Source organism: Mytilus trossulus, chromosome 7, assembly GCF_036588685.1.
Source record: "Mytilus trossulus isolate FHL-02 chromosome 7, PNRI_Mtr1.1.1.hap1, whole genome shotgun sequence".
Classification (NCBI taxonomy): Eukaryota; Metazoa; Mollusca; class Bivalvia; order Mytilida; family Mytilidae; genus Mytilus; species Mytilus trossulus.
Window position 1 is genome coordinate 65,579,334 of NC_086379.1, and position 109,242 is coordinate 65,688,575.

The window sequence follows — 109,242 nt, forward strand, 5'->3', positions numbered from 1 at the left end:
ATAGTAAGACTGTATTAAATATACTTCTACCGCCATAGACTGTGTCTATATGTCACCGAGTGCTACCGTATGCTATTTTATTGTGTTATACATAGGTTAGGGTTAGATTTAGGGTTATATAAAGACTGTAATGAATATGCCTTCTAGCGACGTAGGCTGTGTAAATAAAACACTTAGGAGCGTATATATACTATTTTATTGTATCATACTTAGGTTAGGGTTAGAGTTGGTGTAATAGTAAGAATGTATCAAATATAAGCCATCTAGCGTCGTAGACTGTGTTGATGTGCCTTAATTGTAGCACCGTAGGCTGTGTCAATGTATCGCCCAGCACCAAAGTCTATGTTATTGTGTCAGACTAAGTTAAGGGTTAGAGTTAGGGTGACAGTAAGACTGTAATATATACGGATTCCAGAGCCGAAGGTTGTGTCAATATGGTATACCGTAGGCTATGTTATTATATCAGACTTAGGTTAGGGTTAAACTGTTAAAGTTAGAGTAATAGTAAGACTGGATTAAATATGCATTCTAACGCCGTAGGCTGTGTCAATACGCCGCCAGCGCCGTATGCGTATGTTTATGACAATCCGTCCTCGTCAAAACTATGTTTAAACTATTTTTCGAAAAATTCACATACTGAGAATTACAACAAAGCACACTAAGATTTAAAAAATTAAAAAAAACACACACTGAGAATTAAAAATTACACACTGAGGATTAAAAATTACACACTGAGAACCAAAAATTACACACTGAGATTTCTTAAAGACGCACTGAGATGACAAAAATGAAAAACACACACTGAGAATTGAAAATTACACAATATCACACCTAGCTATATATAGTGCCATAGACTGTGTCATACTTATGTTAGGGTTATGCGTATGTTATTGTATTAGACTAACTTAAGGTTATAAGAATATCTATTAAAATACAGAGTTGACTTAGTTAACCATATTTATCAACATTCATAATGAGTTTGTAATTTTAATGAAGAGTTGACTGAGTTGATTAAATTTATCAACTGTGGAACAATCGTAACGATTCAATACGATCGATACGATCGTGCAACGTTTATAGTATAAAAAAAAATAGAGTTGACTGAGTTGAATAAATTGTTCAACTGTGGCACAATCGTAACGATTGAATACGATCGATACGATCGTGCAACGTTTAAAATATAAAAAAATAGAGTTGACTGAGTTGATTAAATTGATCAACTGTGGCACAATCGTAACGATTGAATACGATCGATACGTATACGATCGTGCAACGTTTAAAAAAAATAGAGTTGACTTAGTTGATTCAATTGATCAACTGTGACACAATCGTAACGATTGAATACGATCGATACGATCGTGCAACGTTTAAAATATAAAAAAATAGAGTTGACTGGGTTGATTCAATCGATCAACTGTGACACAGTCGTAACGATTGAATACGATCGGTACGATCGTGCAACGTTTAAAATATAAAAAAATAGAGTTGACTGAGTTAATTAAATTGATCAACTGTGACACAGTCGTAACGATTGAATACGATCGATACGATCGTGCAACGTTTAAAATATAAAAAAAAAACAGAGTTGACTGAGTTGATTAAATTGATCAACTGTGGCACAATCGTAACGATTGAATACGATCGATACGATCGTGCAACGTTTAAAATATAAAAAAATAGAGTTGACTGAGTTGATTAAATTGGTCAACTGTGGCACAATCGTAACGATTGAATACGATCAATACGATCGTGCAACGTTTAAAATAGGAATATACAGTTGACTGAGTTGATTATATTGATCGTACAGTTGACTGAGTTGATTAATCCAGACACTAAGAAAGTTTGTAAATTTGGTACAACAATTGATTGAATCGACACATTGACACGATCGAATACAGTTGACAAGATAATTATACTTTAAAAAAAATATTGTCGAATCAATCGATTGTCGAATACTGTACCATACTCCATGGACACCTCAAATATACTTTTTTCCATTATTTCTTCTTCTAACACTTCTTTAAAATAGTTGTACCAATAATAATAAAAGAGAAAAATTTCAAAATCTAACCAATGAACAGAGATCCAGAATACTTGAACTGATTACTAATTATGAATATAACGTTATTTGAATTTTATAACGGAAAGTGATGAATCCGGAGACGTTTTTCCTTATACAGAAAAACGATGCTCATAAAAATCGAAAAATTGATTAAATTATATGTAATTTGTTTTATTTTATCGTTTTATTGTATAATATCAAAATTTTTCTTAGTGGTTGGTGGTTTTCAGGTGTTCGGCGGTGTTCGGTGGTGTGCGGTGGTGTTCGGTGGTGAAAAGACCCACCCAAGTTCAATTATACTGACTAAATATAGGGAAATCTCTGACATCGGAGGATACTAACAGGAGTAATTCTTGAATTATCTGATATAATATTAAAGAAGAAAAATCGTATTACAGATTACAATAACAAGACCAAGTTTGGGAATACAAATACTAGAGGCTCTCAAGATCATATACGTCGCTCACCTGTATCTAAGTTGTGTTTTGTGAAATCTTGTAAAATGAGGTTAAAATCATAATAAATAGTATTAGATACCCTAATAATTAACGAGGCCACGTTTGGTTTAATTTGAGTCTTACATTAGCAAATGAAGACCCATTTCCATTATTGGCCGCCCCCTACTGACGAAATCTAAGGGGACTATAGGTTTGAACTCCGACTGTCTGTCTGTCTGTCAATCCGTCAGTTCGGCAAATCAGTTTTCCACACGTTTTTTCTTCATGCTTTACGATATCGATTTGCTATTTGGTGAATTGTTTTATGACCCTTTTATCATGACAGGTCATAGATCAAGTTCGAATTTTGTTTCAATACAATGATATTTAAACAATTAGGGGACTAACCTCTGAATCTTTAACCCCCTTTGTAGAGGAATCATACGCTAGTATGTAGAACTTGTGATCTGCAATTTGTATCTACAGTGATGCCTCCACCAATATGTTGCAGTGCTCTATATATACAGTGAAATCCTACCCCAGCACACACACTTAAATTTATATTTATTTTTTATATTTAAAATGTTTCTGGGTTTATCATATGATAAAAGTCACTATGTATTTGAGGGGGGGGAGGAGGCATGTATGGGAGATGTTTGCCATGCAGTACTCACCGAGTACTTGTTTAACTAGTTTTCAATTTTTGACCATAAGAATTTTTTTATTTACCATTTTACTTCTAGGACTTCTAATTCTATTGTAAACCCATATGTTCTTTATTTAGCCATGACTGCATTGTTAGCAGTTTCAGAGAAGATATTTGTAAAAGTTAACAGACGACAGATGGCAAGTGAAGATGAGAAAAAACTCACAAGGCCCATTTAGAGCTAACATAATATATATTTATGTGAGCCTCAAAAACAGAAGGACCTAAATAGAATAGAAAATAGTTTAAGCCCAACTAACTTATATTTGATATTAAAAAAAAAAACATTTGATGACGATGGTGTTTCACGTACAAGAATGACCTTTGTGTCCTTGACCAACTTCAAGGTCAAACAAATTTATTCTTTTGGAACATGTTCCTTTCTAGTTAATAAAATCTTTATCATTTAACCAATGCCTTTACAATTTGCACATGAGTGCATCATCTCAGACTCAGGTCGATATGGTGTGTTCCATTGCAGCTGATCCTTATTTAAATAAATGATTTAAGGAACATTTTCATGTCCTTTCAAATTAACTCTTTCCAGTGCATCTTGGGGTTCACCACCTAGAGTTCATGCTCAACTACTCAAGTAATTAATTATCTCTATTCTCTATCTAGAAAATTATTAGAACCAAACTCCTAAACAGGGATCCTATTGTTTATTGCCATAATAAGACAGTTCTAGTCCACCAAAAAGGGTTTATCCAGGGAACATTATTCATTCCCTTAATATCCTTATTCATTAAATATCCTGAAAGCAGTTCAGATCTCATCCCTAAACCATATAAATTCCACATTGCCATGAAAAGACCTTGTATTGCTAGAGAAGTTTCTTCCCTTTGGTGTGTGCTGGGAACACTATATCTTTTATATGTTCCTGGTTTGTGCCATGTTAGGCAGCAACCATTTGATTTTCTGGGGGGGGGCTATGGGTTTTTTTTGTGGACAATTTTTTTTTTCGCCTATGGCGAAAAACAATCTATTTTTTTCGCGACAAGTTGGAAACAATTTTTTTTTCTCAGAATCAAAAACAAATTATTTTTTTCTCCAAAAACTGGAAACAAACTTTTTTTCCAAAAAAAACCATAGCCCCCCCCCACCAGGAAATCAAATCAAATGGTTGCTGCCTTACTTATTTTGTATGTTGTTAAATTTTTGTGAAAACCTTTCTAATCCTCACTGCACAACTATCAATATTTTGCCTTAAACTTTTTTTCCAAAAAAAACCATAGCCCCCCCACCAGGAAATCAAATCAAATGGTTGCTGCCTTACTTATTTTGTATGTTGTTAAATTTTTGTGAAAACCTTTCTAATCCTCACTGCACAACTATCAATATTTTGCCTTAGACATAATAATACCTTTACTGCACCACACATCTTTACCCTTCTTTGGGTATTAAACTGCCCATCACTAATTATAAATCCATATAAAATGTTCTGAATTTCCATGGTTAAACCAAAACTTTACGACAAAAGAGATGATTTCAGCTTTCCAATTGTGAACTTTCCATTTCTAAGTAGCAACATTCCAGCAGCACCTGCATACGGGGGAAAATATCACCCAATTGATACGATTTTCCCGTGCTTGCATTTCCTATCATGATTTTCTTGATAGAGGGTTACTGCTCACAAGGAAGCTATTAAACCAAGAGTTCCAAATGGTGAAGTTGAAATCATCCCTTCGTAAATTTTACAGACGCCATCACGAGTTGGTTGACCGTTATGGAATAACCGTTTCACAAATGATATCAGATATGTTCCTTACGTCTTAGCTACAATCCCCTTCCCTTTCATGAATTTGACCTACCGAATTAGACTATTTACCGGATTTGTAATCACATAAGCAACACGACGGCTGCCGCATGTGGAGCATGATCTGCTTACCCTTCCGGAGCACCTGAGATCACCCCTAGTTTTTGGTGGGGTTCGTGTTGTTTATTCTTTAGTTTTCTATGTTGTGTCATGTGTACTATTGTTTTTCTGTTAGTCTTTTTCATTTTTAGCCATGGCGTTGTCAGTTTGTTTTAGATTTACAAGTTTGACTGTCCCTTTGGTATCTTTCGTCCCTCTTTTAAATATCAAAAAAGAAGATGTGGTATGGTTGCCAATGAGACAACTATCCACAAAAGACCAAAATGACACAGACATTAACAACTATAGGTCACCGTACAGCCTTCAACAATGAGCAAAGCCCAAACCACACTGTCAGCTATAAAATGCCTTGATAACTTGAAATTTTCAGCCATTTAGAGACAATACAGGCAAATATCTGTCACAGCTGGTATATATTTCAATCACATTTGAAATCAATAAATATCAAGAAACAGCCATACTTTCTATTCTCAATTTTATTTTATTCTTTCATACAAAACTGATAAAATCCCTTTATTTCCAGTAAACAATGACATTTTCTATTCTTATTCACTAGAAAAATGTGTAATCTATATAAATAAGATGTGGTATGATTGCCAACGAGACTGAATAATGTAGAAGTGATCAATAAAGACCACTGTATAGCCTTCAAAAATGAGAAAAAAACAATATATCATAGCAATCTATAAAAGGCCTTGAAAAAAATTGAGACAACTTTTTGCCTGATCTGTGTACAAAACAATAAACGAAAAACAAATATGATTATTAACAGCAACTGCCAGTAATAGCCACACTGGAAACCCTAACAAAAAATATATATCATATAGGTAGAAACTCCAAAAAGGAATCATCAAATGGCTTCATCACTACAGTCATATTGGCATTTTTATACAGATCTTGTATCGCTGATAATCTTTACAGATTATACCTATATGTTATATTGTTTTAATTTAAATAACATTGAAACAAACAAAAACAAGCAATACAAAATTTGGCATTCAGCCATTTTTCGTTAAAATGGTCCGGTAGATACAGAGAAGATTTTTTAAAAGGTTTACTACTTGGACAAACGCAAATTAAGACTCAAAGTGATAGCAAGAGCTATGGACCAGGTGAGCTAAAGCATTTCATTTAAGAATTGAATGCTTCTTTATGTATCTTTATTTGGGTGTAAAAGCTGGTGTTGACCAAAGTACATTTTGTATTCCGCACTTCATTCTAAAAATGTGCGAACGGTCAACACTTTTACAACCCTACAAAGTTACAAAAAGAAGCATTCAATACTTATAATTACGTTTTTTAGCTAGAATCATCAAAACACAATTTTTATCAAGTTTTTATTTAATTTACCTGTGCACTTTATTGTGGGACCTCATGTCATAGTGAATGGTAAATTTTTATTGTGTAATGAAGTTGATTAAGGAACAACGCGAGATTGCAGTGTAGCTATCAGTATAATGTATTACAATGAAACATACATCTAATGTAATTATTTGTATTTATACAAAATATGCAAATTAATTAGTATATTGATTTTGAAAACATAAGCAATGACAAGAGCTTTGGACAGACTTTCTCAATTTTATTCTTATTGTAAGGTTATCATGGGTCAGTTTTCTCACTTTTCCAATTAAAATTTTAGGGTGTCTGATGATAAATGCTAGTATGTAAATAGCACATAGCTGGGAGGGTGATAGAGCAGATTGCTTTCCCCCGGAAAACATTGTTAACTGAGGCAAAGCTGAGATTGACAATGCTTTTTCAAGGGGGACCTCTCAGCAATGTGCAGTGCTATTTAATTTAATATACAGAATGTTCTATCATTATTGTTTTTTACTGTTAAATTTTCAATAGAAAGTTTGTAACTATAACTTCACATAAAAAGCAGTGTCACAGTTATCAGAAAAATAACAGGAGTGAAACAAGACAATTTTTCTTTCATTTGAAGGTTGATGGGAAAGTTTTTGTGGTCAAAATGTAGACCTTGGGCATTGTCTTTGATCATATTAATTGTGTGAATTCAATTCATTGACCTTTAAGACATCAATTTTTGATTGGTCAGTACAAGAGGGTGACATTCAAAAAATTGTCTCCCCTGAGCAATGGGATAGAATAAATTATCACCCTCAAATTATCCAATCAAAAGAAAAGATGACATTTTGAAATGAAGTATAGTAATAATATATAGATAGGCATAAACCTAAGACTGTCATCAAATATATAACACTTGATCATAAATAAATTTATATAATATAATTAAATATATATATGGTATTTTCTTTATTCATTAACAAGTATACCCGTACTAGTACCAGTACTTGAAGAAATAAATGATATCAAGTTGTTACTTAAAAAGCTCATGCCAAGAACCAAGCCATCTTGTATGACTTAATGTAAGTGTCTATACATGCCATTACATTAAGTGACAGTCAGTAGTTACTTACATTCAGGTAGGATTATATACATTGGGTACACTAAAATCTTAGCCTGAATGACATACATAATCGAAACACTATAAGTATTTCATTGTAAAAATAAGTTCAGGTTTGATCCTTATTTTCATTTGTTTTGTTATGAATATTTTTTTCCACTTCCAATGCAGCATTTAAAATGTCCATATCATCTACACCTTCATCAAACTCATCAAAACTGTCATCAAAGTAGAACGAGGGCAGTGCTTCCTTAGGTATGTCTTTATCTGTAATTAATTTTTTTGATATATTTAATTGGTATTTTATTACTTTGAAATACTTTTGGTTTGCAAATATCAAAAAGATTTACAAAAAAATCTATTATCACTGGCAGTACATTATTTCAAATTGCTATAATTAACCAACTGTAGTTTGACTCTGAATTGTTATTTTTTCATACTCTACATTCAAACAACATTTTTTTTCAATTAGATATTTTTTATTAGTATTTCACCACAGAAATTTCATTTTGAATGTAATGCAATTCATTGTGAATAGATCATAAACAATCAACAATTACTAAAATGTATGGTTAATGTCAATATTATGAAAACTCTCATGGAGTGTGTTTAATGGTACCTTCAGAATTAAGTTTTATGAATGTAATTTGTATACCTAGAGATTTAGTTTAATGTCTGTATTTTGTATACCTACCTAGAGATTAACCTTATGTGTGTATTCAGCATATCTCTTAATAGAAATGTAGTCACGCCTGTATTTTCTGACAATTAGTTTTATGTCAGCATTATGTTAATTACCTTGAGATTTGGTTTTTAACATGTAATTTGTTTACTTTATATCTAGAGATTTGATATTTTTGTCTGTATTTATATATATACCTACCTGGAGATTTGTAGCCGACAGATTTACAATCTGGATCATGACATTTCTGGTAATAAACCCCTCTTTTGAGATCTGCTAACAACCTGGAACAAAATAGTAATATTATAACAAGATGTCTCAACTGCTTTACCAGTTGTGAATGAGTTTATTTTGAAAGCCAAGGAGAAAAAAAATATCATTGGTTTAATTTAAGATTTTATTAGCAAAACAGCGAAACTTATATTTTTACACTTTAAATATTCGATATTACATTGAAATTACTCACTTCAGTATTTAGTGAACAAGAAGTTAATGATTAATGGTGCAAAAATGCATATTCACATATAAGCCAGATGAGATTTAAAAAATATAGTTTTTATGGAAATTCTTTGCTAAGGTTAGGACATTTAGTGGTAAACAAAGAAGATCAAATAATGCTCAGCAAAGAATCAGAATAATGTTTGGTAGCATGATATCCCCTTATGAGAGGGGTAAAGTGGGTGGTTCTGACCCCAGATCCCGCTGACTGATTGGCAGATTCCCATATCCCGCTTACACTATGTATGTAAGCAATTCTCATATTTTTTTTTAATTTCCCGTGCCCTGCTAGACATTATTTCCCATTTTCACGACACAATCATTTGACTTTCACGTGTCACACTTACAAATGATTGGCAATCCTGCATCATGCAAAGCCCCAATGAGACCTACTTCTGACTGTGACCTTGCCAGCTAGAACATTCAGAATGTGACTTGAGTGTCGGTCTATATAAAGGAGGTTACAAATCTTTAAATAGTTTGGCTGTGTATTCAATGTTTTGTTTTTTTTCATTCATCTTCATTATCAAATATTTCACTTTTGAAAAGAAGTTTAAGACTAACATGATATTGTTACTCTTGTGTTCTCTTCCTACATTGTGGCAGTATCTATAACCAACAATGTCATACACAATTAATTCCCCTTGGCTAAAGTATGTCCAATGTCGTATATAACCAGCTTTACTATCTGTCTTTAATGAAGACGATATAAAATCATCAATTTCTGGATAAGGTGATTTAGTAAATCCTTCCACCACATCTGCAATGATATTTATATCAAATGTTATATGCAAGTTTGGTATGTACAAGATGTCTGGTTAAGTAAGCATACTTTTAAGAGAGTTATCTCTCCTTAACCTGTTTATTGGGTTATGGGTATTCGGTATTGCAGTCTGTATTAAATTATATATTAGTTTGACTGTTGATTTTTCTCTTGATTTATTGTGACCATTACATGTAAATGCGTTTGAGAAATAGAACATTTATCAATTTGAACAGTAGTTTGATTACTTATGCCAAAGTAAAGCATAAAATGGTGGAGGACCTAATTCACAATACGATTCATAACAAATATTGGCATGTTTTTCCCATAATACTAGGTACTCAAATAAGGATTTAACTGATGCTTTCAGATAAAAAGACTTATTCATAGATCTTGACCAGCTGATATTTTTGTGGTTTAAAGCTTCTTTTTATTCAAAATAGTTTTCAAAATTACTGAAATCACTTATTAGAGGCTCTAAAGATTCTGTGTGGCTCACCTGGATTTTTGTTGATTTTAAACATTGAAGACCAAACAAAATTCAGATTTGATACAGAAATATTACTCTGAATAGCTGAAAAGTTGAAAAGAGAATGAATTTCTTTGGTTTAATGCACACTAACCTTTGGCTTTTCCAGAAGTTTTTGCCTGAACATTACCATTTGAAAATTTGTTAGAAAACTGACTTTCTGAATCAAACTGTAAAATCCTCAGAGCTGGTGAATACCTGGAATAGTTGAATCGCAATACTTTTATTTTAAAATTATGTTGCTTGTCACTAAACTTAAATTTGCTTCCTTTTAATTTTTAACCATCATCACAAATATTTTCATTTAATTTAATGTATTTTACGAATAAAATCATATAGAGTTAATAAACATATATGGTTGGATTTTCCATTTGAATGATAATCACACTAGTAATTTTAGGGGCTCTTTATAGCTTACTGTTCAGTGTGAGCCATGTCTCTGTGTTGAAAACCTTGTTTAAACTATAATGGTTTTTCTTTTACAAATTGTGTCTTGGATGGAGAGTTGTCTCATTGGCACTCATACCACATCTTCTTAAATCTATCAACTTTATGAATTAAACAAAAGTAATATTCATCATAATGAAACAATTCATGTGTAATTTACTATTCAAATAATGTTCAGAAAACTGCATAGTTTGTATTGGACATATCACCAAATAAGTATATTAATTTTTAGGTTATCCTAAGACGATGTGACCAATCAAAAGACAAGGATGCTATGTCCTCATAAATGTCTTCACTTCAGAGATGTACAAATGATCTATACAGCAAAGTTGGGATAAGGTTTCTATTGATTTGATTGTAGTCTGCATCATAACAAATAAAACCCTGAATTACTTTGGATTCATTTTATATTTGTGTGGATACCAATTGTCATGAATTTGTGAAATTAGCATTTTGTGGTTTTGACAAATTTTGCATACAACTTACAAGACTTTCGGAAATCAGTATTTAAATATTTGTTTGACACTTTAAAAATTTGTGGATAATCATCTTTATCTTTATCCAGTTTTATTTTTTATGAAAATGTGTAGAAGATCCATCTGAAAAAACTCTTGTTATTTTTCTTTATATTATTTTTAAAGCAGAATGTTTATGAAGATAACTTACTCAATATTAGCAATGAGCGAATCATTAAATATAAGATGTTCATAAGACATTACATCATCCTTGGGTGGTATGTACAGATTGTCATCACTAATAACCAGTGGATTATTTTTCCCAAATTTTCTGGACTGAAATAATCTGAAATTTCTATTTTTGGTGTAGACACCTGAAAGAAAGAACAAAATGTGCAAAATTTAAGGCAATTTATACATAGCTCAAGAATGGTAAAAGATATGTCACTTAAATTGGTACTTGATGTGTGCTTGATAAAAATAAGCATTGTGTATACATTTAGGAGATAACTGTATTGTATTTTAAGCTCCGACAGCATCAATTGGGGATTTGATGGTCGCAAATTAAGTTTACTGGCGACGCGTTAGCGGAGACAGTAAACGAGTATTTGCGACCATCAAATCCCCAATTGATGCCGTCGGAGCTTAAATACAATATTGTTATCTCCATTCTAATGAAACTGACAGAAAACAACGTTAAAACATGTATTTAAAATCTGTCATATGCCGTCTGCGCTTGCGCGTAGGTCCCATAGCATCAATTGTCAATTGATGCCATGTAAGAAAGTGACGTTATCCAATCAAAATGAACGTTACAAACGTTGTTGCATTAGAATTCAGAACAATTAGCTGAGGAAAAGTCAAGAAGTCAACAAGTGTTGAGTGCAGAAACGTCAAATTCAGCAATTTTTACATCTATAAAGGGACATAGCTTGAGAACAAAATAAAGTGACACCATCTAAATTATAATTTGATTTGCTTTTGGTGGTAATAAGCATTGTGTATCAGTTTCATAACATTATGATGTAGCAAAGTAGAGTGATTAAATGTTAAAACTCAACATTTTGTCCATTTTTTCAGGGACTAACAGTGAAAGTCAGGCGACTAAAACTTTATCTAGCAGTAATAATCATTGTGCATAAGTTTCATCACATTTGGCTTATGCAATATAAAGTTAGAGAATTGAAACCAATTTCAGGATGTTAAGGGGGCTCCTGGGTATAAATGATTTTTTTTTCTAATATAGGATTTCGCTATATTTTTTTTTATAAATGATCCTTATCATATACTTAAAAGAAAAATGAAATAAAAAAATGGGGTCACCGTTCATTTAACTCACAATCTGCCTGCGGAAGAAGCATACATTTTTGTTAATGTTCTTTTTTTCTGATGAGCTAATAAGAGAAATAGAGGTAATTTTAAAATAAAAAAATAAACTAATTACAAAAATCGCTTAAATTTTACAAATATTTAGCTTATGTACAGCTTATTTGAAAACAATAATAAAAAATATAGGTCACCAATGAGTTGAAAAAATTATTTCAAATTAAATGGCAAAAAATAGCATTTTTGCACCAAAGGGAGATAATTTGGAGCATTTTCAATGATATATACATTTTAAAGGTCATCTGGGGTTAAACCGATTTGTTTTTTTTGGGTTGATTTTTGTACCATTTCATAAAGTAATAACTATTAGTGTAATAAATAAAATTTGTTATGAAAAAATAAAGGTTAATTTTTTGCTGAAATTTTTGTACCCACAAGCCACCTTAAGACAAGGGTTAACCTTATCCCTCCCAACCTAGCAATAGGGGGCATAAAAAGGTACAACAAATGTATACATAAATCAACATACTGAAGTTTTTTTTTTAAACCACTGACATTTAAAGAGTTACTTGTTTTGCTAGTAAAAATATTATAGAGGTTGTCTTGAACAATAGAATACATACAAATTTTGCCTTGCCTACCTTGATCACAAAATAAAGTTTCTTCACTATGTTTGTTTCTAACAACCATAGCTAGAAGTTCTTCCTCAGTAAATCTGTCCATAATTTTAGAAACATTATAATCATTTTTATCCTGTTTTTGGGAATGGCTCTGACTATCCAATCTATTCTCACATGGTACTGTTTGTTCATCAGAGGATTTGTCAGATTTAAAGATGAATGATGATTCATCATAGTCTAAAACATCAGACAAATTTTGTTTCAACTTGTTAATTTCTTCCTTCAATTTCTGTAATATGAACTTCACAAAATTTCCTAAAAAAGATATCTTTGCTTAAAAAGTTTGCCTCAAATTAGGAAATTCCTTCATCTACAAAACAATTGTATTATTATGGTTTGTGTTAAAAGTACATCCCTAAGATAATACTGTAAATTAACAAGAAGGTCTACTTCAAGTGATAATATATGCCCAAGCTAGTTTTAATAATGATCGTTTTATCCCTTTTAGGAATTACTGTAATATATTTCTGTCTATGAAGAAATAACATAACTAGAGGCTCTCAAGAGCCTGTGTTGCTCACCTTTGTCTATGTGTATATTAAACAATGGACACAGATAAATTCATAACAAAATTGTGTTTTGATGATGGTGATGTGTTTGTAGATCTTACTTTACTGAACATTCTTGTTGCTACAATTATCTCTATCTATAATGAACTTGGCCCAGTAATTACAGTGGAAAATATTTTCTAAAAATCTACAAAAATTTATGAAAAATGTAAAAAATTGACTATAAAGGGCAATAACTCCTAAAGGGGTCAACTGACCATTTCGGTCGTGTTGACTTATTTGTAAATCTTACTTTGCTGAACATTATTGCTGTTAAATGTTTATCTCTATCTATAATATTATTTAAGATAATAACCAAAAACAGCAAAATTTTATTAAAATTACCAATTCATGGGCAGCAACCCAACAACGTGTTGTTCAATTCATCTGAAATTTCCAGGGCAGATAGGTCTTCACCTGATAAACAATTAAACCTCATGCCAGATTTGCTCTAAATGCTTTGGTTTTTGAGTTAAAAGCAAAAAACTGCATTTTACCCCAATGTTCTATTTTTAGCGGTGGCAGCCATCTTGGTACGATGGCTGGTTCGTCAGACACAATTTTTAAACTAGAAACCCCAATGATGCATACCTGTCAACTCACCTGTTTTTTGCGGGTGACACCCGTTATTTTCACCTCTCACCCGGGAGTTTTTCTTTACCCGGCGGGTCCCGGGAATTTATAACATTACCCGTTTCACCCGGATTTCTGACCGGAATTGTTTCCGGTATTTAGAAGTAATATGACCTTCGGTTTTATCGGTCTTTTTCAATGTAACCAAAAGTCAAAATGTAGGACTGTTTACCTGAGCTACGTAACGATATTTTCAACAAGCTACAAGATGAGTTCAGTGACTATCAGTTGACCCCATTAGATGAACTTCCACTTTGCACTTCCCCTGAAACTGACATTGGTACATTTTGGGGAGAAATGTCCAAGTTGCATGACATTTTTCTTAACAAGCCAAGATTTTTTGTTTTGTCAAAACTTGCTAAAACATTACTGGTTTTGCCAAACAGCAATGCAGACCGTGAGAGGGCATTTTCTTTAGTAGAGAAAATAGCTACAGAGTTTAGGGCTGATTTTAATAAGGATACACTGTGTGCTCTTCTTTCTTGTAAAATGAATACACATTTGCATTGCTATGAACTGAAACCAAGTGCAGTTCTTTTAAAGAATGCCAAGTCTGCTACTATGGAATATAACAATAGTCTGAAATAAACTTGTATACATGTTCTAACTGTTTCATATACATATTGACTATATAAATTATATGTAAACATATTTTTGTTCTTCAATTGAGCCCGCAAAATGTCGTACGCGTTATGACCTGAGATTTTTTTTCTCAATGCAGGTCATGACCTGACTTTTCATTTTCAGAGGTTGACAGGTATGATGATGATTGTGGCCAAGTTTGGTTTAATTAGGCCCAGTTGTTTCAGAGGAGAAGATTTTTGTAAAAGATTACTAAGATTTACGAAAAATAGTTAAAAATTGACTATAAAGGGCAATAAATCCTAGAGGGGGTCAACTGACCATTTCGGTTGTGTTGACTTATTTGTAAATCTTATTTTGCTGAACATTATTGCTGTTCACTGTTTATCTCTATCTATAATAATATTTAAGATAATAACCAAAAAAGCAAAATTTCCTTAAAATTACCAATTCAGGGGCAGTAACCCAACAACAGGTTGTCCCATTCATCTGAAAACTTCAGGGTAGATAGATCTTGCCCTGATAAACAATTTTACTTCATGTCAGACTTGCTCTTAATGCTTTGGTATTTGAGTTATAAGCCAAAAACTGCATTTTACCCCTATGTTCTATTTTTAGCCATGGCGGCCATCTTGGTCCTATGGCTGGTTCGTCGAACACATTTTTTAAAGTAGATACCCAATTATGATTGTGGCCAAGTTTGGTTTCATTTGGCCCAGTAGTTTCAGAGGGCAATAATGCCTAAAGGGATCAACTGACCATTTCGGTCATGTTTGACTTATTTATAGATCTTACTTTGCTGAACATTATTGCTGTTTACAGTTTATCTTTATCTATAATAATATTCAAGATAATAACCAAACTAGAGGCTCTAAAGAGCCTGTGTTGCTCACCTTGGTATATGTGAATATTTAACAAAGGAAGCAGATGGATTCATGACAAAATTGTGTTTTGGTGATGGTGATGTGTTTGTAAATCTTACTTTACTAAACAGTCTTGCTGCTTACAATTATCTTTATCTATAATGCTTTGGTTTTTGAGTTATAAGCCAAAAACTGCATTTTATCCCTATGTTCTATTTTTAGCTGTGGTGGCCATCTTGGTTAGTTGACCGGGTCACGCCACACATTTTTTTAACAAGATACCCCAAAGATGATTGTTCCTGAGTTTAGATAAATTTGGTCCAGTAGTTTCAGAGGAGAAGATTTTTGTAAAAGATAACTAAAATTTACGATAAATGGTTAAAAATTGACTATAAAGGAAAATAACTCCTAAAGGGGTCAACTGACCATTTCGGTCGTGTTGACTTATTTGTAAATCTTATTTTGCTGAACATTATTGCTGTTTACAGTTTATCTCTATCTATAATAATATTCAAGATAATAACCAAAAACAGCAAAATTTCCTTAAAATTACCAATTCAGGGGCAGCAATCCAACAACGGGTTGTCCGATTCATTTGAAAATTTCATGGCAGATAGATCTTGACCTGATAAACAATTATACCCCTGTCAGATTTGCTCTAAATGCTTTGGTTTTTGAGTTATAAGCCAAAAACTGCATTTTACCCCTATGTTCTATTTTTAGCAGTGGCAGCCATCTTGGTTGGTTGACCAGGTCACTCCACACATTTTTTCAACTAGATACCCCAATGATGATTGTGGCCAAGTTTGGTTAAATTTGGCCCAGTGGTTTCAGAGGAGAAGATTTTTGTAAAAGCTAACGAAGCTGGACGACGACGCCGGATGCCAAGTGATGGGAAAAGCTCACTTGGCCCTTCGGGCCAGGTGAGCTAATAATAATAATAATAATAATAAATTCTTTATTTAAAGAGGGTAAACACAGTTAGTTACAATTACTGATCTTCCCTGAGGCCCTCATATACATGTATGCAATACAAGTAAAAACAAAATGATAATAATAAGAGAAACTAGAGGCTCAAAAGAGCCTGTGTCGCTCACCTTGGTCTATGTGAATATTCAACAAAGGATACAGATGGATTCATGACAAAATTGTGTTTTTGGTGATGGTGATGTCTTTGTAGATCTTACTTTACTGAACATTCTTTCTGTGTACAATTATCCCTATCTATAATGATTGGTTTCAGTGGAAAATGTTAGTAAAAATTTACAAATTTTATGAAATTTTTTAAAAATTTACTATAAAGGTCAATAACTCCTTAGGGGGGTCAATCGACAATTTTGGTCATTTTGACTTATTTTTAGGTCTTACTTTGCTGTAAATTATTGCTGTTCACAGTTTATTTCTATCAATAATAATATTCAAGATAATAATCATAAACAGCAAAATTTCCTTAAAATTACCATTTCAGGGGCAGCAACCTAACAACCAGTTGTCCACTTCATCTGAAAACTTTAGAGCAGATAGATCTTGACCTAATAAACCCTATATACCCCCTGTCAGATTTGCTCTAAATGCTTTGGTTTTTGAGTTATAAGCCAAAAACTGCATTTTACCCCTATGTTCTATTTTTAGCCATGGCCGCCATCTTGGTTGGTTTGGCGGGTCACGCCACACATTTTTTTTAACTAGATACCCCAATGATGATTTTGGCCAAGTTTGGTTTAATTTGTCCCAGTAGTTACAGAGGAGAAGATTTTTGTAAAAGATATATAAAATTTACAAAAAATGGTTAAAAATTGACTTTATAGGGCAATAACTCCTAAAGGGGTCAACTGACCATTTTGGTCATGTTGACTTATTTGTAAATCTTACTTTGCTGAACATTATTGCTGTTTACAGTTTATCTCTATCTATAATAATATTCAAGATAATAACCAAAAACAGGAAAATTTCCCTAAAATTACCAATTCAGGGGCAGCATCCCAACAACTGGTTGTCCGATTCATCTGAAAATTTCAGGGTAGATAGATCTTGACCTGATAAACTTTTTTATCAGATTTGCTCTAAATGCTTTGATTTCAGAGTTATAAGCCAAAATCTACATTTTACCCCTATCTTCTATTTTTTGCCATGGCGGCCATCTTGGTTGGTTGACCGGGTCAAGCCACACATTTTTTAAACTAGATACCCCAAGGATGATTGTGGCCAAGTTTCGTTAAATTTGGCCCTGTAGTTTCAGAGGAGAAGATTTTTGTAAAAGCTAACGCCGGACGACGCCGGACGCCAAGTGATGTGAAAAGCTCACTTGGCCCTTTGGGCCAGGTGAGCTAAAAACAGCAAAATTTTCTTAAAATTACCAATTCATGGACACAGCAACCCAACAACGGGTTGTCCGATTCATCTGAAAATTTCAGGGAAGATAGATCTGGACCTGATAAACAATTTTACCCCATGTCAGATTTGCTCTAAATGCTTTGGTTTTTGAGTTATAAGCCAAAAACTGCATTTTACCCCTATGTTCTATTTTTAGCCATGGTGGCCATTTTGGTTGATTGGCCGAGTCACCAGACACATTTTTTAAACTAGATACCCAAATGATGATTGTGGTCAAGTGTGGTTAAATTTTTGCCCAGTAGTTTCAGAGAAGATTTTTGTAAAAGTTAACAACGCAAAATGATGACAGACGCAGGATGACACCGGACGCAAAGTGATGGGAAAAGCTCACTTGGTCTTTTAGGCCAGGTGAGCTAAAAATGTGGTGCACACTGAATAATGTGCGTAGTGGGTTATTTAACAGTGTGCACATTTTTTATGTTATTTCGAATAGACTGACAAAATATTACAGCTATTTCTTATAATTTAATAATAAATTCCATTTTAAACCGGCTTCAATCATGAAAAAAAGTTGATGAGGTCATGGTCACATGACAAAATTGTGTCTATGATATGATAAACACGACGAGGTCAGCCAATCAGAAGACGTGTTACATATAAAAATAAAATTATTGTTTTAAAACTAAAAACAAAGACAAGAGTGCACACACAGAAATGTCTCGCCTTCTTTACTAATTATTGATATTATGTTGATGGTCCTAAATTTAAAGCTTTATTACAACTGTCACATAAACCAAGAAAATTAAACATTGACCTTTGAACCATGAAAATGAGATCAAGGTCAGATGAACCATGCCAGGCAGACATGTACAGCTAACATTTCTTCCATACAACAAATATAGTTGACCTATTGCTTATAGTTAAAAAAAAAATGACCAAAACACAAAAACTTAACACAGGGCAATGAACCGTGAAAATGAGGTCAAGGTAAAATAAAACCTGTGCAACTGCCATACAGATCATAAAATATTTCCATATACCAAATAAAGTTGACATATTGCATATAGTATTAGAAAAAAGACTTAGCTTTGACCACTAAACCCTGAAAATGAGGTCAAGGTCAGATGACACCTGCCAGTTGGACATGTACACCTCACAGTCCTTCCATACACCGAATATACTACACCTATTGCTTATAGTATCTGAGATATGGACTTGACCAACAGACAGACATGAGGACCTTGCAAGGTACGCACATACCAAATATAGTTATCCTATTACTTATAATAAGAGAGAATTTAACATTACAAAAAATCTTTCCTTTTTTTCAAGTAGTCACTGAACCATGAAAATAAGGTCAAGGACATTGGACATGTGACTGACAGAAACTTCGTAACATGTGGCATCCACATACAAAGTATGAAGCATCCAGGTCTTCCACTTTCTAAAATATGAAGCTTTTAAGAAGTGAGCTAACAACACCGCCACCATAGTCACCATATCACTATCCCTATGTTGAGCTTTCTGCGTCAAAAGTCGCAGGCTCGACAACAACATAAAAATCAGTATCAATTTATATCTGAATTAAATTTTAACACACTACTATGTTATAAACATTTTTAAAAACCATGCATAAGGATCACACAAGGTGGTCCTGACGTTCAGAGGAGAATATGCTACACACAGGGGAGAATGATGTTTTGTTCAACATCACATGAGTTGTTTCAGTTTAAATTGAGAATGGATTGAAATGTTTGTTTCTATATCAATATTTACATGCAGTGGAATCATATTCCTTGTCCACACTTAACTAACTACAAACTCTTTGAAGTGGGGACCTTAAAATGTCATATTTTTTGTAGTATTTTTACACAAGGTTTGAATTGTATGTAACAAAGTAGACATATGTTAATCATGGTTAGTGTATATCTGAATGCTTACAGTTTTTGCAAACCTCTGTTATATAATGATACTTGTGGTTTAAACCTACCAGCATGGATGTTATCTTGGAATGCTGTCCTCTTCAATTGGAAAATCAAATGTCTACTGAACTTCTTTTCTGTGCTGAAAAAAATGGTTTCATTTTATCTTGTATAATTTGTTTAAATATGCCATGATATCATCAGCGACAAAGCATTATTTTGAGAAGAAAGAAACTAAGATTAACCAGAGTTATTTAATTTCCTATTTTTTATGAACAAAATTGTATTAAATACGGGCAGCAATATTGTGTGATGTCATTAGAGGATATGTTCAATTTAGGAACATTATAAACCTATAATTCTTCGGGAAATGCGAGCTTTGAAAATACTACACTATACACATTTATTACATTGATTGCAATAAATTACATTGATTTCCCAGTTAAATAAAAACCGATAATTTCACATGTGAAATAAACGTGGTTATTTCACTCTCTGACGTCATTCAACAATACGCGTTGTCAAGACGTTGATAACGTCGGATCAAAACAAATTGTGAACGCGTAGGAAAAACATATAGTTCCTTACATTTTCTACATTAATTTCATAAAAAAAGCTATTAGCCAATGTAATAAAAAGTATAACTAACCGCCGTATTTGAATATCAAAAATTAGACAACTTGTGAACGAACTTGTGCTGTGCACTCGTTTAATCCATGCGTCGTTCGGTCACGCATTGCCTTATTTTTGATATTCAAATACGTCGATTAGTTATACTATAATTCTTATTGAATGTTAAATCTATTGCTTACACACATATTTTCTGAAGTATATTACCTTGCATCCAAACTTAGCACATGTTCTTTTGAACATTTGACCTTGAAGATTTCATCTATCCATTCTGTAACATACTGAAAAATAAACTATAAGAATTAAACAATATACTAAATTGAATGAATAAAAGGGGTTTGGAGAGACTCAAAGCACAGCAGAGTTAACATTTGATGAGTGATAGGTCCAAAGCAATATTATCCAAAAACACAATAAAGACATAGAATTGTTGAATAGTAATGCAACCATTATTGTGCTTACCAGAATCCTAACATATCTTTTAGATATTTGGTCAAATCATTTGAAAAGCTTCTCAGCTTATGGAGAGAATGGTATTGTTTTTAGTTATTGTATTCCTTTTGTTACTAAGGACCTCATGACCTTGACTTTGTCATTCAATACATTGTTTCAGCTGTGACTGTTTATTTTATGTCATACTGTTTTTGACTTATAAAACACCAAAATGACAGTGACACAACTTCTATACTTTTTATTAATAGATTTGTCTCAAGTTAAACATGTTTTCTATTATGAATCATATGCATTTTACTCCAGCTAGTAGGTGTGTGGTCAATCTCTAAATCTATAAATAACATGTCAAATTGTTTTCAGATTTTTTGGTTTTTGTTGTCTCATTCAAGCATACCTCCAATCTCCTTTTAGTTACCTTTTATCAAGATTTGAATGCAATATTTTCTAATTTCATTGATCTGCAGTTTATGAATTAAATAAACATCTAACAACATGAAGACACAAGGGAAACAAAATGTTCCCAATTTCATCAGAAATCTTGCTAATTAAAGGTCTAGATTATCTACCTTTGTAAAAATATCTGTCATTGCTATTCCATCACAATTTCTATTGTTTTCTTTCGGGAACTCTAAATCAAAATAGAGCTTACAGACCGATCCTGAAAGACAAATAATATTGTTGTAATCTGTTCAAGTAAATGTCAATTCTGTGTTTCTATTTTTAATCTTCAATATTACAGTATCTCAGAAATGGACTTGATGTTCAGTGGATGTCATTTGTTGGTGTGGTTCATAAGTGTTTCTTGTTTTTATATAGATTAGACTGTTTGTTTTCCTGCTCGAACGGTTTTAATTTTTGGAGCCCTTTATACTGGTAGCTTGCTGTTTGGTGTGAGCCCAGGCTCTGTGTTGCAGGCAGTACTTTGACCTCTAAAAATTTACATTTACACAATTACAACTTGAATGGATAGCTGTCTCATTGGCACTCATGGCACATCTTCTTATATCTATTAATCATGAAAACATAGCACTGTTCTTTAAAGCACAAAAATGAAATATAGGCTAGAAGAATCTGCAAGGTGTACGACATGTACACAATTCAATTATTAAATTAAATAAAAATTATAATTAAAATTGACAACAACACTTCAAAAGATCTGCAATTTTATTATCTATGTCTACATGTTTCGCCTGCAAGGCAGGCTTCATCAGGACAATTTTTATACAGAAATTGAGCCCCTGAAGTACTCCAAAGTGGTGCATTGAATTGACGTCGTCATGGCGAGAGAAACAATGAAAAGTGAAAGTAGCAATACAGAGTTATAAATAGATAAGATAAATTAAATAAAGTTAATCTATAATAGGCTTATAGTACATGAGAAACAGACCTTACCTTGAAAACTAAACATTGACCAAGTATCAAGGAAATGAGGTCACAGTCAGATAAACCTGGCCAGGCAGACATGTACATCTGGCATTATAACACAACAATCCACAAAAGTTCAAATGAAGTGGAAGTAAGCAATTATAAGCAACCATATATATGCATGTTTTATTGGAACTACCCTAATACTAAACAGTATCTAGCATACATACCCTCTGATATTAATTCATAATGTGTCTTCTTTTGTTCATCTAACTGCCTGGAAAAGGTCAACATATTTTTTTTATCCATTGGTTAATAACATCTCATAATTTTCTCAAACAATATCATATGGTAGAGCCTGATAGCTATACACAAGGCATATTAAGAAATAAACTGCACATACATCGAAAAGGAACCATACTAACCCATGCCAAACCTATAGAAAATTTGTAGTATGTTGAACATCTAAATTTGTGGTTCATCTATACCCATGGAATTTGGTATCCAATGAATAATAGTGAAGCAATAATATCTTAATTCATAATGTGAAACCACACAATTGAAATATAAAATAAAGAATTGTGGTTTGATTGCCAGTGAGACAACTATACCAATAGTAAGAAACCCATGTAACTGTAAAATTGTAAAAAGTGTATATACCTATATGCATAGGGACACATTCTACTGTATCCATACAGCACTTTAATTTACAAAAAGGGATGACAGGGGAAGATCCTAATTAGATAATGTACCTGTAATAATGCCAGAACACAGGATAAGATGCCACTAAAAACATCCTTTGTCCAGTTTCTGATCCCAAACTCTCACTCTCATAGGAAAATACATGAAGATCCTAAAAAATAAATATGTATACCATTACCATATCCTCTATAATAAAAGAAAACTTTGTTCATTGCAATTACATACCAAGTAAAAACATTTTTTTTGTTCAGAGTTTAAACTCAAATCTCTTTGTTATGCCTTTAAAAAGTAAAAATGCCTACCCTAAAGTAACAATTGGCACATTTAGTAATGAATCTTGTCAAATTTGTCAAGTCTTCACATATATAGTCAAGTAAAAAATAAGGCTACAGAGTTAATGGATCCATTTTCGTACACATTTCTAAAAATTACAACATATTTCGCATTGTATTTATATTAGTAAAAAAAAAAAAATGATTAAGAGATATCAAGGCCTTTTTTTTCTTTTTAGAATTATTTTTTAATTGTCATTTTGATTTTTTTTATAGCTGATTACGTGGTATGGGTTTTACTCATTGTCAAAGGCCATATGGTGACCTATTGTTGTTAATTTTTGTGTCAATTGGTTCCTTGTGGAGAGTTGTCTCATTCATATTTTTATAAAGCCATAAAACATACTGAGGATTTTCTTCTGGCATAACTGAAAGCTTCCTGTTGTCTAAAAAATGTCTTCCAACCTACTGAAGGACCATCAATTCTACAACAAAAGATTCAACTCGGTTAGACAAATATTATTTGACATATTGATACATTAACAGAGGTATCCCCAAGTTACAGAGGAAAGCAAAATTCAAAATCAAATCTTATCAAAAATAAATATAAAGGTGTAAAACTATGCATGACGAGAACTAAATCTGTCAAGCTTGTTTATATCCGACAAATGGGATTTTGAGTTGATTCTTTCTGACTGACTAACCAAAACTTTTATCAAAAGGTCTGTGGGTAGCTTTGTGTCCATATATTTAGGAAATACATTGTTCATCAACTAAAGTGTAAATAATATTGATGACACAATTTCTGAGCTGATCTTATCCAGTACACCCATCTTGAGTAGTGGTTGTCAGAATTATCCAACCCTTCTCCTACTTTGTAGTAGCCCACTATCACTTTATTTCACATGCTACTGAATGGTGTAGTGTCTATTCTCTGAAAACCTGAATATACATGAAATTTATGTCAATGGAAATTTTTCAACCATAAAAAGATCAGTGATGTACAAACCAAATCATTGAAGATCTATCTTACACTTATTGATTGGTCAACTTAACTACACCCCAGATGTATGGCTTACTTATTTCAAGCTGTACAAAAATCTATTAACTACAATGCATACCACTTACCTAGGTCTGAATTCCTTTGGAATTTTGTCGGATTTCAGCTTCTTCGCATTTTCATCCAAAATTTTACTAATGTGATAGATTTTCCTAAAAAAAATCAAATTATAGGATAATAACTGTATTGCTTAAGAAAACAGAAGAAAATGACATTGCATATACATGTATAATGTGGAAACCAGACACTTTTCTGGAAAGTTACATTTTTGTAGATCTACCGTTTAATACAATAAAGTACACAACAGCCCATGTGGATTCCTTTTTCCACCGGCCAATGGTGGATAGCCCACCCGTGAGCACTTAAAGATAAATCTCTTTTTTTGTAAAAATACTGATTACAAATTCTTATCTGCTTTTTCAATTGATTGTACTTGCAAGTCTTTAAGGTGGACAGAGTGAACAAGCTACAAATTTTGCCCACCCGGTGCCAACTCCCACTGTGGATGGGTGGACAAAGCAAAATCCACTTGTGCTGTAGTGTAGTTCAAATACTACAAATAACTTGTACTATACATGTATATGATAATAAATATTTCAAACATTTTTAAACATGTTTTATAAAGCTTTCAAAGAAAATCAAGCCCAAAAAAATATATGTCTGTTTAAGGTTACATGCTTTAAAAAAAATAGGGTAGGTAGGTCGGTATTTTCATTTTATTTTTTCAATTTTTGTTTTTTGTGACATGATTTTGAGTGTGCAGTTTTGTCTTGTCATGCTTGTCCTGGTCCAAGTTGACCATGGGCCGAGTTTACCAGTAATTTTAATGATTGGATTATTTTCTTTTGTTATTGATTGGGAAAAATGACGGCAAATTGTTTATTTCACCCTAAGAGTTGCGAATTTCCTTAAAACAGCCATCATATTCATGATTATGAACATTAATTGGCATGCATCAGGCAACACTATTACTTTACTTCCAATTTTGCTAACAACATATTCTTTTACAATGTGTATTCAAATTTATCATGTGTATTGAACACGTTCATTGGTTGTGTTTAAAAAGATTTTTCCTCTTGACCAATGAAAAAAATCGTAAATGGTCACGTAATCACACACACAATGCATAAATACAATGTATTGGCGATCTATTTCTTCAATTTCTGCACTGAAGTTTTGATTTTTTTTTAATTTTCTTCTAAAAATATCTATCTTCTTGTCAGCTGATGATTTACGCTATTACATGATAACATACTCTGATAAGGCTGAGATAAGTCGAGATAAGTGTGGCTCAGGTAAAATTGATTATCAGATCAGTCACAAAGTTCCATTCGGAGATTTGATGCAAAGACCTAGGCCACATGAGGGGGTGGGAGTATTCTTCCCTTGCTTAAAGATACATTGAAAATACATTGAATATACATGAAAATGCAATTTATTCCGTTTTATGTGAGCTATGACATACAACTTATATTTTGCTGGGGGAGTTTGTTTTTACCCCTCCGTACATCAAATTTTATATACATTTTCATCATTTCCCCAAAAATAAAGTTCCATGCCCCATTTTTTCATATTTGTCCCCATTATTACTTGCTTCTTTAAATTTTAATTTTTATAAACTCAAGCTTTAATTTTAGTAGTTTTATATATTTTAAAATTTTAGTTTCTGTTTTACATTTTACTAAAAGATTATTTTAAAATATCATATTGGTATATTTTTAATTTATAAAAATTTTATTCTTTAAATCTGCATTAAAATTTTATAATAATATCAATTTCTATCATGTTTTCTTTTACAGGGACTGTACAGTTTCAATTTCCATCATTGTGCATTTAATTTTGCAATGTTTATTATGTATCATTATTTAATAAGTACAATTTGAAAATATTATTTTTCATTGTATACCCGATCCAATGGCATTTTATATTAGAAAACCGGATGTGGGTATGCGCAGCCTAGCACGGCAATTTGATTATTCGTACCCGCATGCGGGTACGCTAAGACACTGCCATAAAACAACTAATTAGAAAGTTCCATCGAACAAAGTAACTGACAGATTATAGTGGCTGTTACATAAGCACCATTTTATTTTATTTTAGAAGGCAGATAATCAGATTATCAAAGACAACTGCATATAAATTGACTAATCAACTGTCCAGGTGTCCCTGACTGTGGCAGATCCAGGAGGGGGACCCCTTTCTTTTTAGACGATCAATGCATTTGAATGGGGACAACAACAAATGGAAGTTTTACAGCCCTTGTACAGTCGGGAATGGGGACATATTGTTGGAACCCTCTTCATCTCTGGTTGGGAACCCCCTTTTTAAATGGATTGATCCACCCCAGCCCGGCGCATGGGATTTTCAAGACTCGACTGTATACCTTTTTCCTTTTGCTCCATAAAAATTGTTCGTGGTGACTGACATTATACTTGTGAAAACCCTGAAAGATCACTATACGTATGTTTCGAACTGCTGTAAATAAAATTAACAATGTGTTGTTCTGAGTGTTGTTTGTTTACATTTTGCAACTCTCCCGCCAAAATTATTCTCTAACAAACAAATCGGAATCGGATTCTGTTATTTTATTCCGGAAAAAGTCGCTAAAAAATATTAAACTTGTTCACAGGGTCGTCTATACTGTAAATACCAATGTTAGTATAGAAAGTTCCTGTTGTGAATTATTTAAGTTATTGTCCTCCTTTTATATAACCGTACTTTTGGAAAAATAGACCTGATTGCCTTATTCAAGTATTTTGCTACTTACTTTGCTTTAAGTGACTGAATATAACGGTTAATTATTATTTTGCCGGCTCTTGTTTCTTTGCTTTTCTATGATGCATTGCTGTTTGTATATAACTTGCTAACGTGGACATATGTTGACAATTTGTGTCAAAAAATAAGTTGTTTTCTTTAAAAAAAAAAAAAAAAAAAGAAAGAAAGAAAGAAAAGCAATACATGAACCTACGACCGCTGACTGCTGGGATAACCCAAACTTTTAAAGATTGTAGCTGAATTTGTGTTTGCTTTTGAGTTGACATAATTAACTGTGAACAGAAGAAACCAGTTGAAAGTGTATATTTACAGCTTTTATTTGAATAGTTTTTTTTTAAAGCTCGACTACATATTTTATTTATTACTTGGGAATGTCATGACACATTTTTTTTATAACCCTTAGCCAAATCCTGATTTCTACTAACCGGATGACTTATGCAAATTGAACAAACCTTTCGCAATATAAATTTATGCACTCAGTTTGCTTTACAATCTGAAATTCTGGATGCCTTTATTTTATCTTTCATATCTTTCTATTTTGTTTCCTACATCAATGCCTTTATATTCTCAATTCATATTTGAAGCCGTCTTTACGCATGGTAGATGGTGTATGCGGTAAAACCTGTTGGCATGCAATTGATTAGAGCCTCTTCTGAAGAGACTTATTTTAGGTCTCATAAAATATCTCAAATTTAAAGGATTTTCTAAATTTATTTAATCAATTCAAACATTCTACAGGGAAACTTGGTTTTGCCGAAAAAATTCTTAATTCAGAAGTTTATAAGTTTATGAATATCTGTACACACTTTCAATCAAAATAAACAATTTATATAAAAAGGTACGTAAATATAAAAAGATACCAAAATTGTCCAACAGACACGTATTAGCATCAGTGACGCTGATTATGATTATTTTATATCATTAAAACAGAAATGTATATGTCAACAATATAGTGTTTTTAAGAAAAATCTATGGAGTAGAACTAGAGATTTGGCGATTTTAAGACAAATTTTAGATTTTTTTTTCGCCGATTTTATGTGCTTTCTATACAAATGTTCACCCATATTAAGAGAAATCAATCTGCAACTTTTCAGCAAATAAAAGAGATACATGTATTATTTTTTCGATTTTCAGTTGTAGTTTAACGAGCCAAGGTTGTATGCAATTTTGTAGCAAAATCTGCGACATAGCCCATTTCCTGTTCCTTTACCTTAATGTAAATAACTCCGGTTTTATCCAGAAATTTTGGGAACGCAAACCGATAGTGTGCCTTTGAAATGTGATGTATAATGTGAATGAATCAAGACGTGTAGAATAGTTGGTCAACACAATGAATACAATTTTCAAAACCGCACCATACGGTACAAATACGTAGATGCTATAAGGTTAAACTATTAATTGATTGAAGAAACGCAAGACATTGTGCAATGCCAACATCTTTTAACAGATAATTGGATTTTCTGGTAAAACAACAGCCGCGTAACACAATATGAAGATTTTTTGCTCGTTCGCTGCACCCACTCACATTAAAGGTTTCCTTTGTCAAGGACGTATAACTAACATATTGTGTAGAAAACCCGATGATCTATATACACCGACACTTCTTCCTTTAAAGGGGCTATAGCTATGAGATATATGAAAAACCTAATGATTTTTGATAGTCAACTCGATAAATAATTAGATTGCGTCTAGACTCAATTACCGCGAAACGAAGCTACGTATTTTCATGCCTGTGCCTTGTTTATTGTTTTATTTAGACTTTTAATAGTTTGGATAAACGTTTTATATTGTTATAAATCAAATATGAGGATTTGATTAGAATTGGTGAACATGAAAATGACAGATAGTGCCCCTTTAAAGTACAGTCCTCTCGTTGGAGGTATTAATCATTGCCGTACTTGTTATGTACATGTTCGATGTGAACCAAACAAATGTGCGGGTTAATACAACTTATCTTCTGCAACTAGTCTATGCTGTGTTAAAATAAGGCTTTATCAGGGTTGAATATACTAGTATAGAAAAGCTGGACTTCCTGTCATATAGTCCAAGTTTTTACATGTACTAGTGCCTTTAATGTTACGCTGTTAGTTCTTCTATAATCATTTGTAGAGACGATATGTATAGGTTCCTGTTTATTGGGTTGTTCTTAGTTGAAAGTTGGTTGTTTCTTGACTGGACTTGTGCCTGGTAGCATAATGCTTTAGTTTTATTAAAATGGACAGTTTTGTTAATGTTTTCATAAGCTCTGGTACAGTTAGCTTTCTTTGCCGATGTTATCAATATGAATTTTTTAAGTGACACCTATAGATATTTTGCACTTTAATTTTTTTTTAAGACGTGACCGTGTATGTTGTAGTTTACCATAACTGCATTTCACTTTAGTCTTTCTACTCTTAGAAGTTGACATTCATTAGGGTTGAATGCTTTTTTTACTAGTCTGCCTCCTAGTATTAATAGTTTGTATTGATGATCGTGTATGCCGTTCACAGGTTATTTTTAATTTCTTAATTTTTATCTATTATATAGTTTTTAAGATTTTTATAGGCAAGACTCGTAAACAAGCGACAAAAATGTCATGTTAGACAAGATCTCCTGTAAGAAGTAAACCAAGGGTTTTGAAAGTTAGACAAATATGTAGATTTGGTACCTCTGATAATTATTGCTGTTACAATTTCTACTTATCTATTTGATCTATTATAATTTCAAAATTAATAGACAAAACCTCGAAAATTTGTCAAAAATCGTAATCTATGGACAATAAGATAAGTCATATGATAGGTTAGGTGGAATTAGGAAGTATTTCTTAAAAGTATGAAATAATTTTCTCTCTTATTAAGCTTTTCAAGACAATCTTATGTTCTATGTGGTCTTGTTGGTTGGTTGGTTGGAACAAAATACAGAAACGTCTTCTAGATATGACAAAGGATCATTCAGTTAAAGTTTGGTTAACATTGGTCAAAGCTCTCATGACACTGTGAGCCAGGTAAGCTCAAAACGGTATATTCATTTGAAAACGTTCAACATTCCAAGTACCATACGACAAAAAATGTATTTTTTTACAGAAATTTATTTCAACCTCTACCAAAGAATCCTCATGATCTACCGTCAGGTAGACCAAATTTAATTCTGCTGTAGAATATCAATTTAGCCACGTGTTCTTCATCAAAAAGGTCTTTCGTAACTAAACAATAGGTACAAGTGTATTGATTTACTAGTAGTGGTCTAAGTAGTCTAACTATAGTATCCCTAGCCTGTCAACACTAACGCAGAGTTCGATTCCCACAAGTGGCAGGTTCGCTTGACTTCAATCTTAATAGTCAGCGCTAGTTACCTACCAAAAGACTATGGTTCTATCTTGGCACACCGGCTTACTCCGCCAATCATGAAAACTGATTGTTAATATATTGAATATCAATGTAATATTTGCAACTGGACACTTATTAACTTAAATTTAGTATCATCTGATCCAGATAAGTGATGATCGTAAAACAAATCCAGATTTGATTGGCTAAAATCAACTTAATATCTTACAATGTTCTGTGTATTAGATAACATTTATTTTCATTTGTTACATATTTTAAGCATATTACAACTTTTAATTTACCACCATCGTCCAATTATACAATATATTTTCCAATTTATGTTTCTAATTTATGGCAGTATCATACTGTATAATACACCTGCATGATAACATATCATTTAACAATGTTCAGTTCTTGAGTATTTTGTCTATGGTATCAGTTTCATGTTTGAATTCTTTAATAGTGAGTGCGTCTAAGACAGATGCTGGTGTCTTTTTTACTTTATTCTGGGCTCGTTTGATTCTTCCAGCTTGATTTATACCTTTTGGTAAAGGTTGCCTCTGTGTAATTTTGTTGTATAACCCAGCAAATGCAGGTCCTTTCTCTCGATTCCGGGCATATAAATTTCCTTTCATTTTAGACAGCAGAGATCCACCGAAATAAAGCGTTCTTAATTCATCTATTCGTTTCATTTGTTCTGGATCATTGTCCACGTTGAGTTCTGAGAATGGCAGGCAACGATACACAGCAATCTATTAAAGCAGAAAATGAGACCTGATAAACAACAGTTTAACTTCAATATGGAAACAGTGCATGGCTAAGGGTGTCGATACATAACGCCTTTTTAGTATTGTGATTTAGATATATTGTGTTTTTAAAGTATACTAGTGTATGTTGAAAAGCCTACTGAGATCTTTGCAAATATAAAATAACCGTTACAAAAATCACAGAGGAAAATCGGCGGAGGCAACTTTGTTTCAGAAGTTGACATTTCAAATTGCAAAATCTTTAGACAGCAACCTTCAAATTGATTGTTCAGTAATAGCAAATACAAGTTATTTCTATTTTTGTTCTAATTATACAATAAAACGCGGATATAATTAACAGCAAACGAAAAACTTTTGGAAACAAGGTAAGGACTAAAATAAATCCTGTCCCCGTGTGGCTTTATTTTTAACAAAATTCATGTTTTTTCTCAGTTATACTATTCTCGTGTTTTCTAAAACGATGACCATGTATAAGTTTTAAATTTCATGATGAACCATTAGTACAATCAAACATAATTTTATAACGCTATACTGTTTATAATTAATATTAGAGATGATCAGAGATCGGTTCCGACACTCGGGATAAAGTGAGAGTCAAGAATTGATAACTTCAAGAATTTTAAATAAGGATAAAAATACTTCTACAAACACTATGTGTGCCCACTTTATTCATTAAGATTTATTAGTATATATGCATATCTATAAGCTAGTATTTTCATGATTTTGACCACGCGTGGAAATCAATGTGAAAAGTTTAATACTCACCGATGAATTGATTTCCACAAACTTATCCATTTTAGGAGGCATCTTGTGTCTCATTGTCTTTTTGTATGATTTCCCTAGAATGTCACTGAAAACACCGCCGGTTTGTTTGGGTTTTGGACGACTAGATGGGATGGACCTTGCAGTTTCCGGGCCATCACCGTCATCACATGGTGATTTCGTTTCTGCTTTTTCTTCTTGTAGTTTTTTTTCGAACTCCACTTCTTCTGCTTTATCGCGAATAATTTTCTTTGCTCCGTCGAGTGCTTGCTGCCATAGTCCTGAACGTCCCCCGTTTAATACCTTTAAAGTACTTGCCGAACCTGATCGACGCAAATCAGATGGAATACGGACGTTTGTTGTAGACATCTGTTTTAATAACTTTGGAATAGATTCCCAGGTTTCACCAAATGTGCCTATATAAAGTCCGTTTAGAGTCCAAAGTCGAATGGCACAATCGCTGCTTGCAGTAATTAGAAGTTTTTCTCCTTCAACATATTCCATTTTGTTAATAATTTTTGTGTGTGCCCGATACGAGTTTACTAGTAAGGGCCATTTTAGTGTTATCTTTGGCAATGAAGATGCTGGTGGTGGTCTGTTGTTGATGTTGGATGGCATTTTGTTTGATGAGATAAGAATTTCAGGTGGCTGCTCATAACAATATGAAAAGTTAACAAATGTGAACGTATCATTAAGATACTTCCATCGCTTGGCCCTACGTGCTTTGGTAAGCGCTTTCTTTGTGCAATATTCTGACAAATCCCACATTTTAACATATCCACAGCTATCTGCTGTGAATAGCAGTTTATTTTTTTCGTCAGTACACATTGTATGTACACCTTCTCCTACTTTGTGTGCAGCATTGAATTGACCTAAAAGGCCTCCTTGGTGATAAATTGACCACGCACGAATCCATCCTTCTGCTCCACTCGTAATTAAGATGGCAGTTTCCTCGCTTTCTCTATCACGCGATTCTAAAAATAAGATACATTCAATAGACGACTCATACATTTTACAAAGTTCGTCATAATCTTCTCGTCTACTCGCGGTTCGACTCGGAGGTTTCTGATTTGTTCCATCTACTGGTGAATCCTCTTGGTTCCTATACAATGGGAGTAACGGATGTTCTACTGGTGTGTCATCTAAGCGACCGATTTTCTGCGACCATTTGTTTTCTTTCATTAAGACGTTTCCTTTAACTCTATTTAAAATGTCTATGTTTTTATGTAGAAAACTCGCTTTTCTTACTCTCTTTTTCAGCATTTCTTCTGAAGCAAGATTCTCAAATATGTTAAATGAAAACCCTAATTCACTTGATTTAGCTTCCGAGTTTCCACTTTGGCTTGTGTCTGGTCTGCCATCCTTGTTCTTGTTTTTTGTATCTCCAATCGGTTTTATACTCTTTCCTGCATTTAAGGTACAGTAAACGTGTCCAGTGTCTCGTGACCACACAACAACATCTCCATCGTAAGCACCAGTTGCGATGATGTTGGGACTTAAATAAGACATGCACAGGATATCTTCGTTGTGTTTCTGCCTCCAGTCCTTTCGATGCTCCTCGCCTCTACCATCAATGAAAATATGCATCTTCCTTGACCATCCAGTGGCAAATATTCGATGATTGATACTAACTATGCCTGTTATTTCTACTCCATCTGGAGTGTTGAATGTCTGCAAGCAACTTCCGTTATTAAAATTCCACACTTTGATACTACCGTCCATGGCCCCAGTGATAACACGTCGCAGTGGACCATCAAATGCCATTGATGTTATTTCTACTGGTACTATGATGCCCTTCTCCTCACGGACATGTGCATTGGCAGCATGTATAACTTTTTCTCCAGTATACAGGTCCCAAACACTGATCACAGAATCCTGACAAGCACTAACTACGAATTTGAAGAGCTCATTGTATAGAACACAAACAACTGGTTTGGTATGAGACTCGATATCTGCAGCCCTTTCCTCTTCATTAGATTTCTGAAGCACGGCAAGATGATTTGTAGCTATGATTAATGTCTGCAACACTGGGTTAAAGTAAACCGCTGACAATGGAACTTTCCCAAGTTTGACCACTCTGCCACTAACATGCTGAAGACATGATTGGTCTTTCATGTCGTATACTCGTATAGTACGTCTTTTGTCTATACCAATGATTTGGCTCTTTCGGGAGTTAATTACAACTTGATTAATAGGTTTAGTGTATCCTTTCAACACATACATAGACTTTGCATTAATTTTTGGATTCCATGCTCGAATACAATAATCCATACCACCAGTAACAATGATGTTATTTCCTGGACAGTAATCAAAACAAAGGATTCCCTTATTGATCTTAATCATTGAGTTCGTCTTTTTCTTTCCGATTTCGTACACGCAAAGTGAGTTCTCAGAAGTTTGACTGCAAGATATGAAGGCGGTTAATTCTGGAATATACCTTAAACGTAACACCCAATCACTATGTACTCGGTTAAATCTATATCCTCTCGCACCTTTGTAGAAACCCCTTATAACTTCAGGCAAGCTAATTCTTTTAAATCCACCCTTTTTCACACCAAATGAACCAAACAGGCCTCCGCGAAGGCATTGCTTGAATACAATTACACACACGCTTCCGGATGTGTCTCCCCAAAGGAGTTTTGCTTCATTCATATCATTTAAGTCTACCCAGTAATGCATACATGTTATGCAGTCATCTAGTCCTATGAGATGATACTTCTTCCTAAAATTGTTTCCCTGTAAATCAAAAACAGTAATGTCACGATCTGTTGACGAAATTGCTACCATTCCTACATTGTAAATGCACGCCAAGTCGATCAACCATGGCTGTGTTGCTCTGTCTCCAATCTCCGATATAGTATTATAGCTTGTGATAAATTTCATATGCACGTTCCAAATTGACAAAATTCCCTCCTTGCTGATTGTAACATACCTACCATTTGTATGGTCTATGAAACAACGACCGTCTCGTCTCCGCACGTTTGGGTAGAATAAAATCGAAACAATAACCTCTCGATGACGACTCGGAATTTCTTTTGGTTCGTGCGGAAAAGGTATTTCTTTCATCATCTCTTTCATCAGTGACTTCCCTTGATATTCTAACAAATTATATGTTACATATTCCTCCCAATCGACCACTCCGTCACAGTTAGCATCAACCTTCATAAAGAGTAGCTCAATTTCATCATCTGTCATTTTGTTACCGAGAGTCTCTCTCATTGCTCTTTTAAACTCTTTTATGTTTAAACCGTCTTCTGCATCACCAAATATTGACTGCAGTTGCGCATATCGAACTTCTGCTGCAATTTTATCTGGATCGAATTCTTTGCTTTTCTTTACTCCTGATTTCCTTCTACTTTTACTAACGTTCTCAGTATCAAGAGCTGAGATTGATTTGGTGGATTTTGTGAACTTAACATGGTTCTTAATTGGCGGCAAATTTACCGACGACATTGCGAATCGCCAGTGTATAATGAGTCGTTAAAAGTCTTCAAGTGTTGATGATGTCTACCATATAATTGCGGTCGGAGAATTCACGTTGCCTCCATTATACCAGGTTATATGTTGCTAAGGACGTAATTCTGACGTTCAGACAATTACCCCACGAACGTTGCTCTTCACAGTTCAATGATTGCCGATGATCGCAGATTTTAAATTATGTTTGGAGGCATATGCCGTCGTAATATACAAAAGTTTAATTACGGTATGCTTTCTGCCAGAGATATCACCTTTTTGATATTAGACCAGTTTACTGCGTTTATAATGCTGAAATAATATGTGAATGTTTTTAGACTGCACGCACAATTTAAACCCGTTCATAAGTATCATAAGTGCATGTTTGTTTGCATCAATATTAAAAGTTCTACTTCAACAACTTCTCAATGTCATCAGAAATTTAAAAAAAAAGTAAAAAGAGGTAATCTTAATACTGAGTAATAGATATAAATATGTCGACAAAGTTGAATGAATATTATCTGAAAAACGGAAAATCCCCCCTTTTGTAATGAATAAAACCACCCGTGATAACTCAGAAAATTTCAAATTTATTAAAATTAAAAGAGACTGCTTATGTCAATAGAAACAAGAATTTACCAAAGTTTCTTGCATCTTAATTGTTGAAAGTGTATGCATGTGAGTAACTGTATGTACACTGGAAACCCCCCTTTATCAAGGAATAAAACCCCACGCAAATTGTGTTTGTGTTAATGTCCGACATGTTGACAACGGACGGACGGACAGCGGTATATCAAAAGACGGGCGTTTAAACTTGAACCTTTTACACCTCTGTTGCAATTAAAACTATTGACATCAAGGAGCTGTCAATTTTGCATAAAATTGCTACAATGCAATGAGAGCATATACTAGTGGTTTCAAGAAAGAAAAAGAAAAAACGCATTTTTTAACATCATTCGAATGCTACAACTCTTTCATTATTGTTGACTAGTTTACAGTACAATAACTCCTATAGGTGGAAAACATATTATTTTGCAATAAGAGGATCTTGTTTTGATGATCATTTTTGTTTTTTAGGTTCTTTTCATCCACTATAGTATTGAAAATGGTTAATAATTATCATCCAGGGTCAATAACAATGAGTCATCAACATCAAAAACTCACACCGACACTTTGGCTGAGAAGAGCTAAATGACAATCAGTCTGTTTAACTTGTGACAATTTTACTTCCAATTGACATTTTATAGTGTGTTTTTCTGTTGTGATGTTTTACAATTGTCTGTTCCCTTTTTTTCATAAAGATTTAACTGTTGGTTTTCGTTTTAATGGTTTTACATTTTTGTTGGGGCCCTTAGTAGCTTGCTGTTCGGTATGAGCGAAGGCTCTGTGTTGAAGGCCGTACATTGAGCTATAATGGTTCTTTTATAAATTGTTATTTGGATGGAGAGTTCTCATTTGGCACTCACACCACATCTTCCTATATCTATGAATGTAGATCATATTTCTAAGAATTGACGGTCTCCTTGTTATGAATCGCTGATCCTGTTAGGGTAATCTAGCCTAATTTACTGCATCATGCTCATTTTTCGGAAGTAAATGTAGTTTCCGTGTGAATTTTTTATACGTTTACATCGTTCCGTTGTATGCTAAAGAAAATGATATAGAAACACTTGGAACAGACAATGCATATACAGACATATTTTTTCATTCGACATCTTGGGATGACCGGTGAATGCAGTTAGGTCATCAGCTTCAACACAGCGACTATTGCTGGAGGATGCCATTCGAGAAAAAAATTCTATATAGAGAATCATTTTGAAATAATCAACGAGTTTGTAAATACACAATACATAGTCAGATGCAAGAGACAGATTTTATTTTCTCATTGTTGACAAAAGGATTTGAAGATTCTTTTGGAGAAAAAATGCTCCAAAACATTGATCAATGATCTATGAATCAGAAACCCATGTAGCTGCTTGTAAAACACAAATAGAGGTGATGGCAGAAATATTTGCCACTAGACATCAAGCCAGGGAGGCTTGAATTCTGTAAACACAACTCAAGCTTCTTCTGTAGTAATTCATCTTTCCAACACATCAAGCAAGACTTGTCGCAAACCCAACAGAGAATTTAAGCCATAACAAATTTGTGCTATAAATCGTGCATTCCAAAAATAAGAAGTGAACTACTCTCTTCATACTAGAAGAGCAGCCTCGAATTTAGTTCGTTTCGCACTGTCCTAGATAAAATGGTTGGGACAGTTGATTACTAGTACCTGGTTTCCCCATGGATCTTTTGTTTTCTCCCCAATAGACGAATTTGTAGTGAACCTCATTCGTTTAAGGACAGTTACTTTTTTCCCCATGTTGCACGAGCATTTTCAAAACTGATGCTATATTGCAATTATTTTTCAAAAATTGAATTTTCACAATCGAGTCAGCACTGCTATCTTTATGATACAAGTACCTACAGAACAAACATTATTTTTAGTCCATCCTGTACAACGACGATTGGTGCATGGGTACAGGCGATCCCCTCTCTCTGGTAAATGATACATAAAGGCACACTTATTGGCTATTTGCCAATTCCAGTTATTGACCCTATAATTAGAGATCCCTTTTTAGCTCACCTGGCCCGAAGGGCCAAGTGAGCTTTTCCCATCACTTTGCGTCCGTCGTCTATCGTCCGTCGTCGTTGTTAACTTTTACAAAAATCTTCTCCTCTGAAACTACTGGGCCAAATTGAACCAAACTTGGCCACAATCATCATTGGGGTATCTAGTTTCGAAAATGTGTGGCGTGACCCGGTCAACCAACCAAGATGGCCGCCACGGTTAAAAATAGAACATAGGGGTAAAATGCAGTTTTTGGCTTATAACCCAAAAACCAAAGCATTTAGAGGAAATCTGACATGGGGTAAAAATGTTTAGCAGGTCAAGATCTATCTGCCCTGAAATTTTCAGATGAATCGGTCAATCCGTTGTTGGGTTGCTGCCCCTGAATTGGTAATTTTGTGGATATTTTGCAGTTTTTGGTTATAATCTTGAATATTATTATAGATAGAGATAAACTGTAAACAGCAATAATGTTCAGCAAAGTTAGATTTACAAATAAGTCATCATGACCGAAATGGTCCGTTGACCTGTTTAGGAGTTATTGCCCTTTATAATCAATTTTTGACCATTTTTCGTAAATCTTGGTTATCTTTTACAAAAATCTTCTCTGAAACTACTGGGCCAAATTAATCCAGACTTGGCAACAATCATCTTTGGGGTATCTAGTTTTAAAAATGTGTCTGGTGACCCGACTATCAAATCAAGATGGCCGCCACAGCTTAAAATAGACCATAGGGGTAAAATGCAGTTTTTGGCTTTAACTCAAAAACCAAAGCATTTAGAGAAAATCCGACACGAGGTAAAATTGTTTATCAAAATAAGATCTATCTGCCCTACAATTTTCAGATGAATCTGACAACCCATTGTTGGGTTGCTGCCCCTGAATCGGTAATTTTAAGGAAATTTTGCTGTTTTTGGTTATTATCTTGAATATTATTATAGATAGAGATAAACTGTAAACAGCAATTATGTTCAGCAAAGTAAGATTTACAAATAAGTGAACATGACGGAAATGGTCAATTCAAGTTATTGTCCTTTATAGTAAATTTTTAACAATTTTCATAAAATTTGTAAATTTTTATTAACATTTTCCACTGTAACTACTGGGCCAAGTTCATTATAGAAAGAGATAAATGTAAGCAGCAAGACTGTTTAGTAAAGTAAGATTAACAAACACATCACCATCACCAAAACACAATTTGGTCATGAATCCATCTGCTTCCTTTGTTTAATATTCACATAAACCAAGGTGAGCGACGCAGGCTCTTTGGAGCCTCTAGTTTAGTTGTCTCCCTCATTAGGGACATTAGTTTGTTTTTTTTACAATGGAGAGTTAGCAGGAAGAACAAATTTACCGTGTGTAATCTTTTAAAGGTTTTCACATCTTTGAAGTACATTAATTTGTTGTTAAGCTAAATACTTCAGACATTAGAAATTGTTTTTCATGAAAAACTAGTTCCGCCAATACATCATGCTTAAATTGGCAAAACCCAATTTTGTCCGATAAGGAACCAGTTTACGATTGACAAAGGGAAGAAATTTGTTTAACCAGATGCTCCACAGGGCGTAGCTTTATGCGACCGCAGAGGTTGAACCCTGAACGGTTGGGGCAAGTATGGACACAACATTCAAGCTGGATTCAGCTCTAAATTTGGATTGTGATTAAATAGTTGACACAGCATAGGTTTCTGACACAGAATGAATGCATTCTAATGAAATTAAAATTTTTGTTTTCTCTTAGAGCAATTCACTATGCTGTTGAATATTATTCCTCTCAAAAAAATGTTTGAAGAAATTTTATTTTTATTTATGAAATTTCAAATGAGAAAATTGAACCCAATTTTTTTAATCACATTCCCCTTTCCCTTATCTCAACTAAAATTTCTAATGGAGTTTGCAACAATTACTACTCATTTAAATACATCATAAAATATTAAGATGTAAAAAAAACTGCTTGTTATCACTGAATGGTAAAGATTATTTTAATTTATCAGTTGGTAGTAAAAAGTGAATATACAACATCAGTTGTTCGACCTGTTAGTCAAATGCGTTTTGTTTAAATATACTTTTTCACTCTTTTGGTCTTTTGGAAAATGTTGTTTGTGCTGTTTTTAGACCCTTCTACAACGAAATTTGTTTGACATGCACACGTATAAAAATTGCGGTTTTTATCCAACGCAGTCATAGGTTTGAACGTAGTTTTCAATTTAGACTCGTTTACATCGTATATTGTATATAGAACAAAGATTCAAGTTGATTCTGGACAAAGAAAGATAACTCCAAATAAAAAAAATTCTTACAATTAGATATTTCTTGCTTACTATTCTGGACAAAGAAAGATAACTCTAATTAAAAACAAAATTGCTATTTCACAATAAGATATTTCTTGCCATTGCGCAATACTGTGCAATTGAAAAGACTTGCTATTGCACAAAACTTAATATAATAATTTTAGATCCTGATTTGGACAAACTTGAAAACTGGGCCCAGAATCAAAAATCTAAGTACATATTTGGATTCAGCTTATCAAAGAACCCCCAAGATTTCAATTTTTGTTAAAATCAAACTAAGTTTAATTTTGGACCCTTTGGACTTTAATGCAGACCAATTTGAAAACAAGACCAAAAAAGAGGAATCTACATACACAGTTAGATTTGGCATATCAAAGAACCCCATTTATTCAATTTTTGATGAAATCAAACAAAGTTTAATTTTGGACCCCAATTTGGACCAACTTGAAAACTGGGCCGATAATCAAGAATCTAAGTACATTTTTAGATTCAGCATATCAAAGAACCCAACCGATAACTTTTTTGTCAAAATCAAACGAAGTTTAATTTTGGACCCTTTGGACCTTAATGTAGACCAATTTGAAAACCGGACCAAAAGTTAAAAATCTACATACAGTTAGATTCAGCATATCAAAGAACCCCAATTATTCAATTTTGATGAAATCAAACAAAGTTTAATTTTGGACCCCTTATTCCTAAACTGTTTGGACCAACCTTTCTTTTATGGTCATAAACCTTGTGTTTAAATTTCATAGATTTCTATTTACTTATACTAAAGTTATGGTGCGAAAACCAAGAAAAATGCTTATTTGGGTCCCTTTTTGGTCCCCAATTCCTAAACTGTTGGGACCTAAACTCCCAAAATCAATACCAACCTTCCTTTTGTGGTCATAAACATTGTGTATAAATTTCATTATTTTCTATTTACTTAAACTAGTTATTGTGCGAAAACCAAGAATAATGCTTATTTGGACCCTAATTCCTACACTATTGAAACCAAAACTCCCAAAATCAATCCCAACCTTTCTTTTGTGGTCATAAACCTTGTGTCAAAATTTCATAGATTTCTATTAACTTAAACTAAAGTTATAGTGCGAAAACCAAGAAAATGCTTATTTAGGCCCTTTTTGGCCCCCAATTCCTAAAATGTTGGGACCAAAACTCCCAAAATCAATACCAACCTTCCTCTTGTGGTCATAAACCTTGTGATAAAATTTTATAGATTTATATTCACTTTTACTAAAGTTAGAGTGCGAAAACTAAAAGTATTCGGATGACGACGACGCCAACATGATAGCAATATACGACGATTTTTTTCAAAATTTGCGGTCGTATAAAAAGTGTAACAACAGAATCAAATCAGTAATTGGCAAATGGGCTAGTGAAGATCTCGTGGCTCACTATAGCAATCTGTAATTGTCCAATCAGTGATTTACAATGCAAGTGAAATTACTGGAACGTCCCCATATTAATTTCCAACATTTGCCCGTGTTGCACAGCAATTTTTTTTTTTAAAATAGCGCAAGGGCTGTATAGCCAGTCAAGGTCGTTAAAAACTTCCATTTGTTGTAAATGCATTTTATTTTGATTTTGTATATAATCGGGACACTCTGGTGTATTAAGTGCCTGAAGTGTTTTTGTATATAATAAAGTCAACCCATTAACCTGATTTGCAGTTTGTTGGCCAATGGGCGACCAAGTCTGTGGTCCTTTTTAATCTGAGTTGCATCTACTTTGATTTTTTAGTTCATAATGATGAACATGTTATTTTTTTCAGATTGTATGCAAATGAGCAAAAAATCTTAAGCAATAGGTGACACCTCAACCATTGAGTCTCTTTTCTTATAGATCATCTCCTTGGTAATAAAAACACATGCACATTGATCAACTGAAATTTAATCCTTTGTTGATGTTAAACATCCAGTAGGAAATATCAAATTCAAACGAGAACCTTTCAGTCATTACAGCACACAACACTAATGAACTAAACTAAAATTGAGAATGGAAACGGAATGTCAAAGAGAAACAACCTGATCAAAAAGCATAACAGCAGAAGGCCACCAATGGTTCTTTAACATCTGCCAAATAAACTTTAAAAAAAATGGACATGTACAAAATCATCACAGACTTTTATTCATTTGAAATGTCTCATTTCCACAGATATCTAAGTAGCCTCTGTTTTTGCAACAGCATCTTTCTTCAGTGGACCCTAAAATAGACAAAAACATATTAGAAATGCAGATGCACACAAGGTTGGGCGGTAAATACCACCCCCAGTATTTACCAGTGGTATTTACCGCCCTGGACAATACTCCCCAAGTGGTCAATACTGGCAAATACGGGTCAATTGAAATTTTTATGGTTATTTCTACTATTAATTGAAGTAAAACCTTGATAAAAAGTCTAATATAATGTGTCAGCTTATAACATTAATGAATTTGATATGTTTTATACATTTATAACACTGATTGTTACTGTCCCTGATTTAAAATTTTAGTTTTTATGAATTATGATATTACATACTTAAGATATATATATATACAAATTTATATTTTATTTCAACATGTTTAAGTTAATGAATTTTTTATTCAAAATGTATGATTTTACAGGTAATTAAAATTGAAGGTAAATAAAACCACAGGTAAATGAAGTTACATTGGGTCTTTTTACCTATCACCTGGCATTGCTAGGTGTCAAAATTTAATTACTAAAACAACAGCCTCCAATAAAAGTTGACAGTACATGGGTCAATATAGATTCCTGTTCGAATTTACAATATATATATAGAATTAAAATTAAAGCATTAAAAATGATTTGAACACCTTCTATATAAATTTATTGTTAATTGTAATTATAATTGACCAAATAGATAGTGGTTTTTATAGTAATGACGAATGTAGGACAGAAAGTCACAGGACAAAAAGTCACAGGACAAAAAGTCACGGACAAAAAGTCACGGACAAAAAGTCACAGGACAAAAAGTCACAATTTAGTTTTTAGAATATTTTTCTTTAAGCAAGAGAAAATAATTTAAAAAATAAAAGTTTAGTTTTTTTCTTGAAGTGTTAAACTTAAAGCAACTTTGTAATTAAAAATTATTCAATAAATATCAGTAATGATCAAATAATTGTTATGAAAACAAGATGTCATCATGACATGGTACTTAAATGGCTTCATGGTGCCAAGAAATATCATTTTTGAATGATTAAAATTTACTATTGTTTGATTTAACAAAGCTTATGAACAATGTCCTACACTTCAAAATGAATAGATGTAATAAAAAGATAATATTTCAAGATCTTTCTTTTATATATTCAAACAATTGTCGAAGGATTAATTGTGACTTTGTCCTATCTAATTTGTGACTTTATGTCCTGTGACTTTCTGTCCGTTTACCGTAATGACCACTCAAAATTTCAATTGACCAGTATTTGCCGGTATTTCCCGGTAAATACCAGTATTTACCACTGGCATGGTCAATACTAGTATTGACCACTTTTTTGCCAACCTTGGATGCACATGAAAGATACCTTTTTAAACAAGCATATCATGTTTGCACAGAGTTCGCGAAAACTTCGTTTGACCCGTCGGTCATTGGACCGACAAAGCAAAATTATTTGTCAGTCCTACAAAATTTTTGGCAGTCCTAAAAAAATCTGTCAATTTGATCCTAATATAAAATAATAACATATTTTATCCAAAAATATCTTTATTATTTTTTTTAGTTTTATTTTTCACAGCCACGGACAAATTAATAATGAAGGACACGTTCTGTTCTGCTGATTGTTCTTATAGTCATCTTAACTATCAACTGAATCATTTTCTCAGTATTTGTTATCTCCATCTAAGATTTCAATCGCCGATTGTTTGCCAAGAACAAATTAAGCAGGCCACGTGTAGATCGGCACTAAGTTTTCCATAGGTTTCAGCTTGTCTATAATAACAGGAATCCAGTACCGGATATAACCTGCAGGTACATCTGAAGACCGATGTAAACACGTATTGGAATTAGTTGCGATACAACTAATTACCGATAAAAAGAGAACTACAACGGCCGTTTTTACATCGGTCATCAGGACCGGCACTAGGTTTCAAAATACTGGTCCGAGCCTCATTTTGGCGGTCAGGACCGACAGGACCGACCATTTTCGCGAACTCTGTTTGCATGAGTAATGCAAATAAAATAACAATCAAATGTAATGTATAAGCGATCTATTCATGCAAGTTAAATATAATGAATAGTTCTTTTGATGATTAGACACATTAATGTGCAAATACATTCTAATAGTGATTTTATAAAAGTATTGCTGAAAATTATTTTGTAATCCCTTATCTTATTATGGGTTGGTGTGTGCAAAAGTCCAACATTTGAATAGTTAATCTATCAGAAGGAAGGCAACATGGTTAAATCTTCATTAAGTTCAGGATATCCTGGCAGGGATATCATCCACGTGTTTCATCATTTAGATTAACAGCTTCAAATTAACAAGGGTCATCTTGTAACTTCCAGCCACTTATTTCATCCCTCCCCTTTAATAGATACTTAAGTATACAAGAATGCCTACCATAAAGTTGTGTTTCTCCTTGAATGTCTGGAAACGTCCATGACCAAATTTACTGGCAGTGTCAATGAATTTCAAGTCAATCTTCTCCATTTGCTTCTTTTTGAATGATGCCAAGAGAGACTGTAATAGAAACAAACATAACATGTAAATTATATACTATTGTAAAGCAACAATATGGATTTGATGGTATTCAATTTATTAATATGAATAATTTCTATCGTATTTATATAAATAATTGAAATGTATTTAAACAAGAATCTTTAATTGCTTCATTTGAAATGATGCCAAGAGAGACTGTAAACAGAAACGAACATAAAATGTTAATTAATAAACTATTATAAAATAACAATGTGGATGTGCTGATGTTCCCAGATGGTATTTACTTTAATTATATTTAAAATTCTGTGTTGAAGGCTGTACATTGACCTATAATGGGTTTAAACAAAAAATTAAACAAGAATGTGTCCAAAGTACATGGATGCCCCACTCGCACTATCATTTTCCATGTTCAATGGACCAAGAAGTTGGATAAAAAATATAATTAGGCATTAAATTTAGAAATAGGGAACATGTGTACTAAGTTTCAAGTTGATTGGACTTCAACTTCATCAAAAACTACCTTGACCAAAAACTTTAACCTGAAGCGGGACAGACGCAGACCAGAAAACATAATTCCCCTCTACTATCATAGATGGGGCATAAATAAAATTGTTATTTGGATGGAGAGTTGTCTCATTGGCACTCACATCACATCTTCCTATATCTATGTATTTCAAGAATCAATCATCAGAAGGAAGGCAACATGGGTGAAATCTTCATCAAATTCAAGAGTATCCTGGCAGGGATACTTTCCATGTGTTTCATCATTGATTGATTCTCGTTTTAACAAAAATAATTAACTGTATAAAACACAATTATAGTGTTATAATAATAGCACATACTTTTTGGCCTAATGATATTGAAGTTTAAATTAAATGTACCTTTCTAAGTGTGACAACTCTCTTCTTGGGTCCAACACAACCTCCCTTAACCATGACAAAGTCGTTTGATACTTCTCCATAATGAGGGAACCCTCCCATTGGAGTGATTGGCTTCTCATCAGCATCATAATCAGTAGAACCATTGCTTGTGATAAGCTTGCCCTCCTTAGTGTGGTATCCATCACCAAGACGATAGATCTTTTTGTTGATTTCAGTCCTGTGATGGTAACCCTTCTGTCCAGCTCTGGCCACAGTGAACTGGACACGACTTGGATGCCAAGCTCCAATACAGGCTACTTTACGTAGACCTTTGTGGGTCTTCCTTGGCAATTTCTTACAGTGCCATCTGGATGTTACACCTATTAACATAATACATAATATATATTAAACTGGAGGATAATGATGGGAGTCGTCATATAGAGTCTTACCAATACTTTTGAGATTTTTGCATTTATCCTAATATTTCAGGCTTAAATTAAAATATTGATTGTTTGCCCTTTACCGAACGACCCTATAAATTCGTTGCACCTGAAAATATTTTATTTGTATTTACCAGCCAGATTTTATATTATTTTTTCGTTCCTAACAAAAATCTTATGTGTATTTCCCGCTCAAAACTATTTTATCCGGAATTCTCGGGTTTTTATCTTTAACGTATAAGGTCCAGTCCGTTTGGTATCACCTGAGCGTTTGACATGAACACTTGCATCTGAAGTTTCAAAGCATTTGTTTGAAATCGATGTTCAGAATGCTTCTCTGTACCTCTACTTAAAGAGCAGGGTTCATTTTCAAAAAAATTCATTTGGTACAAAATTATCAACGTGTGTACAAACTAATTTGTAAATGTACGTTGTATTCTATGTAGGGATGGCTTTTTGTGATCCGGAGATCCGGATGATTATCATTATGTTAACGATGCTGCTATATTATTTATATCTGACATGAACCAAAAGTGGCTAAACCCTGTTAAGTGGAGAATATCTGGCAGTAAAATCGCCAAATTGTCCACACAGATCATTTATAAATGCGATGTAAAATACGTGACAATTGTCAGGAGTTTTATGTCTTGTAGCATTTTGATTGGAAACAAAGCTAAGACACACGCGATGTTTTTAACACTCTAGGGACTTTTTCTACTAGTAATGTATGTCTGCCCAGACACATCTTATCAGTACAAAGTTATATTTTACAGAAAATCTGAAGGTAAGCATACAAGGTACGTAGTACAGAATACAAGTGCAAGTTCAAACTCTTCAAAGTTCCAGGCATATAAACGTTGAAGATATGAGGCACAGCTCTATTTTTTGATATTTGAAAACAAAATAGTATTGCATATGAATTAGCCTCACGTTCTATGTGATATTTGTTTTTAAACTAATAGTCCCAGAAAACTTATTTGCAAAAACAAAATGGACAGAAATGACATTATGCAGAGTTTGTAAATAAAATTTTATACCTACCTGCCTACCCATGACAAATAATATACCGAGCCAAGACGGATCCTATTGAAACCCTATCTATGAGTACAAGTTCAACAGATGTTATATAAAATATGACAAAAGTCTTCGTGATTTGAACTGATGTAATAAACAACATCTCTTTATAAGAAAGCTACTATAATACTTATACCAGTCTGCACTGATAGCTACTAGTCCGATGCCCCAGGCTAGTAATTATTGATTTGGAAAAATTTGTAGCCATATAGGGACATGTTTAAATATTTAGTTTCTGTACTAGTGGATTTTAAAACTTTTTTGCCACAGAGTGTTATTCAACACCTTTCTTTTGTTTACAATCTTACCTTTTACTCCTTTACCCTTGGTTACACCAATGATATCAATATTTTCATCCTGGGCAAACACATTCTTTACTGGGATGCTCTTTTCAAAATAGCTTCTAGCCCAGTCTACTTTCTGGGAGATGGTACCCCCATTAACTTGGATCTCCATGATGTGGGCTTTCTTTTGACGTTTCTTCATCAACTTAGTCTGCAATATAGACAATGTTCAAGACTATATTATACAAGCTAAACACCACAACGTAAATCATGCCACCAGAAATAGAAAGAATTATATTTTCATTTAGGGATGATCAATATTTTGTTAAATGCAAGTGTTTATGCTATGCTATATTTCATTCAAATGCTAGAAGCCTAGAATGGACCTAACTGGTAATTACACAGGATTTAGATTTTTTCCTCCTTTAATTGTGTTTTTTCCCTACTTTCCAATAGTCTATTATCCAGATTTGTTCACACAATTTTATTCAATTGTTGGTTTTATCAGTTGAATGAAGTGAAATCACAAGTCTAAGGGGGGCAGATACACTGGACTGCACCATATTTCAATTTGCGTAGAAATAATTGCCTTACCTGAGTATGTGCAAGGACTCTGATGACTCTACAGTACTTCTTCATCTTGTTGAAGTCGCGCTCTATCTCTTTCTTTCCGGCCTCATCCTGCCATTTCTTGGCCGACTTGGAGAATGCCTTCTTCTTTGATCGGTACCTTAAATAAACATGAACCGTTTCATCATGAAATTATATTCATGAGCGGAAACGTCATTGTTACAAGCTCATTGGTTTAAAACCAAGAGGAGCTTCAAGTTGAGCCACTTTCCTAGTGATTGATAATGAGACACTGTCAATCTCTTGGCATCAATCACCTGTAAATATTGAAAAAGAAAAGAAAGAGTGCACAATACAAATTAGCAAATCAAGTCTATTCAATAAATGTATAATTATATGTATGTCAATCCTGAACTTTCAACAACCTTTAGAAAGATATAAATATACTACATGTAAATCGTCCAGTCTGTTCTACTTGTGTTTAGATTTAAGATCATAGCTCTAATATTAATTATTATAAAGGCTCTGTATAATTATTCAAATTGAAAATTTTCAAAACTACTTTCCCTGGTAACAATGATTTCCGTGAGAAACAAATTCCAAAATATGTCTCAATTGCTCTGAAATTTTTAAATAATCAAATTGTGAGAAATGAAAATCCAGAGATAATGAAAGAGATCACCGAGGTCCTGTGTTGTGCCAATAAATTTCTTTACAGCAATATCTAAAGAACTATGTTCATACCAATTCTTGTAGAAACGTCTTTTACATTCTTCACTAAGATGTTCAGCAAAGAGGGTTTTAAATGCTCTTAAACCACTTGGAGTTTCAATATATCCAACTACACCTACAACCATCATGGGTGGTGCTTCCAAAATAGTTACAGCTTCTACGATCTCCTTCTTGTGAGATTCTATAAAATAAAATTGAAATGTCAGTCTGTATAAATCAACTTTAAAATAACTGCAAGATTTATCAAATAGTACATTCATCAAAATAGTCTGGTCACCAGTAGTCCAGTAATAATATCATCAGACTTCTGGGCACAAGCCGCACTGGTGATTGCCAATTCAAACATCTGAAATTGTTTGCAAAATTGTAGCTGACATTTTATTGAATCTATGATAATAAGTTAGAAAATTGTCACGGATCTAGTTTCCTTCAGTGAAATGTTTATATCATTTGAAAAGCTTGTGAACTACCTTGATATTCGACATTTACAGGTATAACCAGTCTTCATGACGAACTGCTAAAATAAAATCTATAGGCCCAGAGCTCAATTTTTGATTTTTTTTAGTTACGGTTCTGTTGGCCTGTACATCTGATTTTTACAGGCCCGAGAGCAATTTTTCCAGCCTGGACTACCACTCAGCATGAAGACGGCTTAATAAGTGTTCAGGAAGGCAAAGGAAATTAAAAACTATATGGATATGAATAGCAATGTGTTGCATTCAAAAACCTTCCAGGAAGAACACTTAAAGTACTAGATTTAATACATGTCCTAGCTTGCTACAAATGAAGTCTGATAATATTCTTTTATTTTAACTATAAATTAAATAAACTTTAAAATCAACATACTGGATCCGGGTCTATCAACTTCTCTGACAATATGGGACATTCCAGCCTTGTATCCAATAAATGCTGTGAGATGAACTGGCTTGTTCTTGTCATCATTGGGAAATGACTTCACTTTTCCACGGTGGCGTTTGGCCCTCTTCTTGGGGAGGAAGCCTTTAGAACCGTGCCGAGGAGCCGAGAATTTTCTATGAGACTGAAAACATAAATAAAATATAAGAACTCTTACAAATTGAATTAACAATTTATTATATTCAGATATCGAAACGCTCATGTACATTCAATTTTTCTTTATAAATGTGATACCAATATTAAGACAATTTTTTTAGGTTGAATAAAAATTAGCAAGTTCTGTTACACTTGTTTTAAGTCGCAATGCAGTGTTTGAAATTTATTAACAACAGATGGAGGAATTGGATCTTAACATCCAGTGGCAAATATTACATCAGCACTTTAAAAAATCTATGACAAATCGCCCCACTTATGAAAAGGGTTAAAATCCCACTAAAATAAGGTCTGCAAACTTGCCCCACTCATGACAAATAGATAAACATGATTGATTTATAAGAGCCAACTTGCCCCACTTATGGAAAAAGATGCAATCCCAACAGTGGATACATGTATCTATGCATGGACATTTAAATATACTGTTCCCAGATCTATGTCCCCGACTGTCCCACTGCAATACCTATGAAAACCTTAGTGAAGTACTATACGAGGGGGAGGACCCTTCTCCCACCCCTCTTCTCATTTTATTTTTTTTTAATTTATCGGAAAAAAGAGATATTTTATTTTTTCTCCTTTCTCCCCGTCTCCCTTAACCCTGTCCTCCCCCTCTATACACAATCAAATGATGTCAATATTGAAATCCTTCAACTGTATGATAACGATACAATAAACGTATTTACACTTTCGGTATTTAGCTGTATCCTGCCTCCAAATCACCTTTTGATGTCAAGCAACAAACAATTTTAAATTGTGACGTCAAATATTTTAAATTATGATGTCAAAGTTTACGGGAACCTGTGCGACTTTAAGTAATGGCGGACAAATTTGCATACAAGTGTAAATACGTCTATAGACAACTTTCAAATTTGACTGTTTGATGCAATTCCGTCAAAAACTAGGTTTTACTTAAAAGTGGACTTTAATTGTGCGTTTAGGGGTACGAAAATGTATTTGCAAATATATTTCAAAAAGTGGGGCGATTTGTCCTGCTTCCGATAAGGTGCATGGTCTTTTGAAACGACTTTTTCCAAGTCTGCAAATTTGGATTTTTTTTATGCAAATCATGCAAAAATCAGCATATCGTGAATAATTTCAGTAAGACGAGTTGTCTGGAATTAACTTTTTCTTCTTTAAATTAGGAGAGTTGGGGCAATTTATCTAATGCGTGGAGATTTCAAGAACCAAGAGATCGGATTTATTTTCTACGAAGCTACGAAGAAATTGGTAATAATTATAATATAACACGCTCACGGTAAATGCTCTACTTGGAACTCGGTTTTGAAGATATACTTGTAAGCAAACAAGTTGCAACTTTTTCGGCAAAAGGGTCAATATTCAGTTTTCAGACATCCGCGCGAGGAGTTTTTAATATAAAATATGCCTCAAATTTTAAATCAAAACTAAGAGAGATGTAATTAATTGTTTCATTTTGTAAATGAGGCTGTAAAATTATCATATATTTCGTTGAAAATGAATGGATTTTGATGGATTGAAAATACACGTTACCATCGTCTGAATTCGGCATGCAAAAGAAAGATAGGAGTACGGCAACTTCCGCTTTCCCACAGACAAGGTACAATAAGGAAACAAAAATCATCAAACTTTCAAAAATCAATACAGAATATTTGATTTACATCACTGAAGATGTAAAAAATCGACTTCAAGAAAATTTTAAGTCATAACTGTATCTCCCTTTTTATAAAGTAATAAAAAAGATACATATATTTTTTTTTTTAATTTCCGTAATTTACCCTTCAAGCCTACGGCCTCACCATTACGACAATCAGATAAAGGGCAACACTTATTATCCTAAAAAATAACGTCTCATACGATCGCTTGTAGCATTCAAACCCTAACTGGTTCTTTCAACTTGTTGATTTAATTATGTATTTAGTATTTTGTTCCAGGGTAATGTCGTAAAACAGAAAAGGTATCGGTGAAGGTCATTTATGAAGGATTCCGTATTCTGTGGATGAACTGCAAGAAATGGCTGAGGAAAGGTCCCCAAAAGGAGTAGATCGTGGTTTGGTGGCAATGTACAAAATTCTTGATGGTCCTACATCTTGGGTTAAGGGTAAATGAGTTGTCTTCTTAAGCTAGTATGGAATTGAAAGAATAATTTGTCATATAAACTGGAATCTGATACAAAGAAGGGCCTCAAAAGTCAAAACTGGTAAAAATATATTTGTCATCTTAATTGAGAAAACCGGCTACGTTCATTGGGGTTCCAACCTTGGAATATCTTTGAATATCTTAGGGATACACCCGGATAGGAATGATATGATTCAAGTCTACAAAGGGTTGCATGGTATACATGGAAAAGATGACATGATCGACTGGATGAGCCTATTTACTTTAGCACTATCTAGTAATACTAGAGGTCACTCATTAAAACTTAAAAAAAACCAGTGTAAGACTACACATAGACTAAATACTTTTTCAATTAGAGTAGTGAATCCGTGGAATAACCTGTCAGATTTAAGGGTGACGGCAAAGACTCTATTAAAATAATTTTAACTCTGCATTAAAAATGTTAAATGGCGAAAATTGGAACCCATATAAATTTATATGTTGGTGTTAAGTATTTCAGCTGCACACACCTAAATACCTTTGGCTTTTGAAATGACCCGAAAATAACGGTATATAAATATCGGTTTTGTTAAACTTAAACTGTTTAAGTCTTTAATCTTCCTCTTTAGACTTAACCCCCCCCCCCCCCCCAATTCTGAGACTGTTTAGAGTTACATATAACAATGTCTTCCTTTTCATGCTTTGCTAAATTTGTTTCAAGACGACTACCCTTTATCATGTTGGAAGCCATCATGTTCATCTTAGCTAGCCTAAGGCTAGGGTAAATGTTACAACTGCCAAGAGCTGATTGTACAACAAGACATTGAAGTCTTTATCCCCCCAAAAGATACAACAATATTTAGTGACAATTTAAATGTTCTTAATCAACTAATAAAAGTTCCTGTGTACATGTATATTTCTTGCACAATTGTTGATATGCCAATTTATATTTTTATTTCCTGTTCACCAAGTTTGTAAACTCTAGATACTTCCACGTTTTCACCTCAGTTTTCAAGTCCTATCATTAGTCTAGAATAGTGTATTCAGTATGGGGGTGTTTTTAAATCAACCGATAGATGGCACAACATTGTTATCGCAAATGTTGGCTGAATCTGCCAAGGATGTTGAGGAGGGGAGTGCATAGTAACCCTTTGCTAGCTAAGAAGACTACCCAATAGGGACAGGACATTACAGCAGATTATCATATACATGTACAATTATAGTTAATTTTCATGGTTACTCATAGAAGTACCTATACCAAGTTTATCAAAATTAGAAAAAATCCTCTTTACAGTTTTATAAAATTTGGGTCACATAATCTCCCTGCAAAATGAAACAAATTGCTGTTTTGAAAAATAGGGGTCCATGAACTCGTTTTCAAATTAAATCAGTTTGAATGATAAAAATCAGTCGAAAAATGCATCTTTTCCTAATATGTCACAGTTCGACGTCGCGAAAATAACATTTTACATTAACAACATCACTACCTCCCCTGTAACTGTATTGTATGCCCTTAAGGTGGCTCGTGGGTACAAAAATTTCAGGAAAAAATTTAACTTTTATTTTTTCATTACAAATTTCATTAATAACACTATTAGTTATTACTTTATGATAAGGTAAAAAAATCAACCCAAAGAATCAATTTGGTTTGGCCCCAGATGACTTTTAAAATGTTTATATCATTGAAAAAGCTCCAAATTATCTCCCTTAGGAGCAAAAATGACATTTTTTGGCATTAAATTTGAAATATCTTTTTAACTCATGGGTGACCTATATTTTTTATTATTGTTTTCAAAAAAGCTGTACATAAACTAAATAATTGCAAAATTTGAGCGATTTCTGTAATTTATAGGTTATTTTTTTATTTCAATATTACCTCTATTTCTCCTATTAGTTCAACAGAAAAAAGGACATTAACAAAAATGTATGCTTCTTCCGAAGGCAGATTGTGAGTGTAAATGAATGGTGACCCCATTTTTAGCTCACCTGTCACGAAGGGACAAGTGAGCCTATGCCATCACTTGGCGTCCGTCGTCGTCCGTCGTCTGTCGTCCGTCGTCTGTCGTCGTAAACTATTTTAAGAATCTTCTCCTCTGAAACTACTGGGCCAAATACTTTCAAACTTTAACTGAATGTTCCTTAGGGTATCTAATTTATAAATTGTATCCGAAGTTTTGATCTATCAACAAACATGGTCGCCATTGCTAAAAATAGAACATAGGGGTCAAATGCAGTTTTTGGCTTATAACTCAAAAACCAAAGCATTTAGAGCAAATCTGACAAGGGGTAATATTGTTTATCAGGTCAAGATCTATCTGCCCTGAAATTTTCAGATGAATCAGACAACCTGTTGTTGGGTTGCTGCCCCTGAATTGGTAATTTTAAGGAAATTTTGCTGTTTTTGGTTATTATCTTGAATATTATTATAGATAGAGATAAACTGTAAACAGCATTAATGTTCAGCAAAGTAAGATTTACAAGTAAGTCAACATGACGGAAATGGTCAGTTGACCCCTTTAGGAGTTATTGCCCTTTATAGTCAATTTTAAACCATTTTTCGTAAATCTTAAAAATCTTTTACAAAATTCTTCTCCTCTGAAACTACTGGGCCAAATACTTCCAAACTTTAACTGAATGTTCTTTAGGGTATCTAGTTTGTAAATTGTATTCGAAGTTATGATCTATCAACAAACATGGTCGCCATTGCTAAAAATAGAACATAGGGGTCAAATGCAGTTTTTGGCTTATAACTCAAAAACCAAAGCATTTAGAGTAAATCTGACCGGGGCTATATTGTTTATCATGTCAAGATTTATCTGCCCTGAAATTTTCAGATGAATCAGACAACCTGTTGTTGGGTTGCTGCCCCTGAATTGATAATTTTAAGGAAATTTTGCTGTTTTTGGTTATTATCTTGAATATTATTATAGATAGAGATAAACTGTAAACAGCAATAATGTTCAGCAAAGTAAGATTTACAAATAAGTCAAATGACGGAAATGGTCAGTTGACCCCTTTAGGAGTTATTGCCCTTTATAGTCAATTTTTAACCATTTTTCGTAAATCTTAAAAATCTTTTACAAAATTCTTCTCCTCTGAAACTACTGGGCCAAATACTTCCAAAATTTAACTGAATGTTCCTTAGGGTATCTAGTTTGTAAATTGTATCCGAAGTTATGATCTATCAACAAACATGGTCGCCATTGCTAAAAAAGAACATAGGGGTCAAATGCAGTTTTTGGCTTATAACTCAAAAACCAAAGCATTTAGAGCAAATCTGACCTGGGGTTATATTGTTTATCAGGTCAAGATCTACAATGTATCTGCCCTGAAATTTTCAGATGAATCAGACAACCTGTTGTTGGGTTGCTGCCCCTGAATTGATCATTTTAAGGAAATTTTGCTGTTTTTATTTATTATCTTGAATATAATTACATGAATTATAGATAGAAATAAACTGTAAACAGCAATGATGTTCAGCAAAGTAAGATCTTCAATTAAATCAATTTGACCAAAATTGTCAATTGACCCCTTAAGGAGTTATTGCCCTTTAAGGACTTTTTTCGCAATTTGTTCATCATGTTGACTTACTTTAAAAAATCTTCTCCTTTGAAACTGCTGTATCAATTTCAGCCAAACTTAGGCTAAATGAGTTTCAGAGTATTTAGTATAAATTTTATATTTTATTTCCTTGTATGTCAAGAAACATAGCTACTATGGCTAAAATAGAACATAGGAGAAAATGATTATTTTTTTTTGGCTTTTGAAGAAAATAGGACGATCCAAAAAACATTTAAGTAAATTGAAAAGCCAAAATAATCATTGATGAGAGATTTAACCAAAAGAATTAAGGTGAGCGATTCAGGCTCTTGAGAGCCTCTTGTTTTATTTCATTTTTCTATTAAGTATAAGATAAAGTACATTTAAAAAAAAAAAAAAAATATAGCGAAATCCTATATTAGAAAAAAAAATTATTTATACCCAGGAGCCCCCTTAAGCATGTTAAGTTAAATGTTTATGGCCTTATTAACATCTTTGATAGTCTCTAATTATCTGTTGATCACTCAATCTTGGGCTAACTAGTGTCATTACTTCGATTTACATGTGTGCAATAATTTTAATGTTTACTTTGCAATTAATTTCCTTCAATCGAGGCAATTTGTAAGCAAAGATGAATTGGCTTATTTCTGAAATCCTTTATTTTACTTTAAATTTGTTGAACATTGTCAGTTTTTAAAGACGAACTACAATATCATGAATATAGTAAGTTAAAATCATTATAAAATACAATGTAACATATGGTTATCATGGCCTCAATTCTTCTCTCCTTTTTTTTTAGAAGACTAAAATCCATGATTTTAAAAACCCATGAACACATATAACTTTTGCCCAAACCATTAAAATCTATACCCAAAAATTAAAGTACTTTCACAGTATTTGGACTCTGAGATTTTTTGTATACATGTAATTACTATTTGTTATTTCATATCGGTTGAGAATAAGATTCTCTTATTAGATAAAAAGGGGTCACATGACATTCATTAATCTTCAGTAATAAATTCCATCGGTCATTAACAGAACAATACGGACCAGAAAACCGGTCGTTAATGAACTTTTTATACGACCGCAAATTTTGAAAAAATTTTCGTCGTATATTGCTATCACGTTGGCGTCTGCGTCGTCGTCGTCGTCGTCGTCGTCGTCCGAATACTTTTAGTTTTCGTACTCTAACTTGAGTAAAAGTGAATATAAATCTATGAAATTTTATCACAAGGTTTATGACCACAAAAGGAAGGTTGGTATTGATTTTGGGAGTTTTGGTCCCAACATTCTAGGAATTAGGGGCCAATAAGGGCCCAAATAAGCATTTTCTTGGTTTTCGCACTATAACTTTAGTTTAAGTTAATAGAAATCTATAAAATTTTGACATAAGGTTTATGACCACATAAGAAAGGTTGGGATTGATTTTGGGAGTTTTGGTTTCAATAGTGTAGGAATTAGGGGCCAAAAAAGGGCCCAAATAAGCATTATTCTTGGTTTTCGCACAATAACTTTAGTTTAAGTAAATAGAAAATAATGAAATTTAAACACAATGTTTATGACCACAAAAGGAAGGTTGGTATTGATTTTGGGAGTTTAGGTCCCAACAGTTTAGGAATTAGGGGCTAAAAAGGGACCCAAATAAGCATTTTTCTTGGTTTTCGCACCATAACTTTAGTATAAGTAAATAGAAATCTATGAAATTTAAACACAAGGTTTATAACCATAAAAGGAAGGTTGGTAATGATTTTGGGAGTTTTGGTCCCAACAGTTTAGGAATAAGGGGCCCAAAGGGTCCAAAATTAAACTTTGTTCGATTTCATCAAAATTGAATAATTGGGGTTCTTTGATATGCCGAATCTAACTGTGTATGTAGATTTTTAACTTTGGTCCCGTTTTCAAATTGGTCTACTACATTAAGGTCCAAAGGGTCCAAAATTAAACTTCGTTTGATTTTGACAAAAAAATAATCGGTTGGGTTCTTTGATATGCTGAATCTAAAAATGTACTTAGATTCTTGATTATCGGCCCAGTTTTCAAGTTGGTCCAAATCGGGGTCCAAAATTAAACTTTGTTTGATTTCATCAAAAATTGAATAAATGGGTTCTTTGATATGCCAAATCTAACTGTGTATGTAGATTCCTCATTTTTGGTCTTGTTTTCAAATTGGTCTACATTAAAGTCCAAAGGGTGCAAAATTAAACTTAGTTTGATTTTAACAAAAATTGAAATCTTGGGGTTCTTTGATATGCTGAATCCAAACATGTACTTAGATTTTTGATTCTGGGCCCAGTTTTCAAGTTGGTCCAAATCAGGATCTAAAATTATTATATTAAGTTTTGTGCAATAGCAAGTCTTTTCAATTGCACAGTATTTCGCAATGAACAGAGAATTATTTAGATTAAGAGTTTATTAAGAATTCTAGAAAATGGAAAGTTTTAGACCATGGGATGTTACTCTAGTGTTGTCATTAGTTTTCTTCTGAAAAAAGACCTTGTATGAAATTGAGGATGGAAATGGTGAATGTGTCAAGGAGACAACAACAGGACCATAGAACAGAAAACATGGTTATATGTATGATAACACCCGGTGATCATGTATGTATGGTCACACCACTGTGATCATGAATGTATGGTCATACCACTGTGATCATGCATGTATGGTCACACCACTGTGATCATGTATGTATGGTCACACCACTGTGATCATGTATGTATGGTCACACCACTGTGATCATGCATGTATGGTCACACCACTGTGATCATGTATGTATGGTCACACCACTGTGATCATGTATATATGGTCACACCACTGTGATCATGTATGTATGGTCACACCTTTGTGATTATGTATGTATGGTCACACCACTGTGATCATGTATGTATGGTCACACCACTGTGATCATGTATGTATGGTCACATCACTGTGATCATGTATGTATGGTCACACCACTGTGATCATGTATGTATGGTCACACCACTGTCTTTCAGTTTATACCATATGTTTTTTACTTGTTTGTTGGTGTATGCAGAATGGAATCTTTGAGAGTGAAGGAAACAATAACTGATAAGGTTGAGTGGTATGTCCATTTTTTATCAAACATGAAATGGGACTTTTTATGTTGATGTTGTTTCAACTAGCTATATATATATACAGGTATAGCTTATACCAGGAGTAATGATTGAATTCTATATATTGATTATTTTTTCTGATGAAATAAATAGATAATAATTGCTAGTACTAATTGTTGTTATTGTCTCAACTAACACTTGAATCATGGTTAAAATTACTGGACAGAGCAAAAATTGCATATGGTTTCGGTGCTAGATCTACACTCACTTTAATTGATAAAGGTATCTGTTAAAGTAGCCAACTAGTACAGTGAAACCTGGGTATACACAATGGGGGGCCACACAAAATTGTGGGATTAAACAGGGTGTTTGAAAACTCAGGGTTTTTTTCTACAAGGATAGGCATATGATCAATGTGTTGGTTTCAGCAGAATGTTGGAATATTCAGGATAAGGCAGGTTACACAGTATTTACATCATCATTTCAATCGTCAAACTACTTGTAACTGCTAGCAACTTTAATTGCAATAAAACAAACACAAAGAGTTAAACGTTATTAATATAGTAATTTATTGCTATGATTCTAAATCAGTAACTGACACTGATAAGAAACAAATATATTTTAATTTTACACATATACATGATATACAAAGCATAACAATAAAGATACATTTTTTTCTGCAAAACACAAAGTTCCTGGATAACCATAATGCAATTAAGAACATTAGAAATTTGAAGATGGCTCCAATGTGGTCTTATTGAACTGACAGCTTTTTTGGTTTAATGATCGAGTTACATAAAATCCCATCTAAAAAGACCTTGATTCTTTTATTAAAAATAAATTTGTAAAATTTGAAAAAAAGTGATCTGCCAACCTGAAGCAATATTTAAACATAACATTGGGACCTAGAACCCTAGTTTATTTCATCCCACCTCATTTTGTTTTCTTCCAAATCAAAACTACTTTAAATATTTAAATATATTAAGAAAAAAATAGACACAAATGAACTGTAGGACTGACTGACGGTCTAGTGACAGATACAAATCATCTAACAATTGACCAATATCAGGATATAAAATTTCTGTTGGTGCAGTGGTAGAGGTATCATTTAAAAACCATCTAATTTTTATATTTAACATCAACAAAAAATGTTCCATACCTTCGTCTTCAAATGTAGCAGTTTGTGCATATATATGAGGCAAATTTTATTTTTTTTGAAAGGAAATACATGTATAATACTCTGAAGGATGTTCCTTACTCTCTTTTTTAAAGACTGTTTTACATTGATACTATTTATATACATGATATATAAAGTAACCTAACAGCAAAAAAAAATGAAGGTCCATGTGTTTGTTTGCTAGATGTAAGCCATTGAAAATTGGGCAGGAAATAATTCCTCTCGACTTTTCATACATTTTACATTGGTATCCTTTTTCTTTCAAAAGTAATGAAAAAATAAAAAGGATTTTATAGCATTTTCAGGTATGGCTTGTCAAAATATATGTACTGATACCATGAAAGAAAAGTAGGGGTCAGTGGGAAAATCTGTTAGTGACACTACGTGAACAAAACCAGAGGATTCTGAATATCTCTCAAAAAAGCAAAATTCACTATATACTTTTATATTCAAAACAAGTCTTGGGATTGGTTACATGGTGGCTGCGTTTCCAAATTACTCTCAGTGATAGAACTTATAGAAGTGTCAGTATCCTGAAGTTCTGAAATGTCAAGAGATTCAGGAAGACCAGAATCATCTACTCTGAAACTATCATTACATGTACTACAATTTAAATTATCATTATCATTTTCAATTTCATAGCAAATATCCTCTGCAGTGTGCTCATTTTCACTTAAATTCTTTAAGTCTATTTTTATTTTCATTTCATTTTTAATCAATTCTTGTAAACATTTTTGATTTAATTTGTTTGTTACAGCTTTCACCGACTCCAGATTCGAAATATCTATATTTCCAATTTTTATGTTGAACTTGATAACTGGTTGGAAATCCTTTGGGCCTACTTCTATGTCCCCGCTGTCCACTGCTTTCTTGCAATACTCGATGAATATGTGCGGTATATGTGCACCAGGCATTTCAAGTTCTGAAAAGATTAAAAAAAATCCAAATTATTATTACATTAATTTCTTTGGTTGTAAACTTGTAGCTAAATATATAAATATATAAACTTATAGAAAGAGTATATAATTTGACATATAGGCTATTTTATGCATGACTAAATCAAATATGCAATAAAAAATCGACCTTCATGTGTTACTTTTTGAGAAATATGAGGTAGAAATTTTATATATTTGCTCAAAATTCTGAATTGTGGATATATACCTTTTCCATCCGACAGAAATAGATAACTTTTTTGTTTAAATAAAAGAAAAAAACAATATTTTTTTTATTAAATTATTTCAAAATTTTGTTTTATTTCAGTGTCCTTTAAGTTTGTGCAAATTTTTTTCTTTTCAAATAACTCATACTCATCAAATAATTACAATTGTAGAAAAAAATCATCACTTTTTGCTGTATCCATGTAATCAAACCAAATTGCATTTTAAAAAGAGAGGTCCAGTAACACATTTACAAGTCAAATGAGTTTGAATGATAAACATCAATGGAAAACTGAATCTTTTCCCGATAAGTCATAGTTTGACGTTGCAAAAATAACAATTCAAGTTAGCAATGCATTACCTCCCCTGTAACTGTATCATATGCCCTTATAATCCAGTCAAACTATAAGATTTAACCTCAAACTAATTGCAGCAGAAAATGTTTTAGTTCTAATCTATAGCATTATGCCCTTTATATACACAGAAAAAAGTCCCATAAAATCCAACTTGAGGAAAACACAAAATCAACATTTTTAATTTAAACATTGGAAGGGGAGATAACTCTTGCAAAAATGATTCTTTTTTTTTTTTGTCAGTTATTTTATGTTTTTCTTGAAATTTATGTAAAGTATGATACTTTGATGGGGTTATAAGTTTGTATTTTACTAAATTATATAATCATCTGCTCATGAAATGTACTAAACCGAAATGTGTTATGGGTAGTTTTATTTTTTCTTGCATTTTTCATTTAAGAAATTGTAAATTTGAAGCTTTGTAACGATTTCGAAAAAATAATGTGAAAATTTGGTATTATTTACATCTGAATATTATATTTTTTCAGCAACTTACTTATCTAAAGAAACTTTAAACCACAAAAAGAGGAATACATGCTTAATAACTTTTATTAAATTTGAGATTCTTTACCTTGACATGTTGAAAAATTCAATAAATGGTCAACTAATGAATTACATGAATTATGAAATCTAGATTATAGCTTGATAAAATATATATGAAAACACCTTTAGAGTTGTTTGCTATACTCTAAAGACCGCTAAAAAATCAAGAACCAAATCATTCTGATGAATAGAAGTGGTAAAGTTATAATTTTGTATCAATTTTTATTGAAATTTCTGCCTTTTTTGCAAGAGTTATCTCCCTTTTCAATGCAAATCTCCATAGGAATTTTAAATAGTGATTTTTTTTAGTTTTTCTCCAGTTACATTTTATGGGACTTTTTTCTGTGTATATTTGGGGTATTATGCTAAAGACTAAAACTTAAAAATCTTCTGTTCTAATTACTTTCGGGTTGGGGTCAAATTTATGCTAGATTGACTGGACTATTAAACTAGTTTTAAGTATCAGTCCTTGAAATTGGCTTTAAACTAGTTTTCAGTAGCAGTCCCTTTAAACAGATTTTGTTATTTGATACTTCTCATCTTCTGTACTATCTGTTTCACTATTTCTGACATAATGACAGTGGGAAGGGTTGAGCATTAAACATTGCTCATTATTAATGTGTTTATATTAATTCAGGAGCATATATTTAAGAGTTTGTCATTGATGGTTGTTTTTCATACATTAATTTATAGTCACTTAATTTTTGTTTTGTTTTTTTAAAAGGGTGGAACAATTAAATATAGTTTTTTGGACAAAAGATTTCTAGAATTACATGGTGTCCATACCTAAATACTTTTCTATTCCGCTTATACCATCTGGGTACAGCCTTTTGCATATATCAAGGTCATTGATACCAGCTATCATCATAAAGCACTGTTGCAGTTTGTTTCTTTTTTTGGCATTTTTAACCTCCACTGCCCCTTTTTGTAATCCATGGTTATAACTGTGGGTTAGAAATGAAGTCCTGTTTGCATCAGTAATGCCTTGCAGCTCTCTAAACAACTGAAAGAAAATTTAAAACATATTTATAAATAGATGAATGGATCTAAAATTTTAAGAAATGAATTCTTCTTTTTGTAATTTTATTTGGGTGTAAAAGTATTGACTCAGAAATGCTTTCAGCAATTCTTTTGAAACTTTAGTGAATTGTTTTTATCTAATATGAGGCAGGCATTACCTGAAAATGGGGACGAAGTCTGTATGAATTATTTTTTTGTAACTTAAATATTTGTTAAAACAAAGAAACGGAAATCCCGTAATGTTTCCGATTTTAATTCTGTTGTTAGGGATTTTATTTGTGACGTTATTTAACTATGACGTCATATGCAATGTAAACAAAGAAACGCTATCTTGATGTAACGTTTTTTTCATATCAAAGAATTATTAAAAATGAAATTGGTATTGCATTCCTTCCAATTTTATACTACCGGTAGACTGATAAATATATATTTTCCTTAAAGGTTCATACAATACAAGACCGGAAAAAGGAAGTACAGTTTAGATTTCTGCGCAGGTCCGGGATTTCAAACATGACATAAAAAAAATTGAACGATTTTGAGTTCATTAGTACAAAGAAAAATTAGGGAAATTTTTCCCGATTTTTTTTTTATTGAATTTTCTACAGTTATTGGGGACTTCGTCCCCATTAATGTAAGCTCCCTTTTGATTTTCATAAATTTCTAATATAACATTGACAAGTGATTGAATTTTATTCCTTGAAAATGTGACAGGCGTATCATGCACCCACAGCACAGCTGTTTATTAAGATATAGTTTAAAAAGAAAATATTGCAAGAAAGTTTTACTTACAGTCTGTGGTATGCTCTTCATTGAACCTGACTTCTGTGCAAATTGGGTGAATATTTTTTGGACCATTTTCAAGTTTTCTTCAGAATATTTCAAAATACTGCATATTGTGCCAACACTTTCTTTGGGCACATCCTGAAATTAATTTTGAAAGGATATTGTACATGTACTTGCAACTTAAGAATTAAATTTCAGGTTGATGTAAAATATGTTCTTACAAGTTGTATATTCATGTAAACAATAGGTTGAATATGGTTTGGAATTGTACTGTCTGTTTATGCTGTTTTAGGTGATTTCATATATAATTCTCCCTTTTTTGTTAGATGTAAAATGGTAATGGTAAAAAAAAACCAGATTGGAATAAAATACCAATAATTAAAATGTAGTACCTAAACAATAATTTCATTGTTGATGTAAGACGACTGGTATAAGCTTGATTTTTAAAGTTTCAAATTAAGATGCATCAACAATAGTTTACAAATAATTTTAAATCAAATTATACTTTAGAGGCATTTAGAATTCTTTAAAATACATCAATGTGGAGAATTAAAATTAGTTTAATCATATTTATTGATAGTGGATTTGGAAACAAGTTTTGCAACTTATATTAATCCCTTTCCACTTTGTTGGTGCGAGTTCTGCCTTGTAGCGGCATTAGCCTTCTCTTTTTCGAAATCAACAAGGGTGTCTTTAACGTGCAAGAGATATGTCTCTCTCTTAACACGGGTCAGCCATTTATCGTCCCCTTCCGACGGGTTATTATTGTTTTCTCAAGACCATACTCGCAAATGGTGTCGAGGGAGAGCCGAAAATTGAGTTCCTGAAATTTTCATCCCGAACGGGAATCGAACCAGGAACCTTTGTGTTAGTAGTCCGATGCACTAACCACTACACCACGGCTCTCTCTTAAATTAAAATTGAACATCTATAATAATCAGTAAAGTATACAAACCCTCATCTCAACATCTCTCAGCATCTGTGTAACCTGTGTTGACACACTCTCCGGACTCCTTAGTTTAAATTTAAGAGCTTGATTTACACAGTCCTAAAATATTTATAAAAAGATTAAAAATTGTTATCACAGAGATATTTCTTGTTTTTTTTGTAATTTGGATTATGCAAATGTTGAAATTAAAACAGCAATACTTTTACATTGGGTAAAAATTGAAAGTCAATGAAACATAACTGAGGTACATGGCTAAACAATATCCATGTAAAAGGGATGTGTCAATGTCAAAACAACTGCATACCAAATATCATTGACTTATAATAAGTAGTTCCCTTAAAAAAAAACCACAACCATTAACTTGTAAACTTTGTAAAAGTTTCAAAATCATTGAACCATGAAGAGAGGGTGGGCTACATAATATTCATGAAAGCTATACTTGCAAATGCCAATAAGTATTAAATACCAAATATCATTGACTTTTATGACATAGCCAGTTCATGATAAACTGATATAATCACAAATTATACATGTAAACTAAGCAAAAGTTTCAAAGTCGAAAGACCATGACTGTTTTTATGTGAATTTATATGCCAAATATTATATATAAACCACAATAAGCCTAAATTTGTGTATGTGAGTTTTGCAAAAATATTTAGTGGGATGTTTTGTATGTACTAGAAAAAAGAAAAGTGAAATAAAATAAAATAAATAAAAAACCAAAGGGTGTATGTAAATTTTGACTGCTTTGTGCTAGCCTACCGTAGTTGCAGGACTTTAGAGTGCTAGTACACTGGAACACTTATCCGCAGGAAGACAGTGCCCCACGCAAAATAATAGCATGGTGACCAATACTTTTTATTAAATTTTTGAAAAGAGCATAATAAAATCTTCATTTTGGCAAATTATGAAAAACATTCTGTCTCAAAAAATATATACTTGTGATCTACTTTAAAAAAAACAATTCATAAATCATTCTTCTCTTTTGTCAGACATACCTGGAATGTTGGTTTTAGAGCTTGTTGTGAACCATTGTGTAAATTTCCCAACTGCAAGGCTTGCTCTTCTTTAAGTCCACAATAGAGTCGTATGTGGACATTCCTACAAAAAAAAGTGCCAACACCATTTTTTATTAAATATAATACAAATGATAATGATACATTGCAATAAGAGAAACAAATATACAATTGTTATAAAAAAAAATGTCTCAAGAAAAGAAGTATGCATACGGCATTGCAACCTAGCTTATATTAATTGGCTAAAAATAGCCTATAATATATACAAATTTTCATCATCTTGTAAATACTGGTTCAAAACTGTATTGTATGCCCTTAATTGAGTAAGGCTTCTATCTTAATTTACTCTTTTGTTTATTTTGATTACTTAAGCTATGAATATGTGCTGATTTTCGTGCAAAAAAATGAATAGATGTGCATGCATTTATTAGAAGTCAATTCAATAACATTCTTTTGGCAAATGAATCATAAGAGACTACTCAATGTGCATGTATTAATGGTCATACAATATCATTTTTTTTAAATTCTTACCTTAAATCATTTAATGTAGCTTCTTTAGCTATTTCTTGTAAAGCACTTCTGAGATGGTTTCCCCCAATGGTCCACAAGGTATAGCTTGATATACTTTCACACTTGAATTCCTGTACTTCTTTCACCTGAATTGAGATTAAATTTTTAAATAGCATAAACAAATTTCACAAATTGACATACTTTGATATGGAAATTCTTTACAAAAGTTTTAATATGTCAAAAACAAAATTGTACATATACAAATAAGTAATTGGTCACACCTAAATTTGTAATTAACAAAATTGTAAAGGGTACTGAAGGGTGTTAAAATATCCATATCTACGGATATGAACGTAGATAACGAATTTATCCCCGGTCTTAGTTCAAATCGTGCGAGTTTTATGGAAATTTCGGGTACAAAGTGTAACGTGAAAACAACGTTTTTTTCATTATCTAAAAAAGTTTTATTAAAATATGGAAATTTTACATATTTTTTACCGGGTGTAGGGTACTACCTTTGGTAGAACCCTACAGATAGTCAAATATAAGACGTTTTTAATACGGAGACAGAGAAACTGGATTGAGTCAAATTTGGCGCTCAATGTTGTGAGAGTTACGTCATAGATGGTGTAACCTCAACGTGGGTCATTTGCATATTTAGGTCAGCAGTCCCATTCCTTGAAAATGTGGCAGTCAAGTGATGCATTTAATGAAATAAGTGTAAATAATCGACATAATAGGACAAAATCGTTAATGAATTAAACATTTAATTACAAAAATCATGAATAATCTACAGAATTCAATATTTCACAAGGAACAATCAAGAAACTAAGGAAAACTTGCGTGAAGTTCCCCTGGATAATGGTTAGCAACGTCCGGGGATATGGGTTAGCAACACCCAGGGGCTATGGGTTTTGTAACGACGTCCTTTAACCAATCAAAATCCTAGATATATAGTAAGCCGGGGATAACAGATGTTCTACATGTATGTCTTTGGTCACTTCATGCATTTTAAAAATCTTAAGTAATAAAAAAAAAACACAAAAAAAAAACACTTATTACTGGTTATTATTGTCACAATCCTTTGTTTATCTTATTTGAAAGAGCATTTAAAATTTATTAAGTATAAACTTTACCTGACATGGATCAACCAAAACAGGCAAAATAGTTGAAATCAGATGTGGTTGCTGTAGAATTTTGTCTTTTATTATCTGTACCCATTCGTTATTGACTCTCCTTGCCATGTACTCCTTGGGTGGTTCTGTCAGTGTAAGCACATTGACTTCAAACTGACCTGTATAAATAAATTGATCCGTGATTTTCAAAACACAAATTAGTATGACCACTTTAGAAATTTCGTTTGTCCAATACAATTTTTGTTATTTACCTTCATCAGGAATGCTCAAAGTCGAATATTTCAAGAACAGAAAAAAGCAGTTGTTTATTGGATAAACAACATGGTAGAAAATTTAGGTTGTTTGTTAGCAAACTTTTCCAAAAATATTTATTCTTTGTGTGTAACCTTGTCAGCAACTTAAAATGGACCCCAATAATATCAGGGCCAAATTAGCAATAAAACTTCAAACTTTTATTGTGTTCATCTAATGGTATTTATTTCATATAAATCAGTTGTGTAGTTATTTGGTTAAATTGTGATAGGAATTTTATGGAGTGGGAACTCACTTTTGTCCACTGACAGTATACAAAATATAATTAAAATTATTCTATACCTATGAAATGTTCTTTAAACATGACAGGATTTAAATTTCCCATGTCATATTCGACATTGCTAATATCCAGGTCCACTGGTATTTGTTCTCTCTTCTTCTTCTTGTTGCTGTTGTCCTTATCCGAACTGCCATTTGATCTTTTTCTCTTATATAGGGTCACCCAAGGACATATTTGCATGACATTTGTTATTAAATCTGCCACACAAATATAAGTTCCATCCAAGTTTTTTTCACTATTGAAAGGGCTAGTTGTTTTAAAAGTGATAACTGGTAGGTTTCTCCCTACTTTGGCATTTTCAAATTTTATCTGAAGGAAAAATAAAAATAAATAAATACAATTAATACTTTTGTTGTAATGAAGTTTGAAAAATGAGACCAAAAAGAAACCAGATGCCCAGCAGGACGCAGCTTTATACAACCACAGAGGTTAAACCCTGAACGGTTGGGCAAGTATAGAGACTACATTCAAGCTGGATTCAGCTCTAAATTTGGATTGTGATTGTGACACAACATAGGTTTCTGACACAGAATGAATGTGGTCTAATGAACTTATTTTTTTTTGGCCTTTGAGCAATTCACTATGCTGTTTAATGTTAATCCTCTCAAAAAGATGTTTGAGGAAATTTTCTTTTTATTTATGAAATCGGGCCCCTTATTCCTAAACTGTTGGGACCAAAACCCCCAAAAGCAATACAAATCTTCTTTCTATGGTCATAAACCTTCAAGTTGTGTTTAAATTTAATAGATTTCTATTTACCTATACTAAAGTTATGGTACGAAAACCAAGAAAAATGTTTATTTTGGCCCCTTATTCCTAAACTGTTGAACCTCAACTCCCAAAATCAATCCCAACCTTCCTTTGTGGTCATAAACCTTGTGTTTGAATTTCATTGATTTCTATTTACTTATACTAAAGTTGTTGTGCGAAAACCAAGAATAATGCTTATTTGGGCCCTTTTTGGGTCCATTTTTCCTAACCTGTTGAAACCAAAACTCCCAAAATCAATCCCAACCTTCCTTTTGTGGTCGTAAACCTTGTGTCAAAATTTCATAGATTTCTATTTAATTATACTTAAGTTATAGTCACTGTGCTTAAACGTCCGTGGGTAACTTAAGTTACCCACGGCCCAAGATGGCGGACTCTAAACTCATTGAGATGATAGTTGATACGAAATCTACTTTTTGGAACGTTATTCATGATTTATGTTAATATTGATAGGACTATTGAATAAAGAAATCACTTACCATCACAACAAATGTGTTAATTTTTATTTCACTTAAACGCAAGGCCAACTTTTTAAAAAATGCATAAGATGTCCGTAACTCATAAGTCAAAAATAATCAGACTGTCCGTAACTTTATTTTCGGATGTGGGTAACTTTTATTTAAAAATTGTAAGATTAATAATTTCAACAGTTTAAGGACAACAAACACTATATATCAAACCTCTTAATTATTACATAGATTTGTACAATAACGATATGCTTCAAAATAAACTAGAGAAAAAAGACCACAGCTATAAAAAAGCAAACCAGAGTGTCACGGATTTTCCGTTAATTTTTTTTTAAATTATTCCCGTAAACGGGATCTGACGTTACGGCGAAATTAATCTTTCATTCTTTTAGCTTTTTAGATTGTTCACTGATGACTCCATTGTCTTTGTAGCCGAGGAAAAACATTGATACCCTTTGCTTTAAATAATTTCTGAATTGTTAGCCAAACAAGTTTGGTCTCTTCACTATATCTAGTGTTATGTGTTGTTGACTGTGAAAATGCCAATATCTAAAGAGTAGATGGAAGGCTTTATTGTTGAACAGATGTCAGTTTAATATAGCAATAAAGGTAGATTTAAAATCTTCTAAAAGTTTCATTGACCTCAGAAATTCAATAAGATCGGGTATCAAATCATACATATCTTCTTTAGAGGTTTGGAGGATTCATCTATGTATTTCTGCTAAGGATTGCCATTTGAATTTGATTTTCATATGTTCACTTTAAGTGAATAGTTTTAAAGATTTTAGTAATTTCTACAGTTGGAAATGGTGAGATTTTTAACTTGCATGTCCTGATTTTTCATCTAAACTTAAGCAGTTCACGATCTATAAGGACAGAAGAATGTAAGATACATTAATTTTGCCGTACAATTTTCTACTTAAGAAAATGCCTGTACCAAGTCAGGAATATGGACTTCCCTTTTTGAATATTCCTATAAGTTCGGTATTTTTGTTATTTATCCATTTTTAAAATAATTTCTTCCACGAAAAAAGATTCTTTGAAAGTTACGGACATCATGGTAAAGTTACGGACATCACTATCGGTAGAAGGAAAAAAGTTACGGACAAGTTGTTTTCAATTAAGTTACGGACATCATAATTGTTTTGGAAAATCGTTTGTGTTATAGTATGTAACCACGTTTTACATTGCAGAGCTTCCCTTAAAGATTGATATAACTTTTTAATTACTGAACATTTCTTTTGTATTCATGGTATTGTAATTATATAGAAGTAAACTTCCTTATCGAAGCCAGGCGGCTCCATCTTTAGCTGTGGGTAACTTAAGTTACCCACAGCCGTTTAAGCACAGTGATAGTGCGATAACAAATGTCTTCGGACGACGACGACGCCAATGTGAAACCAATAGCAAGGTCGTATAAAAATATAAACAAACAGTAAAATAGATTCGGCATATTCGGATTTTTTTATGAAATCAAACAAAGTTTAATTTTTGCCCCTATTCACTGTGCTTAAACGGCCGTGGGTAACTAAAACTAACTCCATTTTGCTAAGACTGAGAAATAAAAATCTGAATTAGCCCTTAAGAATACTGCAAACATGAAAGCAAAAACCATACTGTATGACTTCAGAAACTTGTCTTGCTGTCCTTCCGACAACAATACAAGTAGACAAGATTTGTTGGTGGCCATCAATGAACAGATCAAGGTGTAGTGACAATGAAACGTCAACAGAATTTGACCAGACATGTAAACGGCCGCAACGTCAACTGCGAATTGTCGAGTACCATAGAGTACAGATTCATGCCATAAATGTTTCCCATCAACTGAATTGCCAAAAGAATCGAATGAAGGAAAACTTTTAAGCCCTCAAGTGCCAACCTTATAATTGCCAAAACCAATCAGTAATGGGTTAAACAAATGCAAAATCAGAAGGTGTAAAACAGAACCAAATACATGTTAGACAGAATTTGTTGACCTTTCTGACAATCATTTTGGCGTTTGTAACAGCTGGCAGTCATCGCTTTTGACGGTGACACATTCATTCAAAAATAACACCAAAATAATCAAGTGTTGCGTTTCTAAAGTCAATCAGTATAGATGTCTTTGGACGATGCTGACGACGACGACAACGTGATACAAATATATGTCATGGGAAATAGGAAAGATGCAACCTTATAGATTTTTTTCACGAACTATTTATAACTATTTATACTGACAAAACGAACATTGCAAAATCAGAAACTGAATTAAAGTGTTAACATATTTTACTACTAAAGTATTGTGTTTCATTCACTCTAGAATAATGTCGCTTACTAAAATGTCGGAAAGTTTTTGTTTCTATTTTTCCGATCTCGACATCGGATGTTTTCATTTGCTTTCATGACTATAATATATACGGTTTATGTGGGTAGCGAAAATTAATGAGATTTCACACTTACAACACTATGCATTTGTTTTTTAAAAAGCGCAAATGGTTTATGATTTGTAGCGCAAGTGTCCAAATAAAAATGTCCCGTGCCGCATTTGTATGAGGAGTATAAAAAAATATTAACTTCAAATTTCACGAAATTAACAACTTCTAACTTTTTATATAAGAAAGAAGATGTGGTATGATTGCCAATGAGACAACTATTCACACAAGACCAAATGACACAAATATTAACAATTATAGGTCACCGTACGGCCTACAACAATGAGCAAAGCCCATACCGCATATAGTCAGCTATAAAAGGCAACGATAAGACAATGTAAAACAATTCAAGCGAGCAAACTAATGGCCTTATTTATGTAAAAAAAATAACGAAAAACAAATATGTAACACATAAACAAACGACAACCACTGAATTACAGGCTCCTGACTTGGGACAGGCACAAACATAAATAGTGTGGCGGGGTTAAACATGTTAGTGGGATCCCAACCCTCTTATGTTTATTATAAAATATATTATAAAGTTTTTTAAAAAAATCACACAAGATTAATTCATTTGTAACCGCGGGTGTTACGAATATTCAATTTGCTCAATAAGAAGGACTGCACGTTTTTTTCAAACAAGAATTCTGATGTTTTCCTTCGTATTTAAAAACATCTGTGGAGAGGTAGGAGGGGTCATGATCCCGAAATTCCGTATATAAAAACATGACATCCCGAGGTCCCGAATTTAAATAAATTTAAAATTCGACATTGAAATTCCAAAAAAGAATTCCTCGGTCCCGGTGTCCCGTTAAAGGTCCAATTCCCCCCTCATCATCTGATTTTTGAAATTTGCATACATTTAAACTAAGGAGAAGTCGTGTGGTTGCCAATTAGAAAACAATGTCACGTTACAAAATCTCATTTGGACCGGTCACTTTTCTTTTCAAATACAGTATAAACGTAAAAAGCTGTTATTGAAATCCAGGGATAGTAACACTTATCATATTAGAGGTTTTCTTAAGGATTTGCTAACAAAAACGATTTTAATATAAAATGCTAAGTTCTCATCACTTGCTCACACGGCGACATATACTGAAAAATCGAGGAGCAAGTCATGATAACTTATTTTAATAAGATTGTAAAATATTTCAATAATTTTTACCTCCGACCAAAACTGCTTTTCAAGGCCTTTTTTTTTTTTTATCAAATTGCAAGTAAAACAACAATATAGTTTTCCATTTATTCATTTGCATTTGCTAAAGTGATGTATAAAAGACACGAAGAAGTACGATTTTAAATAGTGTCGCTCACTAAAAACTTGTCGTAGTGACCTCTCAGTTTTATTTCACAATAACATAAATTTCCGTAGCACAAAAGCATCATAATTTAAAAAAGTTTTATGTAAACATTGTTTCTTAATTTTTTATTGTTATGTAAATGGAAGTATGCTACGGTTTTTCAACTGAGTTTATCCAAACTTATACTTGTCATACTTCAAGATACACAAATATTTTTTTTCAAAATGAAAAGGTGAAGTAAAAAAAAAGAGGTAAAATTTACGGAAACAACAAGTCCATGATCCATAACAAAAAAATTTCAAGAATCAATTGCTTACAATATCTCAAATCAGCATGGAATAATGTCATCATTTAACTGATATATATATAACTATTGTAGGATATAAAATATCAAGCTTCTAGATATATCTTACCCATATTTCCTTAGAAGATCTACCATGGCCTATTTGTTCCACAACTAGGGCTTCTCCGTTGTCATCAACAGCTTTCTTTTCCTTAATACAAAGATAGAGTTTGCTGTTTTCCACAGTTAGATTCCAAGTTGGTGAATTTTGCGATGTGCTCTCCATTTTGAAAGTATCCGTATGACGTTTCATGGGGCGAATCAGTTTGAAACGTCAACAATAGATATCAACGTTGATTCGTCGATTCAAACGTTCCGCGAAAAATGTTGACGTTGGAGAGATTTAAATTTGATCTGAGATTGTGTAGCCTTGGTTTAGAAGAATGGATGAGTAACTGTAACACTTACGGGTAAGACGTTGTTTCATTTTCTTTTACTGTTCTGTAGCTTTATAAACATGTTATTTAAATATTCACCACACTGTGTACATACTATTTGAAGTACAGATATAGATCTATCTGAATAGGTAAAGTACAAGTTGCTTCGAAACACTGCTGACGGAACCGGAACCCGAGTCGGGACTAAGCAAATGTATTTTCTTTTAGTGTATAGCCTAAAATGGACCCCCGTTGTGTTAACTTATCGCTACACTTCAGTGCTATAGATGAAATGGTTGACCAGCTTAAGTTTGTAGGTAGCTTCATTCATATAGACCGGTACTGTTACAGTTTTAAAGTTACATTCCCTCTTTTTTAGGCTTTTTATTTTATATACATGCGAGTGCCGGAGTTTTAAACTTTGTGTGTGATAAATTTGAGTTATGCCATACAAATTTCAAATGATGGTCCCATGATAATTTTAACGAAAGAATTGGGGTGATATTATAAAAATTCGAAAGGTTGACTCTAAATTTCCATAAGAAAAACAGACATCTCTGATTTTTGTTTTTTGGGGGGAGGGGGGGGGCTTTATAGCTTGTTGTTCGGTGTGAGCCAAGGCTCCATGTTGAAGGCCGTACATTGACCTATAATGGTTTACTTATTTTTAAATTGTTATTCAGTTGGATGGAGAGTTGTCTCATTGGCACTCACACCACATCTTCCTATATCTATCTCTATTTAATTATATCTGTTTCTCTCTACAAATGTATCTTTCAGTTCCATTGTGCTCTTTCTTATCGGAATGCAAAAGTAATTTTGTGTTTTATGAATTTCAAGTCGGCATGTAATAACTCGGACGGAACATATATAATTATTTGTTTTCTTACATTGGAGTTAAATTAAAAAAAAAAAGATTTTACTTTCTATAGATCGTAAGGATTTTATTAAAGAAAACTAAGGTATTTTTCAATTTTCGGCCTTGAACTTAAAAGTGCCACTTTGTTGATGTTGTGCACCCCTCTCAACACAAACACACACAACTCCCATTTCGATTTAAAGACATAGTTTTAATTTTACATTTATTTGAAATGTTCGGACTCATTGAATAAAGTGGAATTTCCAGTTTTCGGACAGTACCTCAAAACGCTTTGAGTAGATTTCACGAACATTTATAGGTGAAAATTTTATATTCATTGAAAAAATTGTAAAGAAAAAATAAATTATTTTTATTACGGCAATATAATGGCGTAAGACAGGGTCTACAGTTCTAAACAAGCGAATCATGCATGACCGGTAAACGAGGTTAAAATTTATCTACTGAATTGCATGTTACCAGGATGCACATCTAGCAATCGGAAATTGGGTATATATTTTTGCCAGGTTTTCATAATTTCTAGATAATCTAAAAGCATAAACAAAATTATATTTTATATTTTATATCTTCAAACGAGTAACATATGTAATCGACTTTACATTCGTGTATCAGTGGCTTATGAAATATTATAATTGCTGTGTGCATCAGTGGTGAATTATTGATTTTACTTTTATAGAAATACATGTATACACGTTTATGAAAATATACTGTGTACCATTTTTTTTATTATTACAGTGCTCCTTGGGTACGGTTAAAGGGCACAAACAAAATATTAATAGACTACGCTTTCAAAGCGGAGCTCCTTTTAGAGGAGGAAGATAAAGTTATGATGTAGAATGGAACATGAAGACGTATATAAAATATATAAAGTTTTCACCAAAAAAACATATATGTCTAGCACATCGTTAAATAGAACACTTGATCAAATTGGATTTTATCCTCAAACTAGAAATAAATAGTGGGTTTACATAAATCTGTACCGATACAGGCTCCAAATGTCATCCTATACACGCCATTTATAACTCAGGTGTTCCTTATAACGGAGACAAGAAGAAGAAGAAGTGTACCGACAGAAATTATTCTGAAGGCTGACTGCCTAAGATCGCCTAAGTTTTATTGTGACTTTCTATGTGACTGCTGCAAAAGCAATGTCTAACTTTCCTCGATTATCCTCAGCGAACGGGAACAAAATGTTCAATTTCAAAAATGTTGAACACCTCCGATACGAATTCTCTATTAAGTTAGTATTATCAAATGAACCAGCATTTCTTCTAGCAGATTGTTTTAAACACTCTTCATTAATTTTATTTCTTCTTGATTATTTGTGGCTATCATATTGAAGATGAATCATTAATAATATATCATCACTGTTCCAGAGTTCCTTCTCGTGCAGTTAGAAGAAAATGAAGAAGGCATCGGACATTTCGGAAGAAAAGACGATATCTCAGACTTTGATATCATAAAACAGGTACATGTATATTTGAATTATTGTGCTACATACTGATTTTTCGCATACCAATATAAATTGGTTCTTTTTAATATCAAAACGGGTTTAAACAATCAATTGCGTAGAGTATCAATTAAACTTGTAACAACTTTACTTTGAACATATTTCAAAAGTTATGTGTATAATATATCGTCTCGTATTGGTTTTTTTTTTACCATCTTACGTTTTCGATCTAATTCTATTTTCACTTCCCGTATGCTTTGCATGCTCGCACGGCGTCGTATTCGATTGCTATACTTGATTCATTCTTAGTAACAATAGCAAATGGTACCACGTGTGTTGAAGATTTTTCCAAATTTAAGTTATTTTGCGCGTACGTATACGTCCCATCTTACAAAATAATTTCGTAAACCTTCATGGATTGCTTTGAAACTTGGACATTATCTTATCTTTAGACCATTTAATAGCATTAACAGAAAAAGTTTGAATTTCTCTTAAAATATTCTGTCATTTACTGGTAAATGGTTCAAAATACTTCACTTTAAAAACACTGACAGCAGCAATCACATGCAAAACACAGGGTTCAATAGAACCCCTCACAAACTTTCTTGTGGTAATTAAAATTCAAAACACGTTTTATATAATACCCTCATTCCAAAAGTGATGGCTATACAATAAGTTATGTGATTAGGTCAGTTTCTATAACAATATAAGTAAAATTTTAATGTATCTGGTGTTTTAGACTTTCTTTTGCTGATGTGCAAAGCTTGAAACGAAAAAAATATACCATAGACCTCCATTTCATGGTTAATTTATCAGCACTAAGTTTTTGCGATTAGGTAAATTTCTCCAATACTGTCCAGGGGCGTAGCGGTCGTTAGGCACTTCAGTCACGTGCCTACACATAATTTTTTAACAAATATTTTTTTCATTAAAAAATAATAATAAACAACATTATCTGTAGATGAAAGCCGGTGAAGTTGTCAAAACTCTTTAATTATCGAATGTCATGTGTACACTAGCCTGACTCTCTCGTCCTTAGTGAATGGAATATTGGATAGAATTGAATGTTTTTACCTTATATAGAAACTATAAACTAGAACTTTGGTTCAGATCATTTCACTTCTATCAACAAAAACTGGAACAAACCTCAACTTAGACACATGAGTTTTTTTAATAAGTTGTTGTTAGTTTTCAACTAGCTTTCCATTTAAATCTTTGTCTTCACCCCACTTGCCTATGTTGGTCATCCGTTTGACTGTACAGGATGTATAAATACCCAGTCATGTCTGCTCAGAATGGGGACTTTTAATCCGATGCCTAGTAGTAGAGAGAATGCAACTCTTTGAGAAGTTCGTAGTTGGTCTACTGAAAGGCAAACTTTCTGCTCCTATCCAATAATTCCTCATTTATGTTCCAATGCATGGCATTTCAAATTAAATTTCCAGAACCTTCATCCTGAATGACACCTATTACAGGACAAAGCTCCAAGTTGTATTTATTGTAAAAAAAAATCAACTGTCCTGAACTTGAATAAATATTTGACACTGGATGTAAAAAAATCATTCATTATCAATCAACTGGCTTCCAGTAATTTTGAGTACTCTCAAATTTGTGTTTAATGGCCAATTATTCAAAATTCCTAAGCAGGTAATAGGGATATTACAGAAGAAGAAATAAAGAAAAACGAATTTCTTGAATTTTGTTAGGCATCTGCTATGTCTGTATGTGTTTGTGTGGCTAGGGTGAAGATTTATTATTAAAAAAATTGATGGTTGAAAAGTATAGTTCTATTATATCAGTGTTTACGTACATATTTTTTTTAATGAAGTATATTACATAATATATAAACAGACTAATTTTGAACATGTTAAACTTCTTAGCCCATTAGATTACCCGTTAAGCAAGACAGATATTTCAGTGTGGGCAATTTTATTTTATTTTATATAACCTTCCCTCTTTTCAGTAGCCCACTACCATATAAAAGGAGTTGTGGTATGATTACCAATGAGATAACAATACACAGGAGTTCAAATGTCAAATATTATTTTTTTTACTATTAAGATTAAAATATTACACATATAAATGTAGGTGTGTGTTGCACAAACTATTGTCCTTGTTTTATAGGATTTCATTGAACATTGAAAAAGAAAGATTTGTTTTATGTATTAACCATGTACTTTCATTGAATAAATATAATCTTACAGGTGGTACGTTGGAAAAAATCATCCCGGAGGCATGAACACATCAAATCAATCAGATTTTGAGACCTGCTTTTTATGGAATGAAACAGTATTATGGTTGTACAAAATTTAAAAAAAAAATATATTTGTGGTTATGTGAACGAACCTCAATCGTACAAAGTCTACAAAAAGCAGCAAGATATCATCATGATTCCTATTTGTACCATTCAACTTGCAGGACAAACAGGAAAAGACAACCAGCCTTTGTGAGAACTGTCTTATAAAGAGACATTTGGAGTGATTCTTTTATGAAATTAAGATTAAAAAAAAATATTAGAAATTAAAATGTGCAAACAGGAAGAACATCAACATTAAACTGATGAATAGTAAATAAAATTTTATTACAGATACATTGCACACTTTATTAGCCTACAGCTCTCCAGTCATATTGTCATCCATATTTTTTTTAACAATTTTACATACTTCTTTTTTTTTAAACCAAAAATAACAATATTATCAACATGATCAACAACATTGGATAACAAATTTCCGTTATACACATACTGAATCTTTACTGTTCAACATTTTTAATTATTTTATGAATAATTGTGGACATGCATAGATGAGATCACAGTATACTGTCAGATTTGTTACACCTAATTTTGCAATTATTGCACAGCTGAAAGGAAAAAATGTACACAGAAAACACTACAAATTAGTTTTCAGTACAAGATTTTGGAAAGGAAAATTCTCAAACTTTGTTTCATCAAGGATTTGTATTGTACTATACTTGGTTTCATATAGACATTTTCTTGTCAGAAATGCATTATTTAAAAAAAGAACAAAACGGTTTTATCCCCGACCTTGTCAAACCATTTTGATTAAGGTGTTGTCTCTTGGTTCTAATATATACCAGTGACAGACTAATGGTTAATATTGAGATGCAGAACTTCCTGCTTATTGTTCTTGAACCTGTAATGATTATATAAGAAAGTTGAGCCGTAACTCTGGACTGTTAGTGTAGTACATATCAGGATAACTCACAAATAAACATATCCAAATCAATTCCAAAGTGAACAACGAAACAAGACAGTGGTGAATTTCTTGAATAGATTATCTCTAATCCTGAGACAAAAATCACATATCTGTAAATATCTGAACCTTTCATGTTTTCAATGGGTTCATCAACAAGTGACGCACACCTCAAAAAGTACTTTTAGTTCTTTATATGCAACTGGTAACAGGCATTACTGATACTTACCTTGTAATGAAATGGAATATAAATATCTCATATCAAGAGCAGAACTGATGTAAAAGTAAATCATAGCTGATGGGTTACAAAATGTATTATAAAGATAATAGTATATGCGCATGATCATAGTATTATAAATCCACAGAGCCTGAGTGTTGTAACCATACAGTGGTGTGACCATACATACATGACTACAATGGTTTGACCATAAAAACATGCTCATACTGGTGTGACCATACATGCATGATCACAGTGGTGTGACCATACATGCATGATCACAGTGGTGTGACCATACATGCATGATCACAGTGATGTGACCATACATGCATGATCACAGTGGTGTGACCATACATGCATGATCACAGTGGTGTGACCATACATACATAATCACAGTGGTGTGACCATACATACATGATCACAGTTGTGTGACCATACATACATGATCACAGTGGTGTGACCATACATACATGATCACAGTGGTGTGACCATACATACATGATCACAATGGTGTGACCATACATACATGATCACAGTGGTATGACCATACATACATGATCACAGTGGTATGACCATACATGCCGGGGTGTAACCATGTTGTCTGTTCTATGGTCCCGTTGTTGTCTCTCACATTTCCCATTTCCGTTCTCATTTGTATACATCATGGTCACAATAAATAATGTATGTCCAACGGAATGCCTTTTTTCAGAAGAAAACTAATGACAACACTGGAGTAACATTCCATGGTATAAAGTTTCCATTTTCTAGAATTCTTAATAAACTCTTAATCTATATAATTCTCTGTTAGATTTAAAAATAGCAATATTCATATCATATGAAAATAATCTGTTTCCAAAAAGTAATAATTCAATATTTATATCAACATTATCAGCAATGGAGTCAATGGAATCAAGAAGTATCTGTCTTACATCATTGTACTTGGGGCAAATGAAAAAGAAATGTTTGTTATCCTCAACAGGGTGATGACAGTTTACACAAACAGTGTTCTCTGATAAGAACTGATTAAACAGATGAGATTTTAGGTTGCTAGCATTATTTCTGAGTTGACAATGACTTATATTAAGTTTCCTTATTCCATAGTTAAAAGGTTTAAAGATATCATCAGTCTTATAAAACTTATCCAGTCCACTTCTAAATATACAAAAACTTGGGGATTTTTGTAAACTCAAAGGAAGACTATTCCAAACTCTTATAGTGGAAGGAATGAAACTATTAAAATAAGAGCTAGTTCTAGCAAGAGGCAGATGAAAAGTGTTATTTTCATTCCTCAAAGTATAAGGGGTTTGTCTGGGAAGATATGGCTGGACTAACTCATATAAGTATGCAGGTGTCATCCCATTTAATATTTTATAGAATAGTATAAGCTTATGTTTATTACGTCTATTCTCCAGAGTTTCTAAACCTAATTCAATATAAAGTTTTTGTCTGGAGGAATTACGTCATAAGCCTGTAATAATTCTAGCGGCTTCTATCTGAATACTTTCAAGAAGCTCAGACTCGTGCTGGGAGCAATTGCCCCATACAACATCACCATAATCCACGTTGTATAATCTCAGTATTCTTTCAAAGCCTTAAAACAATTTACTCTTCACAAAAGGATAACTTATTTCTTACAAGAAATATTGCGCACAACCACATAGTGACATACTACCTGAGAAGGCCAATTACATTGCAAGAAAAATTTTACAAAATTACCACTACAAAAAAAGGTGTGCAATACATTGCAAGAAATCTTTTCCAAAATTTGAACTACTATTAAAAATCTGCAATACATTGCAAGACATTTTTTTCTTCTAAAAAAACTAATCTTTTATGACTTGTAAGTTTTTGGTGAAGAGAGACAATAATGAGCAGAGAAACAACACTGTTGGAAGTCTTTTTTTTAATTAATCAGAAACCTTACAACCATAGTCAGCATAAATACTATTGTTCCAGCAAAAGGAGTAGGGGCAATAAGGCCCTTATTTGGCCAAAAATTACTGCAAATTTAAAAGTTATCATACATATTCTTAAATTACTGAAAACTTGTTCTTCATTTTTGTGAAAATAGTACACATTATGATGTAATTGTGACATCCAGATAAAAATCTTTATGTTTTTTATTTATATTTCTTGACCCTATGAATTTGTTAACATTATGTGCCAATTTGAAAAAGTTATCAAACATTTTATTTTCATGGGCCAAAACTAGGCCTTAAATGCCCCGCCCCTACTCCTTTTCCTAAAAAGAGGCTATATATAAACATATTTTTTTTTTATAAACGACTTGATTTTTTATGGTTTGTAAGTTTTTTGTGAATAGAGATATGTATGAGCAGAGAAACAACACTGTTGAATAAAATTGAGAATGGAAATGGGGAATGTGTCAAAGAGACAACAACCCGACCATAGAACAGACAACAGCAGAAGGTCACCAACAGGTCTTCAATGCAACGAGAAATTCCTGCACCGGGTTGTCCTTCAGCTGGCCTTTAAACAAATATATATACTAGTTCAGTGATAATGAATACGTACATTTTATAAACCAGTTTGTAGCTGCCTCTTCACTCACTGCTGCTATGGATGCACACTTAACAGGAGCATCTTCTCCCTCATAGTAATTACAATCTATATAACGATCTTTTAATATTCTTACAATTTTACTGTCCACCATTCTGAAAATAAGAAAAGTAGATCTTGTTAATAACTTTAATTTGTACCTATTTATGGAATGAATGTAAAAACTAGTAAATAATTGAGATGTTCAAAGAAATTGCATATTGATTAAAAAATATCTGTGATTTTAGGTGTTTTTTACATCATAGTTTAAAGAACTTTTGATATACACAATGCATGAAATATTTATTTACAGTATCAATACAAATACCTAAACAATTCTCATGAACAGGATTTTTTAATTTTTTTTTGATTGCCAAAATTTAGCAAACTATCTAAAATCTACCATCAATGACAAAATTCCATAATGATACAAAAACATAAAGATATGAAACACAACCACCACTTTCAAACAGGGATAAACTAACTTTTTGATTATAAAAATTGTTAAATAAATTAAGCATTGACTGCCAAAGATATGCTGTCAACTCCTTATCTCCAGACAACAATTATTTTTACAAAATACATGAAGATATAACATTAGGCAACAACTGATAAGGTCCTTGATTGTGGCAAGGTTAAACTATACTCTAAAATCTCATCACTACCAGGACTAAAAAATCCCTATACTGTTTCAATCTCATCCAATGGACTTACAAAAGGTTCAAGAAAAAACATACAGTTGACTCTCATTGTCTCAAACTAATTTCAAACTTCATGTTCTCTCAAAGTAAAATGTATGTCTATCCCAATTTGAAGATTTACCTTATATTTACTCCTGATGTCTCAAAATTCTTGCCATTTCAAATTGTTTTAGTCACTCAGTCAGTCAGATAAACTTTTAAGTAACAACAGTGATGAACTGTATGTTCAAATTTATGATAGAAAAAGTACTAAATTCTTTAGTTATATTCAAGTAAAATATAAACAAAAACAGGAGTAATGATACAAGCAAAATGATATAAATCATATAATGGTCACAGTTACCAGTGGATATGATGTCATGACCATTCTTCCTTCTTCTAACGTAAATGAACTTACTTGTCTCTTTTCCATTGTTCCTGTGCTTCGTATATACAGGCTGTTTCATTTACATCACACTGATCAATTGTTGGTACTCGGTTAAACCTCCTGTGGTAGTATGGGTACTTTTTCTGGAATGGCTGAACAAATGTTTCTGTAATGATAAAAAATTTCTTTACAGCACTACATATTAGTCTGCTTAAGCATTCAAATATTTTTACATTTCTGGCAGATTAAGAGGGCTTACACACATCCCCCCTTTTAGATTAGAACATAGTGTTCTTTTCTAGCATAAACTCTTACTCACTTTATGCAATTGTGCCTCCATTTTAAAAATGTCTGATAGACCCCCCTGCTTTGGACATAACAAATGTATATAGAAATATTGTTACTTTCATTCTGCTAAGACTAGCCATCACCAAACAATCATTACTTGACAACTACATTTAATGTGACATACAATTCAAGAATCAGAACTTAGATTAGTATACCTTATAAATATAAAACAGTTGAGATGATATTTTTTCTTTCTAATCAGTCGTTTCTTATATAATAGTTCTTGAAAAACTGGTCATTATCTTGATATATGGACTGCCCACAGGACAGTGGTATTGACTAAGATAGTGATAATGACTGAGCCGAAGGCGAGGTCATTATCGCTGTCGCAGTCAATACCAGTGTCCTACGGGCAGTCCATGTATCACAATAATGAACAGTTTTTCAAGAACTATTATGTTTATTTCATTGAAAAAAACATGTTTTGGAAAATTCTCATAAATTCAAAACGCCTAAAGCGAACTCGAGTAGTTGTACGATTTCTATAGCAAAGAGTGAAGACCAGTCGTAGTAATACTGTCATTCATTTTAGTGCAACTTTTCAGTGTATAAATTCTTTATTAAGTTCTCTTTGATTTTACAATTAACGAAAAAGTGTAATAAACAATTCAACAACTTAAATGTAATATTAAAAACAGGAACATGTTTTATAAAAGGTACATCTTTCTAAACAGAGAAACCACGCCCCATCGGTCATTAACAGAGAAACCACGCCCCAACAGTCATTATCAAACGGAAACCACGCCCCAACGGACATTATCAGACGTAAACCACGCCCCACCGGTTCATATCATGTAACCAGATGCTCCGCAGGGCGTAGCTTTATACGACCGCAGAGGTTGAACAATGAACGGTTGGGGCAAGTATGGACACAACATTCAAGCTGGATTCAGCTCTAAATTTGGATTCTGATTAAATAGTTGACACAGCATAGGTTTCTGACACAGAATGAATGTGTTCTAATGAAATTAAAATTTTTGTTTTCTCTTAGAGCAATTCACAATGATGTTGAATATTATTCCTCTCAAAAAAATATTTGAAGAAATTTTCTTTTTATTTATGAAATTTCAAATGAGAAAAATTGAACCCAATTTTTTTAATCACATCCCCCTTTCCCTTATTCCAAAACTAATCTCAATTAAAATTTCTAATGGAGTTTGCAACAATTACTACTCATTTAAATACATCATAAAATATTAAGATGTAAAAAAACTGCTTGTTATCACTGAATGGTAAAGATTATTTTAATTTATCAGTTGGTAATAAAAAGTGAATATACATTGTATATTGTATATATAACAAAGATTTAAGTTGATTCTGAACAAAGAAAGATAACTCCAAATAAAAAAAATTCTTACAATTAGATATTTCTTGCTTACTATTCTGGACAAAGAAAGATAACTCTAATTAAAAACAAAATTGCTATTTCACAATATTTTGCAATAAGATATTTCTTGCCATTAACAGAGAATTATATAGATTAAGAGTTTATTAAGAATTCTAGAAAATGGAAACTTTATACCATGGAATGTTACTCCAGTGTTGTCATTAGTTTTCTTCTGAAAAAAGGCATTCCGTTGGACATACATTATTTATTGTGACCATGATGTATACAAATGAGAACGGAAATGGGAAATGTGAGAGACAACAACGGGACCATAGAACAGACAACATGGTTACACCCCGGCATGTATGGTCATACCACTGTGATCATGTATGTATGGTCATACCACTGTGATCATGTATGTATGGTCACACCATTGTGATCATGTATGTATGGTCACACCACTGTGATCATGTATGTATGGTCACACCACTGTGATCATGTATGTATGGTCACACAACTGTGATCATGTATGTATGGTCACACCACTGTGATTATGTATGTATGGTCACACCACTGTGATCATGCATGTATGGTCACACCACTGTGATCATGCATGTATGGTCACATCACTGTGATCATGCATGTATGGTCACACCACTGTGATCATGCATGTATGGTCACACCACTGTGATCATGCATGTATGGTCACACCAGTATGAGCATGTTTTTATGGTCAAACCATTGTAGTCATGTATGTATGGTCACACCACTGTATGGTTACAACACTCAGGCTCTGTGGATTTATAATACTATGATCATGCGCATATACTATTATCTTTATAATACATTTTGTAACCCATCAGCTATGATTTACTTTTACATCAGTTCTGCTCTTGATATGAGATATTTATATTCCATTTCATTACAAGGTAAGTATCAGTAATGCCTGTTACCAGTTGCATATAAAGAACTAAAAGTACTTTTTGAGGTGTGCGTCACTTGTTGATGAACCCATTGAAAACATGAAAGGTTCAGATATTTACAGATATGTGATTTTTGTCTCAGGATTAGAGATAATCTATTCAAGAAATTCACCACTGTCTTGTTTCGTTGTTCACTTTGGAATTGATTTGGATATGTTTATTTGTGAGTTATCCTGATATGTACTACACTAACAGTCCAGAGTTACGGCTCAACTTTCTTATATAATCATTACAGGTTCAAGAACAATAAGCAGGAAGTTCTGCATCTCAATATTAACCATTAGTCTGTCACTGGTATATATTAGAACCAAGAGACAACACCTTAATCAAAATGGTTTGACAAGGTCGGGGATAAAACCGTTTTGTTCTTTTTTTAAATAATGCATTTCTGACAAGAAAATGTCTATATGAAACCAAGTATAGTACAATACAAATCCTTGATGAAACAAAGTTTGAGAATTTTCCTTTCCAAAATCTTGTACTGAAAACTAATTTGTAGTGTTTTCTGTGTACATTTTTTCCTTTCAGCTGTGCAATAATTGCAAAATTAGGTGTAACAAATCTGACAGTATACTGTGATCTCATCTATGCATGTCCACAATTATTCATAAAATAATTAAAAATGTTGAACAGTAAAGATTCAGTATGTGTATAACGGAAATTTGTTATCCAATGTTGTTGATCATGTTGATAATATTGTTATTTTTGGTTTAAAAAAAAAGAAGTATGTAAAATTGTTAAAAAAAATATGGATGACAATATGACTGGAGAGCTGTAGGCTAATAAAGTGTGCAATGTATCTGTAATAAAATTTTATTTACTATTCATCAGTTTAATGTTGATGTTCTTCCTGTTTGCACATTTTAATTTCTAATATTTTTTTTTAATCTTAATTTCATAAAAGAATCACTCCAAATGTCTCTTTATAAGACAGTTCTCACAAAGGCTGGTTGTCTTTTCCTGTTTGTCCTGCAAGTTGAATGGTACAAATAGGAATCATGATGATATCTTGCTGCTTTTTGTAGACTTTGTACGATTGAGGTTCGTTCACATAACCACAAATATATTTTTTTTTTAAATTTTGTACAACCATAATACTGTTTCATTCCATAAAAAGCAGGTCTCAAAATCTGATTGATTTGATGTGTTCATGCCTCCGGGATGATTTTTTCCAACGTACCACCTGTAAGATTATATTTATTCAATGAAAGTACATGGTTAATACATAAAACAAATCTTTCTTTTTCAATGTTCAATGAAATCCTATAAAACAAGGACAATAGTTTGTGCAACACACACCTACATTTATATGTGTAATATTTTAATCTTAATAGTAAAAAAAATAATATTTGACATTTGAACTCCTGTGTATTGTTATCTCATTGGTAATCATACCACAACTCCTTTTATATGGTAGTGGGCTACTGAAAAGAGGGAAGGTTATATAAAATAAAATAAAATTGCCCACACTGAAATATCTGTCTTGCTTAACGGGTAATCTAATGGGCTAAGAAGTTTAACATGTTCAAAATTAGTCTGTTTATATATTATGTAATATACTTCATTAAAAAAAATATGTACGTAAACACTGATATAATAGAACTATACTTTTCAACCATCAATTTTTTTAATAATAAATCTTCACCCTAGCCACACAAACACATACAGACATAGCAGATGCCTAACAAAATTCAAGAAATTCGTTTTTCTTTATTTCTTCTTCTGTAATATCCCTATTACCTGCTTAGGAATTTTGAATAATTGGCCATTAAACACAAATTTGAGAGTACTCAAAATTACTGGAAGCCAGTTGATTGATAATGAATGATTTTTTTACATCCAGTGTCAAATATTTATTCAAGTTCAGGACAGTTGATTTTTTTTTACAATAAATACAACTTGGAGCTTTGTCCTGTAATAGGTGTCATTCAGGATGAAGGTTCTGGAAATTTAATTTGAAATGCCATGCATTGGAACATAAATGAGGAATTATTGGATAGGAGCAGAAAGTTTGCCTTTCAGTAGACCAACTACGAACTTCTCAAAGAGTTGCATTCTCTCTACTACTAGGCATCGGATTAAAAGTCCCCATTCTGAGCAGACATGACTGGGTATTTATACATCCTGTACAGTCAAACGGATGACCAACATAGGCAAGTGGGGTGAAGACAAAGATTTAAATGGAAAGCTAGTTGAAAACTAACAACAACTTATTAAAAAAACTCATGTGTCTAAGTTGAGGTTTGTTCCAGTTTTTGTTGATAGAAGTGAAATGATCTGAACCAAAGTTCTAGTTTATAGTTTCTATATAAGGTAAAAACATTCAATTCTATCCAATATTCCATTCACTAAGGACGAGAGAGTCAGGCTAGTGTACACATGACATTCGATAATTAAAGAGTTTTGACAACTTCACCGGCTTTCATCTACAGATAATGTTGTTTATTATTATTTTTTAATGAAAAAAATATTTGTTAAAAAATTATGTGTAGGCACGTGACTGAAGTGCCTAACGACCGCTACGCCCCTGGACAGTATTGGAGAAATTTACCTAATCGCAAAAACTTAGTGCTGATAAATTAACCATGAAATGGAGGTCTATGGTATATTTTTTTCGTTTCAAGCTTTGCACATCAGCAAAAGAAAGTCTAAAACACCAGATACATTAAAATTTTACTTATATTGTTATAGAAACTGACCTAATCACATAACTTATTGTATAGCCATCACTTTTGGAATGAGGGTATTATATAAAACGTGTTTTGAATTTTAATTACCACAAGAAAGTTTGTGAGGGGTTCTATTGAACCCTGTGTTTTGCATGTGATTGCTGCTGTCAGTGTTTTTAAAGTGAAGTATTTTGAACCATTTACCAGTAAATGACAGAATATTTTAAGAGAAATTCAAACTTTTTCTGTTAATGCTATTAAATGGTCTAAAGATAAGATAATGTCCAAGTTTCAAAGCAATCCATGAAGGTTTACGAAATTATTTTGTAAGATGGGACGTATACGTACGCGCAAAATAACTTAAATTTGGAAAAATCTTCAACACACGTGGTACCATTTGCTATTGTTACTAAGAATGAATCAAGTATAGCAATCGAATACGACGCCGTGCGAGCATGCAAAGCATACGGGAAGTGAAAATAGAATTAGATCGAAAACGTAAGATGGTAAAAAAAAAACCAATACGAGACGATATATTATACACATAACTTTTGAAATATGTTCAAAGTAAAGTTGTTACAAGTTTAATTGATACTCTACGCAATTGATTGTTTAAACCCGTTTTGATATTAAAAAGAACCAATTTATATTGGTATGCGAAAAATCAGTATGTAGCACAATAATTCAAATATACATGTACCTGTTTTATGATATCAAAGTCTGAGATATCGTCTTTTCTTCCGAAATGTCCGATGCCTTCTTCATTTTCTTCTAACTGCACGAGAAGGAACTCTGGAACAGTGATGATATATTATTAATGATTCATCTTCAATATGATAGCCACAAATAATCAAGAAGAAATAAAATTAATGAAGAGTGTTTAAAACAATCTGCTAGAAGAAATGCTGGTTCATTTGATAATACTAACTTAATAGAGAATTCGTATCGGAGGTGTTCAACATTTTTGAAATTGAACATTTTGTTCCCGTTCGCTGAGGATAATCGAGGAAAGTTAGACATTGCTTTTGCAGCAGTCACATAGAAAGTCACAATAAAACTTAGGCGATCTTAGGCAGTCAGCCTTCAGAATAATTTCTGTCGGTACACTTCTTCTTCTTCTTGTCTCCGTTATAAGGAACACCTGAGTTATAAATGGCGTGTATAGGATGACATTTGGAGCCTGTATCGGTACAGATTTATGTAAACCCACTATTTATTTCTAGTTTGAGGATAAAATCCAATTTGATCAAGTGTTCTATTTAACGATGTGCTAGACATATATGTTTTTTTGGTGAAAACTTTATATATTTTATATACGTCTTCATGTTCCATTCTACATCATAACTTTATCTTCCTCCTCTAAAAGGAGCTCCGCTTTGAAAGCGTAGTCTATTAATATTTTGTTTGTGCCCTTTAACCGTACCCAAGGAGCACTGTAATAATAAAAAAAATGGTACACAGTATATTTTCATAAACGTGTATACATGTATTTCTATAAAAGTAAAATCAATAATTCACCACTGATGCACACAGCAATTATAATATTTCATAAGCCACTGATACACGAATGTAAAGTCGATTACATATGTTACTCGTTTGAAGATATAAAATATAAAATATAATTTTGTTTATGCTTTTAGATTATCTAGAAATTATGAAAACCTGGCAAAAATATATACCCAATTTCCGATTGCTAGATGTGCATCCTGGTAACATGCAATTCAGTAGATAAATTTTAACCTCGTTTACCGGTCATGCATGATTCGCTTGTTTAGAACTGTAGACCCTGTCTTACGCCATTATATTGCCGTAATAAAAATAATTTATTTTTTCTTTACAATTTTTTCAATGAATATAAAATTTTCACCTATAAATGTTCGTGAAATCTACTCAAAGCGTTTTGAGGTACTGTCCGAAAACTGGAAATTCCACTTTATTCAATGAGTCCGAACATTTCAAATAAATGTAAAATTAAAACTATGTCTTTAAATCGAAATGGGAGTTGTGTGTGTTTGTGTTGAGAGGGGTGCACAACATCAACAAAGTGGCACTTTTAAGTTCAAGGCCGAAAATTGAAAAATACCTTAGTTTTCTTTAATAAAATCCTTACGATCTATAGAAAGTAAAATCTTTTTTTTTTTAATTTAACTCCAATGTAAGAAAACAAATAATTATATATGTTCCGTCCGAGTTATTACATGCCGACTTGAAATTCATAAAACACAAAATTACTTTTGCATTCCGATAAGAAAGAGCACAATGGAACTGAAAGATACATTTGTAGAGAGAAACAGATATAATTAAATAGAGATAGATATAGGAAGATGTGGTGTGAGTGCCAATGAGACAACTCTCCATCCAACTGAATAACAATTTAAAAATAAGTAAACCATTATAGGTCAATGTACGGCCTTCAACATGGAGCCTTGGCTCACACCGAACAACAAGCTATAAAGCCCCCCCCCTCCCCCCAAAAAACAAAAATCAGAGATGTCTGTTTTTCTTATGGAAATTTAGAGTCAACCTTTCGAATTTTTATAATATCACCCCAATTCTTTCGTTAAAATTATCATGGGACCATCATTTGAAATTTGTATGGCATAACTCAAATTTATCACACACAAAGTTTAAAACTCCGGCACTCGCATGTATATAAAATAAAAAGCCTAAAAAAGAGGGAATGTAACTTTAAAACTGTAACAGTACCGGTCTATATGAATGAAGCTACCTACAAACTTAAGCTGGTCAACCATTTCATCTATAGCACTGAAGTGTAGCGATAAGTTAACACAACGGGGGTCCATTTTAGGCTATACACTAAAAGAAAATACATTTGCTTAGTCCCGACTCGGGTTCCGGTTCCGTCAGCAGTGTTTCGAAGCAACTTGTACTTTACCTATTCAGATAGATCTATATCTGTACTTCAAATAGTATGTACACAGTGTGGTGAATATTTAAATAACATGTTTATAAAGCTACAGAACAGTAAAAGAAAATGAAACAACGTCTTACCCGTAAGTGTTACAGTTACTCATCCATTCTTCTAAACCAAGGCTACACAATCTCAGATCAAATTTAAATCTCTCCAACGTCAACATTTTTCGCGGAACGTTTGAATCGACGAATCAACGTTGATATCTATTGTTGACGTTTCAAACTGATTCGCCCCATGAAACGTCATACGGATACTTTCAAAATGGAGAGCACATCGCAAAATTCACCAACTTGGAATCTAACTGTGGAAAACAGCAAACTCTATCTTTGTATTAAGGAAAAGAAAGCTGTTGATGACAACGGAGAAGCCCTAGTTGTGGAACAAATAGGCCATGGTAGATCTTCTAAGGAAATATGGGTAAGATATATCTAGAAGCTTGATATTTTATATCCTACAATAGTTATATATATATCAGTTAAATGATGACATTATTCCATGCTGATTTGAGATATTGTAAGCAATTGATTCTTGAAATTTTTTTGTTATGGATCATGGACTTGTTGTTTCCGTAAATTTTACCTCTTTTTTTTTACTTCACCTTTTCATTTTGAAAAAAAATATTTGTGTATCTTGAAGTATGACAAGTATAAGTTTGGATAAACTCAGTTGAAAAACCGTAGCATACTTCCATTTACATAACAATAAAAAATTAAGAAACAATGTTTACATAAAACTTTTTTAAATTATGATGCTTTTGTGCTACGGAAATTTATGTTATTGTGAAATAAAACTGAGAGGTCACTACGACAAGTTTTTAGTGAGCGACACTATTTAAAATCGTACTTCTTCGTGTCTTTTATACATCACTTTAGCAAATGCAAATGAATAAATGGAAAACTATATTGTTGTTTTACTTGCAATTTGATAAAAAAAAAAAAAGGCCTTGAAAAGCAGTTTTGGTCGGAGGTAAAAATTATTGAAATATTTTACAATCTTATTAAAATAAGTTATCATGACTTGCTCCTCGATTTTTCAGTATATGTCGCCGTGTGAGCAAGTGATGAGAACTTAGCATTTTATATTAAAATCGTTTTTGTTAGCAAATCCTTAAGAAAACCTCTAATATGATAAGTGTTACTATCCCTGGATTTCAATAACAGCTTTTTACGTTTATACTGTATTTGAAAAGAAAAGTGACCGGTCCAAATGAGATTTTGTAACGTGACATTGTTTTCTAATTGGCAACCACACGACTTCTCCTTAGTTTAAATGTATGCAAATTTCAAAAATCAGATGATGAGGGGGGAATTGGACCTTTAACGGGACACCGGGACCGAGGAATTCTTTTTTGGAATTTCAATGTCGAATTTTAAATTTATTTAAATTCGGGACCTCGGGATGTCATGTTTTTATATACGGAATTTCGGGATCATGACCCCTCCTACCTCTCCACAGATGTTTTTAAATACGAAGGAAAACATCAGAATTCTTGTTTGAAAAAAACGTGCAGTCCTTCTTATTGAGCAAATTGAATATTCGTAACACCCGCGGTTACAAATGAATTAATCTTGTGTGATTTTTTTAAAAAACTTTATAATATATTTTATAATAAACATAAGAGGGTTGGGATCCCACTAACATGTTTAACCCCGCCACACTATTTATGTTTGTGCCTGTCCCAAGTCAGGAGCCTGTAATTCAGTGGTTGTCGTTTGTTTATGTGTTACATATTTGTTTTTCGTTATTTTTTTTACATAAATAAGGCCATTAGTTTGCTCGCTTGAATTGTTTTACATTGTCTTATCGTTGCCTTTTATAGCTGACTATATGCGGTATGGGCTTTGCTCATTGTTGTAGGCCGTACGGTGACCTATAATTGTTAATATTTGTGTCATTTGGTCTTGTGTGAATAGTTGTCTCATTGGCAATCATACCACATCTTCTTTCTTATATAAAAAGTTAGAAGTTGTTAATTTCGTGAAATTTGAAGTTAATATTTTTTTATACTCCTCATACAAATGCGGCACGGGACATTTTTATTTGGACACTTGCGCTACAAATCATAAACCATTTGCGCTTTTTAAAAAACAAATGCATAGTGTTGTAAGTGTGAAATCTCATTAATTTTCGCTACCCACATAAACCGTATATATTATAGTCATGAAAGCAAATGAAAACATCCGATGTCGAGATCGGAAAAATAGAAACAAAAACTTTCCGACATTTTAGTAAGCGACATTATTCTAGAGTGAATGAAACACAATACTTTAGTAGTAAAATATGTTAACACTTTAATTCAGTTTCTGATTTTGCAATGTTCGTTTTGTCAGTATAAATAGTTATAAATAGTTCGTGAAAAAAATCTATAAGGTTGCATCTTTCCTATTTCCCATGACATATATTTGTATCACGTTGTCGTCGTCGTCAGCATCGTCCAAAGACATCTATACTGATTGACTTTAGAAACGCAACACTTGATTATTTTGGTGTTATTTTTGAATGAATGTGTCACCGTCAAAAGCGATGACTGCCAGCTGTTACAAACGCCAAAATGATTGTCAGAAAGGTCAACAAATTCTGTCTAACATGTATTTGGTTCTGTTTTACACCTTCTGATTTTGCATTTGTTTAACCCATTACTGATTGGTTTTGGCAATTATAAGGTTGGCACTTGAGGGCTTAAAAGTTTTCCTTCATTCGATTCTTTTGGCAATTCAGTTGATGGGAAACATTTATGGCATGAATCTGTACTCTATGGTACTCGACAATTCGCAGTTGACGTTGCGGCCGTTTACATGTCTGGTCAAATTCTGTTGACGTTTCATTGTCACTACACCTTGATCTGTTCATTGATGGCCACCAACAAATCTTGTCTACTTGTATTGTTGTCGGAAGGACAGCAAGACAAGTTTCTGAAGTCATACAGTATGGTTTTTGCTTTCATGTTTGCAGTATTCTTAAGGGCTAATTCAGATTTTTATTTCTCAGTCTTAGCAAAATGGAGTTAGTTTTAGTTACCCACGGCCGTTTAAGCACAGTGAATAGGGGCAAAAATTAAACTTTGTTTGATTTCATAAAAAAATCCGAATATGCCGAATCTATTTTACTGTTTGTTTATATTTTTATACGACCTTGCTATTGGTTTCACATTGGCGTCGTCGTCGTCCGAAGACATTTGTTATCGCACTATCACTGTGCTTAAACGGCTGTGGGTAACTTAAGTTACCCACAGCTAAAGATGGAGCCGCCTGGCTTCGATAAGGAAGTTTACTTCTATATAATTACAATACCATGAATACAAAAGAAATGTTCAGTAATTAAAAAGTTATATCAATCTTTAAGGGAAGCTCTGCAATGTAAAACGTGGTTACATACTATAACACAAACGATTTTCCAAAACAATTATGATGTCCGTAACTTAATTGAAAACAACTTGTCCGTAACTTTTTTCCTTCTACCGATAGTGATGTCCGTAACTTTACCATGATGTCCGTAACTTTCAAAGAATCTTTTTTCGTGGAAGAAATTATTTTAAAAATGGATAAATAACAAAAATACCGAACTTATAGGAATATTCAAAAAGGGAAGTCCATATTCCTGACTTGGTACAGGCATTTTCTTAAGTAGAAAATTGTACGGCAAAATTAATGTATCTTACATTCTTCTGTCCTTATAGATCGTGAACTGCTTAAGTTTAGATGAAAAATCAGGACATGCAAGTTAAAAATCTCACCATTTCCAACTGTAGAAATTACTAAAATCTTTAAAACTATTCACTTAAAGTGAACATATGAAAATCAAATTCAAATGGCAATCCTTAGCAGAAATACATAGATGAATCCTCCAAACCTCTAAAGAAGATATGTATGATTTGATACCCGATCTTATTGAATTTCTGAGGTCAATGAAACTTTTAGAAGATTTTAAATCTACCTTTATTGCTATATTAAACTGACATCTGTTCAACAATAAAGCCTTCCATCTACTCTTTAGATATTGGCATTTTCACAGTCAACAACACATAACACTAGATATAGTGAAGAGACCAAACTTGTTTGGCTAACAATTCAGAAATTATTTAAAGCAAAGGGTATCAATGTTTTTCCTCGGCTACAAAGACAATGGAGTCATCAGTGAACAATCTAAAAAGCTAAAAGAATGAAAGATTAATTTCGCCGTAACGTCAGATCCCGTTTACGGGAATAATTTAAAAAAAAATTAACGGAAAATCCGTGACACTCTGGTTTGCTTTTTTATAGCTGTGGTCTTTTTTCTCTAGTTTATTTTGAAGCATATCGTTATTGTACAAATCTATGTAATAATTAAGAGGTTTGATATATAGTGTTTGTTGTCCTTAAACTGTTGAAATTATTAATCTTACAATTTTTAAATAAAAGTTACCCACATCCGAAAATAAAGTTACGGACAGTCTGATTATTTTTGACTTATGAGTTACGGACATCTTATGCATTTTTTAAAAAGTTGGCCTTGCGTTTAAGTGAAATAAAAATTAACACATTTGTTGTGATGGTAAGTGATTTCTTTATTCAATAGTCCTATCAATATTAACATAAATCATGAATAACGTTCCAAAAAGTAGATTTCGTATCAACTATCATCTCAATGAGTTTAGAGTCCGCCATCTTGGGCCGTGGGTAACTTAAGTTACCCACGGACGTTTAAGCACAGTGACTATAACTTAAGTATAATTAAATAGAAATCTATGAAATTTTGACACAAGGTTTACGACCACAAAAGGAAGGTTGGGATTGATTTTGGGAGTTTTGGTTTCAACAGGTTAGGAAAAATGGACCCAAAAAGGGCCCAAATAAGCATTATTCTTGGTTTTCGCACAACAACTTTAGTATAAGTAAATAGAAATCAATGAAATTCAAACACAAGGTTTATGACCACAAAGGAAGGTTGGGATTGATTTTGGGAGTTGAGGTTCAACAGTTTAGGAATAAGGGGCCAAAATAAACATTTTTCTTGGTTTTCGTACCATAACTTTAGTATAGGTAAATAGAAATCTATTAAATTTAAACACAACTTGAAGGTTTATGACCATAGAAAGAAGATTTGTATTGCTTTTGGGGGTTTTGGTCCCAACAGTTTAGGAATAAGGGGCCCGATTTCATAAATAAAAAGAAAATTTCCTCAAACATCTTTTTGAGAGGATTAACATTAAACAGCATAGTGAATTGCTCAAAGGCCAAAAAAAAATAAGTTCATTAGACCACATTCATTCTGTGTCAGAAACCTATGTTGTGTCACAATCACAATCCAAATTTAGAGCTGAATCCAGCTTGAATGTAGTCTCTATACTTGCCCAACCGTTCAGGGTTTAACCTCTGTGGTTGTATAAAGCTGCGTCCTGCTGGGCATCTGGTTTCTTTTTGGTCTCATTTTTCAAACTTCATTACAACAAAAGTATTAATTGTATTTATTTATTTTTATTTTTCCTTCAGATAAAATTTGAAAATGCCAAAGTAGGGAGAAACCTACCAGTTATCACTTTTAAAACAACTAGCCCTTTCAATAGTGAAAAAAACTTGGATGGAACTTATATTTGTGTGGCAGATTTAATAACAAATGTCATGCAAATATGTCCTTGGGTGACCCTATATAAGAGAAAAAGATCAAATGGCAGTTCGGATAAGGACAACAGCAACAAGAAGAAGAAGAGAGAACAAATACCAGTGGACCTGGATATTAGCAATGTCGAATATGACATGGGAAATTTAAATCCTGTCATGTTTAAAGAACATTTCATAGGTATAGAATAATTTTAATTATATTTTGTATACTGTCAGTGGACAAAAGTGAGTTCCCACTCCATAAAATTCCTATCACAATTTAACCAAATAACTACACAACTGATTTATATGAAATAAATACCATTAGATGAACACAATAAAAGTTTGAAGTTTTATTGCTAATTTGGCCCTGATATTATTGGGGTCCATTTTAAGTTGCTGACAAGGTTACACACAAAGAATAAATATTTTTGGAAAAGTTTGCTAACAAACAACCTAAATTTTCTACCATGTTGTTTATCCAATAAACAACTGCTTTTTTCTGTTCTTGAAATATTCGACTTTGAGCATTCCTGATGAAGGTAAATAACAAAAATTGTATTGGACAAACGAAATTTCTAAAGTGGTCATACTAATTTGTGTTTTGAAAATCACGGATCAATTTATTTATACAGGTCAGTTTGAAGTCAATGTGCTTACACTGACAGAACCACCCAAGGAGTACATGGCAAGGAGAGTCAATAACGAATGGGTACAGATAATAAAAGACAAAATTCTACAGCAACCACATCTGATTTCAACTATTTTGCCTGTTTTGGTTGATCCATGTCAGGTAAAGTTTATACTTAATAAATTTTAAATGCTCTTTCAAATAAGATAAACAAAGGATTGTGACAATAATAACCAGTAATAAGTGTTTTTTTTTTGTGTTTTTTTTTTATTACTTAAGATTTTTAAAATGCATGAAGTGACCAAAGACATACATGTAGAACATCTGTTATCCCCGGCTTACTATATATCTAGGATTTTGATTGGTTAAAGGACGTCGTTACAAAACCCATAGCCCCTGGGTGTTGCTAACCCATATCCCCGGACGTTGCTAACCATTATCCAGGGGAACTTCACGCAAGTTTTCCTTAGTTTCTTGATTGTTCCTTGTGAAATATTGAATTCTGTAGATTATTCATGATTTTTGTAATTAAATGTTTAATTCATTAACGATTTTGTCCTATTATGTCGATTATTTACACTTATTTCATTAAATGCATCACTTGACTGCCACATTTTCAAGGAATGGGACTGCTGACCTAAATATGCAAATGACCCACGTTGAGGTTACACCATCTATGACGTAACTCTCACAACATTGAGCGCCAAATTTGACTCAATCCAGTTTCTCTGTCTCCGTATTAAAAACGTCTTATATTTGACTATCTGTAGGGTTCTACCAAAGGTAGTACCCTACACCCGGTAAAAAATATGTAAAATTTCCATATTTTAATAAAACTTTTTTAGATAATGAAAAAAACGTTGTTTTCACGTTACACTTTGTACCCGAAATTTCCATAAAACTCGCACGATTTGAACTAAGACCGGGGATAAATTCGTTATCTACGTTCATATCCGTAGATATGGATATTTTAACACCCTTCAGTACCCTTTACAATTTTGTTAATTACAAATTTAGGTGTGACCAATTACTTATTTGTATATGTACAATTTTGTTTTTGACATATTAAAACTTTTGTAAAGAATTTCCATATCAAAGTATGTCAATTTGTGAAATTTGTTTATGCTATTTAAAAATTTAATCTCAATTCAGGTGAAAGAAGTACAGGAATTCAAGTGTGAAAGTATATCAAGCTATACCTTGTGGACCATTGGGGGAAACCATCTCAGAAGTGCTTTACAAGAAATAGCTAAAGAAGCTACATTAAATGATTTAAGGTAAGAATTTAAAAAAAATGATATTGTATGACCATTAATACATGCACATTGAGTAGTCTCTTATGATTCATTTGCCAAAAGAATGTTATTGAATTGACTTCTAATAAATGCATGCACATCTATTCATTTTTTTGCACGAAAATCAGCACATATTCATAGCTTAAGTAATCAAAATAAACAAAAGAGTAAATTAAGATAGAAGCCTTACTCAATTAAGGGCATACAATACAGTTTTGAACCAGTATTTACAAGATGATGAAAATTTGTATATATTATAGGCTATTTTTAGCCAATTAATATAAGCTAGGTTGCAATGCCGTATGCATACTTCTTTTCTTGAGACATTTTTTTTTATAACAATTGTATATTTGTTTCTCTTATTGCAATGTATCATTATCATTTGTATTATATTTAATAAAAAATGGTGTTGGCACTTTTTTTTGTAGGAATGTCCACATACGACTCTATTGTGGACTTAAAGAAGAGCAAGCCTTGCAGTTGGGAAATTTACACAATGGTTCACAACAAGCTCTAAAACCAACATTCCAGGTATGTCTGACAAAAGAGAAGAATGATTTATGAATTGTTTTTTTTAAAGTAGATCACAAGTATATATTTTTTGAGACAGAATGTTTTTCATAATTTGCCAAAATGAAGATTTTATTATGCTCTTTTCAAAAATTTAATAAAAAGTATTGGTCACCATGCTATTATTTTGCGTGGGGCACTGTCTTCCTGCGGATAAGTGTTCCAGTGTACTAGCACTCTAAAGTCCTGCAACTACGGTAGGCTAGCACAAAGCAGTCAAAATTTACATACACCCTTTGGTTTTTTATTTATTTTATTTTATTTCACTTTTCTTTTTTCTAGTACATACAAAACATCCCACTAAATATTTTTGCAAAACTCACATACACAAATTTAGGCTTATTGTGGTTTATATATAATATTTGGCATATAAATTCACATAAAAACAGTCATGGTCTTTCGACTTTGAAACTTTTGCTTAGTTTACATGTATAATTTGTGATTATATCAGTTTATCATGAACTGGCTATGTCATAAAAGTCAATGATATTTGGTATTTAATACTTATTGGCATTTGCAAGTATAGCTTTCATGAATATTATGTAGCCCACCCTCTCTTCATGGTTCAATGATTTTGAAACTTTTACAAAGTTTACAAGTTAATGGTTGTGGTTTTTTTTTAAGGGAACTACTTATTATAAGTCAATGATATTTGGTATGCAGTTGTTTTGACATTGACACATCCCTTTTACATGGATATTGTTTAGCCATGTACCTCAGTTATGTTTCATTGACTTTCAATTTTTACCCAATGTAAAAGTATTGCTGTTTTAATTTCAACATTTGCATAATCCAAATTACAAAAAAAACAAGAAATATCTCTGTGATAACAATTTTTAATCTTTTTATAAATATTTTAGGACTGTGTAAATCAAGCTCTTAAATTTAAACTAAGGAGTCCGGAGAGTGTGTCAACACAGGTTACACAGATGCTGAGAGATGTTGAGATGAGGGTTTGTATACTTTACTGATTATTATAGATGTTCAATTTTAATTTAAGAGAGAGCCGTGGTGTAGTGGTTAGTGCATCGGACTACTAACACAAAGGTTCCTGGTTCGATTCCCGTTCGGGATGAAAATTTCAGGAACTCAATTTTCGGCTCTCCCTCGACACCATTTGCGAGTATGGTCTTGAGAAAACAATAATAACCCGTCGGAAGGGGACGATAAATGGCTGACCCGTGTTAAGAGAGAGACATATCTCTTGCACGTTAAAGACACCCTTGTTGATTTCGAAAAAGAGAAGGCTAATGCCGCTACAAGGCAGAACTCGCACCAACAAAGTGGAAAGGGATTAATATAAGTTGCAAAACTTGTTTCCAAATCCACTATCAATAAATATGATTAAACTAATTTTAATTCTCCACATTGATGTATTTTAAAGAATTCTAAATGCCTCTAAAGTATAATTTGATTTAAAATTATTTGTAAACTATTGTTGATGCATCTTAATTTGAAACTTTAAAAATCAAGCTTATACCAGTCGTCTTACATCAACAATGAAATTATTGTTTAGGTACTACATTTTAATTATTGGTATTTTATTCCAATCTGGTTTTTTTTTACCATTACCATTTTACATCTAACAAAAAAGGGAGAATTATATATGAAATCACCTAAAACAGCATAAACAGACAGTACAATTCCAAACCATATTCAACCTATTGTTTACATGAATATACAACTTGTAAGAACATATTTTACATCAACCTGAAATTTAATTCTTAAGTTGCAAGTACATGTACAATATCCTTTCAAAATTAATTTCAGGATGTGCCCAAAGAAAGTGTTGGCACAATATGCAGTATTTTGAAATATTCTGAAGAAAACTTGAAAATGGTCCAAAAAATATTCACCCAATTTGCACAGAAGTCAGGTTCAATGAAGAGCATACCACAGACTGTAAGTAAAACTTTCTTGCAATATTTTCTTTTTAAACTATATCTTAATAAACAGCTGTGCTGTGGGTGCATGATACGCCTGTCACATTTTCAAGGAATAAAATTCAATCACTTGTCAATGTTATATTAGAAATTTATGAAAATCAAAAGGGAGCTTACATTAATGGGGACGAAGTCCCCAATAACTGTAGAAAATTCAATAAAAAAAAAATCGGGAAAAATTTCCCTAATTTTTCTTTGTACTAATGAACTCAAAATCGTTCAATTTTTTTTATGTCATGTTTGAAATCCCGGACCTGCGCAGAAATCTAAACTGTACTTCCTTTTTCCGGTCTTGTATTGTATGAACCTTTAAGGAAAATATATATTTATCAGTCTACCGGTAGTATAAAATTGGAAGGAATGCAATACCAATTTCATTTTTAATAATTCTTTGATATGAAAAAAACGTTACATCAAGATAGCGTTTCTTTGTTTACATTGCATATGACGTCATAGTTAAATAACGTCACAAATAAAATCCCTAACAACAGAATTAAAATCGGAAACATTACGGGATTTCCGTTTCTTTGTTTTAACAAATATTTAAGTTACAAAAAAATAATTCATACAGACTTCGTCCCCATTTTCAGGTAATGCCTGCCTCATATTAGATAAAAACAATTCACTAAAGTTTCAAAAGAATTGCTGAAAGCATTTCTGAGTCAATACTTTTACACCCAAATAAAATTACAAAAAGAAGAATTCATTTCTTAAAATTTTAGATCCATTCATCTATTTATAAATATGTTTTAAATTTTCTTTCAGTTGTTTAGAGAGCTGCAAGGCATTACTGATGCAAACAGGACTTCATTTCTAACCCACAGTTATAACCATGGATTACAAAAAGGGGCAGTGGAGGTTAAAAATGCCAAAAAAAGAAACAAACTGCAACAGTGCTTTATGATGATAGCTGGTATCAATGACCTTGATATATGCAAAAGGCTGTACCCAGATGGTATAAGCGGAATAGAAAAGTATTTAGGTATGGACACCATGTAATTCTAGAAATCTTTTGTCCAAAAAACTATATTTAATTGTTCCACCCTTTTAAAAAAACAAAACAAAAATTAAGTGACTATAAATTAATGTATGAAAAACAACCATCAATGACAAACTCTTAAATATATGCTCCTGAATTAATATAAACACATTAATAATGAGCAATGTTTAATGCTCAACCCTTCCCACTGTCATTATGTCAGAAATAGTGAAACAGATAGTACAGAAGATGAGAAGTATCAAATAACAAAATCTGTTTAAAGGGACTGCTACTGAAAACTAGTTTAAAGCCAATTTCAAGGACTGATACTTAAAACTAGTTTAATAGTCCAGTCAATCTAGCATAAATTTGACCCCAACCCGAAAGTAATTAGAACAGAAGATTTTTAAGTTTTAGTCTTTAGCATAATACCCCAAATATACACAGAAAAAAGTCCCATAAAATGTAACTGGAGAAAAACTAAAAAAAATCACTATTTAAAATTCCTATGGAGATTTGCATTGAAAAGGGAGATAACTCTTGCAAAAAAGGCAGAAATTTCAATAAAAATTGATACAAAATTATAACTTTACCACTTCTATTCATCAGAATGATTTGGTTCTTGATTTTTTAGCGGTCTTTAGAGTATAGCAAACAACTCTAAAGGTGTTTTCATATATATTTTATCAAGCTATAATCTAGATTTCATAATTCATGTAATTCATTAGTTGACCATTTATTGAATTTTTCAACATGTCAAGGTAAAGAATCTCAAATTTAATAAAAGTTATTAAGCATGTATTCCTCTTTTTGTGGTTTAAAGTTTCTTTAGATAAGTAAGTTGCTGAAAAAATATAATATTCAGATGTAAATAATACCAAATTTTCACATTATTTTTTCGAAATCGTTACAAAGCTTCAAATTTACAATTTCTTAAATGAAAAATGCAAGAAAAAATAAAACTACCCATAACACATTTCGGTTTAGTACATTTCATGAGCAGATGATTATATAATTTAGTAAAATACAAACTTATAACCCCATCAAAGTATCATACTTTACATAAATTTCAAGAAAAACATAAAATAACTGACAAAAAAAAAAAGAATCATTTTTGCAAGAGTTATCTCCCCTTCCAATGTTTAAATTAAAAATGTTGATTTTGTGTTTTCCTCAAGTTGGATTTTATGGGACTTTTTTCTGTGTATATAAAGGGCATAATGCTATAGATTAGAACTAAAACATTTTCTGCTGCAATTAGTTTGAGGTTAAATCTTATAGTTTGACTGGATTATAAGGGCATATGATACAGTTACAGGGGAGGTAATGCATTGCTAACTTGAATTGTTATTTTTGCAACGTCAAACTATGACTTATCGGGAAAAGATTCAGTTTTCCATTGATGTTTATCATTCAAACTCATTTGACTTGTAAATGTGTTACTGGACCTCTCTTTTTAAAATGCAATTTGGTTTGATTACATGGATACAGCAAAAAGTGATGATTTTTTTCTACAATTGTAATTATTTGATGAGTATGAGTTATTTGAAAAGAAAAAAATTTGCACAAACTTAAAGGACACTGAAATAAAACAAAATTTTGAAATAATTTAATAAAAAAAATATTGTTTTTTTCTTTTATTTAAACAAAAAAGTTATCTATTTCTGTCGGATGGAAAAGGTATATATCCACAATTCAGAATTTTGAGCAAATATATAAAATTTCTACCTCATATTTCTCAAAAAGTAACACATGAAGGTCGATTTTTTATTGCATATTTGATTTAGTCATGCATAAAATAGCCTATATGTCAAATTATATACTCTTTCTATAAGTTTATATATTTATATATTTAGCTACAAGTTTACAACCAAAGAAATTAATGTAATAATAATTTGGATTTTTTTTAATCTTTTCAGAACTTGAAATGCCTGGTGCACATATACCGCACATATTCATCGAGTATTGCAAGAAAGCAGTGGACAGCGGGGACATAGAAGTAGGCCCAAAGGATTTCCAACCAGTTATCAAGTTCAACATAAAAATTGGAAATATAGATATTTCGAATCTGGAGTCGGTGAAAGCTGTAACAAACAAATTAAATCAAAAATGTTTACAAGAATTGATTAAAAATGAAATGAAAATAAAAATAGACTTAAAGAATTTAAGTGAAAATGAGCACACTGCAGAGGATATTTGCTATGAAATTGAAAATGATAATGATAATTTAAATTGTAGTACATGTAATGATAGTTTCAGAGTAGATGATTCTGGTCTTCCTGAATCTCTTGACATTTCAGAACTTCAGGATACTGACACTTCTATAAGTTCTATCACTGAGAGTAATTTGGAAACGCAGCCACCATGTAACCAATCCCAAGACTTGTTTTGAATATAAAAGTATATAGTGAATTTTGCTTTTTTGAGAGATATTCAGAATCCTCTGGTTTTGTTCACGTAGTGTCACTAACAGATTTTCCCACTGACCCCTACTTTTCTTTCATGGTATCAGTACATATATTTTGACAAGCCATACCTGAAAATGCTATAAAATCCTTTTTATTTTTTCATTACTTTTGAAAGAAAAAGGATACCAATGTAAAATGTATGAAAAGTCGAGAGGAATTATTTCCTGCCCAATTTTCAATGGCTTACATCTAGCAAACAAACACATGGACCTTCATTTTTTTTTGCTGTTAGGTTACTTTATATATCATGTATATAAATAGTATCAATGTAAAACAGTCTTTAAAAAAGAGAGTAAGGAACATCCTTCAGAGTATTATACATGTATTTCCTTTCAAAAAAAATAAAATTTGCCTCATATATATGCACAAACTGCTACATTTGAAGACGAAGGTATGGAACATTTTTTGTTGATGTTAAATATAAAAATTAGATGGTTTTTAAATGATACCTCTACCACTGCACCAACAGAAATTTTATATCCTGATATTGGTCAATTGTTAGATGATTTGTATCTGTCACTAGACCGTCAGTCAGTCCTACAGTTCATTTGTGTCTATTTTTTTCTTAATATATTTAAATATTTAAAGTAGTTTTGATTTGGAAGAAAACAAAATGAGGTGGGATGAAATAAACTAGGGTTCTAGGTCCCAATGTTATGTTTAAATATTGCTTCAGGTTGGCAGATCACTTTTTTTCAAATTTTACAAATTTATTTTTAATAAAAGAATCAAGGTCTTTTTAGATGGGATTTTATGTAACTCGATCATTAAACCAAGAAAGCTGTCAGTTCAATAAGACCACATTGGAGCCATCTTCAAATTTCTAATGTTCTTAATTGCATTATGGTTATCCAGGAACTTTGTGTTTTGCAGAAAAAAATGTATCTTTATTGTTATGCTTTGTATATCATGTATATGTGTAAAATTAAAATATATTTGTTTCTTATCAGTGTCAGTTACTGATTTAGAATCATAGCAATAAATTACTATATTAATAACGTTTAACTCTTTGTGTTTGTTTTATTGCAATTAAAGTTGCTAGCAGTTACAAGTAGTTTGACGATTGAAATGATGATGTAAATACTGTGTAACCTGCCTTATCCTGAATATTCCAACATTCTGCTGAAACCAACACATTGATCATATGCCTATCCTTGTAGAAAAAAACCCTGAGTTTTCAAACACCCTGTTTAATCCCACAATTTTGTGTGGCCCCCCATTGTGTATACCCAGGTTTCACTGTACTAGTTGGCTACTTTAACAGATACCTTTATCAATTAAAGTGAGTGTAGATCTAGCACCGAAACCATATGCAATTTTTGCTCTGTCCAGTAATTTTAACCATGATTCAAGTGTTAGTTGAGACAATAACAACAATTAGTACTAGCAATTATTATCTATTTATTTCATCAGAAAAAATAATCAATATATAGAATTCAATCATTACTCCTGGTATAAGCTATACCTGTATATATATATAGCTAGTTGAAACAACATCAACATAAAAAGTCCCATTTCATGTTTGATAAAAAATGGACATACCACTCAACCTTATCAGTTATTGTTTCCTTCACTCTCAAAGATTCCATTCTGCATACACCAACAAACAAGTAAAAAACATATGGTATAAACTGAAAGACAGTGGTGTGACCATACATACATGATCACAGTGGTGTGACCATACATACATGATCACAGTGATGTGACCATACATACATGATCACAGTGGTGTGACCATACATACATGATCACAGTGGTGTGACCATACATACATAATCACAAAGGTGTGACCATACATACATGATCACAGTGGTGTGACCATATATACATGATCACAGTGGTGTGACCATACATACATGATCACAGTGGTGTGACCATACATGCATGATCACAGTGGTGTGACCATACATACATGATCACAGTGGTGTGACCATACATACATGATCACAGTGGTGTGACCATACATGCATGATCACAGTGGTATGACCATACATTCATGATCACAGTGGTGTGACCATACATACATGATCACCGGGTGTTATCATACATATAACCATGTTTTCTGTTCTATGGTCCTGTTGTTGTCTCCTTGACACATTCACCATTTCCATCCTCAATTTCATACAAGGTCTTTTTTCAGAAGAAAACTAATGACAACACTAGAGTAACATCCCATGGTCTAAAACTTTCCATTTTCTAGAATTCTTAATAAACTCTTAATCTAAATAATTCTCTGTTATCTGTTCATAAATATATCAGTGACACTCATCGTTTTGTTTAAAACTTACCTATTTTTTGTTTCATTTATTTTTATTTTTTATTTTTCTTCTTCTCCGCTTAAACATTAATTCATTTTATCCACTAAGCAAGCTTAGTGTCTCTTTCAAGCCATATATATATATATATTTCTAATGACTTATAAAGGATATTTGCAAGTTTAAAGGTTCTTGAATACATGATGAGTAATTGCCTATATATACTTAAATATACTTTGAATTTAGTAAGTAACACTGTAAACATTTATTTTCTCGTGTGTGCTCATAAGTAGCATGCATGTTCCACTATATTGCATTATTTTAAATACAGTTGTTATAATTGAGTTATACCTTGAACATGTAATATGGAGAGAGCTTTTATAGGCTGTGCCTGTTGTCCAATCCTTTTCATATCTTAATGAATAAAATATGTTTAAAATCAAATAAAACATGGATTTTATACTTGCATGTTTATTTACGTATAACTTATTCATCCTTTGTAGATGGTGATTTAGGATATAATTCTACTGTTGTTGAGGCTTACATGAAACAAAAGCATAGAATGATCTGGGAACGACGAAAGTCACCTGAAGCTGTGTAGCTCTGACAGTTTGAATCTTTAATAAAACAGTCGTGAAAAGAACGATATTTGTTTGAAATAGTGTATTTTAATGACAAATAAATTTATGTTTGTGAAAAACCTTGTCTCATTTTATTGTTAAATTTATGCATAGTTTTTTATTTGTTAGTTTTATGATCTAAACCTAAATTTTTTAATCTTCATGAAAAAAAATTAACTTGTATATTCTTGATTATTAATTCTCACCAGTTCCACAAAATATATTATCTATGAAACACATTTGCATAGTAGTATTAACCTTCTTATCCAACTATTTCACCTTGACCTCTGTGCTTGTGTTTTAAAAAATAAAATCTTAAAATAGCCAAAAGCAGATTGGGAAATGCAGTTCAGGCAAATAATTTTATTGAATGAAAAATATAGCAATCAACATTAGTATATATAGAACAAAAATGTCGATCTGTGACAATTAAAAAAAAATTGCATTCTTTTAGAACTCCATTATAAACTATGTTGAGGAACCAAAAATTGGAAACTCAAATGCAGGAATTTAAACAATATAAAAAAGAAGATGTGGTATGATTGCCAATGAGACAACTGTCCACTAGAGACCAAAATGACACAGACATTAACAACTATAGGTCACTGTACTGCCTTCAACAATGAGCAAAGCCCATACACCTTATGGATTTTTTTTCTGGACAAACTTTTTTTTTCTTTTAATTTTAGCATTACATATAGTGGCAGCTGAAGGTGAAAAAAACTTTTCTCTCCAAAAACTGGAAACAAAAAAATCCATAGCCATTGCACCAAGGAGTTATTGCCCTTAACTGACAATTTTTGGCTAATTTCCATGTTTATGCCTATAAAATCAAATTTTGTAGAGATAGGTAGAAACTATAGCATTTTACTAAGTGGACAATTAAACTCATAAGTTTAAAGACAGGTCTTTAACACCATGGCCAACAGATAAAAGAAAAAACAGCAAGAAAAGAAAAAAAAAGACATTTAGCATCAATCGGCCAGTATTAGGATAACTAAGGTGATCCTGAAGAGGCCAGCTATTTCTACTACACTAGCACAAGAAATTATGAACATTCCATAATTAAAATTAATTACAAGTTAGTTTAAACAATATTTTATTTCAAAAAGTGCACGAAATATAATTATACAATATAAATACAGGGATTCAAAAATAAGAAAAACTTATATAAATCTATCTCCCTTAATTCCAAGTTGAAATGATAGCCTGTTATATGATGAATGAACCTAAACATTTTTCGAAAAGTTTTCAATAGAATGACTTAATATTTGGTCACCAGCTCAATCGTGATGAGCTTTTATGGAATATGCCACACATTTAGTTTCTGTCTCTGGATATTTTATAGTGAAGGTTATATAATGCTTAGCACAACAATAGTGCATTCTTGTAAAATCTTGATTGCATTAAAATTATTTTTGTAGTTGTTCTATTTAATGATTTGTTGACAACTCAAATAGTCATTTATTAAGGTATTGATGAAGTTTCATCTTTAACGGGTTTATGAACTCAATACTGAAGTTCCAGTGAAGGATGATACATGTGGGTCTGTTTACCACTCTGGTGCACTTAAGTCATCACCAGTTTCAGGTGGGGTACATTTTCTTAATGAAGTCATGAGTTTTCTGTGCATTGTTTGATTTTTTTCTTCTTTTTTTTTGGAGTTTCTCTCTGACTTGGAAACTTATTAATTTTCAGAAAATTTTATGAAAGGGGTACAAGCGTTCAACATAGATCCCTGAAACATTACAGTAAGAATGC

At 32.5% G+C, this 109,242-nt stretch overlaps 6 protein-coding genes and 2 long non-coding RNA genes across 8 annotated transcripts; 2 read left to right on the forward strand and 6 right to left on the reverse strand.

Annotated features, from left to right (window-relative positions):
* Positions 1 to 5,595: 5,595 nt before the first annotated feature.
* On the reverse strand, positions 5,596 to 26,799 carry LOC134725591 (DNA-directed primase/polymerase protein-like). The gene is made up of 14 exons (XM_063589540.1): positions 26,640 to 26,799; positions 24,325 to 24,408; positions 23,603 to 23,681; positions 22,975 to 23,075; positions 22,453 to 22,499; positions 21,424 to 21,515; positions 20,612 to 20,685; positions 19,843 to 19,916; positions 12,854 to 13,147; positions 11,098 to 11,260; positions 10,079 to 10,182; positions 9,257 to 9,452; positions 8,396 to 8,478; positions 5,596 to 7,779 (listed from the first exon to the last, which is right to left on the reverse strand). Exons 1-14 carry the CDS (start codon positions 26,681 to 26,683, stop codon positions 7,622 to 7,624), a joined length of 1,593 nt encoding a protein of 530 aa, XP_063445610.1. The 5' UTR covers positions 26,684 to 26,799; the 3' UTR covers positions 5,596 to 7,621.
* Positions 26,800 to 30,582: 3,783 nt separating this feature from the next.
* On the reverse strand, positions 30,583 to 35,436 carry LOC134725592 (WD repeat-containing protein on Y chromosome-like). Its single transcript, XM_063589541.1, has 2 exons — positions 31,866 to 35,436; positions 30,583 to 31,085 (listed from the first exon to the last, which is right to left on the reverse strand). Exons 1-2 carry the CDS (start codon positions 35,313 to 35,315, stop codon positions 30,741 to 30,743), a joined length of 3,795 nt encoding a protein of 1,264 aa, XP_063445611.1. The 5' UTR covers positions 35,316 to 35,436; the 3' UTR covers positions 30,583 to 30,740.
* Positions 35,437 to 42,332: 6,896 nt separating this feature from the next.
* Positions 42,333 to 51,537, reverse strand: LOC134725593 (large ribosomal subunit protein uL3-like). The gene is made up of 8 exons (XM_063589542.1): positions 51,422 to 51,537; positions 49,691 to 49,883; positions 48,857 to 49,025; positions 48,137 to 48,272; positions 47,567 to 47,753; positions 45,766 to 46,124; positions 44,786 to 44,905; positions 42,333 to 42,429 (listed from the first exon to the last, which is right to left on the reverse strand). The coding sequence occupies exons 1-8, from the start codon at positions 51,422 to 51,424 to the stop codon at positions 42,385 to 42,387; spliced, it is 1,212 nt and encodes a 403-aa protein (XP_063445612.1). The 5' UTR covers positions 51,425 to 51,537; the 3' UTR covers positions 42,333 to 42,384.
* A 7,663-nt stretch (positions 51,538 to 59,200) lies between these two features.
* On the reverse strand, positions 59,201 to 73,375 carry LOC134725595 (uncharacterized). The gene is made up of 9 exons (XM_063589543.1): positions 73,193 to 73,375; positions 67,835 to 68,141; positions 67,241 to 67,398; positions 66,126 to 66,250; positions 65,577 to 65,679; positions 64,585 to 64,677; positions 63,636 to 63,767; positions 62,613 to 62,829; positions 59,201 to 60,695 (listed from the first exon to the last, which is right to left on the reverse strand). Exons 1-9 carry the CDS (start codon positions 73,373 to 73,375, stop codon positions 60,223 to 60,225), a joined length of 1,791 nt encoding a protein of 596 aa, XP_063445613.1. The 3' UTR covers positions 59,201 to 60,222.
* Positions 73,376 to 73,415: 40 nt separating this feature from the next.
* Positions 73,416 to 78,416, forward strand: LOC134725596 (uncharacterized). Its single transcript, XR_010108570.1, has 3 exons — positions 73,416 to 73,532; positions 75,753 to 75,844; positions 78,031 to 78,416. It is a non-coding gene; the product is annotated as an uncharacterized LOC134725596 (long non-coding RNA).
* Positions 78,417 to 81,749: 3,333 nt separating this feature from the next.
* Positions 81,750 to 85,475, reverse strand: LOC134726597 (NADH dehydrogenase [ubiquinone] 1 beta subcomplex subunit 10-like). Its single transcript, XM_063591008.1, has 3 exons — positions 85,438 to 85,475; positions 82,913 to 83,119; positions 81,750 to 81,930 (listed from the first exon to the last, which is right to left on the reverse strand). Exons 1-3 carry the CDS (start codon positions 85,473 to 85,475, stop codon positions 81,765 to 81,767), a joined length of 411 nt encoding a protein of 136 aa, XP_063447078.1. The 3' UTR covers positions 81,750 to 81,764.
* An 862-nt stretch (positions 85,476 to 86,337) lies between these two features.
* Positions 86,338 to 91,338, reverse strand: LOC134725598 (uncharacterized). Its single transcript, XR_010108572.1, has 3 exons — positions 91,222 to 91,338; positions 88,910 to 89,001; positions 86,338 to 86,723 (listed from the first exon to the last, which is right to left on the reverse strand). It is a non-coding gene; the product is annotated as an uncharacterized LOC134725598 (long non-coding RNA).
* A 40-nt stretch (positions 91,339 to 91,378) lies between these two features.
* On the forward strand, positions 91,379 to 105,552 carry LOC134725597 (uncharacterized). The gene is made up of 9 exons (XM_063589544.1): positions 91,379 to 91,561; positions 96,613 to 96,919; positions 97,356 to 97,513; positions 98,504 to 98,628; positions 99,075 to 99,177; positions 100,077 to 100,169; positions 100,987 to 101,118; positions 101,925 to 102,141; positions 104,058 to 105,552. The coding sequence occupies exons 1-9, from the start codon at positions 91,379 to 91,381 to the stop codon at positions 104,528 to 104,530; spliced, it is 1,791 nt and encodes a 596-aa protein (XP_063445614.1). The 3' UTR covers positions 104,531 to 105,552.
* The last annotated feature ends 3,690 nt before the right edge of the window (positions 105,553 to 109,242 follow it).

What these genes read in the sequence shown, in the direction of transcription:
- LOC134726597 (XM_063591008.1), bottom strand. Translation starts at nt 85,475, where the DNA reads ATGGAATATAAATATCTCATATCAAGAGCAGAACTGAT. An exon ending in ATATCAAGAGCAGAACTGAT is followed by an intron (nt 83,120 to 85,437) that starts GTAAAAGTAAAT and finishes TTAATCTGCCAG; the next exon opens with AAATGTAAAAATATTTGAAT. An exon ending in GAACAATGGAAAAGAGACAA is followed by an intron (nt 81,931 to 82,912) that starts GTAAGTTCATTT and finishes TCTTATTTTCAG; the next exon opens with AATGGTGGACAGTAAAATTG.
- LOC134725591 (XM_063589540.1), bottom strand. Translation starts at nt 26,683, where the DNA reads ATGTCAGTCACCACGAACAATTTTTATGGAGCAAAAGGAAAAAG. An exon ending in TCGCTCATTGCTAATATTGA is followed by an intron (nt 10,183 to 11,097) that starts GTAAGTTATCTT and finishes CAACTATTCCAG; the next exon opens with GTATTCACCAGCTCTGAGGA. An exon ending in CACAAGAGTAACAATATCAT is followed by an intron (nt 8,479 to 9,256) that starts GTTAGTCTTAAA and finishes ATTTTGTTCCAG; the next exon opens with GTTGTTAGCAGATCTCAAAA.
- LOC134725593 (XM_063589542.1), bottom strand. An exon ending in AGTTGATAGACCCGGATCCA is followed by an intron (nt 49,026 to 49,690) that starts GTATGTTGATTT and finishes TTTATTTTATAG; the next exon opens with AATCTCACAAGAAGGAGATC. An exon ending in AGGAGAAACACAACTTTATG is followed by an intron (nt 42,430 to 44,785) that starts GTAGGCATTCTT and finishes TGTCTATTTTAG; the next exon opens with GGTCCACTGAAGAAAGATGC.
- LOC134725595 (XM_063589543.1), bottom strand. Translation starts at nt 73,375, where the DNA reads ATGAAACGTCATACGGATACTTTCAAAATGGAGAGCACATCGCAAAAT. An exon ending in GATCTTCTAAGGAAATATGG is followed by an intron (nt 68,142 to 73,192) that starts GTAAGATATATC and finishes TTTTTCCTTCAG; the next exon opens with ATAAAATTTGAAAATGCCAA. An exon ending in TGAAGAGCATACCACAGACT is followed by an intron (nt 62,830 to 63,635) that starts GTAAGTAAAACT and finishes ATTTTCTTTCAG; the next exon opens with TTGTTTAGAGAGCTGCAAGG.
- LOC134725597 (XM_063589544.1), top strand. Translation starts at nt 91,379, where the DNA reads ATGAAACGTCATACGGATACTTTCAAAATGGAGAGCACATCGCAAAAT. An exon ending in GCTACATTAAATGATTTAAG is followed by an intron (nt 98,629 to 99,074) that starts GTAAGAATTTAA and finishes TTTTTTTTGTAG; the next exon opens with GAATGTCCACATACGACTCT. An exon ending in TGAAGAGCATACCACAGACT is followed by an intron (nt 101,119 to 101,924) that starts GTAAGTAAAACT and finishes ATTTTCTTTCAG; the next exon opens with TTGTTTAGAGAGCTGCAAGG.
- LOC134725592 (XM_063589541.1), bottom strand. Translation starts at nt 35,315, where the DNA reads ATGTCGTCGGTAAATTTGCCGCCAATTAAGAACCATGTTAAGTTCACA. An exon ending in TTGTGGAAATCAATTCATCG is followed by an intron (nt 31,086 to 31,865) that starts GTGAGTATTAAA and finishes CTGCTTTAATAG; the next exon opens with ATTGCTGTGTATCGTTGCCT.